General features: G+C 41.5%; 2 protein-coding genes and 1 long non-coding RNA gene across 23 annotated transcripts in view; 2 read left to right on the plus strand and 1 right to left on the minus strand.

The window, feature by feature from the left end:
• Window positions 1-6,612, minus strand: part of LOC110505152 (LIM and calponin homology domains-containing protein 1) — a 155,528-nt gene extending 148,916 nt beyond the window's left edge. For all 21 annotated transcript variants that reach the window (XM_090219876.1, XM_090219883.1, XM_090219875.1 and 18 more), the window contains exon 1: window positions 6,286-6,612. In XM_090219876.1, the coding sequence (XP_090076002.1) occupies window positions 6,286-6,387 (102 nt within the window). In that variant the 5' untranslated portion in view covers window positions 6,388-6,612. The remainder of the gene's footprint in view (window positions 1-6,285) is intronic.
• A 42,677-nt stretch (window positions 6,613-49,289) lies between these two features.
• Window positions 49,290-112,081, plus strand: LOC110505153 (BTB/POZ domain-containing protein KCTD8). The gene is made up of 2 exons (XM_021584177.3): window positions 49,290-50,455; window positions 108,979-112,081. The coding sequence occupies exons 1-2, from the start codon at window positions 49,633-49,635 to the stop codon at window positions 109,476-109,478; spliced, it is 1,323 nt and encodes a 440-aa protein (XP_021439852.1). The 5' UTR covers window positions 49,290-49,632; the 3' UTR covers window positions 109,479-112,081.
• LOC149971992 (uncharacterized) lies at window positions 84,594-87,609 on the plus strand. The gene is made up of 4 exons (XR_016491714.1): window positions 84,594-84,835; window positions 84,919-85,014; window positions 85,119-85,524; window positions 85,627-87,609. It is a non-coding gene; the product is annotated as an uncharacterized LOC149971992 (long non-coding RNA).
• Window positions 112,082-121,896: the final 9,815 nt, after the last annotated feature.

A 121,896-nucleotide genomic window follows, 5' to 3' on the forward strand; every position in this document is an offset into this window, starting at 1 on the left:
CTAAAAAGATCTGAAAAAATCACAATCAATTAATGGGAAATATGATTTTACTCTTAGGTAAAGTATTTATTTTTAGGGCACTCTCGGTAGAAATTGCACAAATAGAGAGGTTCAAGACCCACGTAAGACATCACAGTGAAATATAAGGATGTAATGCAATATAAGGATATTTGCACCAAATAACCAAGATGGCGTAGCCGTCGGACGTGTGTTTGTCTTGTCCTGTGTAAATAGTAAATAGTCTGTTTCTTCGTTTTTTTCCCGTATATATTTTATTCTCACTTTCCATCTATGAACTAAATATACTTTCCTGCAACCCGCCTCACCCAATGTGGTACGGATCTGTTATTTTTATACCTTATAACTGGAACCGCCATCAGAAGCTAGCCAGCGAACTAGCTACTAGCTATTAGTCATTGTAAGTCATTGCTAGCTGTCTTCACTTCTAGCTCGGACACTAGCCAGCTTTAGTTCGGTCAATAGCTGCCAGTCTGCACAGCGCGATATCAACCCAGAGCATATTGGACTGCTTTTCTCTACCACATCACCAGATTCCTTCCGCTCTGGATCATTACACCGGATCATCGCAGCTAGCTAGCTGCAACCGAGTGGCTATTGTTGGCTAACAAAGCAAGCACCAGTTAGCCATGAGCTAGCCTCGAGCTAGGCCCATCTCCCGGCTAGCCGACGAAGAATACCAGCTAATTCCTGGTCTACAACATATTTTTTTGCCAATTCGCCTGGATCTTTTACTGTCGAAACGGAGCCCCGCCGATCCATCACAACTGGTCTGCCGACGTAATCGTCTGATGTGGTTTCAACAGTCTTTTCCGTTGCGATGTCGCCGAAGACCCATCTGCTAGCCCTGGCCCGCTAGCTTCTGAACGACGTGTCTCCCGCTCGCCTAGCGTAGTAGCGACTACTGAAAGTCTCCCTGACTCACCAATTGCTGCTCAATGGACCATATGATTACTTGGCTACACAGCTGATGCCTGCTGGATTGTTCACTAACACAGTACCTCATTGTGTTGATCTGTCGGCCCCAGCCTTGAACTCAGTTCCTGTGTGTACCTAACTGACCCTCTCTGCCATTTACCCATTGTTGTCTTAACTCTCCTGATCAACACCTGTGATTGCTTTATGCCTCTCTCTAATGTCAATATGCATTGTCTAATGCTGTTTTGGTTAGTTCTTATTGTTTTATTTCACTGTAGAGCCCCCAGTCTTGCTCAGCATGCCTTAGATAGCTCTTTTGTCCCACCCCTCACACATGCGGAGACCTCACCTGGCTTAACTGGTGCCTCCAGAGATGCAACCTCTTTCATCGTCACTCAATGCCTAGGTTTACCTCCCCTGTACTCACATCCTACCATACCCTTGTCTGTACATTATGCCCTGAATTCTCCCACGCCCAGAAATCTGCTCCTTTTATTCTCTGTTCCCAATGCACTAGACGACCAGATCTTATAGCCTTTAGCCATACCCATACCCTTATCCTACTCTTCCTCTGTTCCTTTGGTGATGTAGAGGTTAACCCAGGCCCTGTAGCCCCCATTACTACACCTATTCGCAAGGTGCTCTCATTTGTTGATTTCTGTAACCGTAAAAGCCTTGGTTTCATGCATGTTAACATCAGAAGCCTCCTCCATAAGTTCGTCTTATTCACTGCTTTAGCACACTCCGCCAACCCTGATGTCCTAGCCGTGTCTGAATCCTGGCTTAGGAAGACCACCAAAAATTCTGAAATATCCATCCCCAAATACAACATATTCCATCAAGATAGAACTGCCAAAGGGGGCGGAGTTGCAATCTACTGCAGAGATAGCCTGCAGACTTCAGTCATACTATCCAGGTCTGTGCCCAAACAGTTCTGCTTTTAAAAATCCACCTTTACAGAAAGAAGTCTCTCACTGTTGCCACTTTTTATAGATCCGCCTCAGCCCCCGACTGTGCCCTGGACTCCATATGAGAATTGATTGCCCTCCATCTATCTTCAGAGTTCGTACTGCGAGGTGACCTAAACTGAGATATGCTTAACATATCTACAACCTAAGATAGATGCCCTCAATCTTACACAAATTATCAAGGAACCTACCAGGTACAACCCTAAATCCGTAAACATGGGCACCCTCATAGATAGCATCCTGACCAACTTGCCCTATAAATACACCTCTGCTGTCTTCAACCAGGATCTCATCAATCACTGCCTCATTGCCTGCATCCGTAATGGGTCCGCAGTCAAACGACCACCCCTCATCACTATCAAACGCTCCCTAAAACACTTCAGCATGCAGGCCTTTCAAATCGACCTGGCCCGGTTATACTGGAAGGATATTGACCTCATCCCGTCAGTAGAGGATGCCTGGCTGTTCTTTTAAAGTGCTTTCCTCACCATCTTAAATAAGCATGCCCCATTCAAAAAATGTTGAACTAAGAACAGATATAGATAGCCCTTTGTTCACTCCAGACTTGACTACCCTTGACCAGCACAAAAACATCCTGTGGCGTACTGCCCTAGTATTGAATAGCCCCCACGATTTGCGACTTTTCATGGAAGTCAGGAACCAATATACACAGTCAGTTAGGAAAGCAAAGGCTAGCATCTTCAAACAGAAATTTGCATCCTGTAGCACAAATTCCAAAAGGTTTTGGGACACTGTAAAGTCCATGGAGAATAAGAGCACCTCCTCCCAGCTGCCCACTGCACTGAGGCTAGGAAACACTGTCACCACAGATAAATCAATCTACGATAATCAAGAATTTTAATAAGCATTTTTCTACGACTGGCCATGGTTACCCCTACCCTAGCCAACAGCTTTGCACCACCCGCAGGAACTTGCCCAAGCACCCCTGCTTCTCCTTCACCCAAATCCAGATATTGATGTTCTGAAAGAACTGCAAAATCTGGACCACTACAAATCAACTGGGCTAGACAATCTGGACCCTCTCTTTCTAAATGTATCCGCATAAATTGTTTCAACCCCTATTACTAGCCTGTTCAACCTCTCTTTCGTATCGTCTGAGATCCCTAAACATCCTCCTCTTCAAAGGAGGAGACACTTTAGACCCAAACTGTTACAGACCTATATCCATCCTGCCCTGCCTTTCTAGTCTTTGAAAGCCAAGTTAACAAACAGATCACAGACCATTTTGAATCCCACCGTACCTTCTCCACTATGCAATCTGGTTTCCGAGCTGGTCATGGGTGCACCTCAGCCATGCTCAAGGTCCTAAACGATAGCATAACCACCATCGATAAAAGATAGTACTGTGCAGCCATCTTCATCGACCTGGCCAAGGCTTTCGACTCTGTCAATCTCCACATTCTTATCGGCAGACTCAACAGCCTTGGTTTCTCAAATGACTGCCTCGCCTGGTTCACCAACTACTTCTCAGATCGAGTTCAGTGTATCAAATCGGAGGGCCTGTTGTCCGGACCTCTGGCAGTCTCATGGGGGTGCCAAAGGGTTCAATTCTAGGGCCAACTCTTTTCTCCATATTTATCATTGATGTCGCTCTTGTTGCTGGTGATTCTCTGATCCAGCTCTACGCAGACGACATCATTCTGTATACATCTGACCCTTCTTTGGACACTTCTTAATGCCACACAACACTCCTTCTGTGTTCTCTAACTGCTCTTAAATGCTAGTAAAACCAAATGCATGCTCTTCAACCGATTGCTGAGGCACACCTGTATGCATGCTCTTCAACCGAGGCACACCTGTATTTAAGGAGTTTCACCCATTATTCTCTGCAGATCCTCTCAACCTCTGTCAGGTTGGATGGAGAGCGTCGCTGTACAGCTATTTTCAGGTCTCTCCAGAGATGTTCGATCAGGCTCTGGCTGGGCCACTCAAGGAAATTCAGAGACTGAAGCCCTGAAACCACTCCTGTGTTGTCTTGGCTGTGTGCTTAAGCTCGTTGTCCTTTTGGAAGGTGAACATTCACCCCAGTCTGAGGTCCAGAGCTCTCTGAAACAGTTTTCATTAAGGATCTCTCTGTACGTTGCTCCGTTAATCTTTCCCTCGATCCTGACTAGTATCTCAGTCCCTGCTGCTGGAAAACATCCCCACATCCCCTACCTTAGAGATTGTGCCAGGTTTCTCCAAACGTGACGCTTGGCATTCAGGCCAAAGAGCTCAATCTTGGTTTCATCAGACCAAAGAATCTTCTTTGTCAAGGACCAGACAATTTTGTTTCTCATGGTCTTTAAGGTGGCTTAAAGTGCCAAGGCGGGCTGTCATGTGCCTTTTACTAGAGAGGGGCTTCTGTCTGACCACTCTACCATAAAGGCCTGATTGATGGAGTCATACAGAGGAACTCTGGAACTCTGTCAGAGTGACCATCGGGTTCTTGGTCACCTCCTTGACCAAGGCCCTTCTTTCCTGATTGCTCAGTTTGGCCGGGCGGCCAGCTCTAGGAAGAGTTTTGGTGGTTCCAAACTTCTTCCATTTAAGAATGACGGAAGCTGCTGTCTTCTTGGGGACCTTCAATGCTGCAGATATTTTTTTGTTACCCTTCCCCAGATCTGTGCCTCGACACAATTCTGTCTTGGAGCTCTACGGACAATTCCTTCGACCTCATGACTTGGTTTTTACTCTGACATGCACTGTCAACTGTGGGAACTTATATAGACAGGTGTGTCTTTACAAATCATGTCCTATCAATTAAATGTACCACAGGTGGACTCCAATCAAGTTGTAGAAACATATCAAGTGTCATCAATGGAAACAGGATGCACCTGAGCTCAATTTTGAATCTCATAGCAAAGTGTCTGAATAATTACGTAAATAAGGTATTTCTGTTTTTATAAAAACCTGTTTTTGCTTTGACATTTTGGGGTATTGTGTGTCGATTGATGAGGAAAAAATATATAATTGAATAAATTGTGGAGTAAGGCTGTAGCGTGATGAAATGTGGAAAAGGGGAAAGGGGTCTGGATAGGCAAAATGTAAAATTGGTAGGCTTCAATCAGAGGGCTGACACTTTACATTAAGGCATGCTTAAAAGGACAATTATGTTATAACTATAGGCCTGTTCATTAGCATATTAGTTTATATCAAGTTTATAAATCTGTAGTAAACAGTCATAGAACATAGGTTGGGATTGTGTGCCTGCAAGTATACCGTAATGTAAAGTGTTACTGTGAGAGCTAACCCAAGGCCTAACACTCAGCTACACAAACATGGCTAAGAAATATAACTCATGGCTGAGAAATGAAACAGAAAAATGAAACCTTCGTCATTCACCTGATATCAGTACGTTTGGCTTTTATTTGCTTCCAATGATCTGCATTAACTCTCAAGCCCCTCAAGGAAACCCAGTGACAGACAGCAGGTGTGTGTGGGTAATGAGAGCAGTCCCCTTGTGGGGACAGAGAACAACAACCTACCCAACTGTTGTTTATGCCCTCCTCTCATTCAACTGTGTGACCCATTCTCAGTCAAATAAGAAAGTAGGTTACCATACAATTTGGCCCCTCTAGGGTATAGTGATTGTAATGATAATGGTGCCATGAAGTAAGCTCAAATCCATACATTTGGAATGTAAATCTTCTGATGAAGTAAATGTCTGTTGAAAAGAGGCTCATATGAAGGTGAAAGCAATTGATTTATTACAAAAGATTGGCAGTAGGCCTAGTCCTTTCCTGTGAGACAAGGTGATACGATGTGTGTGTGCGCGTGTGTGTGTGTGCGTGTGTGTGCGTGTGTGCGTGTGTGTGAGAGAGAGAGAGAGAGAGAGAGAGAGAGAGAGAGATTGGGTGGGTGGGTGGGTAATTCAGTAAGTACAGTAAGTAATTAAAAATACAGTAAGTGTCCAGTATAAAAACGAATGCCTCAAAAGTATTTAACATAGGCGTAGTTTACCAAGCTTTGTTCACATCACAACAACCAAAAACTGTGTTGAATAGAACAATGAGACACCATAATGCGGCCAGTGAATGCCATGATTTAAATTCTCACCGAACAAAAAACAGTTTGTGCGATTACTGTCCGCCAAGCTCGCAATGACCCAAAAAGCCATTCCACATGATGCATTCATTGTTTTCGACCAAACACGCTCCACAGCAGAGGCTACTGTTCGCAAGGCAAGTGGGATGTCGAATTTGCGTCACTTTTTCAACAGGTGACTAGGCAATAAACCCGGTTAGCCTGGTTTACCCGTGCCTTTGTGAAATGATAGTATGATAACGGGAAGGGACTTTTAGCCAAATTACAAGTCTCTAAAACGCATTATGCAATGCAATAACGTAACCGTAAGAGTTTGATAAGGACAGTGACTCACCTCAATCCATTTCTGCGCTTCTAGAAACGCGGGCTCGGAGGCCGATTCGGAGAGGAGATGTCGCTGGTGTGGTTGTCCTATATCTGCAGCGGGACTTGCCATTTGCAAAGCTGCTCAGTGTTAAAATATATGAACAAAAAAGCTTGAACAAAATGGGGAAATCACCAGGCTTCAGCCTCAGCACCTGACCGTGAAAACCAGATAATGCCGTTTTTGTTGTCTTGACTTGCTGTTTAGGTAGTCTCCCTCTCCTTCAGTGCTCCTTCGGTTGTATGCTGCAAACCCGCGGCAATGCACTTGCAGCTACCAATGATTTATATGTACACTAGATAACTGATGGGGGCGCTGGGTTGAAGTCACCGTGCCTCCATCTTGGCACTTCCACACCGTTGTAAAAAAAATACTATTTTGGAAGCTATAGAAATGCATTTATTAATGTCTACATCTGTTTTTGTTACGTTTATTCTATACAGACATCTTAATGCATAATTGTTTATTGTTTTATGTGAGCTAAACACGAAAAATAAACACCCCTCCCCCACAGAAGGCTGAAAAGATTCGGCAGGGGCACAGCTTCTACCCCCCAAGCCATAAGACTGATAAATAGTTGATTAAATAGTTAAATAACCAATAGCTATCCAGACCCATTGATAACTCTTTTGACTCTCATCACATACACTGCTGCTGAAGTTTACTATCTATCCTGTTGCCTATTCACTTTATCCCTACCTTCATGTACATATCTACGTCAATTACATAGTACCTCCGCATATAGACTCGGTACTGGTACCCTGTCTATATAGCCACGTTATCTTTACTCATTGTGTATTTATTCCTCATGTTATTACTTTTCTATTATTTAAAAAACATTTTTTTATTTTATTTAACTAGGCAAGTCAGTTAAGAACAAATTCTTATTTACAATGACGGCTTTCCCTTGTTGGGAAGGGCCCGTAAGTAAGCATTCCACTTTTAGTCTGCACCTGTTGCACTGCCTCCACTACTCCAGCACCATTTCAACTTCAACGTTTCAACATCATCTAATCACCTATGCTTAGTCTAATACAGTGACAACTAAAAGATATCAAAAACTATTTAGTCCATTGAACGTAAAATAAATATGATGTGGCTGTCCATGGTTCTGATTTCTCTGTGTGTGTGTTGCGTGCAAGTAGAAAAAACATGTTACCTCACCCTACTTGCAGAGAAACGCCAATGCCATCCTCCTCTTTCATGTTGCCTAAACGGTCTATGACTGTCGTACAGTACACACTTTTAGTTTTTGTTGTCCTAACGTACCTGGCTAAAATGCTTGATCGCTAGCCTAACTTCTTTTCATTTTCAAAAATGTGCCAGGCCAGCTAGTTAACATTAACCTACTACATCTAGCTACATGTTGAACTTCCATCCTCTCAGGCTAGGGGCACAATGTATGAATTTTTGGTTGGATCAGAATCGCTGTTATAATCATTGGCCAGTACAGAGAATTAAGTAAAACCACAAGTCTAAATCCCTATCTCCGTCCATGATTAATTTAGGTAATCGCAAGCTAGCCACCGGACAACGACAAAATGAGATGCAACAATATTGTTCCTTTCTGTCAATGACATTTGGCTTCTGATGTGATGTGATTGGTGTGAAGCCAAATCCAAACTGGCTTCCCTTGACCCTTTTTTTGGCGTGCCAGGACCATTTACAGCTGAGCTCACTAAGTTTAGCTCAACGCTGATTAGTTATTATTTTATATCGTTTTTCATCATGGGAGGTCAAATGCTCACTGGCTTCCCTTGCATTCAAGGCAATGTTAAACTCTTTTTGACTAGACAGCATCAGATAGATGGGCTACACATACTGAGACACAGGGGCGCTGTTTCATTCGTTCTGATGCTTTCTCCGGCGAGATTACATTCAGCCTTTTTATTGATGAAATACAGAGCGATGAAAGATGATTTATTTTGTATGTTTGTTTCTTGGTCAATTTTTTGGGGAAGCCTGGCTTCCCTTAGCATCAATGAATTCACGACACTGGGAACGAATCAACTTGCTCACACCACAATATGAATCGCACCAGTAGCTCTGTTTCCATTAACTTGTCCAGTGATATTTTTTGTCATTTAAAAAGTTGCATAGAAATTAGACGCGACAATTGCCTGCAACGGTACATTTCCGTTGAACTGTCTTATGTAGATAAAAACAGCTGGATGTAATGAAGTTACACCTTGAAAAAAAAAACACCCACTGGGCGGGCACAAACGTTTAAAAAAAGTTGATGATAATGTATATTTTCGTTTGAATATCATACTACCGTCATCAGAATGTCATGAATTGTAACCACTTTTAAATAGGGGGATGAAATTGATGCACCCCCTTCAACATCCCCTTCAAAAATGTGTCTGTCTAAGATAGAGACAGGCCTGTCGGTATGGGATGCGTCTTAGACCACTGCATCCGCCCATGTCGGCCTTCCGTATGTGTGGTGGAAAGTGGCAGAGTTACAGAGCTGTTTGTCAGACCACGAGACATCCCAAAAATCAGTCTGTTTAAGATAGAGACAGGCCTGTTGGTATGGGATGCGTCATAATCCACTGCATCCGCCCATGTCGGCCTTCCGTATGTGTGGTGGAAAGTGGCAGAGTTACAGAGCTGTTTGTCAGACCACGAGACATCCCAAAAATCTCACGAAAACGTCTGTGGTGTCCTGTGTTCGAATGGTTTGGCCTACAAAACACACAAGACTCGTCTGAAGTCGGTAACGTCCATGTGCGAACCTCTGTCTGTAGTGTTCAAATGGTTTAGCCTACAAAATTAATATGACCCCACAATGTTCTCGTCTGAAGGTAACCTTGTACCTGGAAAAACTATTTATGGAAGTAGTTTGCTGCCGAAAAAAAAGGGGGGTAAATACAGTGCGCACCATTTTTTCTTCTTTTGACTCGATACTCCAAAATGTGGGATTTGAAATCAAACATTGACTGACTATGAGGTTAAACTGCAGACTGTTACCTTTAATTTGAGGGTATTTTCATCCATATTGGGTGCACTGTTTAGATATTGCTGCACTTTTTGTACATAGTCCCTTCATTTTAGGTGAGCAAAAGTATTTGGAAAAATTTACTTATATGTGTATTCAAGTAGTAAAAGGTTAAGTATTTGGTCCCATATTCATAACATGCAATGACCACATCAAGTTACAGCCGCACAAATATTATACACCCCCCCCCCAAAAAAAAATGCTGACCTCCCATGTTATTGTATTTGTGAGATGTTAGCATGTCTTGGGGGTATGATATTTGTGCATCTGTAACTATCACTAATCACTATTCACGGTTAATTCACGATTATCCGTAATCATGGAGGCATCCATGATTAGAAGTGTTTAGAAACATATTATATTCTTATTTACTGTAAAACTGACTCCAAAATGACACAATGCAATATTTACTATTCATTTCTACTGGGCACAAAATAATCTGAAACACAACCAAAGCAAACAGCAAATGCATCCAACAATTTTGTAGAATCACAAGATTATTGTAGTCATTGTGTGCTATGAATATGGGATCAAATACTTAACTTTTTACTACTTTAATACACATAAGTGAATTTGTCCCAATACTTTTTCTACCCTAAAATGGGAGGACTGTGTACAAAAAGTGCTGTAATTTCTAAACGGTTCACCCAATATGGATGAAAATACCCTCAATTTAAAGCTTGACGGTCTACCCTTTGACATCTTTGTCCCTGTTTGATTTCAAAACTTTTGGAGTATAGAGCCAAGATAATTGTAGAAAATTCATTGACACAATACAGTGCCTTGCGAAAGTATTCGGCCCCCTTGAACTTTGCGACCTTTTCCCACATTACAGGCTTCAAACATAAAGATATAAAACTGTATTTTTTTGTGAAGAATCAACAACAAGTGGGACACAATCATGAAGTGGAACGACATTTATTGGATATTTCAAACTTTTTTAACAAATCAAAAACTGAAAAATTGGGCGTGCAAAATTATTCAGCCCCTTTACTTTCAGTGCAGCAAACTCTCTCCAGAAGTTCAGTGAGGATCTCTGAATGATCCAATGTTGACCTAAATGACTAATGATGATAAATACAATCCACCTGTGTGTAATCAAGTCTCCGTATAAATGCACCTGCACTGTGATAGTCTCAGAGGTCCGTTAAAAGCGCAGAGAGCATCATGAAGAACAAGGAACACACCAGGCAGGTCCGAGATACTGTTGTGAAGAAGTTTAAAGCCGGATTTGGATACAAAAAGATTTCCCAAGCTTTAAACATCCCAAGGAGCACTGTGCAAGCGATAATATTGAAATGGAAGGAGTATCAGACCACTGCAAATCTACCAAGACCTGGCCGTCCCTCTAAACTTTCAAGGACAAGGAGAAGACTGATCAGAGATGCAGCCAAGAGGCCCATGATCACTCTGGATGAACTGCAGAGATCTACAGCTGAGGTGGGAGACTCTGTCCATAGGACAACAATCAGTCATATATTGCACAAATCTGGCCTTTATGGAAGAGTGGCAAGAAGAAAGCCATTTCTTAAAGATATCCATAAAAAGTGTCGTTTAAAGTTTGCCACAAGCCACCTGGGAGACACACCAAACATGTGGAAGAAGGTGCTCTGGTCAGATGAAACCAAAATTGAACTTTTTGGCAACAATGCAAAACGTTATGTTTGGCGTAAAAGCAACACAGCTGAACACACCATCCCCACTGTCAAACATGGTGGTGGCAGCATCATGGTTTGGGCCTGCTTTTCTTCAGCAGGGACAGGGAAGATGGTTAAAATTGATGGGAAGATGGATGGAGCCAAATACAGGACCATTCTGGAAGAAAACCTGATGGAGTCTGCAAAAGACCTGAGACTGGGACGGAGATTTGTCTTCCAACAAGACAATGATCCAAAACATAAAGCAAAATCTACAATGGAATGGTTCAAAAATAAACATATCCAGGTGTTAGAATGGCCAAGTCAAAGTCCAGACCTGAATCCAATCGAGAATCTGTGGAAAGAACTGAAAACTGCTGTTCACAAATGCTCTCCATCCAACCTCACTGAGCTCGAGCTGTTTTGCAGAGGAATGGCAAAAAATGTCAGTCTCTCGATGTGCAAAACTGATAGAGACATACCCCAAGCGACTTACAGTTGTAATCGCAGCAAAAGGTGGCGCTACAAAGTATTAACTTAAGGGGGCTGAATAATTTTGCACGCCCAATTTTTCAGTTTTTGATTTGTTAAAAAAGTTTGAAATATCCAATAAATGTCGTTCCACTTCATGATTGTGTCCCACTTGTTGTTGATTCTTCACAAAAAAATACAGTTTTATATCTTTATGTTTGAAGCCTGAAATGTGGCAAAAGGTCGCAAAGTTCAAGGGGGCCGAATACTTTCGCAAGACACTGTAATTATGGAAGGCATATCTCCTAGATGTAGAAAAACTAGACAATAGAAAAAAGTGTTTCTATGGGCTATAATAGTAAAGACCAAATTCAATATTTTATCAAATCATTTCTACATACAATACATTTGTTATACCTACAGGGGTCCTAAAACTCAAAATCAAATAGCTAAATGAGATATGGTATGACCATCTTAAAACAATTCCATGTGTCAGCTTAGTATAAGTAGCCTCAGAAGCATCTGCATTCAACAAATGTTGTGTGGTTATCCTTAGACATATTCTCCAAATGTATACACAAGGAATTGTTGATACATTGTCCCCGTAAAATGTTATATTACATTTATTCCCCCAAAAATGAGCAAAATATGCTTTTTACTAGCTTTTTTGGAATTTTACAGATTTCAAAGTATTTATCCACAATTGGCTATGTGTAAATCCGTACCTGGGGTGTCTTAACAAAATGAAACCAAAATACATTGGTTTCATCCAATGTCCAGAACATTTTTATTTTGTGAAATGCAGGTTTGCACATAGATTAACTAATTTGCCTACTTTACAATATTTCAGAAACAATGTAATACAGAACATTTGTATATTTGTGTCCACATTCAACTGGTAAAAGTTGATTGTGATATGATTAATGGGAAAAATATCTTATTACGGTGTGGTGTTGGGCCATAACCAATTAATTACAGATTAGGTATGCATTTTCTGGTTGAATCACAAATTCTCATTAGATTCTGCTAATGTAACCAAAAGATTCAGTGAATAAGGATAAAAAAGATAGCCACGCCCACATCATTGACAAAAACACCATATTACACACCATATTATTCAACCAATATTACTTTGGGTAGTCAAGGTATTTTATACTCAATAGTTTGTCAATAGAAGGAATTGGCCTATTGGCAAAATGGCTAAATAACTTATTTTCAAGCCGTCTACTGGCCTCTTGTGGAACAATGCTGAACACCAGGATGCTTGAAAAGCCACTTTTGACTTTCTCTGTCATAACTCAAATCCTAGTGCACCCTTTTGCACTCCAAGTTCAAATCCTGCAGCCCACCTGAAGTAATGTGCTTTATAAGTGTATCTTGAGAGAGGGTGTTCCTTATTAGGTGCTGTTACTCTTAATCTAAAATGTCTCTTATTAGACAGTAATTCTCTCCAGTTCCTGGCAGATGGGGTGATAGAGGATTTGACTACAAATCAAGAGGTCCCAGATTCCAACTTGCCAACTTGAAATTAAATGCTTTATAAGTGTGATTTGAGAGAGGGAGTGTTCTTTATTAGGTGCTGTTACTCTTAATCACAAAACATAGGCCTTATGGACAAACTCAATAAAATAAGAGAAAGGTATGTTCATACGGTATAATTGACAAAAAAAAAAAAAACATTCCAGAAAGCACTTTTTTAGAGGGTGTTGAATTTTTATTTTTATTTTTTTCAAAATTTGACCCTTGAGTCTTGACTATGTTACCATTTGCAATATGAAAATCTACGGTAGAGTGCACTCGCCATCTTTGGGATTTTTTTTGTATGACACTTGGCATTTGCCATATGCCACTTGCCATATGGTTTGGATGAACTGCCGTCCATTTGAGTGGTATTTGCGATTGCGTATGTGTTTCGTCCAATGCCAATATGTTGCCATTCACTTTTGTCCATTTCATGGGGTTTTCCCTTATTAGCTGTTTTTTGTCTCTGCTGTTTTATCTCTCAGTTTCTAACAAAGGGGGAAGTGCGTTACACATCAGATCAAGAGATCTCAGGTTCAAATCCTTCTATCCCCTTGATATCAAATACATTATAGATGAGTTTTCATAGAGGGAGAGGTCTTTATTAACAGTTCATTTATTTGGCAATATCTAAAATGTCTGTTATTAGATGTTTTTGTCTCTGTCAGACAGTTCCAAGCAGAGGGTGCGTTACAATTCAGATCAAGCGGTCTCAGGTTCAAATCCATTTGTCCCTTTGAAATCAAATACATTATGGGTTTGTTTTCATAGAGAGAGTGTTCTTTATTAGGTTATATAGATCTCCATCTAAAATGTCTCTTATTAGACTATTTTTCCACCTTTAGACAGTTTCTACATCTCAGTGGTAGAGCATTTGACTGCAGATCAAGAGGTCCCAGGTTCAAGTCCTTCTATCCACTTGAAATCCAATGCATTATAGTTGTGTTTTCATAGAGGGTCACTTTTTTATCAGCCAACATAACTCCATTTAAAATGTCCCTTATTAGACTATTTTTTTGCCTTTAGAAACTTTCTAGCAGAGGGGGTATATCTCAGTGGTAGAGCATTTGTCTGCAGATCAGGAGGTCCAAGGTTCAAATCAAGAACTTTCTAAAACAGAACCCAAACTGGCTGCCATTGTGCATAAATATGTATTTTGTCCCCCCTCACACCAAACGCAATCACGACACGCAGGTTAAAATATCAAAACATACTCTGAACCAATTACATTCATTTGGGGACAGGTCGAAAAGCATTTAACATTTATGGCAATTTAGCAACCTAGCTTGCACTTGCTAGCTAACTTGTCCTATTTAGCCAGCTTGCTGTTGCTAGCTAATTTGTCCTGGGATATAAACATTGAGTCGTTATTTTACCTGAAATGCACAAGGTCCTCTACTCCGACAATTAATCCACACATTAAATGGTCAACTGAATCATTTCTAGTCATTTTTCCTCCTTCCAGGCTTTTTCTTCTCTGGACTTTATATTGCGATAGGCAACTTTTATAAATTAGGTGCATTACCGCCACCGACCTCGTTCTTCTTTCAGTCTCCTAAGTGGGTATAACCAATGAGGAGATGGGACAAGGGTACCTGCTTCTATAAACCAATGAGGAGATGGGAGCGGCAAGACATGCGGCGAGATCTGCGTCACAAATAGAACTGACTTCTATTTTAGCCCTTGGCAACGCAGACGCTCATTGGCGGGCACGAACAGTGTGGGTGCAATAATTGAATAATATGGATTTCCTAAAAAAAAAATTGTAAAGCTCGCACACGCGATGCGAGCTGTGTAGTCAGGTTATAAGTGTATCTTGAGAGAGGTTGTGCTCCTTTTTCGGGAGAAGTTACTCAATCTAAAATGTCCCTCTTGAGATGTTCTTTCTCTCAGTCAAACAGTTCCAAACAGAGTGAGGAGAGTGTTACGCTTCAGATCAAAAGGTCTCAGGTGCAATTCCTTCTATCCCCTTGAAATCAAATACATTATAGGTGTGTTTTCCAAGAGGAAGAGTTCTTAATTATGCAATAGAAATTCGCCGTCTAAAGTGTCGTTGTTAGACCATTTATCCCACTTCAGACGTTCTTTAACAGAGGTGGTATAGAACAGTTGTAGAATAGTTCAAAAAGGAATGGGTGATGCGTTACAAGAGGTCTCATGTTCAAATCCTTTTGTCAACTTGTAATCAAATACTTTATGGATATGTTTTAAAAGAGAGAGTGTTCTTGATGATGTTATTTAGATCGCCATCTGAAATGTCCCTTATTAGACAATTTCTCAGGATCAAATCCTGGCTGAAATCAAGTACATTCGAAGTGTATCTTGAGAGAGAGAGCGCTACTTTTTAGATTATGTTACTCAATCTAAAGTGTCCCTCATTAGATGGTTTTTCTCTCAGTCAAAGAGTGCAATAGACTTCAGATCAAGAGGTCTCAGGTTCAAATACTTTATGGGTATGTTTTCAAAGAGAGAGTGTACTTTATTAGGTTATGTCGATCTCCAGCTGAAATGTCCCTTATTAGACAATTTTTCAACCTAGTTGAAACCTGCTATTTTCAAGTAGATGGGGTATAGCTCAGTGGTAGAGCATTTGACTGCAGATCAAGAGGTCCCAGGTTCAAATCCTGATGCCCCCTTGGGTCATGTACTTTCGATGTGTATCATGAGGGTAGGAATAGTCCTTCTTAGATTATGTTACTCAATCTAAAATGTCCCCCATTAGATGTTTTTTCTCTAAGTCAGAGAGTTCATAACAGAGGTTAGTGCAATGGACTTCAGTTCAAGATGTCTCAGGTTCAAATCCTGTTGTCAACTTGAAATCAAATACTTTATGAATATCTTTTCAATGAGAGAGTGTACTTGATTAGGCTTTGAAGATCGTCATCTGATATGTCCCTTAATAAACAATTTCTCAGGATCAAATCCTGGCACCTCCTTGAAATCCAGTATTTACTAAGTGTATCTTGAGAGAGAGAGAGCTCCTTTTTAGGATATGATACTCAATCTATAATCTCCCTCATTAGATGGTTTTTCAGTCAAAGAGTTCATAACAGAGGTGGAAGTGCAATAGGTTTCAGATCAACAGGTCTCAGGTTCAAATCCTGTTGTCAACTTGAAATCAAATACTTTATGGGTATGTTTTCAATTAGAGATTGTTTTTGATTAGGTTATGTAGATCGCCATCTGAAATGTCCCCTTTTAGACAATTTCTCAGGATCAAATCCTGGCGCCCCCTTAAATCAAGTACTTTCTAAGTGTATCTTGAGAGAGGGAGTGCTCCTTTTTTGGTTATGTTATTCAATCGAAAGTCTCCCTCATTAGATGGTTTTTCACTCAGTTGAACAGTTCCTAACAGAGGTGGAAGTGTAAAAGACTGCAGATCAAGATCAAAGATCAGATCAAATACTTTATGGGTATGTTTTCAAAGAGAGAGTGTACTTTATTAGGTTATGCCGATCTCCAGCTGAAATGTCCCTTATTAGACAATTTTTCCACCTTTAGAAAGTTTTGAGCAGAGGGGTATAGCTCAGTGGTAGAGCATTTGACTGCAGATCAAGAGGTCTCAGGTTCAAATCCTGGTGCCCCCTTGAATCATGTACTTTTGATGTGTATGAGTAGTCCTTTTTAGATTATGTTACTCAATCTAAAGTGTCCCTCATTAGATGGTTTTTCTCTCAGTCAAAGAGTTCATGACAGAGGTGGAAGTGCAATAGGTTTCAGATCAAGAGGTCTCAGGTTCAAATCGTTCTGTCAACTTTAAATCAAATACTTTATGGGTCTGTTTTCAAAGAGAGAGTGTTCTTGATTATGTTATGTCGATCGTCATCTGAAATGCCCCTTATTAAACAATTTCTCAGGATCAAATCGTTATTAGGTGATTTAACTCTTCATCTAAAATGTCCATTGTTAGGAACTGTCTGACTGAGAGAAAACAATGTCTAACAGAAGGGGTTGGTAAAGCATGAGACCGCAAATCAAGAGGTCTTGATGACTGTATTTTGACCGAGGAAGTGTCCTTTGTTGCCTCCGCTCCACCTAAAATGCCCCCTATTAGTCAGTATGTCTCTCCATTAGATGCTATGCCTTCAGAAAGTACTCACATCCCCTTGACTTTTTCAGAAAGTTGTTACAGCATGGATTTAAAATGGATCGCATTGAGATGTTGTGGCACAGGCCTAAACACAATATCCCATGATGTCAAAGTGGAATGATGTTTTGTATAAATGTTGACTAATGAATTAAAAAAAAAAGGAAAAGTTGAAATGTCTTGAGTCAATAAGTGTTCAACCCCTTTGTTTTGGCAAGTCTACATCAGTTCAGGAGTAACGTAATAAGTTGCACGGACTCACTCTGTGTGCGATAATAGTGTTTAACATGAGTTTTGAGGGACTACCTGATCTCTGGACCCAAAACATACAATTATCGGTTAGGTTCCTCAGTCGAGCAGTGCATTTCAAAACAGATTCAACCACAAACACCAGGGAGGATCTCCAATGTCTCGCAAAGAATGGCACCTATTGGTACATGGGTAAAAAAAAATAAAAAATTAAAAAGCAGACATCGAATATCCCTTTGAGCATGGTGAAAATATTAATGACACTTTGGATGGTGTATCAATACACCCAGTTACTACAATGATACAGGCGTGCTTCAAGTTATGTATTGACTTCACTCAGAATCAAGGGATTTACTAACCTGTACTTTATTCCATGTCCCAAACCCAACCAACTGCATATCCAAGAACAACCAACATCTGTGCATCACGTGCCTCATCCTGCCCTGCTGTTATTGCTCCACTAGGTGCCGCTAATAGTCCACACCCATCCTCTTCTTAGCTGTTTGACTCGCTATTATTATGACACATCTCTTCAAATATTTTCCAACAACAACATACTGTAATGTTTACTGTTGCTTGCTTTAAACAATCAGCCATGACACTGGTTACATTGCTGGAAATACTTTTTGTTGACAACGTTCATTCGACAAGAACTCTTGCCGGGAACTTTTCCGGTGATGGCTAGGGGTAGACGGCCCTGCCAATCAGAATGTGTCAGAGATTATTCTGATCCATTATGGCAACATGCCTATCTAACATAGTCCTTCAGATGCACTGCTTTGTTGTCTGAGTCCCCTGGGTCGAGGCTTTGGCTGAATGGCCTCGACAGGTGCAGGCACTTGTCTATGCAGTGTTAGCAGGCTCTGCCTGGTCAGTGTCTCTGTCACTTGTAGTCCATTGTCTTGACTGTGGTAGTATCCGCAAGTTCACAAAAGAACGGTGTCACATGGTCCTCTGGCGATTACTTTCCAGGACAACAGAGTTCTCCTTCCTGTCCATGACAACGTATGGCCCTGGTTCGAAGGTAGTTGACAACTTGTTCCGCTTTGGTGTCTGTAGCAGAACCATGTCACCTTGCTGGATTGTGCTTTTAGTTGCTCTCCTAGGTCTGTCGGTTCAGGTTCTGGCTGCATGTCGGGCTGACAGCTCAACAGTTCAGCTGGACTGCGGCCTGCAACTGAATGCGGTGTACTCCTGCAGGCCATGAGAAACGCCCATAGTTCTGTGTGCCTTCCCTTCTGATTGAGCAGAGTGGGTTGCTTTGACGTGTTCTGCCTTTGAACTTTGCCATTGGTCTGCGACCAGTATGGAGTGATGTGGCGGTGTCAGACCCCGGCCCACACATGTCAATGGCTAGGCTCTGCCATGGTTTAGCTGGAAGCGCTATTCTGACTTTAGGGACCTGCTTTGGTAGTGTGCAATTGACTTGACACGGTGGAAAGGACTTCATGAGCAGTACTTTTGCGGGCAGTCTCTATTTTATGTGCTAACATCAATGTTTGTTTCTGAGCTGCTAGTGGAATGGAAATGCAATTGCCTTGTAGAATTATCTGTCCAACAACAGACAGTTATTCCTGAACACGTCGGTGTGCAGTGTCGCATGTCCTCCAGCCACACTGTCTGATAGGAAAAGAACAGGATGGACCAAAAAAACTGGTCACTCTCAGACGGCCCTTTGTTTTTGACCACGTGACTGAGTTACTCAGAAACATGAGCGCCTCTTCTTACATGAAAGAAACAACAGTAGAAATGTACAAGTTTAAGGTTTATATAAATGATGTGCATAACAGAGTTTGTCATTTTGCCACTATACGTCCTAGTAGTGTGGAGACGCTGGAAGGTTCAGTGTCAACCGTGACAGTGAGTCGGGTGAATTCTGAGGCCCAGGCTCGTTTACAACCTTCAATCTGTAAGGCTACATTCTCAGTGCCCATCTTTCGATCTTCGCTGGTCGTTTGGATTTTGGAGAATAAAATTGTCTCTTGTGGTCAGTTACCATTACAAAGCCTTTGTCATTTGTCAAACACATGAAGACTGGAGACTGGAGAAAATATTTGGCATGGGTCCCCAGATCCTCAAAAAGTTCTACAGCTGCACCATCGAGAGCATCATGACCGGTTGCATCACCACCTGGTATGGCAACTGCTCGGCATCTGACCTTAAGAGGGCCAAGCTTCCTGACATCCAGGACCTCTATACCAGGCGGTGTCAGAGGAAAGCCCATAAAATTGTCAGAAAATCCAGTCACCCAAGTCATAGACTGTTTTTTCTGCTACCGCACGGCAAGCGGTACCGGGGCGCCAAGTCTAGGACCAAAAGGCTGCTGAACAATTAATCAAATGGCCACCAGACTATTTACATTGACACCCACCCCATTTGTTTTGTACACTGCTGCTACTCAATGTTCATTATCTTCTTACGGGCAGGTGGGACGGTAACATCCGGTGAAATTGCAGAGCGTGAATTTCAAAAAAACTAAATTCGTAATATTAAACATTCATGAAGATACAAGTGTCTTACATCATTTAGAAGCTTAATTTCTTGTTAATCCAGCTGCTTTGTCAGATTTGAAAAAGGCTTTATGGCGAAAGCATACCATGTGATTATCTGAGGACAGAGCCCCGCATAAGCATTAAAAACATTTTCCAACCAAACAGATGCATCGCAAAAGTCAGAAATAGTGATAAAATAAATCCCTTACCTTTGAGGATCTTCATCTGCTTGCAATCACAAGGTTCCCAGTTACATAACAAATGGTCCTTTGTTCGATAAAGTCCTTATTTATATCCCCAAAAAATTACGTTTATTTGGCGTGCTTCATTCAATAATCCACCTGTTTCCCCTCGTTCAAAATGCATACAAAATATATCCCAAATGTTACCAATAAACTTGGTCCAAACATGTCAAACAACGTTCCTAATCCAACCTCAGTTACCCTAATATGTAAATAAACATTCAAATTTAAGATGGAAAATAGTATATTCATTACAGGAGATATAACCAAGTGTGCGCCCTCACCGGAGCATGTCAAACATTTTCCAACCAAGCAGATGCATCACGAAAGTCAGAAATAGTGTTAAAATAAATCCCTTACCTCTTAAGATCTTCATCTTTTTGCAATCCCAAACGTCCCAGTTACACAATGAATGGTCGTTTTGTTCAATAAAGTCCTGCTTTATGTCCCAAAAATACACCTGTTCCAACTCGCCCAACATGCCTACAAGGGATTCTAAAAAGTTACCTGTAAACTTGGTCCAAACATTTCAAACAACGTTTTTAATCCAACCTCAGGTACCCTAATATGTTAATAATCAATCAAATTTAAGACGGAATAAACTGTTAACCATACCGGAGAAAAACAGCGTGGGGCGCGCACTCATTCATGCACACCTAAAGACTAGAGGCCTTCTGAGTGACACTTAGAAAGAATACGAATACTTCTTAATTTTTCAACAACAAGAAAACATTAAACAATTTCTAAAGACTGTTGACATCTAGTGGAAGCCATAGGAACTACAATCTGGCTCCTAATCATTAGGCTTTGAAAGTCCAATGACCTAAAAAAAACATTCCTGGTTGGATTGTCCTCTGGGTTTTGCCTGCCAAATCAGTTATGTTATACTCACAGACATTATTTTAACAGTTTATGAACTGAGTGTTTTCTACCCAATACTACAATATACATATCCTAGCTTCTGGTCCTGAGTAACAGGCAGTTTACTTTGGGCATGTTTGTCATCCAAACTTCAAAATACTGCCCCCTACCCCAGAGAGGTTATCTATGCATAGTCACTTCACCCCTACCGACATGTACAAATCACCCCAACTAGCATGTATCCCCGCACAATGACTCAGTACCGGTACCCCCGTGTATAGCCTCATTGTTGTTATTTTATTGTGCTACTTTTTATTATTTTTTACTTTAGTTTATTTGGTAAATATTTTCTTAACTATTCTTGAACTGCATTGTTGGTTAAGGGCTTGTAAGTAAACATTTCACAGTAAGGTCTACACTTGTTGAATTCGGTGCATGTGACAAGTAAAGTTTGATTTGATTTGAAACGTCTCTCCGACCTGAGTATGGCTAGTGCCTCTCTTTCAGTTTGAGAATAGCGTCGCCCTACATCTGTGAGAGTACGGCTAGCGTGGTACACTGTGGCCTGTGTGAATCATCTTTTTCCTTCCGACTCAAGATAACCCCGAGCCCCACTGGACTAACATCCACAATCACGTGTGTCTATGAATCTTGATTTAAGTAGTCCATGTTGTGTGAACTGGCCAGCGCATTCCTCAGCGAGTTGAATGATGAGTCTCGCTCATCTCCACATTTTCCATTTGCATGATGCTTTTGTGAGTCTTCTCAGAGGTTGTGTGGTCGTCAGATTAGGGATGAATCTTCCATAGTAGTTCACTAGTCCTAAGAAACTCCTTACTTCAGCAGCATTTGTCGGTCTACGTGTGTTCTGCACCACTTCCACCTTTGACTGTGCTGCTCCGATGCCGTTTTTCGAGAGAACATGGCCCATGAACTCCATCTCCGTCAGTTGGAATTCAAAATGGTCACTGTTGAGGGTGAGCCCCCTCTCCTGCAGTCATCTCAGGACTTGGTGTAGTTTTTTGTTGTGTTCTTGTGTGTTCTTCCCAAACACGCAATGATATCATCAGAGATGTTGTGGACCCCCTCGTTGTGGACCCCCTCGATGCCTTGTCTAGAGCACAGACATATCAAACCTGTGTGAGTCACTCATGTGTTCAAGGAATGAGCCTCAGGTTTCAGTTCGATCTGATGATATCCCCACTTTAGGTCCAGTTTTGAGAAGACCACGGCTCCCGACATGTCCTCCAGGATCTCGTCGATGGTGGGGATGGGGTGTCCTGCCCGCAGAACAGCTTCCTTTGCTCTACGCATCTCAACACCCTGATGTCACCGGTTTTCTTGTGCACTACAACTAATGGTGACACCCATGGTGTAGCTCCGTTCACGTTCTCATTAACATCCGTATCCTCTAGCTTGTTTGTCTTCTCTTCAACTAGCTTCCTGACACTGAATGGAATTCTGCTTAATGGCTATGCAACAGGTGTGACAGTCTCATCTACTTTCATTCCTAACTGGATGGATGGAAGTTTTCCCAGCCCTGTGAAACAGTCTTTGTATTCCACCTGCAGTGCATCTTTGAATGTATTGGTGTCATCAGCTTGGACTGAGTTTATGTGTGACTTTGGCCCTATGTACAAAACGTCAAGAACAACTGCTGATTTCATTCCCAGTACAGCCATCTGTGCATCTTTCATGACTAGAATGTCTGTAGTGACTGACTCAGAACTAACAACTGCTGTACTGTTGGCAGTGAACAGGCCTGCTAATGGTTGTATTGAACCATATGGGTGAAGTCTCTTGAATGTTGGTTTCAATTGCGTATTGCATCGGGTCTGCAAATGACTGAATGTTGCTGTGCCCACGATATTACAGCTAGCCCCAGAGTCATTTTTAACTGGCTGGTCATTGTCTAATAATTGTATTTCAGCGTCATCAGTACTTCTGGTAAGTGTGAACACATTCATCATTGTCAATGTCAGTTTTGTCATTTTGTATAGCAGGTGTGTTTATGGCTTGATTTACATGTAGTTTTTGTCTTTGTCTTTCTGCACATTTTGGAGAAGTGTCCATCTTTGCCACCGTGTGTGATGGAACATGGCCGTCCAGTAGGGCCCTCCTGACCACATCTGAAGCATTTGACAGGTTGGATGAAGAAAATATATATTTTTTTTTTTTCAATTTTGTGACAGTCCCATCTGGGTTGTTTTTGTTCACTTTTCCCCTGTTGAATTGCATTGACGTTCAGTCTTCCATTCTGGACGCATGCTGGTCAACAGCCTCCAAATGCTTGGTCCCGTATGAAATCGTTTTTTGAAATCTCCATAATCACATGAATCAGCCAACTGTTTAATTCTGCTCACAAACGTGTCCACTGATTCCCCCTTGCGCTTGTTCAGCTTGCCTAAACAAATGTCTCTTGTAGGTGATGTTTTTCTGTGGAGTGACGTACTTGTTAAACTTTGTCAACCTGATTTCATAGTACTTGTCTTCCCCAATGTCGTCTGACTTTGTGAGTATATCCTGCACATCCGAACCTTCCAAGTGCAATAAAATAGCTTGTTTTTGTGCTGCATCTTTGGCTCCTGAATCAGTGATGAACAGTTGGAAACTATTAATCCATTTTGCCCATCGCAAACCAACACTGGCTGGGTCGGAATGCATATCAAATGGTGGGAGAGAAGGTAAGCTCAGTGCCATTGTTCTTAGCTTCTTTTGCTAGCTAGTGCACTTGCTTCCTAGTTAGCACTGTTAGATAAATGGCAAGGCTAGGTTTTCATGAAAGTCCCTTTACAAATTCACTTTTCCTGCACTCACCCAGCATATTGAGTAGAAAAGGTATATTTTTTGATCTCCATATTCTCGTCACCAGTTGTAATATATTTACTTGACTCAGAATCATGGGAATCATTGACCTATACTTTATTTCTGGTCCCAAACCCAACCAATACATACCCAAGAATAGCCTACATCTGTGCATCGTGCCAGGGTTGAATTGCACCACTAATACACTACACTTCCTAACTCAGTTGCCTGAGAGAAAGGAAACTGCTCAGGGATTTCACCATGATGACAAAGGTTACTTTAAAACAGTTACACTGTGATAGGCTGTGATAGGAGAAAACTGAGGATGGATTAACAACATTGTAGGTACTCCAAAGTACTACCCTAAATGACAGATTGAAGATTGAAAATAAGGAAGCCTGTACAGAATACAAATATTCCAAAACATGCATCCTGTTTGCAATAAGGCACTAAAGTAAAACTGCAAAAAATGTGACAAAGAAATTCACTTTATGTCCTGAATACAAAGTGTTATGTTTGGGGCAAATCCAGCACAAAACATCAATGAGTACCACTCTTCATACACTACATGACTAAAAATATGTGGACACCTGCTCATCGAATATCTCTTTCCAAAATCATAGGTATTAATATGAAGTTGGTCCCCCCTTTGCTGATATAACAGCCTCCACTCTTCTGTGAAGGCTTTCCACTAGATGTTGGAACATGCAAGGACTTGCTCCCATTCAGCCACAAGAGCATTAGTGGGGTTGGGCAATGACATTGGGCGATTAGGCCGGGCTCGCAGTCGGCGTTCCAATTCATCCCATAGGTGTTCGATGAGGTTGAGGTCAGGGCCAGTCAAGTTCTTCCACACCGATCTCAAGAAACCATTTCTGTATGGACCTCACTTTGTGCATGGGGGCATTGTCATGCTCAAACAGGAAAAGGCCTTCCCCAGACTGTTGCCACAAAGTTGGAAGCACAGAATTGCTTCACTGGAAGTAAGGGACCTAGCCCAAACCATGAAAAACAGCCCCAGACCAAGTTCCACCAAACTTTACAGTTGGCACTATGCATTCGGGCAAGTAGCATTCTCCTGGCTTCCGCCAAACCCAGATTTGTCCGTCAGACTGCCAGATGGTGAAGCGTGATTCATCACTCCAGAGAACACGTTTCCAATGCTCCAGAGTCCAATGGTGGCAAGCTTTACACCACTCCAACCGACGCTCTGCATTGTGCATGGTGATCTTAGGCTTGTGTGCGGCTGCTTGGCCTTGGAAAACCATTTCATGAAGCTTCTGACGAACAGTTCTTGTGCTGTTGATCCAGAGGCAGTTTGAAACTCGGTAGTTAGTGTTGCAACCGAGGACAAACCATTTTTACGCGCCACACCTTAGCACTCGGCATGTGCTTATGTGGCCTACCACTTCGCGGCTGAGCTGTTGTTGCTCCTAGACGCTTGGACTTCACAATAACAGAACTTACAGTTGAGCAGGGCAGAAATTTGATAAACTGACTTGTTGTGCCGCGTTGAAAGTCACTGAGCTCTTCAGTAAGGCCAATGTACTGCCAATGTTTGTCTATGGAGATTGCATGGCTGTGTGCACGATTTTATACACCTGTCTTAATATATTTTGAGTAAATTCATCCGGTGGATATTTGTATAGATTGCATTTGTCTTACTGCGACTGCCCCTAAAAAGCAACTAATACCTTTGAAAATGGCCTATGTGGCATCGGTATAAGCGTCGATGAGTCCAAAACATTTATTCTAGTGTCAGAATTGACTACAAAGTGTAAATAGTATAACTTTGGTTATAAAGTTAATCTCTTCTAAAACAGAGTTTGGAACCTCAGTGCGACACAACAAGTAAATTAAGGTTGAGTTTGGATTAAGGTTGGGACTGTTCTTCGGATTGAAGTAGGACACCTGTTCATCAAACAGCACAATCCTCTTGCTGCCGAAATCAAGGCGTGCCTGTGACTGCTCCAGGAATGGATGACCGAGGATGGCTTTGGTGTTCTCTACCACATCTGCAACGATGAAGTTAACACTGTGTGGGTATCAACCTGAATGGGGAGGTGAACTTCTCCAAAGACTTTGACATTTACAGGACTATTGCCCTGCGGAGACTGCACAGTCAATAGCTGGAGTGGAGGTTTAACGTCTGAATGAATGGCGTGGTAACAGCGCCAAGGCAGGACATTTCCAATAGAACACATACCTCCATGTCATACATTAGTAGGTGGATACTTATTTTGGGACCTGTGCCCTTGACACTGAGAACAGCAGGTGTGTTTAAGTTTTCGGTGGAATTGGGCGATTCGGGGACTGCCCGCGGCTTAACTGGCGTCCTTGGTGAGGGACAGCCCTGTTTCATGTGTCCAATGCTTTGGCAGTTGTGGCATCTGATTTCGTTCCAATTTGTATTTTCGCTTGGTTTGTGTGGCTTGAAGCTGGACATTGGAGGTTTCTGACTCCGCTCGACAGATGGTGACGTCCAACTCTCGCCTTCATCGTCGCTGTGGTCGATGCATTCCCGTGAGGTAGCTGCTCTGGATCTCCGCTCTGTAGTTCGCACACCAGACTGCTTTAGTTGAGTAACACTGTTAGCTGCTTGCTTGGTGGTTTCGTACCTGTGGGCAACCTCATAGGCTCGTGCCAATGTGCGTGGACGCTTCTCCAGTAGCTTCTGCACAATTCCAGCATCTCCCATGGCGCTAGTGAAGACCTCCACACTGATGGAGTCCTGTTCTCCCTCAGAGCAATCTGCATACACAATGGACACCTTCTCATGAATGCAATCTCTCAATACACGCAGTGATTCACCTGGTTTGATCACTCAATGCCAATGGCAGCTGCATGCTGCTGAGTCCATCTGCCCCACTATGCGCGAGTAGTCCCAATGGGAAGACCTAGGGTTCTTGTGAACCACAGGCCCTGCAGCGCCCACTAAACAGAATCTCAGCTGGACTGACATTGTCCGTTCTGACCAGTGATTGGCTCTAGCACAGCTCTCAAAGCGATGTCAAAACCGAACCATCAAACTGGCCTGTTAGTATTTGAACATCAAATTGATTTAATCCCTTTGGCAAATTAGATTTGTCATTGCATGTCTTTATTCACTGTAGTTAGCAACATGAATGGTTTTGAGTAGCACATCGAATTCTCAGGCAAATTATTTCTCGTAATAACAGGTTTCCTGTGTGTAGCTGCCATTTCACAACTTTAGCTAGAACATTATACACTACTTGGACAATGATGATTATCTTCGTTAGCCGAAGTGCAATATTTGTTATTGATTTTTTTACGTTGATTTCTCTTTGACATTCTGGTAGACTGTGAAAAACTCACCGATGCAGGCAGGATAAATCCTGGATGAGCCCCCAGTTTTCCATTTCCTGCCTCGCCTCCAGATCGTAGTCGGGACGGCTCAGGGGAGCCTTCACTTAGTAGTTCCAAGTCTGAGAGAAATGTACGAATGCTCTGGACTAATTCACACATTTGGGGATCTTATCTCCTGTTAATGACAAGATAGGAATTCCACTGAAGTAGATTACATTTATTAAACTTGTACCCCATAGTCTGAATGACAAAATAAAATAGTGGGTTAACAGAGCAAAAAGAACATAGCTCACAGTTCGGCTACATCTCCGCCACCACAACACTTGCATCAAAAATTAAAGTTAACGTACTATGCTACCCATAATGCATTTGAGTGTTTTAAAGCTATACCCCTACTTTACCAACAAATGGCATAGCAGATAATAAGAAAAACCTATCAGTATTTACCTGGCTAAAAGAGAAGGAATATAATATATATTGTTTGCAGGAAACTCATTCAACAATTTTGGCGTTGTGTGGAAAAAGGACTGGGGGGGATTAAATATATTTGTTCCATGGGCAAATACATTTAAAAGGGGTGATGATTTTAATTAACAGTAATTTTGATCCAAATGTGCAAATTGTCCAAACAGATCCTCAAGATAGATGGATGCTTTAAATATAGCAACAGAACGTATGACGCAACAAACCTGTCTAAACAACATTGTTGTCTGAACAACATCTAAATATTTTTTTTTGTACTGGATGGAAAATAAAGCTCTTAAACTTTATTCCTTAATTTGACCTTTTATTGTAAAAGATAAACGTGAACTTCATCATCCAAGCATCACACAGAACACATCCACAGCCAAGCTCGCTCCATAAACCAGTCTAAATAACAGGTTGCGCTGAAAAGAGACTAATGTAATGTTGTTTAGAAAATAAATGAGTGTTAGCTAAGCTAACAGCAGCTCAATTCTTTCAGTTCCCTAATCTCAGAATGCCATTCACTATAAGACGCAAATAAACAAAGTCGAAGATGGCTAAGCTCATTGCCTGACAAATATGAACTTAGTTTAGCCACTTTTCAGCATATTACAAATTGTCAATGGACTTGTTACAGTGTATGCAAGAATCGGAGCACATAACTTGACAAGTCGTTTACCGTTTTTGACAAATCAGAAAGCAAATACAATTTTTCACCTCACAGATCATCACACCAAATACAAGCCTAGCCTAAACGTAGCGCAAAAGCTATACAGGGATGAAACCATTTTAGGGGAGTTTGTGGGGGATTGTCAAGTCCATACAGGACAGAATGTGGTTGGACCATCACATAATTTAAATGTATATTACTCTTACAGAATTTCCACGCGGACGAGCATATTGGCAATTGAATCAAAGCCTACTGGATAATGACTTGTTATTAACCAGGACAGAAGAATTTATAACTGACTTTTTCCGACATAACATATGTACAGCAGATCCTCTTATTGTATGGGACACTTTTAAATGTACCTTTAGAAGCAGAAGAATCTTTGGCTATGACGGATTAAGTGATATGACAGGCTATTCTATAAAATAATTTCTCCGTAATTAATATTACCTGATTGAGCTAATCATGTAAATGTAATTAAATAGAGAGTCGTGGGAACCACAAAATAATATTTATAGAGCTGTTATCTTCCGAATAAACTCTTAAAGACCTATCAATATTTTACATCAATAGCAGTCAATATTAATCATCACCTTAATTCAGTCTCATCTGAAAGTTGTAAATTCTTGGTTATCTCCACGGACACCCTGGCTAACAAGTTGAATCAGTAATACAAAATTGGGTTTCATTATTTATTTACTAAATACCTAACTAATTACACAGAATTACATATACACAGAATTAATCATACCTTGATTACAAATGACGTCATAAAGGAAAACGTCCCTTGCGGCGGAACAGATATGACAGCTGGTTACACAAAAGAAAAGGGCTGGGTTTGAGTGAAAGAGTGGGAAGACTGTGGACCAAAGGAACAAGCTGTGCTATCGTAAATACAGTATTTTATGCATTCTAAATTGCTGCCCATTTGGAAAAGGAAAACGCAATAAATATTTACTCTGAGCTGCGCTTCGGTAGGTTGGTGGTAGATGGAAGGCCGTGTTGCCAAACCGAGTCCTTTGTCCTTTGAAGAATGTCTCTGGTGGTCAACGTTGTAGTAACGTTGTTGTGTGATAGACGGGATACTCGTCTATCACACTCTTTGCCATTCCAATATACAGTGTAAATGGGGTCATATTGCACTTCCTAAGGCTTCCACTAGATGTCAACAGTCTTTAGAACTTTGTTTGAGGCTTTTACTGTAAAGTGGGGGCGAATGAGAGGGGATTGAGCCAGGTGTCTGGCAGAGTGCCACAGGCTCGTTAGGCACGGTCACGAGAGAGTTAGCTCTCGTTCCATTGCTTGGAATTCTCCGGTTGGAACATGATTGAAGATTTATGATAAAAAAACATCCTAAAGATTGATTCTATACTTAGTTTGACAAGTTTCTACGACCTGTAATATAACTTTTTGAACTTTTCGTCCAGCGTTCGGCTGGACCTGAACGCGCGTTTGGGTTTGTTTACCAAACGCCCTAAAAAAAGAAGCTATTTGGACACAAATGTTGAACTTTATCGAACAAATCAAACATTTATTGTGGAACTGGGATTCCTGGGAGTGCATTCTGATGAAGATCATGAAAGGTAAGTGAATATTTATAATGCTATTTCTGACTAATCTTGATTACACAATATGGCGGATATCTTTTTGGCTGCTTTGTTGTCTGAACGCTGTACTCAGATTATTGCATGATATGCTTTTTCCGAAACGTTTTTTTAAAAATCTGACACATCGGTTGCATTAAGGAGAAGTATATCTCTTATTCCATGTATAACAATTGTAGTTTCATCAACATTTATGATTAGTATTTCTGTAAATTGATGTGTCTCTCTGCACAATCACCACATGTTTTAGAACTACTGAACGTAAAGCGCCAATGTAAAATCAGATTTTTTGATATAAATATGCACTTTAGCGAACAAAACATACATGTATTGTGTAACATGAAGTCCTATGAGTGTCATCTAATGAAGATCATCAAAGGTTAGTGATTTATTTTATCTCTATTTGTGCTTTTTGTGACTCCTCTCTTTGGCTGGAAAAATGGCTGTGTTTTTCTGTGACTTGGTGGTGACCTAACATAATCGTTTGCGGTGCTTTTGCTGTAAAGCCTTTTTTGAAATCAGACACAGTGGCTGGATTAATGAGAATTGTACCTTTAAAATGGTGAAAAATACTTATGCTTGAGGAATTTTAATTATGAGATTTTTGTTGTTTTGAATTTGGCGCCCTGCACTTTCACTGGCTGTTGGCGAGGTGGGACGCTACCGTCCCACATATCCCAGAGAGGTTTTAAGAGTTATGTAGAGTAAACCTAGGTGTAAAATAGTAAATAATGGCTACTTTTCAAGTGTGATTGCACTTGAAGAAACTTTCAAAGTTCTTGAAATGTTCCCTATTGACTGACCTTCATGTCTTAAAGTAATGATGGACTGTCGTTTCTCTTTGAATATTTGAGCTGTTCTTGCCATTATATGGACTTGGTATTTTACCAAATATGGCTATCTTCTGTATACCACCCCTACTGATTGGCTCAAATGCATTAAGAAGGAAAAACATTACACACATTAACTTTTAAGAAGGCACACCTGTTAATTGAAATGCATTCCAGGTGACTACCACATGAGTTGAGAGAATGCCAAGAGTGTGCAAAGCTGTCATCGAGGCAAAGGGTGGCTATTTGAAGAATCTCAAATATAAAATCTATTTTGATTTGTTTAACATTTGTTTGATTACTACATGATTCCATATGCGTTATTTCATAGTTTTGATGTCTTCACTATTATTATTCTGTTTACCCCTATCTTGTCACATACACAATTGATTGGCTCAAACGCATAAAGAAGGAAATGAACTTTTAACACCTGTTAAATGAAATGCAGTCCTGGTGACTACCTCATGAAGCTGGTTGAGAGAATGCCAAGAGTGTGCAAAGCTGTCATCAAGGCAAAGGGTGGACACTTTGAAGAATCTAACACTTTTTTGGTTACTACATGATTCCATATCTGTTGTTCATTGTTTTGATGTCTTCATCATTATTCTACAATGTAGAAAATAGTTTTAAAAAATAAAGAAAAACCTTTGAATGAGCAGGTGTGTCCAAACTTGTTACTGTTACTGTATATATAAAATATAAGTATTTTAAAAATATATATACAGTGCCTTGCGAAAGTATTCGTCCCCTTGAACTTTGCGACCTTTTGCCACATTTCAGGCTTCAAACATAAAGATATAAAACTGTATTTTTTTGTGAAGAATCAACAACAAGTGGGACACAATCATGAAGTGGAACGACATTTATTGGATATTTCAAACTTTTTTAACAAATCCAAAACTGAAAAATTGGGCGTGCAAAATTATTCAGCCCCCTTAAGTTAATACTTTGTAGCGCCACCTTTTGCTGCGATTACAGCTGTAAGTCGCTTGGGGTATGTCTCTATTTGTTTTGCACATCGAGAGACTGACATTTTTTCCCATTCCTCCTTGCAAAACAGCTCGAGCTCAGTGAGGTTGGATGGAGAGCATTTGTGAACAGCAGTTTTCAGTTCTTTCCACAGATTCTCGATTGGATTCAGGTCTGGACTTTGACTTGGCCATTCTAACACCTGGATATGTTTATTTTTGAACCATTCCATTGTAGATTGCTTCCATTCCATCCATTGCTTTATGTTTTGGATCATTGTCTTGTTGGAAGACAAATCTCCGTCCCAGTCTCAGGTCTTTTGCAGACTCCATCAGGTTTTCTTCCAGAATCGTCCTGTATTTGGCTCCATCCATCTTCCCATCAATTTTAACCATCTTCCCTGTCCCTGCTGAAGAAAAGCAGGCCCAAACCATGATGCTGCCACCACCATGTTTGACAGTGGGGATGGTGTGTTCAGCTGTGTTGCTTTTACACCAAACATAACATTTTGCATTGTTGCCAAAAAGTTCAATTTTGGTTTCATCTGACCAGAGCACCTTCTTCCACATGTTTGGTGTGTCTCCCAGGTGGCTTGTGAGAAACTTTAAACGACACTTTTTATGGATATCTTTAAGAAATGGCTTTCTTCTTGCCACTCTTCCATAAAGGCCAGATTTGTGCAATATACGACTGATTGTTGTCCTATGGACAGAGTCTCCCACCTCAGCTGTAGATCTCTGCAGTTCATCCAGAGTGATCATGGGCCTCTTGGCTGCATCTCTGATCAGTCTTCTCCTTGTATGAGCTGAAAGTTTAGAGGGACGGCCAGGTCTTGGTAGATTTGCAGTGGTCTGATACTCCTTCCATTTCAATATTATCGCTTGCACAGTGCTCCTTGGGATGTTTAAAGCTTGGGAAATCTTTTTGTATCCAAATCCGGCTTTAAACTTCTTCACAACAGTATCTCGGACCTGCCTGGTGTGTTCCTTGTTCTTCATGATGCTCTCTGCGCTTTTAACGGACCTCTGAGACTATCACAGTGCAGGTGCATTTATACGGAGACTTGATTACACACAGGTGGATTGTATTTATCATCATTAGTCATTTAGGTCAACATTGGATCATTCAGAGATCCTCACTGAACTTCTGGAGAGAGTTTGCTGCACTGAAAGTAAAGGGGCTGAATAATTTTGCACGCCCAATTTTTCAGTTTTTGATTTGTTAAAAAAGTTTGAAATATCCAATAAATGTCGTTCCACTTCATGATTGTGTCCCACTTGTTGTTGATTCTTCACAAAAAAATACAGTTTTATATCTTTATGTTTGAAGCCTGAAATGTGGCAAAAGTTCGCAAAGTTCAAGGGGGCCGAATACTTTCGCAAGGCACTGTATTTTCTGTTATTATATTCCCCTAATGCTACCACCCCTCCCCTAATTGGAGTAAACTAATGGACAATAACACTTTGGCTTCTACTTCCAGCTTATACATACTATATACATTTTACAGACACAGTATATTTTAGAATAGTTATATTTTGTTTGTCTTTAGTCCCATCCTTCAGCTATCCTCAACCCCTCCCATCTATCTCTGAAGACCACCCAGTTTTGATTTCTATTAGCCTTATATTTTTCAAAGTTGCTGTGATATTTCACAAAAGTTCTGAAACTTTTATTCCCGTAGTTTCTGCTGACTGTAGATTAAAGATTTTGCTAAGAGTATTATTCTATTATAGGATCGCTCTTGATTTTTTAAATCATCCAGCAGTGCTATTTGCAGAGTTAGCTCCAGGTAAATGTTGCAATTCAGTCATTCCTGAACCTGCGACCAAAAACAAACTACATATGGACAGTATCAAAAACAAAATCTGCAGCGATGCGATGGTTGTATTCCCCTTATACAGTATATAACATTATATTGGTTGCAATGTCTTTGATGAGGGGCCAGGGGCGTTGGAAAAGCCATTACCACCAGCCTCATCTTATGCCTGCTCACCAACGTCATCGATGGGGAGACCCAAATTAGGTAGGTTTAGTCTCGAACCTATTCAAACTTCAACATAGTAAATGTTTGTCAGATATCACCGATCCTAACTGCCATTGGTAATAGAACAGTGACTATATGGGCATGTGTTCACTGATGCATCTATGGAGCCAGCACCTAGAGACTTGCAAGATGATGTGATGAAGTCCAGACTGTCAGATGGGCCTGCTACTGATGTCTCTAAATGAACAGAGGCCTGGCACTCGGCATTAACATTTCATTTGGCAACCTTTTAAAGCCTGCGTGTCTATGTACGCTGATGACTCAACAGTATACACATCAGCAACGACAGTCAAATAAATAACTGAAACCCTTAACATACAGCTCTTGTCAGTTTTAGAATGGATAACTAGCCATAGGCCAGTGCTAAATATCTAAAAAACGAAAAAGCATCATTTTTGGGACAAGTCACTCGCTCAGCCCTAAACCTCATCTAGATCCATTATTGCATAATGTGGTGATTGAGCAAGTCGGAGACTAAACTGCTGGGTATAACCCTAGATAGCAAGCTGTCATGTTCAAAACATGTAGACTCTGAAACACATATAGACTCCATGAAAAAACTGGAAGAGGTCCGTCCTTCAGAAGGCGCTACTCTGCTTTCGAGAGTCAACCAGACAGGTCCTGCAGGCCTTAGTTTGGTCGCACCTGGACCACAGCCCAATTATGTGGCAAATAAGGACATAGGCAAATTGCAGTTGGTCCAGAAAAGAGCAGCACATATTGCACTTAGATGCAAATGGAGTGTGAATGTCAATAACAGGCATGTCAATTGATCCTGGCTCAAAGTTGAGGAGCGATTGCCTGCATCACAATTGGTCTTTGTGCGAGGTGTTGTGTTGAAGGTTTCATTTCATTTCATTGGGATCTCTTTTAGTCCTCATTTGGACTAATCATTCAAGAGTCCTTAAACAACTTCTTCAGGCAAGGGTCTATTTTTCTCCACTTCCTGTCTGACTGATGTGCCCAAAGTAAACTGCCTGTTACTCAGGCCCAGAAGCCAGGATATGCACATAATTGGTACCATTGGATAGAAAACATTTTGAAGTTTGTAGAAATGTTCAAATCGTGTATGAGACAATAACACAATTGATATGGTAGGTGAAAATCCAACGAAAAATTAACCAGTAATTTTTTTTAAGAGCCCATGCTCTTACAATGGAAATCTATGGGTTATATGCAATTCCAGCTCCCAGATTGCAATTCCTATGGCTTCCACTAGATGCCAACTGTCTTTGTTCAAGGTTTCAGGCTTGTTTCTTCCCAAACAATTTTTGTTGTTGTTGAGTTTTGGTACTTGGAGTCAGAGTTCGAAATCAGTCTTCTTTCCATATGAAATATTTTAGTTTAATTACATTTTACATCCAATTTCGCCGGACGGGACGCCTAGCCCTACTTAAAATACAATTCATAATAGAATCACATTTTCACATATAACACAATGTTACAAACAGACATAATGCACTGACATATTGACCAGATAAATGCTCTAACAGTCTGAAAAGACAGATTGATTCCTTCATCTACCATAGTCCAACACAACCTTACAATTTATTATATTTAAATGGTTCTAAAGTATTGTATGAATTTATATATTTAAAGGGTTCTGGTTTGCTCAGATACATTTTTCAATGTCGTTTTTTCCCTGAATCGAAATATTATTTAGCCTATTTCTCTTTTCTGTCTGGATAACACATAGATGGTGGACAATCTATTCCTAGTATTTACTGAATGTCTGTCTCTTACCAACTGAAATCTGTTGTGAATAGAGTTTGGCCGTTTGAAATGGTGTACATTGTGAAATAAAATAACCACATTATTTGTATTATCCTGTTGATTGATGACCAACCAAGAGAATTGAGCATGACTACAACAGAAGAACCATATCTCCACCTTAAAAACAATCCTTACTGCTTTGTTCTGTGCAATATGCAGCCTCCTAATTTAACATGCTGATGCATGTCCTCAAATCACAGAACAGTAGTTCACCTGACTCCCAATTATTATGATCATGCCTGCAGTTATCATGCCTGCAGTTTTTTTTTTACATAGATGAGTTATTTGAGATTACCATGATAGTGTCATGACGTGACTATCATTAATATGACAAATGTTATTTTATTAAATAAATTAACTGTGTTTAATTATTACCTGATTCAATTAATCATGTGACGATGAACTCATTAGCAATATTGGGGCACCATGGGAAAAGTTTGGTTAATGAGTTACCGTTTCCTGAATTAACTGAAGAATATATCAGAATATATCGTTATCATACCAGTCATCCATTAATCATTATTACCTCATATCAGTCTCATTCTGAACGTCATAATATTCTATAAATCGGCAAGAACCCTAGTCTACATGATGACTCAGCTTACACAAATTGGCTTAATTATGTATTTACTGACTAGCTAAATAATCACACTGAAATACATAAACACACACAGTACCGGTTGAATTGATTACTAACATAATGCAATGCAAATCGATGATACCGCTTGGCCAACTTGGCTTTGGTTTGTTTTGTTGATTGGGTTTGTTGTCCTTAACAGTGCTTGAATCCTCCGAAACCAGTGATATGTTTCTTTGAGTTCTTAACTATCTCTCGTCAATGAATTGTTCAAGCTCCTCAATGGATTCTGAATCATCCAACGTGTTTGCAGGCAGAGTGAAACAAAAATAACAAAACAGTGGATGTATCGTTCCGGACATATACAGGTCGTTGGTAGATACACCCAATACAAAAATACAATTAAAAGATTGTGTACTCACTCCTGCCTGTTATATTGAAATATTTGGGAAATTAACATGGAACTCTCTGCCACCCCAGGTAACTCAAGCTAGCAATAAAATCAGATTAAAAAAACACCTAACGGCACGACGGGGACTGTGAAGACACACACAGACATTTTCAGGTATTTTGCATTGTATTTTGCATTGTATTATGTATTGTATTACAGCTGAAGTCGGAAGTTTACATAAACATTAGCCAAATATATTTCAACTCAGTTTTTCACAATTTCTGACATTTAATCCAAGTAAAGATTCACTGTTTTAGGTCAGTTAGGATCGCCATTTATTTTAATATGTGAAATGTCAGAATAATAGTAGAGAGCTATTTATTTCATCTTTAATTTCTTTCATCACATTCCCAGTGGGTCAGACATTTACATACACTCAATTGGTATTTGGTAGCATTGCCTTTCAATTGTTATGTCAAACGTTTCGGGTAGCCTTCCACAAGCTTCCCACAATAAGTTGGGTGAATTCTGGCCCAATCCTCCTGACAGAGCTGGTGTAACTGAGTCAGGTTTGTAGGCCTCCTTGCTCGCACATGCTTTATCAGTTCTGCTCACAAATTTCCTATAGGATTGAGGTCAGGGCTTTGTGATGGCCACTCCAATACCTTTACTTTGTTGTCCTTAAGCCATTTTGCCACAACTTGGAAGTATGCTTGGGGTCATTGTCCATTTGGAAGACTCATTTGTGACCAAGCATTAACTTCCTGACTGATGTCTTGAAATGTTGCTTAATATTGTAGCTTACATCAATCTGTCTGCAACACTTCCAACATACAGTAGCTAGTCTTACTGGCGTCCGGCAGCTAGTGTTACTGGGGTCCGGCACATAGCGAAAAACATTTTATAGACAAAATACTTTACAATTTACATACATTTGAAAACATTAATGTGTGTGTGTGTGCATATATCAGTTACACATACAGTACATCTCAGTACATACACACAACAAGTAGGCCACATGGGGGAGAGGCGTTGTACCGTGAAGTGTTGCTTTATTTGTTTTTTGAAACCATGTTTGCTGTTCATTTGCGCTATATGAGATTTGATTTACTTATTTCCACAATTGAAGGTCTTTCTGTATAGTTGTCTAATGCTGGACAGGGACTAACTATACTAGCCAAATAAACACATGCCATATAGACATCCCTTTTTGGGACAGTGGTTAGGGTGTTCGTCAATGGTGCTGGTGACTAGGGTTCAAGGCCCACTTGGGGAGTCACCTACTCTCACATTCTTAGCAATATACTGTATGTCAATGCCAACACATTTATTTGATCTGATTTAAAATGAGTTCCTCATTGAAAGATGGGAATCAGTAGAATTCTAGATAGCTGAGCATCTCAAAGAGAACATGTTATCATCTTTTTGAAATCCACACCACCTGTACCATGGAGAAAAAACATGTCTCTGATTAGGAATCACATCAGCTCTCGTCATTGCATTTCTATCTTTAACATTCCTAGTTTGTTGCTGAATACATGGCTCAGGCGGTAGTGTTGCTTCTGATAGAAACATACCCAGAACATGGTTGCCAATATCTCAGAATATAACAAAATGTGTATATTTACAGTAGCATGTCTGTACTTTCTCACATGTGCCATTTAAGCAATGATAATGCCCCAGTTATACCAAAACAATACACAGCACAGAGTTCAATCTCCAAGTTTTAATGTGGAAAAACAGACAGATTGCAACAGAATCACTTGGGACAAATCACAGAAATCACAATAAAATGTTAGACACTGCTGCACTGTCGGATCTAGAAGCGTAAGCATTTCGCTACACTCGCAATAACATCTGCTAAACATGTGTATGTGACCAATAACATTTGATTTGATTTGATTTGAAAAGGGCAATCTGCCGTTGTACATGCACTTTGAACTTTTAAATTAATTATATACTTCAGGTATAGGCAGCTAGATTCAGCTTCGGGACAGTATTTTTCGGAGTAGATGGTCGGGGGGTGGAACACTATCCTAATGATTTGTGCACGTGTCGTGTCTTTGGCTATGCCGGATTAAGTGATATGACATGCTATTGTATAAAATCCTTTCTCCGTAATTAATATTACCTGATTGAGCTAATCGTGTAAATGTAATTAACTAGAGAGTCGGGGCACCACAAAATAGTATTTATAGAGCTGTTATCTTCCGAATAAACTCTTAAAGACCTATCAATATTTTACATCAATAGCAGTCAATATTAATCGTCACCTTAATTCAGTCTCATCTGAAAGTTGTAAATTTTTGGTTATCTTCACGAACCCTGGCTAACAAGTTGAATCAACAATGCAAAATTGGGTTTAATTATTTATTTACTAAATACCTAACTAATCACAGAATTACATATACAAAGAATGAATCATACCTTGATTACAAATTACGTCATAAAGAAAACGTCCCTAGGGGAGGGAACAGATATTACAGCTGGTTACACAAAAGAAAAGGGGCTGGGTTTGAGTGAAAGAGTGGGAAGACTGAGGGACAAAGGGAGAAGCTGTGCTATCGTAAATACAGTATCTTATGCATTCTAAATTACCGGCCATTTGGAAAAGGAAAATGCAATAAATATTTACTCTGAGCTGCGCTTCGGTAGGTTGGTGGTAGATGGAAGGCCGTGTTGCCAAACCGAGTCCTTTGTCCTTTGAAGAATGTCTCTGGTGGTCAATTGGATACGTTTTAGTAATGTTGTTGGGTGGTAGACGGGATACTCTGTCTGTTCTTTCCTAGCCTGCGGTTGCAGCTGCTGTTGCTAATTCAACGGCTAGGAGGTATCACTTCTGTAGTGAATAAGAGTTCAAAGTTCATACCATTCACAACCAAAGCTCACGCTGAGGTTAGCTTAATTCTGTAGTTGACATGTTAGTCCTTTTAACGCAGAGGCTGCAGACCTCACTTACTTGGAACAGGAGGATATATTGTCGCCAAGGCTTTATATAGGAAGGGAGAGGAGGGCGTGTTTGGAAAGTTTTATAACCCATGTCCCTTCACAGGGGCGGGCCACTGATTGAGCAGAGCCCTAACCTTATGAAAACCCAAATCTCTCATTCAAACATTTAAATTGAACAACAATTCCATGTGATTCTGATAACTACAATGTGCAGACTTTCCACTGTAGAGTTTATGTCATCTTATCATTGATGAGAATGTCTCAGATGACAACCGAACTGACATCATATTCATTAAGTACCACTGCATATATTCAATTGGTCGGAAGACCAGAATATAGTTAATTTCCCCCCACCTTCTGATGTTCCCATAATCTCTATGTTAACCAAGGGGTTTTCAAATTTCACATCAGTAGGGTAGAGAGAGGAAAAAGGGGGTAAGAGGTATTTATGACTGTCATAAACTTACCCCCAGGCCAATGTCATGACACATTTCAAATTGACCACAACTAATCCTAAAAATAGATTGTTTTTGACAATAATAATAATTTCATACCTTGATTACATTGAGACATGACATCATATCTCTTTTTTATTTTTGGGAGTACTTGGGAAAATATTTCCTAAATTAAACACATTTTTTAGCTGAATTTGACTGGTTTTACTGTCTTTACTTGAAAATACTATCTTAAAAGCACTGTGTGTGAGAGTATCCATTACCTTGCTAACAGACAAAGAGATATGCATGGATCAGTGGTTTACCAAACAGGGCCTTGATTGGCACGGCAATAGTAAAAGAGGTGATCTATATATCTATACAAATGTTTTTGCAACGTTCCCATGAAACATGTCTAGAACATTAATATCTTATATTCTGAGAACAATGCAACCATGTTCTGTGTATGTTTGCAGAATAGACAGGGTTTCTCCTTCCACTGATAATATTCAATTTAATAATACAAAAATACAATAGTATTAGTCGTATTTATTAGGATCCTCAATTAGCTGCTGCCCAGGCAGCAGGCTACTCTTCCTGGGGACCAAACAGAAATCAAAACACAACTAATAATATACATAATAGAGGTTGACCGATTAATCGGAATGGTCGATTTCAAGTTTTCATAACAATCGGTGATAGGAATTTTTGGACACCGATTATGGCCGATTACATTGCACTCCATGAGGAGTGCATGGCAGTCTGACTACCTGTTATGAGAGTGCAGCAAGGAGCCAAGGTATGGTGCTAGCTAGCATTAAACTTATCTTGAATAAAACAATCAATCTTAGTATAATCACTAGTTAACTACACATGGTTGATGATATTACTAGTTTATCTAGCTTGTCCTGCGTTGCAAATAATCGATGCGGTGCCTGTTAATTTATCATTGATTCACAGCCTACTTCACAAAACGGATGATTTAACAAGCCTATTCGCGAAAAAAGCACTGTCGCTGCACCAATGTGTACCTAACCATACACACCTTTCTGAAAATCAATACACAAGAATATATTTTTAAACCTGCATATTTAGTTAATATTAACTGCTAACATGAATTTCTTTTAAATATATACAAAAAGTCCTACTTTGTTGTATTCACGAGTAAGAAAAGAAAGTCACATCCACTAAATTCCTCTGAGTTGTAATTGATGAAAAGGTATCCTGGAAAGATAATTTCAATTTGTCTGCAGCAAAGTGTTGGTATCATCAGAAAGATTAGTGGTTTGGTTCGTCAGGCTTGATTCCTAACTCTATACTATAGCTTAATTTACCCATATCTCATTTAATGTAATATTGTGTGTGCAAGTATATATGCCTCATACCTACACAGCCACCTCCTCTAATTACCTGGCTCCATCTGCACCTTTGTTTAATTTGTGATCGGTGTCCCTTCCACAGGACGGTTGAGCTAACGTAGGCTAATGCGATTAGCATGAGGTTGTAAGTAACAATAACATTTCCCAGGACATAGACATATTTGATATTGGCAGAAAACATAAATTCTTGTTAATCTAACTACACTGTCCAATTTACAGTAGCTATTACAGTGAAAGAACAGCATGCTATTGTTTGAGGAGAGTGCACAGTTTTTAACATGAAAAGTTATTAATAAACAAATTAGGCATATTTGGGAAGTCTAGATACAACATTTTGAACAGAAATGCAATGATTCATTGGATCAGTCTAAAACTTTGCACATACACTGTTGCCATATAGTGGCCAAAATCTAAATTGCAGCTGGACTGGAATAATACATTATGTCCTTTCTCTTACATTACAAAGATGATGGTACAAAAAATGTATTATCTTTTACCAGATATATTGTGTTATATTCTTGTACATTAATTTCACATTTCAACAAATGATTAATAGAAGGGGAGGGGTTATAAGACCCCTACTTACATTTATAGGGTCTTGAATACAGATTAACAATATATATATTAATTTTAAAGGTTTAATATTGTTCCACAGTCTTTTCTAATCTCTGCCTCTTATAAAGAAACTCTGTGACTGAGACAGAACCCTGCAGGGGAGTGTAAGAGATAAGAGACTAGTCAGACATTCCACTATAAATCAACTTGGGGAGTGGACATTTACTGCTATTTTAGATAACACTAAAACTCTTGTTTACATAGCTGTGTAGGCATGGTTTTGGTCTCATGAGTAGGAGGTAATAACGGAGACAGTGACATCACTAAGATATATGACTGTAGGAATAATAAAACAACTCGGACCCTTTTCTATTTTGCAGAACTTACTCAGAAACATGCGTGCCATGTTCCTGTTGTGTCTGCCATGTTCCTGTTGTGTCTGCCATGTTCCCGTTGTGTCTGCCATGTTCCTGTTGTGTCTGCCATGTTCCTGTTGTGAACTTCTGTCTGCAATTGCATCAATAAAGGTTTTTGAATTATTTAATGAAAGATATTGTCAGAAAGCTAATTTCACCAATGAGCCAATGATTTACCAGGAACAAGGACTGAAACCCAACAATAAACCCTTCAATGGATTATTCCAGGTTCATTCTGAAATCCATCTATATAACACCAGACACTGTGATAACCTTCACCCTCCCCACTGCCGCACCTCACATAGTCAATTCTCTATCAGATACAGAGGTACCATACTCTGGAATTCTTATCTTCACATTGCCAAAACATCATCATCCCTCAATAACTTCAAGCAAAGACTGGGTGTCGGCCTGATGAACCAAACTGCTCAGTATACCTCCATATAGCCTAACTCTCACACACACACTCACATGCATGCACACGTTTAAATACATAATACATCCAACTTAAACTAAATAATAATTACAGTATAAATAAACATGCAGAATGTAATAATCTCTGTCAAGTATGTATGTTGAAAACACTATGTTGAAAGTACTGTGTGAGTATCCCTAAGACAAAAAGAGCTAAGACTGCATCAGTGGTTTACCAATCAGGGCTTGGCACCAGTAACAAGGTCTGATGTGTAATAACAATGCACTTTTTTTGGAGAATGTTTCTTTGGGATCATCAGGTGACATCCTAACAACTGATACACAGAAATGTTATTGCAACTTTCCCATGAAACGTGTCTAGAACATTAATATCTTACATTCTGAGAACATGGCAACCAGGGTTTGATGTACAGGGGGGCAAAAAAGTACTTAGTCGGCCACCAATTGTGCAAGTTCTCCCACTTAAAAAGATGAGAGAGGCCTGTAATTTTCATCATAGGTACATTTCAAATATGACAGACAAAATGAGAAAAAAAATCCAGAAAATCACATTGTAGGATTTTTTATGAATTTATTTGCAAATGAATTCCACAAATGAACTTTTAACACTGTTAATTGAAATTAATTTCAGGTGACTTCCTCATGAAGCTGGTTGAGAGAATGTCAAGAGTGTGCAAAGCTGTCATCAAGGCAAAGGGTGGCTACTTTCAATGATCTCAAATATAAAATATATTTTGATTTGTTTAACACCTTTTTGTTTACTAAATGATTCCATATGCGATACTTCATAGTGTATATATACTGTTGATGTCTTCTACAGTGTAGAACATAGTAAAAAAGAAAGAAAAACCCTTGAATGAGTAGGTGTCCAAACTGTTGACTGGTACTGTAGGTCAAATAACATCACCATTTACTGGTCACATACACAGTTTAGCAGATGCTCTAGCAGATGCAGTGAAATGCTTATGTTCCTAGATAACAATTCTAGGGAGAGAAAACATTTACCCGCAATATTCCTCTAATGTTTGAGTGTCAACTTTTCCATTAGTTAAGGGAACAGTCTATCTATGTTAGCAAAAACCTTTTTGAGAACCTTTTTTTTTTAGCATGTTTTGGTGTTAAAGATAGGAGAAAATTCCCTTAAAGTCAAACAGAACCTATGTAGAAGGTGGTCACTATGTTCTCAGAATATACACCATTAATGTTCTAGACACGTTTTTAGAACATGAACCTTTTTTGGTCACTACATGATTACGTGTTTTTCATAGTTTTGATTATTATTAATATTATTCTACAATATAGAAAATAGTAAAAAAAAAATAAGAAAAACCCTTCAATGAGTAGGTGTGTCCAAACTGTTGACTGGAACTGTACATGTATTCTATACAATGTCTATTCTGATCCTTCACCTCTATTACATTCATTAGTAACCTGGACTGAATGATCATTCTGACAATGTGATCATTCTGACAATTTGTAACAGCATTACATCTCTACATTTGTGTTCTTTTATTCCTGTATTGGAAGCCTATTATCTCCAATTTCCATTGTCATATCTCTTTCTTTCAACAATGACCCTTATCACATTACACAGATACATTATTTATGTAAAACCATGCACTTCAGCCCAAATGTCAAACAGAATGTTGAAATCGGGAATTGCATTACAATTATCTTGCTTTTCATTTTTGAGTGTACTAGTTGCTTGACATATCAAAAACCGGTTGTACAGTACATATTCAGCTGAGCTTTCAAACCTTCGTCTAAAGATTCACCGTGTCTTTTCAACATAGTTGCACCTTTCATCCTTAGCGCACAGCTAGATGTACTGTAATTTGCCTCCATTTCTTGGATGTGCACACAATGAAGCGTTATCGGGTGCACTATATCATTTTTTTTCCCAACGCTTGATTAGATCATATATGTCTACCTTAGCTGTTGGTGTGCTTTCTCACGTCTCACTTTTTTAATGTGGTGTCCATTCAACGTGGTGTTAGTGCAATTCACATTATTCTGTGACAGATTATATGTGACAGAGTATATGATATGTTACAGAGTGTATGATATGTTACATTATGAATGGAATAGCAGTCGAACAATATCATACGAATGGGTGGACGTATAGAAACGTCTTACCCGGTCGTACAATAGTACACGAATTGGATGAACTAATTTATCAAACATCTCGGAGGACGTATAGTATTTCATGATTTTATGTGAGACCAGGTTGCTTATTGCGCCATAGCAACAATTAGAATCAAGGGAAGAATTTATGTTGGCGGATAGAGGAACTAATGACAAAGGTTAGAAGTAAAACAACAAAGGTTAGGTGAATGATGTTAATGGTGCCGGAGGAGATGGCTGCCATTTTTAGGGCTCCTAACCAATTTTGCTATTGTGTGTTATTTTTTGCATTATTTGTAATTTATTTTGTATGCTCGCGTTGAGGCAAGCAACACTGAAGCATGCATTAGAGCATCAGCTGTTCTGAATGACTGTGTGATCACACTCTCAGACGGATTACCAGGAAGTGTACTCTCAGCATGCGCTGACTAACTGGCAAGTAAGTGTCTTCACCGACATTTTCAACCTGTGCCTGACCGAATCTGTAATACCAACATTTCAAGCAGACCACCATAGTCCCTGTGCCCAAGAACACCAAGGTAACCTGCCTACCTTGACTACCGACCCGTAGCACTTACGTCTGTAGCCATGAAGTGCTTTGAAAGGCTGATCATGGCTCACAACACCATTATCCCAGAAACTCTAGACCCACTCCAATTTGCATTCCGCCCCAACAGATCATGCAATCTCTATTGCACTCCACATTGCCCTTTCCCACTTGGACAAAAGGAACACCTACGTGAGAATGTTATTCATTGACGACAGCTCCGCATTCAACACCATAGTGCCCTTAAAGCTCATCACTAAGCTAAGGACCCTGGGACTAAACACCTCCCTCTGCAACTGGATCCTGGACTTCCTGACGGGCCACCCACAGGTGGTAAGGGTAGGTAATGACACATCTGCTATGCTGATCCTCAACACGGGTGCCCCTCATGGGTGCGTGCTTAGTTTCCTCCTGTACTCCCTGTTCACCCATGACTGCAGGCCAAGCACGATTCTAACACCATCATGAAGTTTTCCAATACCATCATGAAGTTTGCCAACGTCACAACAGTGGTAGGCCTGATCACCAACAACGAGACAGCCTATAGGGAGGAGGTCAGAGACCTGGCAGTGTGGTGCCAGGATAACAAGTGTCTTCACTGACACTTGCTATTATCATGACACAAGACGAGACCCAGATGCAGACACAGAAGGCAGATGGTTGGAGTCTGACAATGCTTATTAATCCAAAAGGAGTAGGCAAGAGAATGGTCGTGGACAAGCAAAAGGTCAAAACTAGATCAGAGTCCAGGAGGTACAGGGTGGCAGACAGGCTCGTGGTCAAGGCAGGCAGAAAGGTCAGGCAGGCGGGTACAGAGTCCAGAAACAGACCAGGGTCAAAACCAGGAGGATGAGAAAAAGTAGAAAAGCAGGAGAACCGGAAAACCACTGGGTGACTTGGAAAAACATACAAGACGAACTGGCACAGAGAGACAGGAAACACAAGGATAAATACACTGGGGAAAATAAGTGACATCTAGAGGGGGTGGAGACAATCACAGGGACAGGTGAAACAGTTCAGGGCGTGACAACTATAGCAGTTTTGCACAGATCAATAGCTGTGTGTGCCTCCAGTTGATGAACTACACCTCCTCCCCAGTTACGCTTACACACAGGTGTTCGGCGCACGCCAGATATATAATTAACACAGGTGGCCACCTATGACTTCCGTAAACAAGCTCTGTAAAATGGAGATATGGCCGTGTGAGAACACTAACACTAACCCTATCAAGGTGTATAGTAATTTAACCTTTAGATTTTATTTTTTCGTTGATATGAAAGATACGTACCTTATTTCCAGAACCGTACCGCAAGCAATGTGTTTTAACGTTCAGAACAAGCGCCGGGACTCTTAACAAAACTAACCCAGCCAGAAGATATGGGTAGCTACAGATGTATGATCTCAATCTCAAAAAAGCTCAGCTAACAACGATAGCTAGCTAATGTTAGCTAGACTGCGACTAGACTCGGCAGCTCACGGGCCCATAAACATGTCACATAGGCTTCAGGTGCCAGCTGGTTAGATATGATTCCACCATGGGCAACAATAACAAGATATGTTCAACCCATAGCTAGTTTATTCAGTGACCACGGCATTTATAATGATAGCTACTGACCATAGCCGCGGGAAGTAGGTTGCTGAAACACCACCTGAAAAATCAGAGTAAAAAATGTAGTGATTTATAAAAACATTAATAATAATAGAAAATGCAAAAATTCACAAAAGTAGAGCACTGGGCCTTTACTAGTTCTGTATTAGTGGACCGATATAGCCTTCTGTAGAGCGGGTCATTTTTTGTATTCCTGTAGCTGCAGCTCTCGCTGTCCGACAGGTGATATTATTCCACACATTGCCTACTAGGCCCTGTAGCACATGTGATAAAGTAATAAAAATACACATGCATCAATTTAATTAGACAAAACTATGCAAAAAATGAACTTGTAAAAAAAAAATGAACGTTTGCATTAACATCCCTAATACAAACCTTTTAAAACCACAACAAATTAAAGACACAACACGTAGAAATCGCTCTGCCATTTTCTGGTTGCTAAAATTCTAATATATTGTATTTTCAGGTGTTTAAAGATGGTGTACAAAACTGAAAGTAAAATATGCAAAAACCAAACGTATGAACTGGAAGCATAGAAATAGCTCACATAGAACATATCTACCGCTTCTTAGACTTGCTTTCAATGAGAATGACAGATCTATAACACACAGTTTTTGGGTTGGGTCGCCCAAAAATTTACATATTGCAGCTTTAAGAGACATAAATACTGTATGTAGCATGTGGTGTCTCCCATAGACACCAATGCAATAGCAGCTGGGTCTGGTCTACTTAGCTCATTGTCTTTCATAACTGCATTTGGAGACCTATGTTGACCCCATGTTAAACAACCAAAGAGAGGGGATATATCTCAGTGGTAGAGCATTTGACTGTAGCTCAAGAGGTCTGAAGTTTGAATCCTGGTGCCCCCTTTAAATCAATAGTTCTTAACTATAGTTTGAGATAGGGAGTGTCCTTAATGGGTGCTTTTTTTCTCAAACTAAAATGTTCTTTATTAGACCATATGTCTCTCCTTTCAATATGTTACTAAGAGGGGGAATCGCTCAGTGGTAGAGCATTTGGCTCTGGATCTTGAGAGCTCATGTTCAAGTCCCTGTGCCCCCTTTAAAACAAACCGTTTAAACTCATCATTTTTGGAATGTGGTGAGATCTCATGTTTCTCTATATAATATCAGCTCTCTGATATTCTTGCCTTTGTGTATGGTTTAGAGAAACACTTAAATATGATTTTTGTCCACATATTTGAAATATATGTAGAGTTTCTTATAAAAACAAATGGCTAGTAGTGAGAGGTTAAAGTTCACAGAACTTGTCATAGGGAACGTTCCTTTGCCCAGGCGTTGCTAACTCATGCCAGATCTTTCAACGCCTGGAAAGGTATTTTAAGTATCAGCTAACCACATCATGTGTTATTGCAATCGATCAGTCAATGACACAGTCCATGACGTGGCACGCAATCATTGTTTGATGCATGCAACGTCTGAGCATTGGAAAGCAACCATAGTTTCTGCTGAGTCAGCATGTTGGCTGTGACCCAGAGCTGTGGGTGCAAAGCATCGTGGGTCATAAGAGGAGATTAATTAAGACATTTTCAAGCAGTAAGCATATTCGAATATGACGCTCTCTGTTCAATTAGATGGAGGAAAGTCTGACTTTGATTAATGGCCTTGTAACGTTTCATTGTGTTCAATGACCTGTGAGCCTCTATGCTGAACTGTGGTATCGTTTTGTTACATTGGTGTCAGATATAATCATATAGAAAAAGTATTGTAGAATTTTCGGTTGTGCTAATGAATTGAATCAGTATATGCTTGGGGAATAAATGGATCATCTTTGAACAGACATGTACATAACTACAGAATATCTTTACAGAGAGGCAGAAACATTTCCTAGTGATTTAGGTGTTTTACATAGGTCTACATCTCATCATTTATTTTGGGCGTCGCTGTTGTCTAATAGTTCACATTGAGATCGTCTCCTCATCAATATAAATGATAATTGACCCATTTTGTTCAACATTTCAACGTGTTATTTGTTAGGCAAAAAACAAGACCTCAACGATGTTTGAGTTTATTGGACATAGAACATGTTAAGATCATGTTTAAATGTTTTGCAGCATTCCAACAGATGGCACTGTGGGCTTCTGATTTGAACCCATATGTTGAACCATAGAAATGTGTTGGATATTTGCCACTGCTACAGTATTGTTGCATTTCCAATCAACCAAAAATACATATTGTGTAGGAAATATGGTTGTGTAATATATTATAGCATTTGTTAAAAAGACATGTGAAGCATATAAACAGACTGTGACATATGTCACATTTTTACTGTCGACATTACGGAAGCAACATTAAAAAATGCTGGGATGGGTTAACGTCTGAAAATATGTGTCTGTTTATGTTGTTTATGTCATTTTCATTACCAGGTCATCTTCAGACTTTAAAAGGAGATGAAGTTGGGTAATATTGTAGCAGTACTTCCTCTTTAAAAGGCTGTAAATGCAGCACCTCCCCTTTTATTCAGAGGATGATGTCATCCGGGAGTCACTCAGTGTTTTTTTTTTCTTCTCCTGCTCTATCGCTCTCTCTTCGCATTTGCACTCTCCATTAGTGAGGTGACAGGACACTTCTCTGTCTCCACATTTTCTCTCTTTCTCGCTCTCCCTCGCTCTCTTCCTCCTTAGCTTCCTTTAACAGCAGGGATGTAGTCCTCTGCCTCTTTCAAACTTCAGCACCTGCTATGCTGTGAACTCCTTGGTGACCTCTATTGATTCTATTGAGACCGCTCCTTACTGAGATATTTTGCTCCACTTGTTTGAGAGGATCTAAGAGGACCTTATTGGGTTTGGAAGTTGTTTGATTTCTCTCTATACCCTGGTAGAACTACAGGACCATGGCCATGAAGGAGACCATTCTGCCCATCAGCGAGGTGTCTGGCCCGGCCCCGTTGCCCTACCCGGAGGTAGTGGAGCTCAACGTGGGTGGCCAGGTGTATGTCACGAAGCGCTCTACCCTGGTCAGCGTGCCCGACACCACCCTGCACGCCATGTTCACCCGGTGCCCGCCACGGGAGCTGCCAAGGGACAGCCGCGGGCGCTTCTTTATCGACCGCGATGGCTTCCTGTTCCGCTACGTGCTGGACTTCCTGCGAGACCGCCAGCTGGTGCTGCCCGACCACTTCCCTGAGCGTGAGCGCCTGCAGAGGGAAGCCGAGCACTTCCAGTTGGGCGAACTGCTGCGCCTCCTGGGGCCCCGGGTGGGTTCCAAGCAGGGCTCCATGAATGATGAAGGCTGCCACAGCGATATTGAGGAGAGCTCACAAAGCAGTGAGTACCCCACAGGTCGTACCTTGACTTCCTCGGACAAGAGGTCAGGGTTCATCACCATCGGCTACAGGGGATCCTACACCACGGTGCGGGACAATCAAGCCGACGCCAAGTTTCGACGCGTGGCCAGGATCATGGTGTGTGGACGCATCGCCCTGGCCAAAGAGGTGTTTGGGGAAACACTGAACGAGAGCCGGGACCCAGACCGGCCGCCGGAGAAGTACACGTCAAGGTTTTACCTCAAGTTCACCTACTTGGAGCAGGCATTTGACCGGCTTTCTGAGGCGGGCTTTACAATGGTGGCTTGTAATTCCACGGGAACAGCCGCTTTTGTCAACCAGTACAGGGACGACAAACTCTGGAGCAGCTACACAGAGTACATCTTCTTCAGTAAGTGCAAAATGACTTCTCACGCATTCACTAGCATACATTTTGGAAAAGTGGGTCCAACATGTTTTGTCAGGTTTTGGTATTGTGTCAAGATTCGCTTCACGAGTAAAATGATTGAATGGATTATTTGCCTATCTATTTGAACTTGGATGGTACAGGCTTTTAAAGGTAAAGAATACATTTTCCTCCACGTGGTTCAAAGTAATCATTACCAGCTTCTTCACTTTCCTTTAGAACATCCTCCCTGTTCCTCTAATCTGTTTTTGACATGTTTTCCAAAATCACAATAGATCTAGTAAATATGAGAATAGATTAGAGAGAAAGGTGTGTATGACAGTTACATATAGGGCTCTATTTTAACAAAGTCTTAGCGCTGGCGGTAGGCTATACGTTCGGGCAACCAGAATTATGGGTGCAATAGCTGAGGGTGGCGTGAGAGGCCTGGATTTTGATTAATAAACAGGTTGTGGGTGTTTCAAGCCTTGACACCTCACTGGCCAATCAGAACATGCACCATGGCTAAAAATGTGGTTGCTTCAAGTCGTGTATTTACGGTCTTTTATGTATTGCATTGTCATCAACTCCAATATGTTGAAGCCTAGTTCGTTGAATTGCCTGCCCCATATTTGCTAAATATGTTGAGCATATTTGCAGACACATTATTGTAATTGCATTGCTCAATATGGAAATACATTAATAAACATAGGCAATAGCATTCACACTGATATAGAGGCTAGGCCAGAGGAGGCTGGTGGGAGGAGCTATAGGAGGACAGGCTCAATGTAAAGGCTGGAATGGAATAAATGAAACGGTATGAAACAAATCAAACATATGTAAGCCATGTTTACATTAAACATTAATTCCATTCCAGCCATTACAATCAGCCTGTCCTCCTATTGCTCCTTCCACCAGCCTCATCTGGGCTAGGTCCACTGTAAATTGCAGTTTGGACATGCCTAACATAATCAATAAGCAATATTAAATTCACTAGGGAGGAGGTGAGAGGAGTGTCCCTGGGAGTGTGGTGCCAGGAAAATAACCTCTCACCCAACGTCAACAAAACTAGGGAGCTGATCGTGGACTTAAGGAAACAGCAGAGGGAGCACCCCACTATCCACATCAACGGGACAGCAGTGGAGAAGGTGGAAAGCTTCGAGCTCCTTGGCGTACACATCACTGACAAACTGAAATGGTCCACCCACACAGACAGTGTGGTGAAGAAGGCGCAACAGTGCCTCTTCAAACTCAGGAGGCTGAAGAAATTTGGTTTGGCACATAAAACCCTCACATAGATCATCAAGGACAACAACCACCACTGCCTGTTCACCCCGCTATCATCCAGAAGGCGAGGTCAGTACAGGTGCATCAAAGCTGGGACAGAGAGACTGAAAAACAGCAATCACCAGCACATTAGAGGCTGCTGCCTATATACATACACTTGAAATCACTGGCAACTTTAATAATGAAACACTAGTTACTTTAATAATGTTTACTTATTTTGCATTACTCTTCTCATATGTATATACTGTATTCTATCCTATTCTACTGTATTTTAGTCTGTCAGTCTGACATTGCTCATCCAAATATGTTTTATTCTTAATTCCATTCCTTTACTTTAGATTGTGTGTATTGTTAGGTATTACTTGTTAGATATTACTGCACTGTTGGAGCTAGAAACACATGCATTTTGCTACACCCGCACAATATCAAATCAAATGTATTCATACAGCCCTTCGTACATCAGCTGATATCTCAAATTGCTGTACAGAAACCCAGCCTAAAACCCCAAACAGCAAGCAATGCAGGTGTAGAAGCACGGTGGCTAGGAAAAACTCCCTAGAAAGGCCAAAACCTAGGAAGAAACCTAGAGAGGAACCAGGCTATGAGGGGTGGCCAGTCCTCTTCTGGCTGTGCCGGGTGGAGATGATAACAGAACATGGCCAAGATGTTCAAATGGTCATAAATGACCAGCATGGTCAAATAATAATCACAGTAGTTGTCGAGGGTGCAGCAAGTCAGCACCTCAAGAGTAAATGTCAGTTGGCTTTTCATAGCCGATCATTAAGAGTATCTCTACCACTCCTGCTGTCTCTAGAGAGTTGAAAACAGCAGGTCTGGGACAGGTAGCACGTCCGGTGAACAGGTCAGGATTCCATAGCCGCAGGCAGAACAGTTGAAACTGGAGCAGCAGCACGGCCAGATGGACTAGGGACAGCAAGGAGTCATCATGCCAGGTAGTCCTGAGGCATGGTCCTAGGGCTCAGGTCCTCCGAGAGAGAGAGAAAGAGGGAATTAGAGAGAGCATACTTAAATTCACACAGGACACCGGATAAGACAGGAGAAGTACTCCAGATATAACAAACTGACCCTAGCCCCCCGACACAAACTACTGCAGCATAAATACTGGAGGCTGAGACAGGAGGGGTCAGGAGACACTGTGATGATACCCCCGGACAGGGCCAAACAGGAAGGATATAACCCCACCCACTTTGCCAAAGCACAGCCCCCACACCACTAGAGGGATATCTATAACATCTGCTGTGTATGTGACAAATACAATTTGATTTGATTTTGAATATCAAGGCCTAAAAAGACAGTGTATGTTTATAATCAAATTAAGAATAGGTTGTTTGAATACTGTTACAGATATCTTAATTGCTCCCCGTGCTCCCCCACACATAATACAGACAAGGAAACTTAGACTATGGAGGGTTTTACGCACATCCAAACATTTCACAGGAGCTGGACAAAGATGCAATATAAAGAGAAAGGGGGAATGTCCACTCACTGTTACACTGCTCACAAATGTAATGTTTTATAAACATCATGAAGCCATCCTATAGGTCATATTTGCACTTCTCCAGAAATAGCAGATGAAATTGCATTGCATTCAAGCCATGTATGTTCTCAACATAAAACGTATTAGAAAGATTCACCAGTCAGTGGGTTTAAGTCAAATTAAACTAAAACAATTTTAAAAAACAATATCAGGTCAGAAGCATGATATCATAAATCGCATCTCTCGTTCCACGAGCATAAGGCAGTGTATGCACACGTAGGCCTAAGGGCTCATTGGCAGGAGGCATGAATGTTTATCCTATACATTGACGATCAAAGTGTATTAAATAGTATACAGTAACTATAGAATAGGCCTAGTCATAACAAACTTGTAGCCTATCTAGTTTTTTGTATTGGCTTCAACATGGAAACATTAGTCTACACACGTTGCATTCGTATTTCAAAAGTGTACTGCGTGTTCAAGCCATAGACAATTGGACATTGCCCAAATGTTATAAGAAGATTAGCCTTCCATTAGCCTGCCATCCCATTATTTGACAGGTATAATAGGCTAGTGGAAGATGCAATTTTGTTTACCAAATGAAAAAGGAAAAGCAATAAGAAGTCTATTGTAATAACTTGATGGGCTCCTGACCAACTGTGCTATTTTGTTTTTTCACATTGTTTGTAACTCATGTTGTACATAATGTTGCTGCTGCTGTCTCTTATGACCAAAAAGAGCTTCTGGACATCAGAACAGCGATTACTCACCGCGAACTGGACAAAGATTTTTTCTTTCATGAGTTTGATGCAAATCCGACCAAGGGGGCATTAAAGACTGTATTATCTTATGTTTCACCGTGACGTGGCTGAACGACGACACGGATATAGAGCTGGGTGGCTTCTTCGTGCATCGGCAGGGCAGAGCAGCCACGTCTGGTAAGACGAGGGACGGGTGTGTGTGTCTATTTGTAAAATACTGCTGGCGCCGAATATCTAATATTAAAGAAGTCTTGAGGTATTGCTCACCTGAGAATACATCATAATAAGCTGTAGACCACACTATCTACCAAGAGAGTTCTCATTTATATTATTCGTAGCCGTCTATTTACCACCACAGTCCGATGCTGGCACTAAGACTGCACTCAACCAACTCTATAAGGCCATAAGTAAACAAGAAAATGCTCATCCAGAAGAGGCGCTCCTAGTGGCCGGCGACTTTAATGCAGGCAAACTAAATCCATTATACCGAATTTCTACCAGCATGTCACATGTGCAACCGGAGGGAAAAAATCTAGACCACCTTTACTCCACACCCAGGGATGCACACAAAACTCTCCCTGAACCTCCATTTGGCAAATCTGTCCATAATTCTATCCTCCTGATTCCTGCTTACAAGCAAAAACTAAAGCAGGAAGTACCAGTGACTCACTCAATACGGAAGTGGTCAGATGATGCGGATGCTACGCTACAGGACTGTTTTGCTAGCACAGACTGGAAAATGTTCTGGGATTCATCCAATGGCATTGAGGAGTATACCACCTCAGTCACCGGCTTCATCGGCGACGTCGTCCCCGCAGTGACCATACGCACATTTCCTAACGAGAAGCAATGGATTACAGGGAACATCCGCATTGAGCTAAAGGCTAAAGCTGCCAATTTCAAGGAGCGGGACACTAATCTGGACGCTTGTAGGAAATCCTGTTATGCCCTCAGACGAACCATCAAACAAGTAAAGCATCAATACAGGACTAAGATGGAATCCTCTGCTCTGATGCTCGTTGGATGTGGCAGGTCTTGAAAAATATTGCAGACTACAAAGGAAGACCCAGCCGCGGGCTGCCCAGTGATGCAAGCCTACTAGACAAGATAAATGCCTTTTATGCTCGCTTCGAGGCAAGCAACACTCAGGCATGCATGAGAGCACCAGCTGTTCCAGACGAATTTGTGATTTCGCTCTCCGTAGCAGATGTGAGCAAGACCTTTAAACAGGAGGTGTATGCAAAGCTTGTCTACTGTACACTGACATTTTCAACCTCTCCCTGACCGAGTCTGTAATACCTACGGTACATGTTTCAAACAGACCACCATAATCCCTGTACCAAGAAAGCGAAGGTAACCTGCCTAAATGATTATCTCACGTCGGTAGCCATGAAGTGCTTTGAAAGGATGGTCATGGCTCACATCAACACTATCATTTGAGAAGCCCTAGACCCACTCCAATTTGCATACTGCCCCAACAGATCCACAGATGACGCAATCGCACTCCATACTGCCCTTTCCCACCTGGATGAAAGGAACACCTATGTGAGAATGCTGTTTATTGACTACAGCTCAGCATCCAACACCATAGTGCCCACAAGGCTCATCACTCATCAGGACCCTGGTACTAAACCTCTCTCTGCAACTGGGTCCTGGAAATCCTGACGAGCCGCCCCAGGTGGTATGGGTTAGCAACAGCACATCTGCCTCAACACTGGGACCCCTCAGGGGTGCGTGTGTAGTCCCCTCTTGTACTCGCTGTTCAGCCATGCGTGGCCAAGCACCATTATTAAGTGACAACGACAACAATGAGACAGCCTATAGGGAGGAGGTCAAAGACCTGGCAGCTCCCTCATTGTGAGCAAGACAACGGAGCTGATCGGGGACTATAGGAAAAGGAGGGCCCAACAGGCCTCCATTAACATCGACGGGGCTGAAGTGGAGCGGTCGAGAGTTTCAAGATCCCTGGGGTCCACATCACCAACAAACTATCATGGTCCAAACACACCAAGGCAGTTGTGAAGAGGGCACGACAACACATTTCCCCCCTCAGGAGACTGAAAAGATTTGGCATGGGTCCCCAGATCCTCAAAGTTTAATGCTGCACCATGGAGAGCATCCTGACCGGTTGCATCACCGCTTGGTATGGCAACTGCTCTGCATTATTTTCTAAACTCTATTTCTTGAACTGCATTGTTGGTTAATTAAGTGCTTGTAAGTAAGTATTTCACGGTTCTATTCGGTGCATGTGACAAGTAAAATTTATGTCGATGTGACAAATGAGGCCCAAAATAATGATAATAATTTAAATTCAGCTTCAGGAACAGGTAATGGAACGAGTTACTGACATCTCCATGGCCAGTTGGAACATTGTTAGCTGCTGAAATATGAGATGATATTTGTTTGTCATAGAGGCATAGTAAAAACAATACAAGACACACACAACATACAGTACTAGGGCTCTATTTCTGGCTGGTGTTACGCCTTCTCAATTGTAAATCGCATGCTCATTTGCAATTTTGACCTGTTAAAGCCGGTGCTCTTCTTCTATTTTGAAACCCTAGCGCCAGGATTGGTAATTTACCTGTCTTATATGAGCTCGCTTGCACTGAGATGGGAGCGGTGGCAATATCTGAGGTGCGTCCTTAAAACCATGCACCAATGTGTCAATTTCAATATGAGATGGTGGAGATATTTAGACCAACCGAAAGCTGGTCTTAGCTGGGGCGGCAGCGTAGCCTAGTGGTTCGAGCATTGGATGATGTAACCGAAACGTTGCAAGATTGAATCCCCAAGGTACAAAATCTGTCGTTCTGCCCCCGAACAAAGCAGTTAACCCACTGTTCCTAGGCCGTCATTGAAAATAAGAATGTGTTCTTAACTGACTTGCCTAGTTAAATAAGTGTAAAATAAATTTAAAAAATGGTTGGCTATGGGATTGATTTGGACAATGAAAGCGTAGCCTATCCGGATGTGACGCACATTGCTCAAATGGACATGGAACAAGAAAAATGCTATGTTCGTGCCTGTAAACCTTGCATCTGTAAACATTAAAAAACATCCAGTTCAATATGTCAACATTGTCTATGGCTTCTACGAGTATAGGCTTTTACGCATCACACTTCTCCTCAAACAAAAAATACGAGGCTCCTGTAAATTGTATGTGTGAGGCACGTTCTCAAAAACCAAGGTATAGCCTACCATTGATAATATATTATATAATGAAAACAAAAATGCAAACATTTATTTTTATGGAAAAGAGATGCGTGTTTCTGGAGGATGCACTATGCTGCCTTGTTGCCAAAATGACCAAGCGGGCGTAGATTACGATTCGATTTGAGAAGGGCGCTCCTCCCTCTCCGCTTTCGGTGATGACAAGACAGGCGTTTGCCAGGTTCAACCCAGGCCAGCATAAAATAACTCCCTCATTTAAGTATGTTTAAATGCACAGTAGTAATTCGATATTAAACTGATTATGTCAGTAGGCAGATAATGCAATAGTCATTGAGCACGGTTACATGCACACAATAATGCGATTATTGTGGCTAGTCAGGTTAAGTCGCCGATGACTTTGTTTTATACACTGCCCCACAAACGACTTCAATGCTGGCAGTCTCAGACTAAAGTATGCAGCGAACGACAGAGTAACGGAAGAATTTAGTTTGAGTCCTCAGGCTAAATTCGCACCCTTTCTTGCCTGTGCACTCGTTCACACAACCCTCAAAGACGTACAAGCAGTGGATTGGTAGACATTTAATCTACACCTTTACAATCCTTTTACATCTTTGGAGGGGAGTGAAGGTGAGTGGCAGGGCGTAGCAAGAAATGGGATGGGGCTCAAAAAGGACCAAAAATGACCCAAACTGCCACTCGCTTTCAACAAGTTTACCATAGGATATCGATTGCTTGCTACCAAAAATCTAAAAATCTGAACTGCTGAAATTTCTGAAATAGTGTTTATATAAACACTTTGGCAAAGTAACTATTAACCACCATAAAGGCACGCAAATGACATAGGCAATAAAATGTGAACCTCGTTATGAATGGACAAAACATAGCTCCATTACTTTTTGGACCACTTGTGTTCATAACTACATCGCTGATTGTAAATTACAGCTTTACAGTACTGCGTTACTAGCTAGCTAACTAATAATTGTGTGTAAACCAGTCTGATTTAATTGATCCGTACAATGCTATCTTGAGTGGGCCAACAAATGGAAGTTCCATATTGCATTGGGCATGCTAGCTAGCTAACATGTAAAAAAAAAAAAAAAAAATGGAAATGAACATCAGTATTTGCCTTCAGTAATCATATATTTTGACATTACAATAAACTAAAGGGTTTTCCAAACTTAAGGAAGATGAAGTAGTGGTGGAGAGTAGACTTTTAAAATTATTTTTTATTTCACCTTTATTTAACCAGGTGGGCCAGTTGAGAACAAGTTCTCATTTACAACTGCGACCTGGCCAAGATAAAGCAAAGCAGTGCGACACAAACAACACACATGGGATAAACAAAGTTACAGTCAATAACCCAATAGAACAATCTATGTACAGTGTGTGCAAATGTAGTAAAATCAGGAAGGTAAGGCAATAAATAAGCCATAGTTACTCCAGGTGTCGACTCCCATTTCTGAGTGTCAACATTTGATTTCTCTTGGAATCGACTTTTGGAGATCGACTTTTGGGGAATCGACTCTTGGAATCGACTGTTGGGGAATCGACTCTTGGAATCGACTATTCTTTTTGATGGAGGAGATTAGTTGCCATACTTCTGAGAACAAAAACACTTGCATCCTTCATATAGAGCACGGCATGGAGAGAGAGTGGGGCAGGTGGGCATCAGGCAGACAGTCAGAACAGTGCACTACAGTGGTTCTTCCTTTGAAAGTTGTGGCGCACTGCAGCACAGCTTGCTGAGTGCTGCAAGATTTATATGGCATGTTATTTAAGAGTCAGCTATTGTTGCCAGAATGGCGCAATTTACCACAATCTGACACCATCTACCGCAAATGGTCACGTCATAAACTCAAAACCTTTAAAAGGAAGAATCACTGTAGGCCTATCAAAAGCTGTAACTCGCAATGGAATGCTGTATCTTGCCATTTCTTGGCTTGCAATGTCTCGCGAATTCAGTAAAGCAGGGCCTATCATCAATGAATTGGCTAGGATATTCTGCACGCAACAGACCGAAGGCTGAACACACACTAGCATCATTAGCAAAGCGGAGGCGAGCCAGATCGAGGGAGAGAGAGGAGGGGGGCAGGCAGGCAGGCAGAAAACATTTCTTGGTAATCTGTATCTCGTAATTTCTTGACTTGCATGCCTCGCAAATGCATGCCTCTCTGGTTTTATCACATTTTACAACATTTCCGTTAGCCTAATATCTAGTTAGGCTATAGGCTTAACACGGAAACTAATGTTTTGTGATAACTGCATTGTGATTTTAATTTTGTGGGGGAATAACAAAAGAAAACAGTTTTCGGGTAGGGATTTTTCTTAGTGTTATGGATCCCAACTTCACGCCCCTAATCAAATCCCCAATTCAAATCATTTCAAATGTTATTTGTCACATACACATGTTTAGCAGAAGTTATTGCGGGTGTAGTGAAATGCTTGTGTTTCTAGCTCCGGCAGTGCTGTAAGATCTAATATAAGAAGTAATATCAAATAATTGCATAACATATACCTAACACACACACAAATGTAAGTAAACAAATGGAATTAACAATATATAAATATATGGACGAGCAATTTCAGAGCAGCATAGACTACATAGAATAGTATAGAATACAGTATAAACATATGAGAAATGAGAAATGCAAGATATGTAAACATTACTAAAGTGACTAGTGTTCCATTTATTAAAGTGGGCAGTGATTTCAAGACAATGTATATAGAAACCAGCCTCTAATGTGCTACTTATAGCTATTTAACAGTCTTATTTCCTTGAAATAGAAGCTATATTTCAGTCTCTCTGTCCTAGCTTTGATGCACCTGTACTGACCTCGTGTTCTGGATGATAGCGTGGTGAACAGGCAGTGGCTCGGGTGATTGTTGTCCTTGATGATCTTTTTGGCCTTCCTGTGACATTTCCAACAATGAACGGCGCCGATATCTGAATGCTTATTGTAGGCCACATCACGTTTATCAGTGCTCACATTCTAGGGCAATGGACAACATTCAATGTCCTTGAGGTAGCAGAGCTTGCTTTTTCAATTTTGGTCTTATGTTTGATGATTTAAAAAAAATCTATAATAATTATACATTTACTTTTTTCAAAAAGCAATGGCTGATAATCACACCTCACAAAAAAAAATTATTCAATGGAATTGCCACTGACAAGCAAGAATATATAATCTTCCTCCTTCCCAGGCCCCTTGGACGTGTTCTTCAACCTGACAAAAGATAACTAGGCAGCCAGCTCCCACGGGGCAGCAACACATCACACTAAAGCCGGCCGACAGGCCCTGTCGACCTCGCTGCCCCCTGCCCCTGTGTGCCTGCTCTCTCCCCGTCAAGCCTCCCCAATCCGTCAAAGCCTTCACATCCAATGGGACCAAGCCAAGAGTTCTTCATTAGCAGCAGGGAAACGTGACTGGGGGAGGTGAGACAGGGGTCTGGCAACAAGTCAGGAAGCAAAATGTCTGGAACTGTAGACAGTCATAACATAGACTGGGCATTTCCTTCATGAACACCTTTCAGTCCCCTGAAGTCTTTGCAGGTATACAAACACACATTCAGATACACATACACATTGATACACAAGCACACATAGCCTACATCCACACAGGCACACCATGTACGCACAAACACGTACACACACTCCCCTCTTTCTCAGTATTTATTTGTATTGATTAGAATGCTCCAATCTGTTTAGATTGGAGCAGTCCCCCCCCTCCACAAATCATTCCCTATTCCCCAGACACACCTCACCCCTAGATACACCCCACCAAAACCCCATCTATCTGCCCTCAGGCAGTTTTCGATCAATCATTCCTCTTCCAATGAAACTAGGGGCTCTATTTTTTGCTGCCGTTAAGGCGGCACTAATGTCAAATGCTCGCTCTTTGGCAAAGCCAGCTCTCTGCTATTTGGGTTGGATATCAGCTCGCTTGAACTAAGGTGGGAGGGGTGTAAATATTTGAGATGTGTCCTTAAAAATGCCAATTTGCTCACCAAAAGCTGGTCTTAGCAGTAATGTAATTAGTTATGGTCGATTTTGCCAGCGGAGACCCACAGTAGCCTATAAACAATGTTTTATTAAAATATCAGAAGCAGCAAAACAGTCAGACATTCTTTACATTGGACATTATTATTGTCCATGAAGCTTCTGTGAAAATGTCACGTTCTCCTAAATGAGCAGACCAAGGTGCAGCGTGAGTATAGTTCCACATCTTTTAATGAATAAGTGAAACTGAAAACAAAATAACAAAACTTACAAAGACCCGTGACTACATAGTGCTCAAACACACTAAACATAAACAATATCCCATAACCCACAGGTGGAAAAAATGCTACTTAAGTTTGATCCCCAATTAGAGACAACGATAACCAGCTGCCTCTAATTGGAATCATACATATCACCAACATAGAAAATCAAACCTAGAACCCCACATAGAAAATACAAACTAGAACAAAAACCCCTAGTCACGCCCTGACCTACTCTACCATAGAAAATACAGGTTTTCTATGGTCAGGACGTGACAGAAAACGTTGGACACATTAGGCCTATGTGCAATGCCAGGGGACTGAAAGGGGGCAGCAGGTAGCCCAGTGGTTAGAGCGTTGGGTCGTAACCGGAAAGTTGCTGGATTGAATCCCTGAGCTGACATATGTCGTTCTGCCCCTGAGCAAGGCAGTTAACCCACTGTTCCCCGGGCACCGTAGATGTCGATTAAGGCAGCCCCCCACACCTCTCTGATTCAGAGGGGTTGGGTTAAATGCGGAAGACACATTTTCGTTGAATGCATTCAGTTGGACAACTGACTAGGTTCCCTCCTTTCCCCTAACGAATGAAAGGTGTCTGAAGTCTTTTTAGGACATCAAATCACATTTTATTTGTCACACGCTCCGAATACCGTGAAATGCTCACTTACAAGCCCTTAACCAATAATGCAGTTCAAGAAAATATTTACTAAATAAACTAAAGTAAAAAAATGAACACAAGAAAATTACATAAAAATAACAAGGCTATATACAGGGGGTACCAGTACTGAGTCAATGTGCAGGGGTACAGGTTAGTCGAGGTAATTTGTAAAATGACTATGCTTAGATAATAAACAGCGAGTAGCAGCAGTGTAAAAACAAAGGAGGAGGGGGGGGGGGGGGGGGGGGGTCAATGTAAATAGTCCGGGTGGCCATTTGATTAATTTTAGAGCAGTCTTATAGCTTGGGGTTAGACGCTGTTAGCGCTCCGGTACCGCTTGCCGTGAGGTAGCTGAGTGAACAGCCTATGACTTGAGTGACTGGAGTCTTTGTCAATTTTTGGGGCGTTTCTCTGACACCGCCTACTATATAGGTCCTGGATGTCAGAAGGCTTTGCTCAAGTGATATACTGGGCCGTAGGCAATACCATCTGCAGCGCCTTACGGTCGAATGCCAAGCAGTTGCCATACAAGGCAGTGATGCAACCGGTCAGGATGCTCTTGATTGTGCAGCTGTATAACTTTTTGAAGATCTGGGGACCCATGCCAAATCTGAGGGGGAATTGGTGTTGTCGTGACCTCTTCACAACTGTCTTGGTGTGTTTGGACCATGATAGTTTGTTGGGGATGTGGACACCAAGGAACTTGAAACTCTCGACTGCTCCACTACAGCACCGTCAATGTTAATGGGGGCCTGTTTGGCCCTCCTTTTCCTATAGTCCACAATCAGCTCCTTTGTCTTGATCACATTAAGGGAGAGATTGTTGTCCTGGCACCACACTACCAGATCTCTGACCTCCCTATAGGCTGTCTAATCGTTGTCGGTGATCAGGCCTACCACTGCTGTGTCGCCAGCAAACTTAATGATGGTGTTGGAGTCGTGCTTGGCCACGCAGTCGTGGGTGAACAGGGAGTACAGGAGGGGACTGAGCACGCACCCCTGAGGGGCCCCAGTGTTGAGGATCAGCGTGGCAGATGTGTTGTTGCCTACCCTTACGACCTGGGGTGCCCCGTCAGGAAGTGCAGGATCCAGTTGCAGAGGGAGGTGTTTAGTCCTAGAGCAGTCTTATCACTTATCACAAATTTATTTTCATCACTCAGTGGTGAGCTTTGTGGGCAGTATGGTGTTAAACGCTGAGTTGTAGACAATGAACATCATTCTCACAAAGGCGTTCCTTTTGTCCAGGTGGGAAAGTGTGGAGTGCGATTGAGATTGCGTCATCTGTGGATCTGTTGGGGCAGTATCCAAATTGGAGTGGGTCTAGGGTTTCCGGGATGTTTGTGTTTATGTGAGCTATGACCAACCTTTTAAAGCACTTCATTGCTACCGACATGAGTGCTACGGGGCTGTAATCATTTAGGCAGGTTACCTAAGCTTTCTTGGTTACAGGGACTATGGTGGTCTGTTTGAAACATATACAGTTGAAGTTTACATACACTTAGGTTGGAGTCATTAAAACTCATTTTTCAAACACTCCACAAATGTCTTGTTAACAAACTCTAGTTTCAGCAAGTCATTTAGAACATCTACTTTGTGCATGACACAAGTCATTTTTCCAAAAATTGTTTACAGACAGATTATTTCACTTATAATTCACTGTATTACAATTCCAGTGGGTCAGAGGTTTACATACACTAAGTTGACTGTGCCTTAAAACAGCTTGGAAAATTCCAGAAAATTATGTCATGGCTTTAGAAGCTTCTGATAGGCTAATTGACATAATTTGAGTCAATTGGAGGTGTGGATGTATTTCAAGGCCTACCTTCAAACTCTGTGAAAATGGGAACATAAAAAGAAATCAGCCAAGTCCTCAGAAAAAAATTGTGGACCACCACAATCCTGGTTCATCCTTGGGAGCAATTTCCAAACACCTGAAGGTACCACGTTCATCTGTACAAACAATAGTATGCAAGTATAAACACCATGGGACCACGCAGCCGTCATACCGCTCAGGAAGGAGATGTGTTCTTTCTCTTAGAGATGAACGTACTTTAGTGTGAAAAGTGCCAATCAATCCCAGAACAACAACAAAGGACCTTGTGAAGATGCTGGAAGAAACAGGTACAAAAGTATCTATATCCACAGTAAAACGAATCCTACATAGACATAACCTGAAAGGCAAGTAAGAATACACTGCTCCAAAACCTCCAAAGCCAGACTACGGTTTGCAACTGCACATGGGGACAAAAATCGTACTTTTTAGAGAAATGTCCTCTGGTCTGATGAAACAAAAATAGAACTGTTTGGCCATAATGACCATCGTTATGTTTGGAGGAAAAAGGGGGAGGCTTGCAAGCCGAAGAACACCATCCCAACCGTGAAGCACGGGGGTGGCAGCATCTTGTGGTGGTGCTTTGCTGCAGGAGGGACTGGTGCACTTCACAAAAATAGATGGCAGGAGGAAGGAAAATTATGTGGATATATTGAATCAACGTCTCAAGACATCAGTCAGGAAATTAAAGCTTGGTCGCAAATGGGTCTTCCAAATGGACAAATGACCCCAAGCATACTTCCAAAGTTATGGCAAATTGGCTTAAGACAACAAAATCAAAGTATTGGAGTGGCCATCACAAAGCCCTGACCTCAATCCTATAACTATAACTATAACTATAACTGAAAAGGCGTGTGTGAGCAAGGAGGCCTACAAACCTGACTCGGTTCACAAGCTCGGTCAGGAGGAATGGGCAAAAATTCACACAACTTATTGTAGGAAGCTTGTGGAAGGCTACCCGAAACGTTTGACCCAAGTTAAACAATTTAAAAGACAATGTAACCAAATAGTAATTGAGTGTATGCAAACATCTGACACACTGGGAATGTGATGAAAGTAATAAAGCTGAAATAAATAATTCTCTCTACTGTTATTCTGACATTTCACATTCTTAAAATAAAGTGGTGATGCTAACTGACCTAAAACAGGGATTTTTTACTAAGATTAAATGTCAGGAATTGTGAAAAACTGAGTTTAAATGTACTTTGCTAAGGCGTATGTAACCTTCCGACTTCAACTGTATATATTACAGACTTGGTCAGGGAGAGGTTGAAAATGTCAGTGAAGACAAATGCAAGTTGGTCAGCGCATGCTTTGAGTAGACGTCCTGGTAATCCATCTGGCCCCACGGCTTTGTGAAGGTCTTGCTGACATCAGCTACGGAGAGCGTGATCACACAATCATCCTGAACAGCTGAAGCTCTCATGCATTCTTCATTGTTGCTTGCCTGGAAGCGAGCATTAAAGGCATTTAGCTCGTCTGGTAGGCTCATGTAATTGTGCAGCTCATGGCTTTTTTTCCCTTTTGTAGTCCGTAATAGTTTTCAAACCTTGTCACATCCGATGAGCGTAGAGCCGGTGTAGTAGGATTCAATCTTAGTCCTGTATTGATGCTTTGCCTGTTTGATGGTTTGTCTGAGGGCAGAGCGGGATTTCTTTTAAGCGTCCAGATTAGTGAGCCTCTCCTTGAAAGTGCCAGCTCTGGTCTTTAGCTCATTGCGGATATTGCCTGTAATCCATGGCGTCTGGTACGGTCACTATGGGGACGACATTGTCGATGCACTTATTTATGAAGCCGGTGAATGAGGTGGTATACTCCTCAAGGCCACTGGATGAATCGCATAACATATTCCGGTCTGTGCTTGCAAAACAGTCCTGTAGCGTAGCATCTGGTGCTTCTTGCTTTAGTTCTTGCTTGTAAGCAGGAATCAGGAGGATAGAATTATGGTCAGATTTGCCAAATGGAGGACGAGGGTGGTCTAGAGGTTTTTTTCTTCTGGTTGCACATGTGACATGCTGGTAGAAATTAGGTAAAACAGATTTAAGTTTGCCTGCATTAAAGTCGCCGGCCACTAGGAGCGCCTCTTCTGGATGAGCATTTTCTTGTTTGCTTATGGCTTTATACAACTAGTTGAGTACTGTCTTAGTGCCAGCATCGGTTTGTGGTGGTAATTAGATGGCTACAAATAATATAGATGAGAAATCTTGGTAGATAGTGTGGTCTACAGCTTATCATGAGTTATTCTACCTCAGGCGAGTAATACCTCGAAACTTCTTTAATATTAGACATTGCGCACCAGCAGTTATTGACAAATAGACACACACCCCCGCCTGTCATCTTACCAGACAGAGCTGCTCTGTCCTACCGAATTACAGAGAAACCAGCCTTCTCTATATTATCTGTCATGTCTCCTGTTGGTAGGATAGTCTTAATCGTAGAGTTTGTTTTCCAATGATTGCACATTGGACAATAATACAGAGAGTAATGGTGTTATTTTTAATGATTATTTTACCAGTCAAGTCAGTTAGGAACAAATTCCTATTTACAATGACAGCCTACCGAGGAACAGTGTTCAGGGGCAGAACAACATATTTTTACCTTCTCAGCTCATGGATTCCATCCAGCAACCTTTCGGTTACTGGCCAAACAGTCTAACCACGAGGCGACATGCCTACCTTCTTGTCAGCAAGTTCTTACAAGGCACCCCGCCCTCCTCCCCCTTTTCCTCCATAATTTCTTCATGCTGATGATGGGGATTTGGGCCTTGTCTTGACAAAGCAGTATATAATTCTTGTCAGACTCATTGTGCTATCTGTCATGCCATCCAGTGTTGTGTGTATATATTGTGAAAGTGTTAAGTTCTAATGATTTGTTGTTTACTTTTCATTATCGCCCTGAAATGTAAATCATTTTTGCTCTAATTCAAATATATTTATATGTTATTGGTCAGTGTAATAATTAGATATAGTAATGATTATTTAATGCAAACAACACAAGCAGTTGCTGTTTTAAATATAGTGACAATCTCTTTTGAAATAATCAAACTTGAGTGTTGGTGTTTTTCTTTCATGCCTCTCAATGGAATTCAAATGAAACCGAATAGAATCATGGAATGCTTGTTCTCTCTTTTTACTTTTTGACTAAAGTAAAAGCTCATAACTTGGGTTCTGATGAAGATATCAGTTTGTAGTTTTCAGTACTATAAAAAGTTTTAAATTATCCAGCATGTGAGTGATTTTTCTAGGCAGACACACAAATGGTTCAATGTTTGTCTTCTTTCTGTAGTTCTTGTCTAAAGGATGATCTATAGCCTCAGCTATTACCACTGGAACATTCTCTAACACTGTACTGAACTGTTGTCTGTTCTTTGTGAGACAAGGATTGAATAAGCACTGTAAATCTTTCCATTATATCAATACACTACCAAGATATTGGTTGGTTTTCCTTTCATCAATATAGTACAAGATCAATGACATCCACAACATAAACTACAGTTAGATTCTTTTTTAGATGGAGTAAAATACTTTCAATAGAACCTTGACCAATCAGTCTCGGCTACATTCACAATCCTGTATCATGCCAAGGTGTGGCAGAGAGAGCTCTGAGGTGTCATTTAAAATGCTTCCATGGGAGGTGTATTTTGAAGGAAAAACAAGATGCCAACATAAGATGTATGTGAGAACACTCCGTGGGAGAGGGGGGGTCATCATATCTGACATCTATATACTGTATCTTACCCCCCCACCTGCCATTCAATGCACCATGATAGTATAACACTTTTGAAAGTGAATTGTGCTGGAGGGCATAAATATGCAGAGGTAAGGGGGGGGGGGGGGGGGGGGTGTAATGGATAGGGTGATGAAGCAAAAGTGTTGAGTGACACCTGAGGAGTTTGAGGCTACGGCTGCTGCTGACAAACGCTTGACTGGTTTAAGAGGTTGAGGAGGCTGTTGGGTTATCTGAACTTTTCTTCCTGTCGGTGGAAAAGTTGGCATTGCTGTACACACACCTCTTCTCTTAAGCTGAAACCCGAAACTGATCCACCTGTGTGGTCCCGCTAGGGCCTTGCGTAATTCATTGACCACTCTGCAACAGGGCATTGCATTGATATTTATGAGGGAATCAAGCCTTCATTCCGGAGCAATGATAGAGCATCACTGCAATAACAAAGCGGATTTGTCTCCTGTTGAATGCAGTAAAGCATAGAGCTGCTATTCTGTTGTTCAAAATATGAGTTGATACACTTTTCATATGTCATTACAAGGAAATGTCACAGGCACGTAGGCAACATAATGGTATATTAAAATAAGAAATGTTTTACAAGTGCAGGCACATTGTTTGCATGTTATGAATATTCAAAGAAATACAAGAGAGACTATCATGTCTAAGACATCAACTGCAAATAAACTTAAACTTCTCAGCTCACTGGCCTCGATAACAACACCCCACCCGTAGCACGCGCTCCAGCAGGTATATCTCACTGGTCATCCCCAAACCCAACACCTGCTTTGGCCGCCTTTCCTTCCAGTTCTCTGCTGCCAATAACTGGAACGAATTGCAAAAATCTCTGAAGCTGGAGACTTATATTTCTCTCACTAACTTTAAACATCAGCTATTCGAGCAGCTAACCCATCTGTAAATAGCCCATCCAATCTACCTACCTCATCCCCATATTGTTTTTATTTACTTTTCTGCTCTTTTGCACACCAGTATTTCTACTTGCACATCATCATCTGCACATCTATCACTCCAGTGTCAATCTGCTAAATTGTAATTACTTCGCTACTATGGCCTATTTATTGCTTACCTCCTCACACCATTTGCACACACTGTATACAGACTTTATTTTATTCTATTGTGTTATTGACTGTCGCACTGCTTTGCTTTATCTTGGCCAGGTCGCAGTTGTCAATGAGAACTTGTTCTCAACTAGCCTACCTGGTTAAATAAAGGTGAAATAAATTTAAAAAACAATAAAAATAGGAAGCATTGACAATGTTGTCGAAGAGGTCGCATTCAACCATGTTAAAAGGATTGTGATGGTTCCACCTGTCACCAGTTGGCGGCAGAGACCATCCACACTCGGGTGTGTCCAATGTACTCATTATGATTATCCTGTTAAAACAGGTGTGTTTTCTGTTGTCCTTTGCAGAATTTGGAATTGTGTGCCATGTGTGTTTGTCGCCTGAGTGAGTTTGAGACTTAGTGGTTTATTGTTTTCACTGTGTTTCGTTCGTTACCATTTCTCAGTAAAGTATTCAATATTTTTTTTACCCCCTTTTTGTCCCCAATTTCGTGGTGTCCAATTGTTAGTACTTACTGTCTTGTCGCTACAACTCCCGTACGGGCTCGGAGAGACTAAGGTTGAGAGTCATGCGTCCTCCGAAACACAACCCAACCAAGTCGCACTGCTTCTTAACACAGCGCGCATCCAACCCGGAAGCCTGCCGCACCAATGTGTCAGAGGAAACACCGTACACCTAGCGACCTGGTCAGCGTGCACTGCGCCTGGCCCGCCACAGGATTCGCTAGTGCGCGATGAGACAAGGATATCCCTACCGGTCATTGTTTGTCGCCCCATGGACCTCCCGGTCGCGGCCTGGGCACGAACCCAGAGTCTCTGGTGGCACAGCCTTAGACCACTGCGCCACCCGGGAGGCGCTCAATAAAGTTGTTTATCCTTATCCGCCGATTCCTCGTCTGGTCTCTTCTCTGCACCTGGGTCCAACCTCACCATGTTACAAGGATACTGTGAGATTCTGGCTATTAAGCTGCTAGCTTACGCTACTGTACCTGTAGACTTCCAGTCATTGTGCTAACACTAGTTGATATTGGCTTGTGAAACTACCTCCAACTTCCTTCCGGTGGAGCTCGGTAGGAGGACGGGCCATTGTAATGTCTGGAAAGGAATGAATCCGTCAAACATGTGGTTTCCATATGGTTCATACCTTTCTATTAGTTCCATTCCAACCATAACAATGAGCCCATCCTCCTATAGCGCCTCCCACCAGCCTATTCTGCTTACTTTACACTGCATGCAGAGACATAAAAATCCATGAGTTAATCTGACTCTGGGTAAGTAGAAAAACAGCCAGAATCTTAAACCGTAAAGTTCTGCATTGGCCACATTTAAAAGCATTCAAGAAAGCTAGTTATCCATCCCTCATCTGCATTATACACTTTTAACCTTTATCCCTAAACCAAACTGCAGCACCTTACCATGCATTATACATGCTGTTATGGTTCAGCAGGTTCACACTGTTTCTCAGACCAAATACATTGATTGCCAATGTCTTTGGTCTGAAGGTCAATAGACAGAAAAGTTGGCAATAAGCTAGAATTACATATGTGAAACTTTGCAAACAAGGAGTGTGCAATATATAAAAATGTTCCATATTCCAGCATAATGCAGACTTATTCTTGACATGTTGTACTCTTAGATAAAACCCAAAGGCTCTTGCTGGCTGAGTGTGTTAAGTTTTTTTTCATACAGTAGCTGGTATTCCACAGAGACCGAACACACATGCTCGCTCGACACACACACACACACACACACACACACACACACACACACACACACACACACTTGTTCAATTACTTCTATGGAGTTAATCCTCTTTGCCAGGGACACATAGGGAGTCAAAACCCCTAGTCGGTCCCTATTACAGCCCATTCTTATCTAAAGCCCCACATACACCGCACACTGCGAACAGTTCTCAAATCTGTACTGTGGATTAGGCCTACCTTAAGCTATATTAACGTCTGACATTTGGTCATTGATATGTCTTCAGTCTACTGTTTGGGTGGTTAGAATTCTTGTTACTTCATTTTTTTTTAAAGCTATTCATAGTCCTGAAGCTACTGCTAGCAAAAGTTCCAACAAGAAGAACAACACAATTCCCTGATGCATTGTCAGCCAAAGGGACATTACGCTCCAAAACCAGAGGTATTCAGACCTCAAATGTGGTCTTATGTTGAGGAGTCCACGTCCCAGGCCATCTGTCGTGTAGATTCAGCTGTATGCCACATCCCCGGAACGGATGGAAAAGATATGGAAATGATATTGTGCTTATCGTATTCAGCGCTCATCCCTTTTCACTCATTTTGGGCACATAGCTGCGTCTACACAATTGATGGCGTGGATGTGTACGGCATGACAGAGCAAAGTTGATTTATGCGGCGACATTCTTCAATGCTGAAATACTGCAGATTTTTATTTTATTTTTTATTTATTATTTTATGAACTTTGTCTCTATGCACTCTCACACACTCATACACACTGACACGCCATCACACAAACACTCATTGCATAATTTGCTCACAGAAACATATGCACATACATTTAAACTGACTCTACACACATCCACTCACATATAATCATCATATGCGCTGCTGCTACTCTGATTATCATGTACCCTGATGCCTATGCCAATTTACCCATTTACATAGAGTTGAAGTCGGAGGTTTACATACACCTTAGCCAAATACATTTAAACTCAGTTTTTCACAATTCCTGACATTTAATCCTAGTAAAAAATCCCTGTTTTAGGCCACTTTATTTTAAGAATGTGAAATGTCAGAATAATAGTAGATTATAGTAGTAATAATAGTAGTATTTCAGCTTTTATTTCATTTGTCACATTCCCAGTGGGTCAGAAGTTTACATACAACTCAATTAGTATTTGGTAGCATTTCCTTTAAATTGTTTAACGTTTCAGGTAGCCTTCCACAAGCTTCCCACAATAAATTGGGTGAATTTTAGCCCATTCCTCCTGACAGAGCTGGAGTCAGGTTTGTAGGCCTCCTTGCTCGCACATGCTTTTTCAGTTCTCCCAACCATTTTTTTTATGGGATTGAGGTCAGGGCTTTGTTATGGCCACTCCAATACCTTGAATGTGTTGTCCTTATGCCATTTTCCCACAACTTTGGAAGTATGCTTGGGGTCATTGTCCATTTGGAAGACCCATTTGTGACCAAGCTTTAACTTCCTGACTGATGTCTTGATATGTTGCTTCATCATATCCACATAATTTCCCTTCCTCCTGATGCCATATATTTTGTGAAGTGCACCAGTCCCTCCTGCAGAAAAGCACCCCCACAACATGAAGCTGCCACCCTCGTGCTTCACGGTTGGGATGGTGTTCTTTGGCCTGCAAGCCTCCCCCTTTTTCCTCCAAACATAACGGTGGTCATTATGGCAAAATGGTTATAAATTTGTTTCATCAGACAAGAGGACATTTCTCCAAAAAATACGATCTTTGTCCCCATGTGCAGTTGCAAACTGTAGTCTGGCTTTTTATGGCGGTTTTGAAGCAGTGGTTTCTTCCTTGTTGAGCGGCCTTTCAGGTTATGTCGATATAGGACTCGTTTTACTGTGGATATAGATACTTTTGTACCTGTTTCCTCCAACATCACAAGCTCCTTTTCTGTTGTTATGGGATTGATTTGCACTTTTCGCACCAAAGTACTTTCATCTCTAGGAGACAGAATGCATCTCCTTCCTGAGCGGTATGACAGCTGCGTGGTCCCGCTGTGTTTATACTTGCGTATTATTGTTTGTACAGATGAACACGGTACCTTCAGGAATTTGCTTCCATGGATGAACCAGACTTGTGGAGGTCTACAATTTTTTTCTGAGATCTTGGTTGATTTCTTTTGATTTTCCCATGATGTCAAGCAAAGAGGCACTGAGTTTGAAGGTAGGCTTTGAAATACATCCAATTGACTCATTTGATGTCAATTAGCCTATCAGAAGCTTCTAAAGCCATGACATCATTTCTTGGGATTTTCCAAGCTGTTTAAAGGCACAGTCAAGTTAGTGTATGTAAACTTGTGACCCACTGGAATTGTGATAGTGAATTATAAGTGAAATAATCTGTCAGTTAACAAAAAAAAAAAAAGTACTTGTGTCATGCACAATTGGTTCACCAATTACTTTGCAGACAGAGTTCAGTGTGTCAAATCGGAGGGCATGCTGTCCGGTCCTCTGGCAGTCTCTATGGGGGTGCCACAGGGTTCAATTCTCGGGCCGACTCTTTTCTCTGTATATATCAATGATGTTGCTGTTGCTGCGGGCAATTCCCTGATCCACCTCTACACAGACGACACCATTCTATATACTTCCGGCCCGTCCTTGGACACTGCGCTATCTAACCTCCAAACAAGCTTCAATGCCATACAACACTCCTTCCGTGGCCTCCAACTGCTCTTAAACGCTAGTAAAACCAAATGCATGCTTTTCAACCGTTCGCTGCCTGCACCCGCACGCCTGACCAGCATCACCACCCTGGATGGTTCCGACCTTGAACATGTGGACATCTATAAGTACCTAGGTGTCTGGCTAGACTGTAAACTCTCCTTCCAGACTCATATCAAACATCTCCAATCGAAAATCAAATCAAGAATCGGCTTTCTATTCCGCAACAAAGCCTCCTTCACTCACGCCGCCAAACTTACCCTAGTAAAACTGACTATCATACCAATCCTCGACTTCGGCGATGTCATCTACAAAATTGCTTCCAACACTCTACTCAGCAAACTGGATGCAGTTTATCACAGTGCCATCCGTTTTGTCACTAAAGCACCTTATACCATCCACCACTGCAACTTGTATGCGCTAGTCGGCTGGCCCTCGCTACATATTCGTCGCCAGACCCACTGGCTCCAGGTCATCTACAAGTCCATGCTAGGTAAAGCTCCGCCTTATCTGGTCACGATGGCAACACCCATCCGTAGCACGTGCTCCAGCAGGTGTATCTCACTGATCATCCCTAAAGCCAACACCTCATTCGGCCGCCTTTCGTTCCAGTTCTCTGCTGCCTGTGACTGGAACGAATTGCAAAAATCACTGAAGTTGGAGACTTTTATCGCCCTCGCCAACTTCAAACATCTGCTATCTGAGCAGTTAACCGATCGCTGCAGCTGTAAATAGTCTATCGGTAAATAGCCCACCCATTTTTACCTACCTCATCCCCATACTGTTTTTATTTATTTACTTTTCTGCTCTTTTGCACACCAATATCTCTACCTGTACATGACCATCTGATCATTTATCACTCCAGTGTTATTAATCTGCAAAATTGTAATTATTCGCCTACCTCCTCATGCCTTTTGCACACAATGTATATAGACTCCCCTTTTTTTTCTCTACTGTGTTATTGACTTGTTAATTGTTTAATTACTCCATGTGTAACTTTGTGTTGTCTGTTCACACTGCTATGCTTTATCTTGGCTAGGTCGCAGTTGCAAATGAGAACTTGTTTTCAACTAGCCTACCTGGTTAAATAAAGGTGAAATAAAAAAAATAAAAATAAAAAGTAGATGTCCTAACCGACTTGCCAAAACTCTAGTTTGTGAACAAGAAATTTGTGGAGTGGTTTTAAATCAAGTTTTAATGACTCCAACCTAAGTGTATGTAAACTTCCGACTTCAACTGTATCTACTTCTCACTCCAGTATCACTGCAGATTGTAAATATGGCAATGGAACATGGTATTTGAAAGAGACAGGATTGTGTGTTTACTTTCTCTTGTTTTCTTGTATTTTTATTTATTGTGTGTTTTTGCTCTCCCTTGTGTTTTTATTGTATTAAATTGTAATTGATTAATTAATTGTTGGTTTTAGAGCTTGCGAGAAAGGCATTTCACTGTACTTTTGCACGTTGACTTAATTTGAAAGAGGGAGCGATAAAGTGTGGAAGGAAGTCTAGACAGAATTTTTGATATATTTTTAATTGCTGGGCTGCTACATACAGTGCATTCGGAAAGTATTCAGACCCCTTCGCTTTTTCCACATCTTGTTACGTTACAGCTTTATTCTAAAATGGATTGAATAAAAAAGGTTTCCTCAATCAATTTACACACAATACCCTATAACGACAAAACAAAAAATAGTTTTTACATAATTATTCAGACCCTTTGCTATGAGACTCGAAATTGAGCTGAGGTTCATCATATTTCCGTTGGTCATCCTTGAGATGTTTCTGCAACTTGGAGTCCACCTGTGATTGGACATGATTTGGAAAAGCACACACCCGTCTATATCCGGTCCCACAGTTGACAGTGCATGTCAGAGCAAAAACCAAGCCATGAGGTTGAAGGAATTATCCGTAGAGCTAAAGACAGGATTGTGTTTAAGCACAGATCTGGGGAAGGGTACCAAAAAATGTCTGCAGCATTGAAGGTCCACAAGAACACAGTCGCTCCAAGACTCTTCCTAGAGCTGGCCACCCGGCCAAACTGATTAGTTGTGGGAGAAGGGCCTTGGTCAGCGAGGTGACCAAGAACCCGATGGTCACTTTGACAGAGTTCCAGAGTTGAGAAAGATGAACGGAGCAAAGTACAGAGAGATCCTTGAAGAAAACCTGCTCCAGAGCACTCAGGACCTCAGACTGGTGCAAAGGTTCACCTTCCAACAGGACAACGACCCTAGGCACACAGCCAACACAATGCAGGAGTGGCTTCGGGACAAGTCTCTGAATGTTCTTGAGTGGCCCAGCCAGAGCCCGGGCTTGAACCCCATCAAACATCTCTGGAGAGACCTGAAAATAGCTGTGCAGCAAAGCTCCCCATTCAACCGGACATAGCTTGCGAGGATCTGCAGAGAAGAATGGGAAAAACTCCCCAAATACAGGTGTGCCAAGCTTGTAGCGTCATACCCAAGAAGACTCAAGACTGTAGTCGCTGCCAAAGGTGCTTCAACAAAGTACTGAGTAAAGGGTCTGAATACTAACGTAAACGTGATATATTTTTTATAAATGTTCCAAAATACCTAAACCTATTTTTGCTTTGTCATTTTGTGGTATTGTGTGTAGTTTGTTGGGGGGGGGACTATTTAATACATTTTAGAATATGCCTGTAATGTAACAAAATGTGGAAAAAGTCGTAATACTTTCCGAATGCACTGTATTTTACAATAATGTGTTGATCTATGCATAAACGTATACATATTTCCCCAACATATTCAAACGTTCTACGGGTTACGGTTAGAATGATTTCCATCAGTACCGTTACTTTTCAAAACAATCTCTACTATAACCATACAACGATCCCTTCCTGTTTACAACTTAAGGCCATAAATGGTGCAGTCTGGTAGGCTACATAGTAATCTACTCAACAGCCCAATCCCTCAGCTGCATAGCAAAACAAGTGTCAGGGCTGCCATTTTGCTCGAAAAAAACGTAACTTTCTTTTAGTAAGTACAATTGCGGTGGGGATTCTTATCAAGCAAATGCCAGCTGACTATGGTGGTCTATATCTGCCTAAGTCTAATTAATTAGGCAGAAAGCTGTCTGATAACATGCCTGAAAGATAGTGGCGGTCGCCACTTTGCCTGTGTAATAAAATCCAGATAGACACCAGGAATGTAAGTAGTCATGACCAAGCAGTCATTGTGGACTCTACCGGACCATGAAAATGGACACAGATGGGAATGTTCCATGCACCCGATTAGCAGATGAAAGCATGAGTGAACACAATATGTTTCCACCGTTTCCATGTGCATTATTTCTAGGACATCGTTTTGTCAGGCCATCTGCTCTCCCAGACTCCCACCACTACACAGGTTGCGAGCCTGAGTATGAACAGATTAGTGCTTTCATTGTAATTGGATGTTCACTAGCAGGATGTTTTTAACTTGTTTCGATAGCCATTTCTACTACAGAGCAAATGTGCACATTGATTTACAGAGTACAGATGGCAATAGCCACATAACCTGTCTGAAAAACACCCAGCGGAGAATGTACTGCAAGTTAAATTCATATTCTCACATAGTAGGAGAACGAATGATAATCGCCCTCTTCCTCAATACACCAGTCTCCACTGATGTACAGTACGTGTATTCAATAGAATGTCTATGCTGCTGAAGCATAGAAACAACCTGCATTTTTTGTGGCTTAAGGCTTGGTCATGCTGCTGCTCTCCCTCTGTATATGCTCAAGCCATTTCCCTATGGGCATCATCGGCACATATTTTTATTTTTTATTCCATGCACTCCTTTTCTTTCCCCAACTCAGCTGCTGCGAGATAGGGAGACTTGCATTTCAATTATAGATTGGTATCACATTCAACTCTTTTCTTTAATCCCTTTTCCCTTGACAAAAGGTCAAACGCCCGCGCCATCTTTTTCAGTCGGATCATCTTTATAAAATCATTACTTTATGAGGCCTCTGCTTTTCATTCTGATCCTTCACCTCTATTATATTTATTTAGTAACCTGGACTGAATGTAAACACATATGATCATTCTGAGAATTTGTAACAGTATTCCATCTCTATATTTGTGTTCTTTATTCCTGCTAGGAGTCTTTCTATTTCTCGTCTTTTTTTTTTTCAACGATTGCCCTTATCAAATATTACCCTGATACCTTATCCACCATATTGCTTTCAAACCATGCACTTCATCCCCAATGGATGTCGAATAGGGAATTGCATTACAGTTATCTGCTTTTCATTTTTGAGATCAGTGTGCTTGACATATGTTTTTTTTATTATTAACATCTCAGGTCAGGTGTACATGTTTTGTTCTGCAAGTATTCGGCGGAGCTTTCCAACCTTATTAAGATTCACCATGTCTTTTCAACATAATTGCACCTTTCATCCTTAGCGCACAGCTAGATGTACTGTAATTTGCCTTCATTTATTGGATGAGCACCCAGTGAAGCGTTATCGGGAGCACTTATATAATATTTTTTCCAACACTTGATTAGATAATAGATGTCTTCCTTAGCCGTTGGTGTGCTTTCTCGCATATCTCACTTTTTTTTATGTGGTGTCCATTCAACGTGGTCTCGGGCAATTCATATTATTCTGTATGTAAATCTGTTAAAACCCCATTTAGTATGATGTGTTATGTTAGGTTACATTATGAATGGAATAGCGGTTTTACAATAGGATACGAAGTAGAGGACGTGTCATACCATATGTCTTACCTGGTCATACAATAACATACAAATGGAATGACGTAATTATCATACATCCTGGAGGACGTATAGTGTTGCACATCTTTATCTGAGACCAGGTTGCTTGTTGCACATAACAAAGGAGAAATATGGGAAAAATGTGCGTAGTAGAGGAACTAAAGATAAAGGTTAGGAGAAGTAAAATGACAAATGAAAGGTGTATTTATGTAGCAGGTTAGGTGAATTCGGTTAAGTTTAGAATAAGAGTTAGAGGAAGGGTTAGCTACTCAAATGCAACCTTTGATTGCTTGACTGTCATACTCATCATCCCTACTTTAATTTCTGTACCAAGTAACTAGACCATTCGTAGGTATCATACTTCTTGGCAGTACTCAGGAATACGTAAGTCTAATTCGTGTATGGGTCGTTCCATGTAATTTCATCAAGCCATGACAACCAAAACAGATTAGATAAGCATTCCGGAAACACAATTTTGTTGAAATATCTAATTTGGTCCTCCCAAGTGGTGCAGTGGTCTTAGGCACTGCATCACAGTGCTAGCTGTAACACTAGAGATTCTGGGTTCGAGTCCAGGCTCTGTTGCAGCCGGCAGCGACCGGGAGACCCATGGGGCGGCGAACAATTGGCCCAGCGTCATCCAGGTTGGGGGAGGTTTTGGCCGGCAGGGATGTCCTTGTCCCATCGCGCACTAGCGCCACTAGCGCCTATACAGTGCCTTGCGAAAGTATTCGGCCCCCTTGAACTTTGCGACCTTTTGCCACATTTCAGGCTTCAAACATAAAGATATAAAACTGTATTTTTTTGTGAAGAATCAACAACAAGTTGGACACAATCATGAAGTGGAACGATATTTATTGGATATTTCAAACTTTTTTAACAAATCAAAAACTGAAAAATTGGGCGTGCAAAATTATTCAGCCCCTTTACTTTCAGTGCAGCAAACTCTCTCCAGAAGTTCAGTGAGGATCTCTGAATGATCCAATGTTGACCTAAATGACTAATGAGGATAAATACAATCCATCTGTGTGTAATCAAGTCTCCGTATAAATGCACCTGCACTGTGATAGTCTCCGTTAAAAGGTCCGTTAGGTCCGTTAAAAGCGCAGAGAGCATCATGAAGAACAAGGAACACACCAGGCAGGTCCGAGATACTGTTGTGAAGAAGTTTAAAGCCGGATTTGGATACAAAAAGATTTCCCAAGCTTTAAACATCCCAAGGAGCACTGTGCAAGCGATAATATTGAAATGGAAGGAGTATCTGACCACTGCAAATCTACCAAGACCTGGCCGTCCCTCTAAACTTTCAGCTCATACAAGGAGAAGACTGATCAGAGATGCAGCCAAGAGGCCCATGATCACTCTGGATGAACTGCAGAGATCTACAGCTGAGGTGGGAGACTCTGTCCATAGGACAACAATCAGTCGTATATTGCACAAATCTGGCCTTTATGGAAGAGTGGCAAGAAGAAAGCCATTTCTTAAAGATATCCATAAAAAGTGTCATTTAAAGTTTGCCACAAGCCACCTGGGAGACACATCAAACATGTGGAAGAAGGTGCTCTGGTCAGATGAAACCAAAATTGAACTTTTTGGCAACAATGCAAGACGTTATGTTTGGCGTAAAAGCAACACAGCTCATCACCCCGAACACACCATCCCCACTGTCAAACATGGTGGTGACAGCATCATGGTTTGGGCCTGCTTTTCTTCAGCAGGGACAGGGAAGATGGTTAAAATTGATGGGAAGATGGATGGAGCCAAATACAGGACCATTCTGGAAGAAAACCTGATGGAGTCTGCAAAAGACCTGAGACTGGGACGGAGATTTGTCTTCCAACAAGACAATGATCCAAAACATAAAGCAAAATCTACAATGGAATGGTTAAAAAATAAACATATCCAGGTGTTAGAATGGCCAAGTCAAAGTCCAGACCTGAATCCAATCGAGAATCTGTGGAAAGAACTGAAAACTGCTGTTCACAAATGCTCTCCATCCAACCTCACTGAGCTCGAGCTGTTTTGCAAGGAGGAATGGGAACAAAATTCAGTCTCTCGATGTGCAAAACTGATAGAGACATACCCCAAGTGACTTACAGCTGTAATCGCAGCAAAAGGTGGCGCTACAAAGTATTAACTTAAGGGGGCTGAATAATTTTGCACGCCCAATTTTTCAGTTTTTGATTTGTTAAAAAAGTTTGAAATATCCAATAAATGTCGTTCCTTGGCTTCCTGAGACAGTTTCCTTAAGAGAGCAGTAGGACAAGACAGTAACTACTACCAATTGGATACCACGAAATTGGGGAGAAACATTTACATTTTTTTTTTTTTTAAAGCACCCGGATCCAGATGTGAAGGGACTTCCCAAATTAAGCGTTCACTACGGCCCTTCACCACTTTTACTGTGAGACTGGGGACGTGCTCGGTCCTCCTTTTCCTGTAGTCTACAATTATCTCCTTTGTCCTGATCATGTTGAGGGAGAGGTTGTTATCCTGGCACCACACTGCCATGTCTCTGACCTCCTCCCTTTAGGCTGTCTCATCGTTGTCGGTGATCAGGCCTACCACCGTTGTGCTGTCGGCAAACTTAATGATTTTTATTTTATTTTACCTTTATTTAACCAGATAGGCCAGTTGAGAACAAGTTCTCATTTACAACTGCGACCTGGTCAAGATAAAGCAAAGCAGAGTTTGGATTGGTCTGCCATATAGCACTCTTCTGTCTATTTGAGCTGGTCACTAGGTAATTCTGTCTAACGCAGCTTTTTTTTAAATGAAACACATCTTAAAACTTAACAAAAGACTTGACTATGCAAATATCCATTTCTGTTTCAGAAAGCTCTCGGCTGTGTGCCAGAGTGCAGAATAACTTGTGAATTTATGAACGCTCAACACCGGTTGAATATGGCCGGTATCAGTAAACATTGGCAAAAAAAGCATCATTAAATTGTTGCGAGGAGCACAGTTACAATCACCAACACTCTGGATGACATGAAAACAGCCTAACCAGCTCTGCTAGGGTGAGTGAAATGATCAAAGTTTGGGTGGGGGCTAAAGATTCTTATGGCATTGTACACGGTCAATGTGAAGTAGAGTGACTTGACACAACAACGGGCCAAGCAATGGAAACGACACGGGGTTGCAGTCTGCCGTGAAGCACTCATCCATGTAGAAGGGTAAGAGTCTAGCTACAGTTTCAGATACTATAAGTTTCTAATTTTGTCAGGAAATTGTTTTCATTGCAAATCAAAGCATAGTGTTAGCTAGCTAGCTGACATTAGATGGCTGGCTCGCTAGCTTACATTATGTTTATGATCTGTGTGTAGTAATGTTATCTCAGAATGCCATTTCGCATTGCAAGTTATAGCCTAATGTTAGCTAGCTAACTTGCTACCATTTAACCTATTTGGTTAACGTTAGCTAGCTATGACAATCGGTTTGTATTACTAGTACTCTATGGACTGGGGATTATTGTTCATGGTTTAGGTAGCTAGCTAGCTCCATGTATAAAGAAAAGACTAAGTTAAAGCTGACTGTTAGCTAGCTAGCTGATGTTAGATGGCTGGCTCGCTAACTAACATTACATTTATGGTCTGTATGTAGTAATGTTCTCAGAATGCCATTTTGCATGACCAGTTATAGCCTAATGATACTTATTTGGTTAACTTTAGCTAGCTATGACAATCGGTTTGTAATGCTAGTACTAGCTAATGCTAGTTGATTATGGTTAATTGTTTAGTTAGCATGTCTAAACCAAAGACTCCACTTCGCCAGATGATTACATGACCCATCAAGTTAGGCAGGTGTGTCTGACGGTGATTACGGCTGTCTATTGTATAATAATGGCAAATAATTGTACCTGGAATTTGTCTTTCAGCATCAATAGAACACGCCTGGCTAACACGTCTGACATGTATGATGGCGCCGGAGAGGATGGCTGACGTTTTATTGGCTCTTATTAACCAATCGTGCTATTTTCTTATTTTTTTTGCGTTGTTTGTCAATTATTTTGTATAAAATGTGGCTGCTACCATCTCTTATGACTGAAAAGTACTTCTGGACACCAGAACAGCGATTACTCACCTTGAATTGGACGAATCATTTTTCTTTAATGAGTCAGACGGGAAGGATATACTCCAAACACCCGGACAGGCCCTCATCCCCGTCATTCGCAGGAGAAAGAAAGAGATTTTGCGGAAGGAGATTGGGGTGCCTTGTGAGAATCAGGCGACAAGTGGCTAATCTGACATTGCCATGGTCCGTCTCTCCACACAACCGTGACAAAGGCGCAGCGTGATTAAAGGTTGTCCTTTGGCTTTCTGTGGGTGCGAACCCTGGCATCGTTGCGGTCCTCCTTTTTTCCTTCAGTCTGCCGCCAAGGAAGGGTTTCGCATCCTCTCATGTCCTCCCAAGTCCAAAACCTTCTGTGGGATCTTCTGTCACGGTTGAGTGGAAGAGACAGACCAAGGCGCAGCGTGATTAAAGTTCCACATATTTATTTACGTGAAACTTCCAAACAAAAAGATACAAACAACGAACCGTGACATCAAAGGTGCTACATGCACTAACTCAAAACAAGATCCCACAAAACACAGTGGGGAAATGGCTGCCTAAATATGATCCCCAATCAGAGACAACGATTAACAGCTGCCTCTGATTGGGAACCATAACAGGCCAACATAGAAATAAAACAACCTAGATTACCCACCCTAGTCACACCCCGACCTCACCAAAATAGAGAATAAAAAGGCTCTCTATGGTCAGGGCGTGACAGCCATCCGTACTGTTGGCCAACGTTCACTGGAAAATAAATATCATACCAATGTGACCAATAAAAATTGTTATATCTTATGTTTCACCGAATCGTGACTGAACGACGACATTAATAACATACAGCTGGCAGGTTATACACTCTCGGCCGGATAGAACAGCAGCCTCTGGTAAGACACGGAGGAGGCCTATGTATATTTGTAAACAGCTGGTCCACGATATCTAAGGAAATCTTGAGGTTGTGCTCGCCTGAGGTAGAGTATCTCATGATAAGCTGTAGACCACACCATCTAGAGAGTTTATCTGTATTTTTCGTAACTGTCTACATACCACCACAGACGATGCTGGCACTAAGATCGCACTCAATGAGCTGTATATCGCCATAAGCAAACAGGAAAACGCTCATCCAGAGCTGCCAGAAGCAAACAGGAAAATGCTAATCCCCGCTCCTAGTGGACAGGGACTTTAATGCAGCATGCGCTGACAAACTGGCAAGCGTCTTCACTGACATTTTCAACCTCTCCCTGTGCGAGTCTGTAATAACAACATGTTTCAAGCAGACCACAATAGTCCCTGTGCCCAAGAACACTAAGGTAACCTGCCTAAATGACTGCCGACACATAGCACTCACGTCTGTAGCCATGAAGGGCTTTGAAAGGCTGGTCATGACTCACATCAACACCATTATCCCAGAAAAACTAGACCCACTTCAAGTTGCATACTGCCTCAACAGATCCACAAATGATTCACTCTATTGCACTCCACAGTGCCCTTCCACACCTGGACAAAAGGAACACCTATGTGAGAATACTATTCATTGACTACAGCTCAGCAGTCAACACCATAGTGACCTCAAAGCTCATCACTAAGCTAAGGACCCTGGGACTAAACACGTCCCTCTCCAACTGGATCCTGGACTTCCTGACGGGCCGCCCCCCAGGTGGTAAGGGTAGGTAACAACACATCCGCCACGCTGATCCTCAACACGGGGGCCACTCAGGGGTGCGTGTTCAGTCCCCTCCTGTTCTCCCTGTTCACTCATGACTGCATGGCCAGGCATGACTTCAAGTTTCCGATGACACAAGAGTCGTAGGCCTGATCACCAACAACGATGAGACAGCATATAGGGAGGTCAGAGATCTGACTGTGTGGTGCAAGGACAACAACCTCTCCCTCAACGTGATCAAGACAAAGGAGTGAATTGTGGACTACAGGAAAAGGTGGACTGAGCACGCCCCCATTCTCATCGACGGGGCTGTAGTGGTGCAGGTTGAGAGCTTCAAGTTTCTTGGCGTCCACATCACCAACAAACGAACATGGTCCAAGCACACCAAGACAGTCATTAAGAGGGCATGACAAAACCTAATTCCCCTCAGGAAACTGAAAAGATTTTGCACGGGTCCTCAGATCCTCAAAAGTTTTTACAGCTGCACCATCGAGATTATCCTGACGGGTTGCATCACTGCCTGGTATGGCAAATGCTCGGCCTCCGACAGCAAGGCACTACAGATGGTAGACCGTACGGCCCAGTACATCACCGGTGCCAAGCTTCCTGCCATCCAGGACCTCTATACCAGAAAGGCCGCAAAAATTGTCAAAGACTCCAGCCACATGGCAACCGGTACCGGAGCGCCAATGCTAGGTCCAAGAGGCTTCTAAACAGACTCCTGAACATCTAATCAAATGGCTACCCAGACTATTTGCATTGCCTCCCCCTTCTACGCTGCTACTGCTCTCTGTTATTATCTTTGCATAGTCACTTTAATAACTCTAGCTACATGTACATATTACCTCAATACCAGTGCCCCCTGTAAAAAGCCTCGCTATTGTTATTTTACTGCTGCTCTTTAATTACTTGTTACTTTTATCTATTTTCTTTTTTTCATAATATCTGCATTGTTGGTTAAGGGCTTGTAAGTAAGCATTTCACTGTAAGGTTTACTGTTGTATTTGATGCATGTGACAAATAGAATTTGTTTTGACTCACCTCCACCAGTCATACAAGGAGAATGGTCTAATGCCTCCCATCAAAAAGAAAGCTGGCCCAAGCAAGCACAGCTTACACCTGAAGCATGAGGACTTGCAGCGAGTGGTGAACTTCATCAACAGCTACACAGAGGATAATGCAATAGTGTTACCAGGACGCCACACAGGACACAAACACTTTGGTGGAAAGCTGCTGCCATCCCATGTGACAAAAGCAGCAGTGTGGCGTCTCTACAAGGAATGGAACACTTGGTATGTAAAGCATGAACAACACGTTTTCATTATTTAACTGACCAACATGACTGGCACTACTTTTATTGATCTGTATTTTCCAGAGGTACGTGTAGTCGGGCTGTGTGTTATATCATTTTAACTTCCAGTTTCCAAGACGATGTTTCTGTATGCAGTGCTGCTGCTCTGCACATTTGTAGGTAAGTGAAACTTACCTGATAACGATGCATTAGAAAATTATATCACGTTTTACATTACATTTTCTTTTCATTAACTTATCTTAATGTTCTTTTGTTGTTTGCAGGTGCACTATCCTTCTGACCTTATGCAGCCAGGTCCCATCTACTTTTTTAACTCCTCGCAAGTGTGGCCTGTTTGGTGTCTGCTGTGAAGGAATACCACAACAAGTCAACTACTTGATTGATGTAGGCATGTCATCCAGCAAAGGCAGCAGCGCAGTCATCAACTACATGCACCATTTCTTCACCAACCACGGAGTTGTGGAAACACGTGTTCACCTGAATTGTGATAACTGCAGTGGCCAAAACAAGAACACGTTTGTGCTCTCGTATTATGCCTGGCGGACCATGCACATACTCCACCACAGTCTGGGAGGATGGTACGGTGCTGGTGGAAAGCTATGGCTGGCAACAACACCTGATTCCGTACTTCAGGCCGCTGCCACAGTTCAAGCAGTACCAGCACTTCAGGTGAATATCCTTTTCAGTGCATTGCATGAGGTTGTTGATCTGATCTAAACTTGAGAGATGAATTGGTGTTGTAATGTCTTGTTTTTTTATATATATTTCCAGTTTTACAGCTTCCATGCTTTGGAGCCTGGTGTTGTTGTCGCCAAGGAGCATTCGGACTCAGTCGGGACCAGGTTTCAGCTGCTGCGCAACGCTGACATCTTTCCTCCCATAGATGGTCCGCCTGTACAAGCACCACCTGGACTGGAAACAGCTAGGAAAACTTATCTTTTTGAGAAGATCAGGGAGATTTGCGACGAAGAGGCTATCGACATCGCATGCCCTGCACCAAAGTCAAGGGCAGGATAGAAACAGGCTCTCCGAATATAGATTTCCTTGTTCATGCGTGGGTCAGACGGACCAGTCATCAGCATTATCTGCTAACAGATTACTCTCTCCTAACACACACGCCATACGTTGCTGCTACACATTTTTTTTATCCTGCTGCTTAGCCACTTTACCCCTGACTGTATGCGTATAACTCTCATCTATCACTATCGTTATTGATATTGTTTATGTACATACTGTATATTTTATTTATATTGACATGATCTATTTTTGATATTGCTACTATCTATGCAAGTAACCATTTGGCTGTACCGTTTACACCTTCTGTAGAGACCCGTCCACTTGCAAGACAAAAACTGATATATAAAATGAATACTGACATGTGTGGTCGTAACAGGATTTTGTGACATACGACACAGACTCACAAAACAAAAATGCTTAGTTTGTAAGTTATGTCTGAGTGTTGGAGTGTGCCCCTGGCTATCCGTCAATAAAAATAAATAAAAACAAATTGGGTCTAGTTTAAGGAATTAAAATATTTGTACTTACTTTTGATACTATTTTTGGCAACTTTTACTTCACTACATTCTGAAAGAAAATAATGTACTTTTAACTGCATACATTTTCCCTGACACCCAAAAGTAATCGTTACATTTTGACAGGAAAATTGTCCCATTCACAAATTTATCAAGAGAACATCCCTGGTCATCCCTACTGCATTTGATCTCACTAAACACGTGCTTCGTTTGTAAATGTCTGAGCGTTGGAGTGTCCCTGGCTATCCGTCAATGAAAAACATTTGTAAAATGTTTTTGTTCATCTGGATTAGTATAAGGAATTTGAAATTATTTACACTTTTACTTTTGATACTTAAGTATTTTTTAAAAACATATACTTTTACTCAAGTAGTATTTTACTGGGTGACTTTTACTTCAGTCATTTTCTGTTGAGGTATCTTTACATCTGGACACTTTCTGTTCACCTGAAATGTTCCTTATTGTAGGCTACTACCACTTTTAGTCTTAATCTTTCCTACACTACTCACTGTTTAGCACATGGCCTCACATGTGAATCCTTAAAGAGATGGGCGGGGCTAAAGCTTAAGAGGGTGTGAACAATGCTGAATGGGTGTAGACAAAAGAGAGCTCTTCACCACATACCAAAATATTCCAAGGCCCTTTTCTCAAAAGTGAGTTTACAAGTTTATCAACTTTCAAAGCATAATTACTTTCCCATTGTTCCTCAACTGTAGTGTATGATAACCTTTTCTAGCTCCGAGTCATTTATCAAATGTAAAAAAAAACACCATTTAACATTTTGCTCCATAAGACCAAATCCATGTAAAGACTGATATTTTTTATAATCTGCTAAACCATTACAATTACAACTGGCTATACTTATTTCACCCCGTACCGTAACTAGATACTATTCTCAGACTAAATTGACCATAATTAGTGCTTGTAAATGTACTGTCGTAAGAGGTATTATGACGGTAAACATTTGAGATTTCAAATGTCTGATGTTTAGAATTCAAGAAACAGATTCTAGTAATATTTGTTGTATTCCCTTGTCTGTTTGCCTGTGAGCCAGTGCCACAGATGTTAGAAAATGTTGTCAAGCTATTATGTGTGTAGTAAATCTGAGTAGGTGGATGTGTATGATATTGGATGTGACTTAGTGAGTGGGTGTGATGTCTGGATAAGAAAGAGTAAGACTATAACATGTAATGTCTAAATAAATAATAACCCAGCCAATTTGCATGGTTGAGTGTCTATGTGTGTCACATGAAGCCTTAATATGCAGGATGATAATTGTAATCCACATTGTATCACCATGATATTCCATTTCAATTGAAATTTCACATGATTATGACATTTCTATAGAGACTGCTTTACTACAGTACAACTGTATCCCTTACAATAAGTTATTATCCCCCATCATCCCTGTTCTGATATCTTCCCATTGCTTGTTGTAAACATAGACAAACATGTAGACAAAGACATACAAAAGATAGACAAACAAAATACATTAAATGAGAGAAAAGTTATCAACAATAGAGAGAGAGGAGAGAGAGGGAGATAAGTGAAGAGAAAGAGAGAGTGAGAGATCAAGTGTGTGTGTGTGTGTATGTGTCCATATGTGTAAGCGAGCGTGTAATTGAGTGCGTGTGTACGCATATCAACTTCATAGTGTTCAGATATTTATTTTCAAGGACATTAAAGAACCCCCCCCCCACAAATTGTTAAAGGGACAGTTTACAAAATTGAATTGAGTTTTCCTAACCCTGTAAACTCTCTATGGACCAGCTACAGTGCCTTGCGAAAGTATTCGGCCCCCTTGAACTTTGCGACCTTTTGCCACATTTCAGGCTTCAAACATAAAGATATAAAACTGTATTTCTTGTGAAGAATCAACAACAAGTGGGACACAATCATGAAGTGGAACGACATTTATTGGATATTTCAAACTTTTTTAACAAATCAAAAACTGAAAAATTGGGCGTGCAAAATTATTCAGCCCCTTTACTTTCAGTGCAGCAAACTCTCTCCAGAAGTTCAGTGAGGTTCTCTGAATGATCCAATGTTGACCTAAATGACTAATGATGATAAATACAATCCACCTGTGTGTAATCAAGTCTCCGTATAAATGCACCTGCACTGTGATAGTCTCAGAGGTCCGTTAAAAGCGCAGAGAGCATCATGAAGAACAAGGAACACACCAGGCAGGTCCGAGATACTGTTGTGAAGAAGTTTAAAGCCGGATTTGGATACAAAAATATTTCCCAAGCTTTAAACATCCCAAGGAGCACTGTGCAAGCGATAATATTGAAATGGAAGGAGTATCAGACCACTGCAAATCTACCAAGACCTGGCAGTCCCTCTAAACTTTCAGCTCATACAAGGAGAAGACTGATCAGAGATGCAGCCAAGAGGCCCATGATCACTCTGGATGAACTGCAGAGATCTACAGCTGAGGTGGGAGACTCTGTCCATAGGACAACAATCAGTCATATATTGCACAAATCTTGCCTTTATGGAAGAGTGGCAAGAATAAAGCCATTTCTTAAAGATATCCATAAAAAGTGTTGTTTAAAGTTTGCCACAAGCCACCTGGGAGACACACCAAACATGTGGAAGAAGGTGCTCTGGTCAGATGAAACCAAAATTGAACTTTTTGGCAACAATGCAAAACGTTATGTTTGGCGTAAAAGCAACACAGCTGAACACACCATCCCCACTGTCAAACATGGTGGTGGCAGCATCATGGTTTGGGCCTGCTTTTCTTCAGCAGGGACAGGGAAGATGGTTAAAATTGATGGGAAGATGGATGGAGCCAAATACAGGACCATTCTGGAAGAAAACATGATGGAGTCTGCAAAAGACCTGAGACTGGGACAGAGATTTGTCTTCCAACAAGACAATGATCCAAAACATAAAGCAAAATCTACAATGGAATGGTTCAAAAATAAACATATCCAGGTGTTAGAATGGCCAAGTCAAAGTCCAGACCTGAATCCAATCAAGAATCTGTGGAAAGAACTGAAAACTGCTGTTCACAAATGCTCTCCATCCAACCTCACTGAGCTCGAGCTGTTTTGCAAGGAGGAATGGGAAAAAATGTCAGTCTCTCGATGTGCAAAACTGATAGAGACATACCCCAAGCGACTTACAGCTGTAATCGCAGCAAAAGGTGGCGCTACAAAGTATTAACTTAAGGGGGCTGAATAATTTTGCACGCCCAATTTTTCAGTTTTTGATTTGTTAAAAAAGTTTGAAATATCCAATAAATGTCGTTCCACTTCATGATTGTGTCCCACTTGTTGTTGATTCTTCACAAAAAAAATACAGTTTTATATCTTTATGTTTGAAGCCTGAAATGTGGCAAAAGGTCGCAAAGTTCAAGGGGGCCGAATACTTTCGCAAGGCACTGTATGACAGCAGCCCATGCTTTGGTTTTGTTTATCTGGCCACTGTTTCAAATTCAAACTTTCTTGCATTTGTTTTGTCATTTTTGAGGTGGAACGACCCATATGGCTCTGAGGGCAGTCTGGTCCATTTGTTGAGGCTGGTCTGAAAGGTGTTTTAAAGTGTCAAGTGATTCTTAACCAAGGAATCATGCCTTAATGATATCCTGTTATTCATTGAGATGTATTACTCTTTCACGTAAACATTTCCAATATGAGAAAGTACTGGATGTACTTCTCCAACCCCACTTTGCAATGTTATGTTCTTCAATGCAAGCTTCTTTAACATCAGACATGTACAGGGCAGTGTCCCTCGGGGCAGTTGCCTTGGGCCGTTAGGCTTCTCTATTTTTACAAATGATGACAGGAACAAAATCCATTTCTGTCCTACTAATGCTGTGTTTGTATGGTCTTCACTCTAGCTTCCTACAGTTAGACTGGGTGTATGGTCAAGGAAAATGGTTTTTGCTAGCGATAGCTTGAGCTGACAATGACTTGGTGATAAACACCTAAAGATGACCCGAGATGAGATAGAGATAGCCTGGAAGAGTTTAGAACAATCCCTTATTGTTCTAATCATCCTGGCATCTGGGAAACTAAGCTAGAATGACTGTGTGTGTGGATGATTCCACACTATACATCAGCACCCAAAGCCAGTGAGCTCACTGAAATTCTAAATCAAGAGTTGCAGTCAGTATCAGAATGGGTGATTAATAATACATTGGTCTTAAAGGGATACTTCAGGATTTTGGCAATGAGGCCCTTTATCTATATACTTCCCTAGAGTCAGATGAACTTGAGGATGCCATTTTTTATATCTCTGCGTTCAGTTTGAAGGAAGTCACTAACTAGCAGTAGCTCAATGACTGTGCTAATGCTAGTTAGCATTGGCTCACGAATTTACCTCCAACTTTCTTTATACTGGACAAAGACATAAAAATGGTTTTCACAAGTTCATATAACTCTGGGGAAGTAAATTGCCAAAATCCTGAAGTATCCCTTTAAATATAGCTAAAACTAAAATACTTATATTGGGTTCAAAACATTCGGTAAGACCTAAACCTCAACTGGAGTTCATAAAGGGTGTGACCATTGAGCAGGTTGAGGAAGCTAAACTCCTAGGTATAACATTAGATGGTAAATTATCATGGTCAAATCATTTACAGACAAAGTTGTTGTGAAGATGGGAAGTGGTCTGTCTGTTTTTGACACAAATCAACTGTACTAGTTGTTCAGGCTCTGGTCTTTTTCCATCTTGATTACTGTCTGGTAATATGGTCACGTTTTGCAAAGAAAGACCTAGCGAAGCTGCAGCTGGCTCAAAACAGAGCAGCATGCCTTGCCCTTAACTGTCGATACAGAACTAAGGTAAAGAACATGCATGCCAGTCTTTCCCAGTTAAGGGGTTGATGAGAGATTATCCACTTCTCTTCTGGTTTTTATGAGAAACTAGATTGTCTGCATAATCAAATAACATTCAGCTCAGATACCCACCACGGGTATATTCACAGTCCCCAAGTCCAAAATTAATTCACGGCAAAGCAGAGTTTTTTTATACTGAGCCATGATCGCATGGAACTCCCTTCAATCTCCAATTACTGAAGCAAAATGACCTTAAATTCAACTCATGTAATGGCGTGAGCTGGGAGGGGACACACGCATGCATATACACACTAACACATTATGCTTTAGTTGTATTGTTTATATTTTTTTTGTTGTATTGTTTGTATATTGTTGTATTTGACATTTATGTGACTTTCCTTGTCTATCAGTGTTTGGTTAATTGTCATGTTTTTTTGTGGACCCCAGGAAAAGTAGCTGCTGCTTCTGTAAAAGCTAATGGGGATCCAAATAACAAATATTTTACAAATAAAAGATTTCCCTGAGAACATTGTTTCTTTCCATCATCAAAAACAGGCAAAATATAGGTAACCTAAACTGTTGTTCTGTGGTTGGAGAGAGAGAGGCAGAGAGCGAGGGAAAGAGAGAGACTACACACTACTATGATGACATAGTGCACATAAATAACTTTTGCGATTAAATTCCCATGCACCGAATAAAGAACACAAGTTAAATGAGTTTCCACTGCATTTTCAACTCCACTGATGGTTGTGTAAAAAAAAAAATGTTGCGTTACAGTATATTCCAAATGTGTCCACTCTGGTCTTGGCACAGGCTCTCTAGCCAACAGCTCACAGATACAGTGCGGGTAGGATAGCCTTGATGATTAGATTATGGACAAAATATTATTTTTATTTGTCAAAAGGCAGCCAAACATTGATCATAATGTCTCCAGAATAAGACCCGCGATATTTACTGGAAAGGAGTATCAATTACCTTGTGAAGTTCATCATCACATATTTAATCTGTAGCCTAATAAACTGCCTTCTTTCCCAACAAGTCATAGTGAGAAGACCACACAACATGTCATTGTTTGACTCCAAAATGACTTCGATATGCTGGTTATTATATTCATATTTTTTGCTTAAGAACATTTCCATCGCCATTTCTCACAATTAATTTCACAGACGGACAAATATCCCACCTAGTCTAGCATGTTTAGTCAACATTTGGAAAATGTGCTGTTTCATCAGGCCTGTCGTGATTTTTTTCTTATCCGACATGTACAGTTGAAGTCGGAAGTTTACATACACCTTCAAAATTCCAGACATCTATTCCTAGTAAAAATGCCCTTTCTTAGGTGAGTTAGCATCACCACTTTATTTTAAGAATGTGAAATGTCAGAATAATAGTAGAGAGAATGATTTATTTCAGCTTTTATTTCTTTCATCACATTCCCAGTGGGACAGAAGTTTACATACACTCAATTAGTAATTGGTTGCATTGCCTTTAAATTGTTTAACTTGGGTCAAACGTTTCGGGTAGCCTTCCACAAGCTTCCCACAATAAGTTGGGTGAATTTTGGCCCATTCATCCTGACAGAGCTGGTGTAAATGAGTCAGGTTTGTCGGCCTCCTTGCTCGCACATGCTTTTTCAGTTCTGCCCACAGATTTTCTGTAGGATTGAGGTCAGGGCTTTGTGATGGCCACTCCAATACCTTGACTTTGTTGTCCTTAAGCCATTTTGCAAGTATGCTTGGCGTCATTGTCCATTTGGAAGACCGATTTGCGACCAAGCTTTAACTTCTCTGATGTCTAGAGATGTTGCTTCAATATATCCACAATTTTCATCATCATGATGCCATCTATTTTATGAAGTGTACCAGTCCCTCGTGCAGCAAAGCACCCCCCACAACATGATGCTGCCACACCCGTTCTTCACGGTTGGTATGGTGTTCTTCGGCTTACAAGCCTCCCCTTTTTTCCACCAAACATAACGATGGTCATTATGGCCAAACAGTTCTATTTTTGTTTCATCAGACCAGAGGACATTTCTCCAAAAAGTACAATCTTTGTCCCCATGTGCAAACCGTAGTCTGGCTTTTTTATGGAGGTTTTTGAGCAGTCGCTTCTTCCTTGTTGAGCGGCCTTTCAGGTTATGTCGATATAGGACTCGTTTTACTGTGGATATAGATACTTTTGTGCCTGTTTCCTCCAGCATCTTCACAAGATCCTTTGCTGTTGTTCTGGGATTAATTTGCACTTTTCGCACCAAAGTACGTTCACCTCTAGGAGACAGAACACATCTCCTTCCTGAGCGGTATGACTGCTGCGTGGTCCCATGGTGTTTATACTTCCATACTATTGTTTGTACAGATGAACGTGGTAACTTCAGGGATCTGGAAATTGCTCCCAAGGATGAACCAGACTTTTGGAGGTCTGCAAATGTTTTTCTGAGGTCTTGGCTGATTTCTTTTGATTTTCCCATGATGTCAAGCAAAGCTTAACTGAGTTTGAGAGTAGGCCTTGAAATACATCCACAGGTACACCTCCAATTGACTCAAATTATGTCAATTAGCCTATCAGAAGCTTCTAAAGCCATGACATAATTTTCTGGAATTGTCCAAGCTGTTTTAAGGCACAAGTCAACTTAGTGTATGTAAACGTCTGACCCACTGGATTTGTGATACAGTGAATGATAAGTGAAATAATCTGTCTGTAAACAATTGTTGGAAAAATTATTTGTGTCATGCACAAAGTAGATGTCCTAACCGACTTGCCAAAACTATAGTTTGTTAACAAGACATTTGTGGAGTGGTTGAAACACTTAGATTGGATTCATTAAAACTGGTTTATGTAAACTTCCGAATTCAGCTGCACTTTACTCGCATACAAAGTTTGGATGGAAACCTGATTATAGTCCCAATGTCACCGGAGAAGGGCGGTGGCATCAGTGGTCCTAATTCAGCACTAACCGACCCCACCTGAGTAGCCTTTCCCTACTGTCCCTAGGGCTCAGTGATGATCTTGCTGAGAAAGACTCTCCCAGAGAATCGATCTGAAACATGAAGACTCAGCAGGGAATTATATGGGAGAGTGGTTATAGGGAACTAGATCCTTTATAGGGATGGTTGAGATTTGACTCAGTTCAATAGTAGATCACCAGCTTGTCCTTGGATGTGAAAAATGTAAGTTCAAATATGTGACTCGGTAATGCTTTACATTAAGTTGCCACTATTACTATGTAACTACACAATAACTGTAGTAACAACATAGTAGTTGCATGTGTTAGTATGTAACTACTTGGTAATAAGGTTTAAGCCCTATAAGTTATTACACAATTGGAACAAGGAATGTGTAATTACACATCCACTTGCTGAAGGTTATTCCACATGTGTAATTACTGATGTTATGACACATTTTCTTTTTCCACTATATAACTGTTTTGTAATCGCACATTTTAGACACATGTAAATTACCATGTTAATAACTCAAACCAAAATCTGACATGTAACGACAATGTAACTACAAGGTGCCACTATCATCAAATCCACATGTAATACCAGTGTTGATAAATAGGCTAGGACCTGGTAACAACAATTTTAACGAAACACACCCTGTCATTAACTTTCACCGGCAATGATGAGACGGCCTAGAGGGAGGAGGTCAGAGATCTGGCAGTGTGGTGCCAGAACAACAACCTCTCCCTGAACGGGAGCAAGACAAAGGAGATGATCGTGGGCTACATGAAAATGAGGGCCGAAAAGGCCCACATTAACATCGACGGGCTGTAATTTATTTATTTATTTATTTTACCTTTATTTAACCAGGTAGGCAAGTTGAGAACAAGTTCTCATTTACAATTGCGACCTGGCCAAGATAAAGCAAAGCAGTTCGACAGATACAACAACACAGAGTTACACATGGAGTAAAACAAACATACAGTCAATAATAAAGTATAAACAAGTCTATATACAATGTGAGCAAATGAGGTGAGAAGGGAGGTAAAGGCAAAAAAAGGCCTAGGTGGCAAGGTAAATACAATATAGCAAGTAAAACACTGGAATGGTAGTTTTACAATGGAAGAATGTGCAAAGTAGAAATAAAAATAATGGGGTGCAAAGGAGCAAAATAAATAAATAAATTAAATACAGTTGGGAAAGAGGTAGTTGATAGGGCTAAATTATATGTGGGCTATGTACAGGTGCAGTAATCTGTGAGCTGCTCTGACAGTTGGTGCTTAAAGCTAGTGAGGGAGATAAGTGTTTCCAGTTTCAGAGATTTTTGTAGTTCGTTCCAGTCATTGGCAGCAGAGAACTGGAAAGAGAGACGGCCAAAGAAAGAATTGGTTTTGGGGGTGACTAGAGAGATATATCTGCTGGAGCGTGTGCTACAGGTGGGAGATGCTATGGTGACCAGCGAGCTGAGATAAGGGGGGACTTTACCTAGCAGGGTCTTGTAGATGACATGGAGCCAGTGGGTTTGGCGACGAGTATGAAGCGAGGGCCAACCAACGAGAGCGTACAGGTCGCAATGGTGGGTAGTATATGGGGCTTTGGTGACAAAACGGATTGCACTGTGATAGACTGCATCCAGTTGGTTGAGTAGGGTATTGGAGGCTATTTTGTAAATTACATCGCCAAAGTCGAGGATTGGTAGGATGGTCAGTTTTACAAGGGTATGTTTGGCAGCATGAGTGAAGGATGCTTTGTTGCGAAATAGGAAGCCAATTCTAGATTTAACTTTGGATTGGAGATGTTTGATATGGGTCTGGAAGGAGAGTTTACAGTCTAACCAGACACCTAAGTATTTGTAGTTGTCCACGTATTCTAAGTCAGAGCCGTCCAGAGTAGTGATGTTGGACAGGCGGGTAGGTGCAGGTAGTGATCGGTTGAAGAGCATGCATTTAGTTTTACTTGTATTTAAGAGCAGTTGGAGGCCACGGAAGGAGAGTTGTATGGCATTGAAGCTTGCCTGGAGGGTTGTTAACACAGTGTCCAAAGAAGGGCCGGAAGTATACAGAATGGTGTCGTCTGCGTAGAGGTGGATCAGAGACTCACCAGCAGCAAGAGCGACCTCATTGATGTATACAGAGAAGAGAGTCGGTCCAAGAATTGAACCCTGTGGCACCCCCATAGAGACTGCCAGAGGTCCGGACAACAGACCCTCAGATTTGACACACTGAACTCTATCAGAGAAGTAGTTGGTGAACCAGGCGAGGCAATCATTTGAGAAACCAAGGCTGTTGAGTCTGCCGATGAGGATGTGGTGATTGACAGAGTCGAAAGCCTTGGCCAGATCAATGAATACGGCTGCACAGTAATGTTTCTTATCGATGGCGGTTAAGATATCGTTTAGGACCTTGAGCGTGGCTGAGGTGCACCCATGACCAGCTCTGAAACCAGATTGCATAGCAGAGAAGGTATGGTGAGATTCAAAATGGTCGGTAATCTGTTTGTTGACTTGGCTTTCGAAGACCTTAGAAAGGCATGGTAGGATAGATATAGGTCTGTAGCAGTTTGGGTCAAGAGTGTCCCCCCCTTTGAAGAGGGGGATGACCGCAGCTGCTTTCCAATCTTTGGGAATCTCAGACGACACGAAAGAGAGGTTGAACAGGCTAGTAATAGGGGTGGCAACAATTTCGGCAGATAATTTTAGAAAGAAAGGGTCCAGATTGTCTAGCCCGGCTGATTTGTAGGGGTCCAGATTTTGCAGCTCTTTCAGAACATCAGCTGAATGGATTTGGGAGAAGGAGAAATGGGGAAGGCTTGGGCGAGTTGCTGTTGGGGGTGCAGTGCTGTTGACAGGGGTAGGAGTAGCCAGGTGGAAAGCATGGCCAGCAGTAGAAAAATGCTTATTGAAATTTTCAATTATGGTGGATTTATCAGTGGTGACAGTGTTTCCTATCTTCAGTGCAGTGGGCAGCTGGGAGGAGGTGTTCTTATTCTCCATGGACTTTACAGTGTCCCAGAACTTTTTTGAGTTAGTGTTGCAAGAAGCAAATTTCTGCTTGAAAAAGCTAGCCTTGGCTTTTCTAACTGCCTGTGTATAATGGTTTCTAGCTTCCCTGAACAGCTGCATATCACGGGGGCTGTTCGATGCTAATGCAGAACGCCATAGGACGTTTTTGTGTTGATTAAGGGCAGTCAGGTCTGGGGAGAACCAAGGGCTATATCTGTTCCTGGTTCTAAATTTCTTGAATGGGGCATGTTTATTTAAGATGGTTAGGAAGGCATTTTTAAAAAATATCCAGGCATCCTCTACTGACGGGATGAGGTCAATATCCTTCCAGGATACCCCGGCCAGGTCGATTAGAAAGGCCTGCTCGCTGAAGTGTTTCAGGGAGCGTTTTACAGTGATGAGAGGAGGTCGTTTGACCGCTGACCCATTACGGATGCAGGCAATGAGGCAGTGATCGCTGAGATCTTGGTTGAAGACAGCAGAGGTGTATTTAGAGGGGAAGTTGGTTAGGATGATATCTATGAGGGTGCCCGTGTTTAAGGCTTTGGGGAGGTACCTGGTAGGTTCATTGATAATTTGTGTGAGATTGAGGGCATCAAGTTTAGATTGTAGGATGGCTGGGGTGTTAAGCATGTTCCAGTTTAGGTCGCCTAGCAGCACGAGCTCTGAAGATAGATGGGGGGCAATCAGTTCACATATGGTGTCCAGAGCACAGCTGGGGGCAGAGGGTGGTCTATAGCAGGCGGCAACGGTGAGAGACTTGTTTTTAGAAAGGTGGATTTTTAAAAGTAGAAGTTCAAATTGTTTGGGTACAGACCTGGATAGTAGGACAGAACTCTGCAGGCTATCTTTGCAGTAGATTGCAACACCGCCCCCTTTGGCAGTTCTATCTTGTCTGAAAATGTTGTAGTTTGGAATTAAAATGTCTGAATTTTTGGTGGTCTTCCTAAGCCAGGATTCAGACACAGCTAGAACATCCGGGTTGGCAGAGTGTGCTAAAGCAGTGAATAGAACAAACTTAGGGAGGAGGCTTCTAATGTTAACGTGCATGAAACCAAGGCTATTACGGTTACAGAAGTCGTCAAAAGAGAGCGCCTGGGGAATAGGAGTGGAGCTAGGCACTGCAGGGCCTGGATTCACCTCTACATCGCCAGAGGAACATAGGAGGAGTAGAATCAGGGTGCGACTAAAAGCAATAAGAATTGGTCGTCTAGAACGTCTGGAACACAGAGTAAAAGGAGGTTTCTGGGGGCGATAAAATAGCATCAAGGTATAATGTACAGACAAAGGTAAGGTAGGATGTGAATACAGTGGAGGTAAACCTAGGTATTGAGTGATGAAGAGAGAGATATTGTCTCTAGAAACATCATTGAAACCAGGAGATGTCATTGCATGTGTGGGTGGTGGAACTAATAGGTTGGATAAGGTATAGTGAGCAGGACTAGAGGCTCTACAGTGAAATAAGCCAATAAACACTAACCAGAACAGCAATGGACAAGACATATTGACATTAAGGAGAGGCATGCTTAGTCGAGTGATCAAAAGGGTCCAGTGAGTGGAGAGGTTGGTTTAGGGTCACGGCGATTTAGACAGCTAGCCAAGCCAACCGGTAGCAAGCTAGCATAGGATGGAGTCTGTTGTTAGCCACCTCTTGCGTTCGGTCAGTAGATTAGTGGGGTTCCGTGTGGTAGAGGGGATTAATCCAAATCACACAACAACAACAAAAATAAGAACAATAGATATAGTTATAGAGGCCCGAGAAGAAAACATAATAATTCAAATAAATAAATTGTCCGATTGTCTATTCAGATAGCAGCCGGAAAGACAGCTAACGGTTAGCGGGCCGCAGATGGGCGTTCCGGTAACGTCGCGACAGAGGAGCCAGCCGGATCTCCTTCAGGTAGATAACGTCGGCAGTCCGGTTGTGAAGGCCCGGTGGGGCTCCGCGTAGGCAGTGAAACGGGTCCGGATAGGTGACTGCAGCCCAGGAGTGAATGATGGAACTCAGGCGTGATTGACGGAGCTGGCTAGCACCGGAACAATCGATGTTTGCTCCGGAATCGACGAAAGCCGACTGTCACACGGATAGCAGCTAGCTAGCTGTGAGATCCGGGTATGAATGTCCAGAGAGCAGTTGAAATCCAGGGACATGGAGAGAAAAATTGGTCCGGTATGTTCCGTTCCGAGCCGCGCTGCGCCGTACAAAACTGGCGATAGATTTTCGATAGATTTTCGAGCTAAAGGACAGCCGATGACCACAAACCGTGGTTAGCTTCTGATTAGCTTCTGGGCTAGCTCCTGGCTAGCTTCTGGCTAGTTTCTGGCCAGCCTCCTGGAGTTTCTGGCTAGCTTCCTGAAGGATTGCAGATCTGAGGTAAATAATACTTTTTTATAAATATAAATTGGTGAGGCTGGTTGCAGGAGAGTGTTTAGAAGATGAGTTGATGGAAAATAAAAATAAAATGTATGTGAAAAAAGTTGTAAATATATATATATACAGGACACGACAGGACGAGGACAAAAGACGTCTGAACTGCTATGCGATCTTGGTTTCAAATGGAGCGTAATGAGAGTAATGGAGCGGCTCGAGTTTCAAGTTCCTTGGTGTCCACATCACCAACAAACTATTATGGTCCAAACACACCAAGACAGTTGTGAAGAGGGCACAACAACACCCTTTCCCCCTCAGGAGACTAAAAAGATTTAGCATGGATCCCCAGATCCTCAAAACGATCTAGAGGTGCATCATCAAGAACATCCTGACAGTTGTCTGGTATGGCAACTGCTTGGCACCCGACTGACTGTAAGGCGTGTGATAGTAAAAAATACATTTCTGTCCTACTAATGCTGTGTTTTTATGGTCTCCACTCCTACAGTTAGAGTGGGCGTAAGGTCAAGGAAAATGTGTTTTGCCAGAGATAGCTTGAGCTGACAATGTCTTGGTGAGAAAACCTAAAGCCGGCATTCCATAGACAAAATGTGGTGTGTGTGACCCAAGATAGAGATTTCGAACAGTTTCGAACAATTCTTTATTGTTCTAATCATCCTGGCATCTGGGAAACTAAGCCGGGGTCAGGTTGAAACGGCACCGGGTTTGGATGACCACAGGATGACGTATGATGCCCCAATCTGCATAGGAGGGGTTGAACCAGCAATGACTAAGCATCTTTAATGTCAGCTATATAAAAACTCTGCATTGTCTGTAAGGGTTAGGCTGCTCGGCCCAACAGTCTTATTGCAATAATTAATCAAAATGAAATGAAGATGATTGTTTGAAGAAATGGCAAAGTCTCTCAGTATGAATTTCCACGACAGGTGCTACAGAGGGTAGTGTGTACGGCCCAGTACATCACTGGGGCCAAGCTTCCTGCCATTCAGGACCTATATACTAGGCGGTGTAAGAGGAAGGCCAAAAAGTTCACCAAGGACAACAACCACCCGAGCCACTGCCTGTTCACCCCACTATCATCCAGAAGGCGAGGTCAGTACAGGTGCATCAAAGCTGGGACCCAGAGACTGAAAAACAGCTTCTATCTCAAGGCCATCAGACTGTTAAACAGCCATCACTAACATTGAGTTAGTGCCCAGCCCACTCATTATCTCAGTCAATCATGGCTAGGGGGAAGGTTGCCAACTTTTTCTGTGGCTTAAGCAAAATGGCTTGTAATTTAACAATTTTATTCAAATTTACAGATGGCATACAAGTTTGTTGTTAAGGCACATGAAAGGTGTTTGAGAAGGCATTTCGCCCCAAAAACGCATTTTGATTAAAACATTTTTTTTTTTACATTCGAACGACTCCCCTGTGAAGTCGTGACTTGCGGCATATGCCTAGCTTCACAAAATCGGGTCACATATATAGTGTATATTTTACTCTGTTTGAGTGGACTGCCACATCCCTAAAATTGCCGTGTGACATTTGGTCACTGCTCCTCCAAAATGTTATTGTGGGGAAAACAAAGTGACCGCTGCTTTCTCTTGGCCAGAGTTCAGATTATGACACTTGTAAAGCTGCTATCCTTCGGGCTTACGAGTTGGTCCCAGAGGCGTACGGACAACAGTTCCGTAAATTACAAAAGATAGAATCCAAAAGCCGTGCTAAGATTGCAAGGGAACAAGCGTGTCTTTCTGATCGGTGGTGTGGTTCTCAAAAGGTCAACGACGTTGAGGATTTAAAAGACACTCGTAATTCTCGAGAAGTTAAAAAATTGCCTTCACGAAAGGGTTTCTATTTACATTTATGAGCACAAGGATCTCACTCTTGAAAAAGCAGCAGCTCTGGCAGATGAGTGTGTGTTGGCACATAAAACTACCTTCACAAACAATGCACACAGTAGTTATCCCTACGCATAAAAGCAATTCAGAGAAGTCACCTCCAAAAGGTTTCGGTCCTTTTCTACAGTGCCCAAAGAAAGATCGACAGAACAGTTTTTTTGTATATACCATTTTGTTATTATTACCTTGAGAAAGGACACATTGTCTCTGTGTCCTAAGTTGAAACAGAAAAATGAGCGAAAAAAATCATTTTCTTGGGAGCCTACACAAGATTTTGGATCAGATGTGTATTACCCCTTTGTTTCAGACAGGTTTGTGACTACGCAGAGTGGCGATGCTCTTGAAGATACTGCGAGACACTGGGGCAGCCTTTCATTTTGGAGGGTGTTTTGCTTTGTCTGAGACACTTCAGCAACTGGTTACAGTGTGTTAGTACAAGGCGTGGAGATGGGTTGCATGGAAGTTCCTTTTTATAATGTGGAACTCAAGTCTGATCTTGTTTCTGGTCCTGTTGTCGTTGGAGTGAATCCTAGCCTACCAATGAAGGGGCCCATTTATTTTGGAAAATGATTTGGCTGGAGGGAAGGTCGTGCCAAATCCTGTAGTTTGTAAGGAACCCTGAGTAGAGGAACTTGATGGGTTATCAGAAAAGTACCCTAGAGTGTTCCCAATGTGTGCCGTTACATGTGCTATGTCCAAGAAAGTTGCCGGGAGAATGTCTAGTGTTGAGGAACATGTCAGCGATCCCACAATGGTCGATCTGTCTGAGACGTTTATGGGTGATCCTGATGTCAGTAAATCTCCTGAATTGACTTTTCCTTTGAAAACCCCAAAGGTGAGTGAGTTTGTAGGACCACTGAAGGAAGTGAGTTCCTACAGTTGACACTTCGATGTCTAGGAAGCAGCTAATTTCTGAACAGAGTAAAGATGTTTTCATCTCCCCTTTCTGCTGAGATACGCCCGGAGGAAGAGTTTGATGAAGTTTGTGGGGTATACTTAGACAGAGATGGTGTTCTAATGAGGAAATTGCATTCTCGTGCCACTTCTAGGCAAGGCAATTGGGCCAGTGTATCTCAAATTGATGATCCAGTTACGCTTCGACGAGTTACTGAGGATGGCTCACAATTTATTTTAACGGCACATATATTTATTTGGTGTCTTAAGGGGGAAGATGTTACAGGCTTAGATTTTTCCACTTATATTTTGAGGTTGGACGTTAGGTATCACCTCGTTTGTCAATTGGCGTCATCTCGTTAGTTGAAAGGTGTTTCACCTGTGCTGGCCCAGGTGATATTTAAGAGTGGCTGGCCCAGTGCTGCAGTTGTTTTGAGAGATGTGGAGGGTTAACACCTTTAGTTTGCACTCCCTATTTGAGTTCTAGACAAACAATCCTTTATCTGATCATCTCTCTTTTTTTGTTGTTATTCTTCACTTTTTGTATTTCTTTCTGTTTTTTATGTTTGGTGTGGGTTTTTCTTTTGTTTGACTCTTCTTGGGCAAATTTATTGGGTGCTCATGGTAGGGGTGTTTTAGGTCCCAGTTGTTGTTGCTAGTCAACTTTCAATGGACACCCCTATGAGTGGGATCAGTTTATGGAACCATTCAACTAATCTTCAAACCATCGTATTCTACTACTCTCATCGCCCCACTGAGAGCTATCGATACAGCTGGCTAGCCTATTTTCAAAGAATCATCTTCCAGAGCGAGTGGAAGCGGAGTGTCTTCTGTAGTTCTTTTCAGGACTACACAACGGATTGCCGGTTGCCAGGCGAAGGCAGTTGAGAGCAACAGTAGAAGAGATGGGTGGGGACCCCTTTTGGACAATCAGAGTACTACAAGTGTGCCGCGGAAAGGGCCAACCAAACCCCTTTCCAAGAAGGCTTGGTTCCGACAGAGATACCCATGGCATTTACAAATACAGTGCCTTGCAAAAGTCTTCATCCCCTTTGGCATTTTTACTATTTTGTTGCATTACAACCTGTAACTTAAATGGATTTTTATTTGAATTTTATGCAATGGACATACACAAAATAGTCAAAATTGGTGAAGTGAAATGCTTCATAAAATTGTTAAATAATTTAAAACGGAAAAGTGGTGCGTGCATATGCATTCACCTCCTTTGCTATGAAGCCCCTAAATAAGATCTGGTGTAACCAATTACCTTCAGAAGTCACATAATTAGTTAAATAAAGTCCACCTGTGTGCAATCAAAGTTTCACATGATCTGTCATTATCTCGGTATATGTACACCTGTTCTGAAAGGCCCAAGTGTCTGCAACCCCACTAAGCGAGGGGCACCACCAAGCAAGCGGCACTATGAAGACCAGGGAGCTCTCCAAACTGGCCAGGGGCTAAGTTGTGGAGAAGTACAGGTCAGGGTTGGGTTATAAAAAATATCTGAAACTTGGAATATCCCAAGGAGCACCATTAAATCCATTATTATAAAATGGAAAGAATGAGGCACAACAACAAAGCTGCCAAGAGAGGGCCGCCCACCCAATCTCACGAACCAGGCAAGGAGGGCATTAATCAGAGAGGAAAAAAGAGACCAAAGATAACCCCGAAGGAGCTGCAAAGCTACACAGCGGAAATTGGAGTGTCTGTCCATAGGACCACTTTAAGCCGTACCCTCCACAGAGCTGGAATTTATGGAAAAGTGGCCAGAAAAATGCCATTCCTTAAAGAAAATAATCAAACACGTTTGGTGTTCGCCAAAAGGCATGTGGGAGACTCCCCAAACATATGGAAGAAGGTACTCTGGTCAGATGAGACTAAAATGTGCTTTTTGGCCATCAAGACAACGCTATGTCTGGCACAAACCCAACGCCTCTCATTACCCTGAGAACACCATCCCCACAGTGAAGCATGGTGGTGGTAGCATCATGCTGTGGGGATGTTTTTCTTCGGTAGGGACTGGGAAACTGGTCAGAGTTGAAGGAATGACGGATGGCATTAAATACAGGGAAATTCTTGAGGGAATCCTATTTCAGTCTTCGAGATTTGAGACTGGGACGGATGTTCACCTTCCAGCAGGACAATGACCCTAAGCATATTGTTAAAGCAACACTCGAGGGGTTTAAGGGGAAACATTTAAATGTCTTGGAATGGCCTAGTCAATGCTCAGACCTCAATCCAATTGAGAATCTGTGGTATGCCTTAAAGATTGCTGTACACCAACGGAACCCATCCAACTTGGAGCTGGAGCAGTTCTGCCTTGAAGAATGGGCCAAAATCCTAGTGGCTTGATGTGCCAAGCTTATACAGACATACCTCAAGAGACTTGCAGCTGTAATTGCTGCAGAAGGTGGCTCTACAAAGTATTGACTTTGGGGGTGAATAGTTATGCACGAGACGGAGTCTACAACCCACACAAGTGGCTCAGGTAGTGCAGCTCATCCAGGATGGCATATCAATGCGAGCTGTGGCAAGAAGGTTTCCTGTGTCTGTCAGCATAGTGTCCAGAGCATGGAGACACTACCAGGAGACAGGCCAGTACATCAGGAGACGTGGAGGGGGCCGTAGGAGGGCAACAACCCAGCAGCAGGACCGCTACGTCCGCCTTTGTGCAAGGAGGAGCAGGAGGAGCACTGCCAGAGCCCTGCAAAATGACCTCCAGCAGGCCACAAATGTGCACGTGTCTGTTCAAACGGTCAGAAACAGACTTCATGAGGGTGGTATGAGGGCCCGACGTCCACAGGTGGGGGTTGTGCTTACAGCCCAACACAGTGCAGGACGTATGTCATTTGCCAGAGAACACGAAGATTGGCAAATTCGCTGGCGCCCTGTGCTCTTCACAGATGAAAGCAGGTTCACACTGAGCACGTGACAGAGTCTGGAGACGCCGTGGAGAACGTTCTGCTACCTGCAACATCCTCCAGTATGACCGGTTTGGCGGTGGGTCAGTCATGGTGTGGGTTGGCATTTCTTTGGGCGGCTGCAGAGCCCTCCATGTGCTCACCAGAGATAGCCTGACTGCCATTAGGTACCGAGATGAGATCCTCAGACCCCTTGTGAGACCATACAGTGCCTTGCGAAAGTATTCGGCCCCCTTGAACTTTGCGACCTTTTGCCACATTTCAGGCTTCAAACATAAAGATATAAAACTGTATTTTTTTGTGAAGAATCAACAACAAGTGGGACACAATCATGAAGTGGAACGACATTTATTGGATATTTCAAACTTTTTTAACAAATCAAAAACTGAAAAATCATCAGGAGCATGCCCAGGCGTTGTAGGGAGGTCATACAGGCACGTGGAGGCCACACACACTACTGAGCCTCATTTTGACTTGTTTTAAGGACATTACATCAAAGTTGGATCAGCCTGTAGTGTGGTTTTCCATTTTAATTTTGAGTGTCACTCCAAATCCAGACCTCCATGGGTTAATAAATTGAATTTCCATGGATAATTTTTGTGTGATTTCATTGTCAGCACATTCACCTATGTAAAGAAAAAAATATTTAATAAGAATATTTCATTCATTCAGATCTAGGATGTGTTATTTTAGTGTTCCATTTATTTTTTTGAGCAGTGTATTTTAAATTCCAGGTTGTAAAGGCAACAAAATAGGAAAAATCCCAAGGAGGTAAATTCTTTCGAAAGCCACTGTAATTACATTCATGATTTCTTACTCCAAATGGGCGGCAGTTTGTGTGCAAAGTATATGATTACTGTGAGAGTAGTTTCTAAATGTACCATAGTATTATGTCTCTGCCCCTCTCTCCACCTCTCTCTCTTCATCTCCTTTGTAATAAGCCGCCATATTGTCAGTCCGCTAGGGCCTGTTTTTATGCATTACCTGTGTTACCATTTACTGTAGTTATTTAGTAAATAAATAATTACACCAATTTGTGTAGTACTGAATCAAGGAAGGCTGGGTTTTTTGCAGATGCAGGAGGTTACGACTGTTCAAAATCATGATACGAGGTTATAATTAATACGTTGACTGTTTTATGGATGTGATAGGTAAAGACCTTTAGTCTTTAATTCAGGAGATGGTAACTCTTTAAATAACGGCTCTCGTGCTGCCCCCCAATCCTAATGAGTTAATTGTTACATGATTAATTTAAATCAGGTAACAATTAAACATAGTTAGTTGACTAAATGAATAACAGTCATTAGATAAGGGCGGCAGGGTTGACTAGTGGTTAAAGCGTTGGAGTAGGAACCAGAAGGTTGCGAGTTCAAACCCCTGAGCTGACAATGTACAAATCTGTTGTTCTGCCCCGAACAGGCAGTTAACCCACTGTTCCTAGGCTGTCATTGAAAATAAGAATTTGTTCTTAACTGACTTGCCTAGTTAAATGAAGGTAAAAAAAATGAAAGTAAAGTCATGACAGTAGCCAGTATGTAAAACAATCACATATTAAAAAAAATACACAAGTGAACACTTTCAAAATAGCCACTATCCACTAACACTACTGCCCATGCACACATTCTTATTCTGAAAACTGGAAAGAATCTACCTGTGTAGTCTACCTGCTATTAATTATAGTCACCCAAACCATTCTGTAATTTCATTTGACTCTGCTGATAAAGCTATGTTGACACTATTCTTTTAATACTGCAATGTGGTTTCGATTGAGTCGCGTCCCTAAGACTTATTGAGATAGGGTGCCAAGAACCATCCCACACAAAAGCACAGTGTCACGTTTGTCATAAGGATCAGACCAAGGCACAGCGTGGTATGTGTACATTCTCTTTTAAATGAATGAACAAAAACAACAAACAACCAAATGAAACGTGAAGCTATACAAACTAGTGCTGACAGGCAACCAAACATAGACAAGATCCCACAACTAACAATGGGGAAAATGGCTACCTAAACATGATCCCCAATCAGAGACAACGACAAACAGCTGTCTATGATTGGGAACCATACCAGGCCATCATAGACATACAAAACCCCTAGATGACAGAAACCCTAGACATACAACAACTAGAGTACCCACCCTAGTCACACCCTGACCTAACCAAATATATATAGAAAAACAGAGAATCTAAGGTCAGGGCGTGACACATTGTTGAATGCCAACTGTCTCGGTGAGTTAGTAATCCTTGGATGGCACACTTTCCCTACGGACCCTAGTCAAAGGTAGTGCACTACTGTATACAGAGAATAGGGAGCCACATATGACGTGCCTTTGTCAAACAAGATGAAAAAAAGGAGAAGAACTCAATGGTAGGGCCTTACTCCTTGTATGATATGCTATTTATCTAATGGAGTCACATTTTCTCCTCTGATGTACTGGCTCCCTAACTCTAAAGTCCCTCTATTAGCTTGACTTTAGTTGTCTAAGCATTGAGAGTAGCAAGTTATTCATGCTCTATTTTCAAATCAAATGGGAGACAGTCGGACAGAACATTCTCCGTTTTAAAGGCCCAGGGAACGTTCTAAATTGGTTTTGATTTCTACTGACCCTCTGCAGTCTATTGCATTATTTTTTTCTTCCATTCGTGCCACTGAGTGTAGAGAAAGACAGAAAAATGGAACCTGGCACTGATTCGATTCAACTTTAAAAAATTGCTGTGGGGGGGGGGGGGAATAGAGATACAGCATGTGTGCGCACGAGTGTGTGTGTCAGAGATAACGAGATCTGTCTCTATCACTACTGTAAATCCCAGAGGTAGAAACATCTCTGTCCACACAAAGGAACTGCATTGTGGGAAGAGTAATCTAGGATCTACATATGTAATTGGTTTCCGTGGTGGAGGCAGTCATTGTGAATGATGTTTGGCGTCCTTGGGGTCTTGGCTACTGTTGCTATTAGTGAGATAGTGAACCAAAGTGGAAGCCTTGAAGTACAATGCCTTTGAGGTGCATCACTGATTTACAGCCTGCATGTGTTTGCTAATACGGGCTTGCAGCGGCCCACCAGAAACCCAGGGCTGGCTGACATTTGAACACAAGCCATATCAGCTATTGTGAATGTAGATCATTTATGCGTTTTTGTTTATTCTGCAGTGGGTAGGGGGGTGTAGAAGCATTTTTTTATTCATATTTCAATTAAATGTTATGGGCATATTGTAGAATCGACATAATAGAAATGATGCCTCTAGTTCTGATGCTATAAAACCAGGGGTCAGATTCAGCCAAACTCATTCCACAAAAACCCTGAGCTGTGGAATATCACAAAATACTAATGCTGCAAAAAGGCCCCATTTCACTTGAATCAAAATGAGTTATTTGTAAACGTGAATATTGTTTTTATGCAGATTTCAGAATATTTACACGAAAATCTGTAGCCAATTGAATGGAAACCTAGCCACTGACAAGGATTTTATGCTGGGTGTTGAGATGCGTTAGCCTTCTTACTGTAACCAGAGAGAGAGAGAGAGAGAGAGAGAGAGAGAGAGAGAGAGTGAGAGCGCGAGCGCGAGCGAGTACCTAGCACAACTGACTCAACTGCTCAACTAATCACCAAGATGAATTAGGTGTGCTTGTACTCTAACAGAACATAAGTGGAACGGCTATGGCACTGAAGGAGAAATTTGGGGGAAATGGCAGCATGACATACACAGGTGCTCTTTACTCCAGTTGTCTCAACATGTGACTGACCTTGTCTCTCTGCTGTGTGTTTGGCAGGGCCGGCATCGAAGATCATCTCCCCCAAGCAGGACTGTGAGGAGCGCCAGAAGGACAAACTGGGCACCGACAAGGGCAGCGAGAGCGGCACCTCCCTCAACGAACTCTCCACCTCCAGCTCCGAGACCCACTCTGAGGCCACCTCGCCCCAGGACGGCCCCAACTTGGGTGGGGGAGGCGGCGGGGGATCCATGGCCCCCTGCGGAGCCCTCCAGTCTGTCTCTCGGCAGCCCAGCACCCTCACCCTTGGGCGGCCCTCCAAGAAGGGCTCGTCAGTGCAGTGGATGCAGCTGCCAGATAAGCGACGCAACAGCGAGCTCTTCCAGTCGCTGATGGGGCGTGAGGGCGGCCTGAGCAGGAAGAAGAACACGGAGAGACCCAGCGCAGAGGAAGAGATGAAGCAGTGCATACAGGACTTTAACAACATCAAAATCCCACAGGCTTTCCCCGAGCGCAAGCGGCAGTGGCAGTCCGAACTACTCCAAAAGTACGGTCTATAGGGACCCTTTTCTATCACCATGCCACAAGCAGTAGTCATTTAATTTGGATTCCCTCCATTTGGCTGGTTTTAAGTGCTATGATTAATTCTAAAATGTCTTCCAGTTCAAATGAAGTTAAAAGGATGATCAACAAACTGTTTTTGTGAGGGGAGGCACAAGGTTAGTAAGCACATGCATTTCTGGGGCACATGTTAAAAGAAGCACAGCAGAACTCCCCTTTACCGGTATGTTGTCTCTTCAGTTCTAGATTGCATTGGAGATTACGTTTGAAACAATATGCCTATGTGAACAGTATATGACTACTGTACATTTGTCCAGTTTATTAGGTACACCACCCGTTCACAAAAATGGTTCGCTCCTACAGACAGCAAGTCAGGTGGCTGTGGTATGCTATATAAAGCATGCAGACATGCAAAGAGGCATTCAGTTACTGTTCGACTGACTGTTCGAATGGGCAAAATACAGTTGAAGTCAGAAGTTTACATACGCCTTAGCCAAATACATTTAAACTCAGTTTTTCACAATTCCTGACATGTACTCCAAGTAAGAATTCTCTGTCTTAGGTCAGTTAGGATCACCACTTTATTTTAAGAATGTGAAATGTCAGAATAATAGTAGAGTGAATGATTAATTTCAGCTTTTATTTCTTTCATCACATTCCCAGTGGGTCAGAAGTTTACATACACTCAATTAGTATTTGGTAGCATTGCCTTTCAATTGGTTAACTTGGGTCAAACGTTTTGGGTAGCCTTCCACAAGCTTCCCACAGTAAATTGGGTGAATTTTGGTCCATTCCTCCTGACAGAGCTGGTGTAACTGAGTCAAGTTTGTAGAACTCCTTCCCCGCACACGCTTTTTCAGTTCTGTCCGCAAATTTTCTATAGGATTGAGGTCAGGGCTTTGTGATAGCCACTCCAATACCTTGACTTTGTTGTCCTTAAGCCATTTTGCCACAACTTTGGAAGTATGCTTGGGGTCATTGTCCATTTGGAAGACCCATTTTTGACCAAGCTTTAACTTCCTGACTGATGTCTTGAGATTTTGCTTCAACATAACCACACAATTTTTCATCCTCACCAAGCCATCTATTTTGTGAAGTGCACCAGTCCCTCCTGCAGCAAAGCACCCCCACAATATGATGCTGCCACCCCCGTGCTTCACGGTTGGGATGGTGTTCTTCGGCTTTCAAGCCTCTCCCTTTTACCTCCTAACATAATGATGTTATGGCCAAACAGTTGTATTTTTGTTTCATCAGACCAGAGGACATTTCTCCAAAAAGCATGATCTCTGTCCCCATTTTTTTAACCTTAATTTAAACTAGGCAAGTCAGTTAAGAACAAATTCTTATTTTCAACGACAGGCTAGGAAGAGTGGGTTAACTGCCTGTTCAGGGGCAGAACGATAGATGTGTACCTTGTCAGCTCGGGGATTTGAACTTGCAACCTTTCAGTTACTAGTCCAACACTCTAACCACTAGGCTACCCTGCCTAGTGGTTATGTGCAGTTGCAAACCGTAGTCTGGCTTTTTTTTTATTAATTTTTTATACCCATACTAGATGGGTGTACCTAATAAACTGGTAACTGAGTGGATATTTCCATTATATGACACATTCAGTGTCAGTGGATTGAAATTGTTGTGAATGCAGATGACTGTTTACAAATAAGAAAACATAGATAAACTGTATACCGCTAAAGACTGAAAGTACATTATTCTCTCTGTAGATAATTAAGTGTTCAACATGTGAATTGTTTAAGAAGTTTGTAAATCCACATAGTGGAAAGAGGGGAAGATGTCCATTCAGTATCTACCATGGACGTCCTTTGTGTTTACTGTTGTTGTCCATGGTCAATATGTGCGTAATGACATTTATTGCTACTTTTCTATTCTACAATAAAAATATATCATGTTATGACACTTTTTAGTCCAGGACCAGGCTTAATCAGTGTCTGGGAAACCAGCTTTTTATGTATAAATCTCTCGGTGCTGGGCTAAAAAAAGGGGAACACAATTGTCTTACAATGACTAGATAGAGGCTGGTTTAGTCATATTTTACATCAGGATTTGAACCTTGGGGAAAGTCATCCAATCAAAAACAATGGTTGGAGCAGCACAGGTTTTTGGAAGTGTTGGTAGAGAACCACAGTAAATGTGGTGTGCTAAAGACAGAGCCGTTGCTGCAGTGTTAACCCCAAGCCGTTTTTCTGTTGCTCACCCAATAACTTTTATGAAAAATCACTGAAAAAATTGGATTATTCAGCAATGGAAGACTGTTTTTGTAAGTCTCTGTTTGTTGCCGCTTAACGAGGAAAAAGCTGCTGGCCATTTTCATGAGTTTCCTACTTCCCCCAAAGATCTGAATTGGAGATCAGGAGCTTTTCAATTATAACGGAGGTTAACATGCCTTGATGCTCTGTTTTGAGGCAATGCACATTGTCAAGGCTATCTATTTTTGCTCTGCAGAGGTACATTAAGATCTGTGTATTATATCAGGTGGCCAGTATACGCCAGTTTGTTTGATAGTGTACAGCACATTTTCAAGGTGAGATGTTTTGTTTTAAAGACATTTAATGCATTCAATAAAATATGTTATTAACTAGAGGAACTACAAGATTTCCTTCAACACATTTTTCAGACATAGTGTACAACCCAATTACGAATCCCTTACCATGAGCACATAGCAAAAACAAACCCAAGCTTAGTAAATTGAAGAAAACGCAACTCACCAAATTTCTTTGACAGATGGAAAATGTGGTGGCAAATTACATGAACACTTTGACTGCTTTGCGTTTGCTCTTTGAATGAGAAGAAAATGAGCATCAGAGACTCTTAAAACATGCTTCACTGAGTTTAACCCTGCTTGTCTAAATTGTCTCGATCCATGGTGCTGAAATGATCATGCAGTTAGTCTCAAATGAAATTGCTGTGTATCACAACAACATTTAGCAGGTGAAATTCTCTTCTCTGCCAGGGACAAAACTTGTCAGAAAATGGAAATGTGAACAATGTTTTTAGATAATTGATTATTTCACTGATAGTTGAAGCAAAACTGAAACTGTCTGATTCGCTCAGAAACCAGTAATGTGGCATGATTTCCAATAAAAACAGCTTTGATCCATCTCTTGCAATCAGGGCTCATCTACAAGAGGTCGGTAAGAGGCCCCAGTTGAATATATTCGAACGGAAAATAAAAGACGAAGATTTGCTGGCATTGTTAGCATTGTTTCCATGGTAATGCAGGAAAGTGGATGGACTCTCCAAACATAATGACAGCCACCCACACTGGGGCAGATAGTGCTGGTTGATGTATGCATAGGCAAGAATTTTACATTCTGAAGTCCATGTAAACTAACACAACAGTTATTATTTAACCACGGAGAGAAAATTGCAGAGACATTATGAGTCTCTCTTGAATCCATTATCGCTGTGTGGGACTGCCAAGGCCATGCGCAAGTCCCAGTGGAATGTATCATTCTGCTTTTTGAAAATCTAGTTCTCACTGGGATTTTATTTAAGGAATTAGATCTGTCAATAGAGGATTGACCATTTGACAAGACCGAGGGGGGGGGGGGGGGGAGTTATTAGGGAGTTATTAAACTAATTGACTCGTTTTGGGGGGGGAGCTCAATGTGCCGTTTCTCTAGAGAGAAATCAAATCATGCAGGAGAAAAACTTAGTCAAGAACTATGTGGGACGCTGGACTGATTGGAAGTTGTAGTTTTCATTATTCAAATATTCAACCTAGATAAGGACAGAAATGTGGTAATTAACTACAATAAAAGCCAGAATATGGGTTTGCGTTCAGGCTAGAATGGAAGGTGGCTGGTGCGTAGGAGAAAATATATGTATGTGGAGTTCAAAAGGTATTCACACTCAAAACCATGAAAAGGAATACCCCAAGGAAGCCAAGATGCAAAAATAATGTAGTTAATTGTCACGATCGTTAGTATAGACGGACCAAGTCACAGCGTACGTAGAGTTCCACATTATTTATTAGAGAGTGAAACTTAGAAAAAAACAAAAACAATAAACGAACCATGACGACAATGCAGTGCTAACAGGCAACTAAACATAAACAACATTCCATAACCCACAGGTGGAAAAAATACAACTTAAGTATGATTCCCCAATTAGAGACAACGATTACCAGCTGCCTCTAATTGGGAATCATACACAAACACCAACATAGAAAATTAAACCCAGAACCCCACGTAGAAATAATAAACTAGACAAAAAAAAAAAAACTAGTCACGCCCTGACCGACTCTACCATAGATAATACAGGCTTTCTATGGTCAGGACGTGACAGTAATTCAATCCATGCTAAAAAAAATACAGAAAGTGCAAGGTGCTATAAAACAAAAATGGAGCACATGTTTCGGGCTCATCAGGGCTGTGAAGGGACTGCTGGTGCCTGTAGACAACATTACAAGAAACATGCAACAATGTCCAATTCCTTATTAAGCCCTCCAATTCCTCATTAAAAACTCTACAGGGCTTAATGAGGATTTGGACCTTACATGTTTTTTGTAATGTTGTCTACATGCACCAGCAGTCTCTCCTCCAGCACGCTGAACTTTTACATTAATAAGTCCTTTTTTATTAATAATATGCAGTTGAGTTTCTCTTAATTCAACTACATTATGTAAACACTTTCATAAACACCGTTTTCCTTATTAAATCTTAGCCTGAGGGCAGAAACATCTTTCCATATTTTGAGGATGGAATTGTTTAAGTAAAGTACCAATGCAGCCGTTTTTATCTCATCATCAAATCATTTCTGGGTAAAAATTAAGTACCTTACTGTGATTGTTGTCAATGAAAATGGTCAAAAATAAGAAACAAATAGCTTCTTAGCAAAAAACAATTTCTCACGCATTAATTTTGCTAGAACTGTCAGTGGTTTGAGTTGCGAGGGGAAAACTGAAAATGAGCTGTTATTGACAGAGTTTTGCAACTCTTTCTTATTGGCCATTAACTAATTTACCGCATGGTGATGTCACCATCGAAGGCCATAACTCCCTCCCACCAAAACAGGCTGAAATTTCAGGTGGTCTTTTCAAACATCTTTTACACTATAAGGGCATTTTCATAATTTTCACCATTGCACATTATTATTCCAACCTCAATGTGGAAATATTTATAAAACACAGGAAAATCACATTTTTGAATGCACTGGACCAGACATGCCATATCGGGTGTCATTGAAAATGACTCGTGCAGCTCCCTCCTTCACAAGCTGATGTTGGACTTTTCACATGGATCAGTCACAAAAAAATCTGTCGGACGATCGGAAGTCTGCCTTGGGGCATAATGTCATCAATACTGTATGGACATGATGGTGACAACAAACCATAATGTAAAACCCTAACCCAAACCGATAGATCTTTCCTCATTTAGTTTGGAGTGATTCTTCTGTACCATTAGCTCAGCCAACCACTCTACTGAAAAAAAAGATCAAAAAGATTTGGAACAACATTGGAACTACAAGGAAATTAAAATGTTCATATCTCGTTTGACTTGGCCTCTGAGTGTGGACATCAAAGAGGGTTCGTGCACCTGCCAAATGAGACTGCAGTACATTAAAATGGATCGATTTTTGATGCATATTTAAAAAAGCACAGGAAAATGAGCTGATCTTCAGAAACCTGAAGGTTTTACCTCAGTCGCCGCTTGAAATACATGACTTCATCAATCAAGGCCATATCCCATCCTAAGAGCATTTTTTTTGGTCACGTGTCAAAAAACAGGTGTAGACTTTACAGTTAAATGCTTACTTGCAAGCCCTTAACCAACAATGCAGTTCAAGAAATAGAGTTAAGAAAATATTAAATCAACTCAAAATAACAATACCGAGGCTACATATAGGGGTTCCCGGTACCAAGTCAATGCTCGGGGGTACAGGTCAGCGGAGGTCATTTGTACATGTATGTAGGGGTAAAGTGACTTTGCATAGATAATAAAAAGCGAGTAGCAGCAGTGTAAAATGAAAGTGTCGGGTGGGGTGTTAATGCAAATAGTCCGGGTGGCCATTTGATTAATTGTTCAGCAGTCTTGTGGTTTTTTTGGGGGCGTTCCTCTGACACCGCCTAGTATATAAATCAAATCAAATGTTATTTGTCACATACACATGGTTAGCAGATGTTAATGCGAGTGTAGAGAAATTCTTGTGCTTCTAGTTCCGACAATGCAGTAATATCCAACAAGTAATCTAACCTAACAATTTCACAACAATTACCTTAAAAACACACAAGTGTAAAGGAATGAATAAGAATATGCACATAAAAATATATATGAATGAGTGATGGTATAGAACGGCATAGGCAAGATGCAGTGGATGGTATAGAGTACAGTATATACCTATGAGATGAGTAATGTGGGGTATGTAAACATATAAAAGTGGCATGGTTTAAAGTGGCTAGTGATACATTTATTACATCAATTTTTCCAGTGGCTGGAGTTGAGTCAGTATGTTGGCAGCAGCCACTCGATGTTAGTGGTGGCTGTTTAACAGTCTGATGGCCTTGAGATAGAAGCTGTTTTTCAGTCTCTCGGTCCCTGCTTTGATGCACCTGTACTGACCTCATCTTCTGGATGATAGCGGGGTGAACAGGCAGTGGCTTGGATGGATGTTGTCCTTGATGATCTTTTTGGCCTTCCTGTGACATCGGGTGGTGTAGGTGTCCTGGAGGGCAGGTAGTTTGCCCCTGGTGATGCGTTGTGCAGACCTCACTACCCTCTGGAGAGCCATACGATTATGGGCGGAGCAGTTGCCGTATCAGGCGGTGATACAGCCCGACAGGATGCTCTCGATTGTGCATCTGTAAAAGTTTGAGAGTGTTTTTGGTGACAAGCTGAATTTCTTCAGCCTCCTGAGGTTGAAGAGGCATTGCTGCGCCTTCTTCACCACGCTGTCTGTCCATTTCAGTTTGTCCGTGATATGTACGCAGAGGATCTTAAAACTTTCTACCATCTCCACTACTGTCTCGTCGATGTGGTGCTCCCTCTGCTGTTTAGGTCCTGGATGGCAGGAAGCTAGGCCCCAGTGTTGTGCTAGGCCATACGCACTACCCTCTGTAGCGCCTTGTGGTCAGATGCTGAGCAGTTGCCATACCAAGGTGCAGCTGTGGAACTTTTTGAGGATCTAGGAACCCATGACAAATCTTTTCAGTCTCCCGAGGGGTACAATGATACAGAAGCTATGTTTCCGTGAACTTTTCCTGTAATTTGTTTTGTAAAAATGTAGAAAGTTTGCATAGAAAATAGATGTGACAACTGCCAATTGCGTTATTAAATCGGCGACAGTCTATATGCCCTCCCACCATCTGTTTCATGTCTCAGGTAGTCCGCGAAAGCTAGCAAGGATAGAATGTAATAACTGACTGTTTGCCATACACTGTATACTAATAATTCTCATGTGCCAACGTATCTCCACGGTCCGTGCCATGGTGAAACTTGCACTATTGCACTACTAATTGGATGGTGAAACTTGCACTATTGCACTACTAATTGGATGGTGAAACTTGCCAGCCAACCAGAAAGGCATAGCAATTCAGGCATCCTTGAAAGTCAGGGCGATCCTTGTCCTGCAATGAAAGATTATTTTTATAGTTGAAGAACATTATTTTGCAAGCAGTAGGCATTTTGAATGAAATGTGGAGTGGAGCTTTATTTTTCCATGATGAGATCGCATGCCCTGCGTACCTTCAAAATTATAAGGTCATCATCATTTGAGAAGGGTGCCAATGGAACCGTTCCTGCCTGTGGGCATTAATGCATTTGCAGGAACCCTTCTTTATACTTCTATTGGTTGAAGGACACAGTGTGCTAGCCAGCTAGTCCAAGGAGTACTCCGGTACACAGCAGGCAGGGGCGAAAGCTTGTGTTAACTAATAAGCTAGCTAACAGGCGGTGACGCTAACCATCAAGCTAGTTAGTACAGGGTACGACCGGTAGACAGTGTACTTCGCCCCCGCCTGTCAGCCACAGTTTTCTCTGGTGCACAACAGGTTCTTTTGGGAGGGGTGTTGCCCCAGCCTTCCGCCTGCTGTGCTAGTGTGAGGCGGGGGAGAGCATTAGAGTGTCGTTCACCCCCCATCTGTCGGGCATGTTTTCCCGCAGTTCTGTTAATGATGGTGAGGGCATGCGGGAGTGAAGGACACTGTCTAAACTCCAGTAAAAAATGTATTTCCCTTTTGACCCACATTCGAAAGTGTCACACAAGCATGAAGATGCAGGAACCAAGGGGGTTCCCGAGGGGGGGCGTTCATGCAGGAACCAATAGGATGCTCGGGGCTGGGGGGGGGGGGGCTTCCTACAAATGCCCACATGCAGGGATGCCCCGAATTGTGGGCTCCAGTTGTGTAATTGTGTAATTTATTTCCATAATCAGTTGTTAGACAAAAGAAAAATCCACCACTGTCGAATGGAAACAAATGTTACCAATCTTCAGAAAATGTCTCCTATATCTGCTGTTTCCTTTACACATCGCAATTATTATTTTATTTAGGACATTGCTTTTGTCAAATAAACCTGGGTCAATGGAAACCTGTCTAGTGGTACAATTGCAGACACTCCTTCACTGCAGCCGACGTGAGGAAAACATTTAAACGTGTTAACCCTCGCAAGGCTGCAGGCCCAGACGGCAAATATATCACTAGCCACTTTAAACAATGCTACCTAATATGTTTACATACCCTACATTATTCATCTCAAATGTATACGTATATACTGTACTCTATATCAACTACTGCATCTTTATGTAATACATGTATCACTAGCCACTTTAACTATGCCACTTTGTTTACATACTCATCTCATATGTATATACTGTACTCAATACCATCTACTGTATCTTGCCTATGCCGCTCTGTACCACCACTCATTCATATACAGTATCTTTATGTACATATTCTTTATCCCCTTACACTTGTAGTTTTGGAATTGTTAGCTAGATTACTTGTTGGTTATTACTGCACTGTCGGAACTAGAAGCACAAGCATTTCGCTACACTCGCATTAACATCTGCTAAACATGTGTATGTGACAAATAAATTTTGATTTGCGATTGAAGGGAAAAGTGCCGCAGTTACGCAGATGCATATGATTAAAGGGGAATTTCACCCTGGCTCTGCCATGGCATATAGTCACGTTTTTGTCATAAACGTCAACATTATCCAAACCACAAGCTAGAACGAGCGCATTTTCATTTCACTGGTAAAATATAGAAATGTTGACTTCCTGTGTTTTTCGTCTGCTCATAGTGAAGCACAACGTCCAGCATTCATAGCGAATTTTGAACAACCAGGACACAGTAATCTCAGAATTTCTCTAGGCGTTTTGCCCGTGTAGTGTTCTGTCTGGCTGTGCTTTTTGTGTATATGTTTGGCCCACAATGGTAGGATGACAAAACAAAGAACCCTGCAGTTAACATTGTGAAATCATATAAATTATGTGATGGTTTCCCCACAAAGCAACGAGTTGTGGTCACAGCCTGAGCCTCACACCATTAGATCTGACAAATTGAAAAACCCTTGTCATTGGAGATTCCATTATCCGCAATATTAGACTTAAAAAGAATTATCCAGCGATCATACATTGTTTACCAGTGGGCAGGGCAACTGACATAAAGGTTAATCTGAAGATGGTTCTGGCTGAAGCTAAAACTGCGTATAGATGGTATGGGGATATTGTTACCCACAGTTTTCTGCCCCTCCCAAAAAGATAGAATTTGTAGATAACTGCCCCTCTTTCTGGGACTCCCCTACAAACAGGAACAAGCCTCTCCTGCTGAGGCGTGACGGACTCCATCCAAGCTGGAGAGGTGCTCTCATCTTATCTATCAACATAGACAGGGCTCTAACTCATCTAGCTCCACAATGAGATAGGGTGCAGGCAAGGCAGTAGGCTGTTACCAGCCTGCCATCTTAGTGGAGTCTGCCACTAGCACAGTCAGTGTAGTTAGCTCAGCTATCCCCATTGAGGCAGTGTCTGTGCCTCAATCTAGGTTGGGCAAAACTAAACATGGCAGTGTTTGCCTTAGCAATCTTACTGGAATAAAGACCTCCTCCATTCCTGTCATTATTGAAAGTCATTGTGATGCTATTGCACATCTCAAATATGACTACTTAACGTTAAATCCCTCACTTCCAAGGCAGTCATAGTCAATTAAGTAATCACTGATCAGAACCTTGATGTGATTGGCCTGACTGAAACATGGCTAAAGCCTTATGAGTTTACAGTGTTAATTAAATGAGGCCTCTCCTCCTGGTTACATTAGTGACCATTTCCCCCAACACATCCCGCAAAGGCTTTGCTAACATTTACGACAGCAAATGTAATTTGATTTTGTAAAAAATGACTGCGTTTTTGTCTTTTGAGCTTGTAGTCATGAAATCTTTGCATCCTACTCAATCACTATTTTATAGATACTGTTTACAGGCCTCCTGGGCCGTATACAGCATTCCTCACTGCGTTCTCTGAATTCCTCGGACCTCGTAGTCATGGCTGATAATATTCATATTTCTGGTGACAGTCCCACTACAAAAGGCTTTCAGAGCCATCATCAACTCAGTGGGTTTTGTCCAGCATGTCTCTGGACCTACACATTGTGTCTAGTGTAATAAATATTGTGGATCTAAATGTTTTTCCTCATAATCCAGGACTATTGGACCGCCATTTAATAAAATTTGCAATTGCAACAAATAATCTGAGGATTATTAAAATCGCACTATAAATTCTCGGACAACACAAAGATTCCCAGATGCCCTTTCAGACTTCCTCCACCTATCCAAGGATGTCAAAGTACAAAAATCTGTTAACCACCTAACCGAGGACCTAAACTTAACCTTGCGTAATACCTCGGACACAGTCACATCTCAAAAAAAACAAAAACATTTGTCACAAGAAATGAGCTCCCTGGTATACAGAAAATACCTGAGCCCTGAAGCAAGCTTCCAGAAAATTGTAATGGAAATGCTGCTCTTCTGAAAAAGCCCTCACTGCTGCTTGATCAGACTACTTTTCCAACCTGATTGAGGAGAATAAAAATAGTCAAAAAAATAAATGTTGGATTGGCGGATTGTCCAGATGTGAACCAAACACACTAAAGGTGGCAGTAATAAAGCATCTCCTGAAAAATCCAAAACTTGACCTGGAAATCTTTCAAAATTATAATCGAATCTCCCACTCTAAATAAAAAAAAAAACTGTTGCGCAGCAACTCCCTCCCTTCCTGAAGACAAATAATGTATAACGCTCCAGTCTGGTTTTAGACCCATCATAGTACTGAGACTGCACTCGTGAAATTGGTAAATTACCTTTTAATGACATCGGATCAGACTCTGCATCTGTCCTCGTGCTCCAAGACCTTAGTGCCGCTTTTGACACCATCGATCACCACATTTTTTTTGAGAGATTGGAAACTCTAATTGGCCTTCATGGACAAGTTCTTGCCTGGTTTAGATCTTGTCAGACAGAAATCAGTTCGTCTCTGTGGATTGTTTGCCCTCTGACAAATCAAGTTTCAGTGTCCCTCAAGGTTCACTATATATTCTTCCTCTTGCTGATGTCATTCGGAAACACAATGTCAACTTTTACTGCAGACATAAGGAAGTGGATGGCGACAAATGTTTTACTTTTAAACTCGGACAAAACAGATATGCTAGTTCTAGGTCCCAAGAAACAAAAGGGATCTGCTGTTTGATCTGACAATTCATTGTGATGGTTGTACAGTCGTCTAAAATAAAACTGAGGGACCGTTACGCTGGACCCTGATCTCTCTTTTGACAAACATCAATGTTTCAAGTACAGCTTTTTTTGAATCTTCATAATATTACAAAAAATCTGAAACATTTTGTCAGAAAATTATTCAGGAAAGCTAATCCATGCTTTTGTCACTTCTATTTTAGACTACTGCAATTCTTTACCCGGAGAGCACGAAATAAACTTCAGGTACTGCTAAATACGGCTGCTAGAATCTTGACTAGAACCAAAAATGCATATCATATTACTCCAGTGATAGCCTCTGACTTCCTGTTAAGGCTATGGCTGATTTAAAGGTTTTACTGATAACCCCTGATAGCATTCCATGGACTTGCTCCGGCCTCTCTCTCCAATTTGGTCATGCAGTACATACCTACAAGTTCACTACGGTCACAAGATGCAGGCCTCCTTATTGTCCGTTTCATTTCTAAGGAAACACCTGGAGGCAGGGCTTTCTCCTATAGAGCTCCATTTTTACGCAATTGTCTGCCTATCCACACAAGAGATGCACACTCAGTTTTGACCTTTAAGTCTATACTGAAGACTCATCTCTATTTGTTTTATTTAACCTTAACTAGGCAAGTCAGTTAATAAGAACACATTTTTATTTGCAACTGCCTTATTCAGGGGCAGAACAACGGATTTTTACCTTGTCAGCTT

This window comes from Oncorhynchus mykiss, chromosome 25 (assembly GCF_057628025.1).
Source record: "Oncorhynchus mykiss isolate SJ-2025 chromosome 25, ASM5762802v1, whole genome shotgun sequence".
NCBI lineage: Eukaryota > Metazoa > Chordata > Actinopteri > Salmoniformes > Salmonidae > Oncorhynchus > Oncorhynchus mykiss.

Excerpts from the sequence above, each read along its gene's own strand:
- LOC110505153 (XM_021584177.3), top strand. The coding sequence starts at position 49,633 with ATGGCCATGAAGGAGACCATTCTGCCCATCAGCGAGGTGTCTGGCCCG. Across the intron at positions 50,456-108,978 it reads CACAGAGTACATCTTCTTCA|GGCCGGCATCGAAGATCATC; the intron begins GTAAGTGCAAAA and ends TGTGTTTGGCAG.